The sequence below is a fragment of the Myotis nattereri genome, assembly GCF_964212035.1.
Source record: "Myotis nattereri genome assembly, chromosome: 18".
Taxonomy (NCBI): domain Eukaryota; kingdom Metazoa; phylum Chordata; class Mammalia; order Chiroptera; family Vespertilionidae; genus Myotis; species Myotis nattereri.
The window spans coordinates 16,073,128-16,175,805 of record NC_138093.1 but is presented as its reverse complement, the minus strand read 5'-3'; the positions used below and the strand labels follow the sequence as shown (position 1 = coordinate 16,175,805).

Here is a 102,678-nt window from a genome sequence, read left to right as displayed (position 1 = left end):
CCCCAGGCCATTAGAATACCTGTATATGGAGTGCCTGTGACCAGGAAAGTGACTTGGAGAATGGGCACATGGGAGTGATGGAGCAAGAGAGGAAGGGTGCTTGGTGCTGCCAGCCTGGTTGCTCCTGCTAGCTCTTCCTTGGTGGTTGCACACCCTCATTTTGGGAATGTGAGTCACAGGTCGAACCTTGTGTCTGGGATCACTGTCTTGAGGAAATGCAGACTCCATATATACAACAGGACTTGTGCCCTCCTGAGTGGCTGGTTTGGCTCCACGGGCCAGAGTCATGGTCATGGCTGCTTGTAGCAAGGAATTTTCTGCGGCTGCACCAGACTCAACATGGTCTTGTCACGCCCTGTGCTGCAGGATCTGCTTGCACAGGCAGCTGTTGAGTTCTGAGCAAGTTGGTTCCTGCTGAGCCCAACGTGAAATGTCCATGACACCTTCTAAAGAGGTGCCAGTGTCCTATACACTAGGAGAGCCACACCCCACACTGGGTATACACATCAAAGCACATTACATTGTGCTTACATATACATTATATTGTGATCAGTAAACTAGAAAATTCTCGTTTGAGTTCAGTTTTTAGAGTACCTGTTGGCTGAAACAAACCTGGCTTTGTGTGTTTCTTGGTAAAGAAGCAACTGGCTTTCATGCTTCATCCCCTCACCCCCATGTTCTGAAGGGTCCCTGGTCCCAGTCTAACATTGGAAAGAACTCAGTCTTACTTTGCTTGCCAGGAAGAACCTGAGGGACTAAAGAACCTTGTAACCATTTCCTCGCTTTTCTCTCACTTTCTGGTCAGAGCCCAGCTTCCCCTGCAGAGTGCCCGGGGATGTCCTGTCGTCCAGTCCTTCCTTCTCCACCCCTCTGTCCCCAGGATCCCGGGCATCCACTGATAATAGGAGAGCCCCATTGCAGATTGCTGCCTGAATCTCTCTCAACAAGTCCTGTTTGGCAGAGTGGACCACATGTATGATAAAACACAAGCTCTTCCGATATTCTCTTCATGGCATAATGATGTTTCTAATGCTAAGCGGTCCCCTACTGCAGGTGAGCCTGGGAAAGGGCAAAGATTGAGAACTGTGTATGCCGAACATAAACTTAATAGTCTAAAACTCCACGTAACCAGTGGTTCTCCAAAGAGGAAGGGGGCCTGGCCGAGTAGCTCAGTGAGAGCACTGTCCTGATACACCAAGGTTGCAGGTTCCGGGTTAGGGCAGAAACAGGAACCAACCAATGAACGCATGGGTAGGGGGAATGGCAGGTCAAAGTTTCTCCCTCTCTCTAAAATCAATTTTTTGAAAAAATTTCAGATGATAGCACTGTCCCTTTCTCCACTTTAAAGAACCAGGGATCTAGTGAAGGCTCCAAGGAGGATTCATTTAATTCCTAGTTTAACAGATGATTACAGCCGACAATAGGAAAGATCAACAGTACTGTAATTATGAACTTGCCCCAAGGCATGCTAGCCCAAGTCCAAGTTTAGAGATGAATATCCATGTTTGCAATATGCTAGGCACATCTATGAATACCCTATATCTACAGTCTGTGTCTTATTCACAAAGCACTTTCACTTACCTGTACTGTAGAGTAAGTTCACCAAACAGCTGTGTCTTCATAAAAAACGTACAAACCTGTAGAGGTATGAGTTATTTGAGCCAAATGGACGACAAATTCCAGGAAGCAAAATCTCAATAAATTGAGAAAATGCTCCTAAGAATGGCAGTTTTACAGCTTATTTTTTTTAATATATTTTATTGATTTTTTTACAGAGAGGAAGGGAGAGAGAGAGTTAGAAACATCGATGAGAGAGAAACATCGATCAGCTGCCTCCTGCACATCTCCTACTGGGGATGTGCCCGCAACCCAGGTACATGCCCTTGACCGGAATCGAACCTGGGACCTTTCAGTCCGCAGGCCGACGCTCTATCCACTGAGCCAAACCGGTTTCGGCAATATAGCTTATTTTATACATTAGAATCAAAGGAGGAGACATAAGGGGGGCGGGGCGGGTACATGAAATTGATTGGTAGATTAGGGAGACAGGAGAAAGCAAAGGGGAGGGGATCTCTGAGATTGTATAAAAAGTAAAACGGACTTTTACATTGGTGGATATAAGATAGTTGACATTTACAGCACATGGAGATGGTATGCAGGGGAACAAGATAACAATGAGGGGCCAAGACCGGTTTGGCTCAGTGGATAGAGCGTCGGTCTGTGGACTGAAGGGTCCCAGGTTCGGTTCTGGTCAAGGGCATGTGCCTGGGTTGCGGGCACATCCCCAGTGGGAGATATGCGGGGGGCAGCTGATCGATGTTTCTCTCTCATCGATGTTTCTAACTCTCTGTCTCCCTTCCTCTCTGTAAAAAATCAATAAAATATATTTTTTTAAAAAAAGAGAACAATGAGGGATTCTGTGGGATGCTCTGGTGAGGTAGGTATCCCTGAGATCTGGAAAAGGGGATTGACATTCCAAGGATATGTTATCTTAGATGCAAAAAGACAACAGACAGGCTCATTTAAAACTGACCTTGTTGCCTTGGCTGGTGTGGCTCGGTTGGTTGGATGTTTGCCCATGCACCATAGTTCAATTCCAGGTCAGGGCACATGTCAAGCTTTTGCTGGCTCCATCCCCAGTCAAAGGCATGCAAGAGGCAGCCAATTGATATTTCACTCTCACATTGATGTTTCTCTCAATCTCTCTCTAGAAATTTTAAAAAATAATAAAAAGAATGACCTTTGTCAAGGAAGCTATAGTCCTAGGATGTGGCTACTGCCATGACTAGTTTTCAGTTAGGAATTTTTATGTTCAGACTATCCCGAGTGGTTACTTTTGGTCTCTATAAGGCCCACCTTGCAGGCCTCCCCTGAGCTTGTCAGGTTTAGTATATGGCCCCTTTTTCATCCACAGCTGTATAGAGTAACAGCAAGTTACCTTGTTTGACATTGGGTTTTAAGTTTGATTTTACCCCTTGCTAAATTTGTGACATTGTCACTTTGCTTCTTGGAGCCTAATGATTATAGCTTTAAAATCCTGGAGAATATATATATATGTGTGTGTATATATATATATATATATATATATATATATATATATATATTGATTTCAGAGAGGAAGGGAAGAGGAGAGGGAGAGAGAAACATCAATGATGAGAGAGAATCATTGATCGTCTGCCTCCTGCATGCCCCCCACTGAGGATCGAGCCAGCAACCCTGGCATGTGCCCTTGACTGGAATCGAACCCAGGACCCTTCAGTCCACAGGCTGATGCTCTATCCACTGAGCCAAACCAGCTAGGGCCTGGATTTTTTTCTAACCCTTTTTGTTTAACTGATGATTGGCAACTCTTTATTTTTTTAAAATATATTTTATTGATTTTTTACAAAGAGGAAGGGAGAGGGATAGAGAGTTAGAAACATCGATGAGAGAGAAACATCGACCAGCCGCCTCCTGCACACCTCCTACTGGGGATGTGCCCGCAACCAAGGTACATGCCCCTGACCGGAATCGAACCTGGGACCCCTCAGTCTGCAGGCTGACGCTCTATCCACTGAGCCAAACCGGTCTAGCGGCAACTCTATTGAGTGCTTCTCTGTGCCAGGCACAGTGCTAACCCCTTCAGGTTCATTTTCCCATTCTCTGTAAGGGAGGGGGTGGTATTCTAATTTAACAGCTGAGTAAACCAAGGATGACAAAAGGGAAGAAATCTTCCCCAGGCCAAATAGCTGAAGGTTGGTGATGCTGGCACTCAGACCTGTCAGGTTTGCCAGTCTGAAGCCTCTGCTATTAACCGCGCCCTACTCTGCTATTAACACATCCAGGTGGCATCTGGTGAGACTTGGAATCCTTCCACTCAAATTTTTATGAAGCAAAATGCTATGTGCCAGGCATTTTGCTAGGCATTAAGGGAAGTAGCCTTGTCTTTGCCCCCAAGTTGGGTACAGCAACATGAGGAGAAACCAGTGTACTAATTCCAGTGCACAGTGGCAGGTCCCGTCCACATTCACAGAGATTTGAAGCAGGGGAGTGATATGATCAAATTTGAGTATTAGGAAGATGATGCTGGCAGCAGCCAAGTGGAAACTGGATTGAAGAAGGGCCAGGAGATGAGTCCTTGTTTGAGTAATTTGGATGAGCAGTGACAGAAGCCTGAATCAATGAAGTGGGAAGATGCATATGAGCATCACTGAGGAGGTGGAATCAACAGGACTCAGACAGAGATCAGGGCAAGAGGACTAAAGGTAGACTTGATATTTCTGAATTACAGTGAACAAACAAGCATGGTGCCATTGACCACAATAGAGAACATGGCAGGCAGAAGAGCAGGTTTTTGAAGATGAATTGGGTATTGATTGGGTTGACTTTAAGCTACCTAAAGATAGCCAAAGGGAGATATCAGCCAGCAGCTGATACCAGACTGGAACTCAGCAGAGGTAGTAAGTGGCCTAATTGGGGGCAGATTAGCTTTACACATGCAGATGACCTTGGATGTGGTTGATCCTGAGCAGATGTTTAAATCTGAGTCGATATCTTTGGTCTTTCAACTCCCAACCAAGGTCCTGTACACACTGGCTTCGCAAAGAATGCTCAGGGAGTGCATGTGTGCCTCTCAAGTGGGGACCCACATGTGCTTGGGGGTGGAGATATGCTGGGTTGCATGATCTTTAGTTATCAAGGCAGTAACTGAATAGATAAGTGACATGTAGTGGCACTGCAGAGGGGAGGGGTCCTGGTAAGCCAGGTCTCACTCCCCAGCCCTCTGTGCACCAGTCCCTGGCCTTTGTGAATTCCTACATAGACCTTTGTTCTGGCGTCTTCTCTGCCCTCCCATCACTTAACTGTGCTGACTGACTTGTCTTGTTTCTTTAATATGTACGGCTTCTGGCCTTATTTAGGGACACCATCAACTATGCTTTCTTTGAAAGAATATATACAACACATAGGATATTGAGAGGCAGGGTGGGGGGAGAGAGAAGGTGTTTTTAAGAATTTGGCATGGAAAAGCAAGCATACCTTAATTCTCTGCCAGGCTCAACCAGATTCCTTCTGAAATGTTTAGGAGCAAAGCTTTAGAATCAGGCAGATTCTAAGGAAACACAAGGAAAGCTCTCGCACAGCGTGGGCTCAGCCACGCCTCTCCTCTCCCAGGCCTGGGGACGGAGGGCTGGGCCCTGCGCCTGTGACCTGACCCCTCAGTCTCTGCACAGCAGCGCCAGGAACCCAACTTGCCTGGCATCCCTCAGCCAGAGGCAGCTTCCCCAAAGGCCAGGCCCTTCGTTTCCTACCGCCCCCTGGAATCCTGTTTGGTGGCCTCTTTGGAAAGATTCCATGAGAGGGATCCAAACCATAACCCAAGGAGGAAGAAGGAGATGCCCTTGTTCTGGGAGCTGGGGCCCACACCCAGGACCCACAGGGAGGCAGAGGCAGATAATCCAGCCTGGCCGCTTGAGACCTGAGGCTGTGCTGACAGAGTGGTGAGATCTGGGAAGGTTTCCTGAAGGAGAGGAGGTGGAGCTGGGGTAGGAGCAAAGGGGCCCGGGCTGGGGAAAGGGTAGAGTATTCTGGAGGCTTCCTCAGAGGCTAGGGCAGGGGTGGGCAAACTTTTTGACTCGAGGGCCACAATGGGTTCTTAAACTGGACCGGAGGGCCGGAACAAAAGCATGGATGGAGTGTTTGTGTGAACTCATATAAATTCAAAGTAAACATCATTACATAAAAGGGTACGGTCTTTTTTTTTTTTTTTAGTTTTATTCATTTCAAATGGGCCGGAGGGCCGTAGTTTGCCCACGGCTGGGCTAGAGCCACGCCCCCACACACAACCCACCTCTGCCCACTCTCCACTCCAAGGCAGGGACTGACTCCTCCCAGCTTTGGAATCAACTCCCTGAGCCTCCTGGAAGCTGGCACCAAGGGGTCAGGGAGCATATCGGAGGGGATTGGCCCACAGAGACCATATGCCCACAGTCAGTGAGAAGGGCCCATCCCGGAGAGGATGATGCCCTCTCTCGGTTGTGAGCTCAGTGGGAAGACTGACTAACCAAAAACCCAGATCATCTGGAAACCTGTGGCTGACAGTCCCAGAGCTTTGGGACTTAGGAGGTGTGAAACCGTGGCCAGGAGGTTGGCAACTGTGAAATCCAGGAGCTGCTCTCTCCTTTGATCCCCAGGGACATGTCCCTACGGATTCCCAAGTGCCAAAGCTCCCACTTGGATGTGTTCCCCAGGTTGGTAGAGGAGACAGGCCGGGGAGGCTGGGAGCTTCTCAGGGCAGTGTGCCTGCTCAGCCTGGCTAACTGATGTTCACAGCTGCTAGCCCAGTGCCCTTGGGAATCCAGGCCGGCTGAGAGGCCCTGGTGGCTGGGATGGGGTAGGGGGTACTGGGCAGTGGGAGGCGGAGACTGTTCAGTCTCTCTTTGACAGCTAACATTTTCCAGAGCTGGCGCCCGCAGGGGAAAGGAAATCGGAGCTTCCCACCTCACACATCTTTTTCCCATTTTGTTCAGGCTGCCCAGGGAAAGCCATTAGGGCTAGGTCAGGCTGGGGCCTCCCGGCCACCCATCTCTGCAGTCTGTTATAAGGAGGGGCTGGGGGGTGGGGAGGGTCACTGGAAGGACAAGCCCTAGCCTGCCTAAGGGGCCAGACTCTGAACTCATGCCCCTTCTTAATTCCCTGCCCGCCAGTGATGGAAGGGTGGGGGCAGGGACCGGGAAACTGGGCTCCTGGCACCTCCCTTGCGCTTCTTAAATCCCCCTGCACCTCTGATTCTGTCTCTAAGGAGTCTGGCCCTCTGGCCCCAAGGGCCAGGGCCTGGTCAGCAATAAGAAGGGCCCTGGGGTTGGGGAAGCTGGTCCTTATTCACTCCTAGGGCTCCCGCCACCTCCTGGAGCTGCTAGCACAGCTGGTTTCCATAGGCCCCTAGGAGCCAGGCTGGGGAGCAACTATTGTGTCTGGAAACAATAGCTGCATTTGGGGGCTGGAGAGAAGAGGAAAATAAAAGCACTCAAGTGCCTTGCAGAGGAGTTCTCCCCCAGCTGCCTGACCTTCCTAAGGCTGACCTGACCTCTCAGCCCCTCTTACCTGGAACCCTCCCCGCACCAACAGTGAGACAGTCCATTGCCCTCTTTTTATCCCTATCCAGCACCTCCAAGCCCAGACCTGGGACCCCCTCAGTGTCTTCTCTGGGACCTTGCCTTTCCCCCTTCCCTCCTGCCTCTTTCCTCTTCAATCCTGGAGTCTGGTTATCTGGCCCGGTGCCCACCTTCTGCAGTTCAGGCTAGAGGCGGCACATAGCGCACACCCAGTCTGCAGCCCTGCTGATTCATCGAGAAACTCCATCCAGTTCATCTCAGTGAGGAGAGGGGTTCCTGGACCCCTGCTCTTCTTCCATTCCCCGATCTCAGAAAGTGGGAAAGGTGGCACTGGGCGAAGGCTTGGGCTCCCTAGGCCCAGCCCCTTGGGCAACAGTGGCAGGCTTCGAGGCTAGACCGCAGGTGTCCAGCCTGCCAAACTTGTCACAGCTACAGCCTTCTCCCTGGTGCCCTGGACTGCCAGGGGTGAAAGGGCCAGTGCAGGGCAGGAGGTGGGATCAGCAGAGGAGTCTGGCCCAGTCACTGGATGACAAAAGACAAGAGGAGTTTAACTGCAGGCCATGTTGCTGATTGACTTCTCCATCCAGCAGTGCTGCCCTCGAGGGGAGAAGGAGCCACAGCTGGCCAGGGTCAGGCCCAGGTCTGATCCGCTCTAGATGTGGACGGCCCCCAGCAGTCCCAGCCACACTAGATCCCCATCTCTCCCTGGAGGTTCTCTGAGAAGCAGGAGGCCAGGAGAAAGGGGGGGTCAAACTGGTGCCTTTCACTGTAGTAGGAAAGGAAACAGCAGGGGCCTGAGTGGGGAAAAAGATGACCTGCCCCCCCCCCCGCCCCCCGCCATGCCTGACTGGCAAGAAGCATCAATGTGGGCAGAGGAAAAGAGAAGCAAAGACCCCAGGGTCAGAGAATAAGGTCAGTGTGGCAGCTGCCAGCACCTGTTCGGGGTCTCCAGGATCTTCAATGACTACCTGTGTACTTGCCCCCCCCCCCCGCCCTCCCAAGAGACCTCTTTCAACGGACAGAGATTCAGTCCAGACACCTCCTCAGTCAGTTCATCCCCTCCTCCTTTTGTCTCCCTTGCTCTTCCATTGGTTCAGCCTGACCTGCTCAGCGTGCTGGCCCAGCCCTGAGGAGCGCATTGGCAGCTGGAGCTGGGAACCAGGTAGCAGAGCCAAAAACAACAGAGGAGCCGCCTGGCTGCCTCGCCTAGATGCTGCGCAGCCCATTCCTGGTCTAACTGTAACACCTTCTATTGCAGCTTCTTCCCCCCTGTGGTTCTGACCTACCGGGCCACACCTGCCTTCCTTTGCCAAGGCGTGGAGCTGGCCCTGGAGGTCAGCCAGGTGTTCTTTGAGTCCAGCTGCCCATACCTTCCCTAGTGCTCAGGGTCTCTCCCCAGCACCCAAAGGTTTCTGGGAAATGGGTCTCCTATTTTCTGGATCTCTGGCTCCATCTCCCAGCTTGCGCGTCAGCTTGCTGGAAGTTCTTTTTGGTCTCATCCATCCTGCTCAATGGCAATTTTATTTGAGAGAATCAGAGCCTTATCCGATTTGAAAAGGGCTGGGTCCCTGAATCCAGGGAGACAGGAATGGAACATTCGCATGGGTATGGAGGATCAGACCAGACCAGGAGGCAGGATGCTCAAGTCCACACTGTGCTAAGTGAAATGCTGAGGGTTAGGGAGACCAGGAGACACAACTGTTCTGGCCCAGCCATTCCCAACTGTTGGTCTGATTGAATAATGGAATCAACACCCCTCCCCTGGGAACTGACCTTTAGGCCACTTCACAATGGACATTCCCTTTCACTGAGACCACATTCCACTTGCTAAGACCACATTCCACTTGCTAAGACCATTATCCTTCCCCTCTGGACCTTCCTAGGATCCGGACAGCCCAGAGAATTCTCCGCCCAGAAAAAGCCCGCCTAGAGTCCTTTAAAACCTCTGACTCCCTGTCCCTGGGTGCTGGCGCCATTTTGGGGCTCAGCCCATCTGGTATCCAGATGACCTAATAAATTTCTAATCCCTTACCACTTTGGCTGCATGCGTTCTTCCTTCGGCAACCCTAACACCAACTCCTTTTTTCCACTCTCAGACCTTCCATCCTCTGTTCAAGTCCTGCCTTCTTTGCTGCCCCTACAAGGAGTCCCAGAGACTCAAGGCCCACCCCCACCTGGGTTTCATTTCTACATGACTCCCAGCCAACAAACTCTCTGACCCAACAGATGCAATAACACGGCTCAGGGTGAGGCCCTTCCACCAGTGCTGAATTTGGCCAGAGCTTCTCTTTGGCCCCAGTTGGGGGTGAGGGTGAAGGGTACATGACTCTCCAACTCTTCCCAATCCTCCCCCCACCCAGCCTCAAGGGAGTGATTGAGAGGAGTGGGGTGTCTCCTTTTCCCAAGGCCCAGACCCCTTAATCGAGCACACAATATAGCCACTCTCCCTCACACTTCTCCAGCCATGCAGATGCCTGCTCAGCTCCATTCCTTCTGTTGCAAAACCAGCCACTTTCCTCTTCGCCACACTGCAATGCAACAGTCCTAGAATGTTCCTTCCCTAATTCTCTCTCTAGCCTGTTTCCTCCTCACCCTGCCCCATCCTGCCTCTGTTCCCCCAGCTTTTCTCACCAACTTTGCACCCTCCCCAGCTTGAGTCTTCAAATTCCTGGGAGAGCCCCCAGAGGGGTATGGCCCAGGCTCCTAGAAAGGGGGAGCGGGTTGCCCCACCAGATCTGGTTGTAATTAAAAGACCAGCGACATTGAGAAATTCCTTATTGATCCTGGCAGGAAATTAGAGCCAGTTGTTTGGGACTGAGCGACTGATGCTGACTAAGATCCTCCCCATTGCTAGGTTCCCTGGCCCCTCTCTCCGAGGCTCCCCCACTCTCCCATTCTCCTTCCGTTAGCCCCCTTTCCCCTTACCACCCCATCCCAGCGGTCTCATCCCATTCCCTTTCCTTGACTCACTTCCCCAGCATCTTCCCTAAGCTCCGCACCCACCCACCTGCCCTCACCCCTGCACTTTACAACGGGTTAACGGGGCTGCTGGAGGCTGAGACCTCCAGCCTCGCTTGCTCAGCACCCTCCTCCAGACCCCCAGACCACCTCCCTCAGCCAAGGTTGGGGTGCAGGGGCTGGAGCTCAGGCCCAGAGCTGCCAAACCACAAACACATCTGGAAAAAATTCCCTTCCCAGCCTGACTTCCCTTTGTCTTCTGTCTTTTTGGAAATTCTGGCCGGCTAGTCAGTGGGGGGAATGAGGAAGTAAAGGGAGGGGAGTGGGCCCAGGCCTCCCTGCCCCCACCCCAGGGAGCTCCCATCCAGCCTCCCCAGTGTCCTCAGCCAGACCATGTCCCCCCTTCATGCTATTGTAGGTCTAGGCTCCCTCGTCCTGGGAATCATCTTCTGGGCGAGGTTTTAACATCCTCAGTCACCAGGCTAGTGGGGGCGTGGGCCCGCCGGGGCCCTTCTCTTTGCAGCAGGCTGGCTATGGAGCAGGGGACGGGACTGTTCTGGCTGGGGGCTCAAGAGGGCTGGAGAGGAGTGGAGATGGACACAGTGATTTGGGTGGAGGAGGTAGGGGGCAGTGAGGGGGAGGGGGGCGGTGGGAGTCTGGTTTCAGCCATGTTCCCTCCCTTTGGCTGGGAGCCCGATTTCACTGTCAGAACCTAATCCCTCTCCCTTTACCTACAGCACTGCTGGAGCCGCGGGTGGGGGAGGAGCACAGGCAGAGCCTACAACTCCGGGGGAACATCCCCCAGGGACACCCCTTCTTGTTACCACCTCTGCTTTTGTCTGTCCTTCCTCAGAGATCTCTACTTGCTGCCCTCTGCCTTCCAGAAGCCCAGCCCAGCCCCCCCCACCCCCAAGATAAGCTCCTCTGCATAAAACTGAGACCCCCCAACCAGACTGAACCTCCAGCTCCCTTCTTTAAATCTGACAAGTGTATTCGTGACCGCTGCGCGAGGCCCCATCCAAAAGTCCTTTCTACCGTCTACCCTCCAGCTCTCTTGCTGCAGAGTCAACCTAGATGCCCTGTCCCCGCACGTCCATTATTCAGAGTCCCCTCCTCAGGGCCCGGGGGCTCCACCGCAGTGCGTCCTCCAGTCCCGGGTAAATCCGCCAGCCCTTGTCCTTTGGCTCTAGGCCTCCGGACTCCCCCCAGCGCAGGCCCCCAACCCTCGAGACCGGTCCAGGGCTCGGAATCTCAGAGCCTGTCCTCTGCTCCACCCACGGCCACGCTGGCAGGGAGAGACCGGGGCCGCGACCAGATGTGGGGTTTCTCGTCCCGCCTCGGAAGGAGCTGGGAGGCAGCCCAGGAAGGGTGGCGGGGGTGGGGACCGACGGGCCGCGGGGCCCCGTGCGCGGACTCGCCAAAGGCACCTGAGCTGCAGCGTCCCCCGCGCGGGACAGACGCCGCCCGCCCCGCTCCGTCCCTCGGCCTGGGCAGTCCCGGGTCTCCAGCCAGTCCCCGAGGCTCCCCGCCTGGCCCCCATCTGCTCCCCGGGCCCCCGGCCCTCTCCGTCGGGGTCTCTGCGGGAAGCCCTGCCCTGCCCCCTCCTTTGATCTCACACTTCAAAGCCTCTCCCTAGGAGCGGCCGCTCCTTCCGCCCGGTTTACGGCTGAGAATGGTGACACCTGAGACCCTGCTCCGCCTCCTCCCGGGGGCACCCAGCCTCCTTCCAACCTCGGGGCTCCGCGTCGGTCCCGCCTCTCCCCGCGCCCGCCGCGATCCCCTCGGGGGTCTGCCGAGCCGAGCGGCGGGGAAAGCGCCTCCATAAAGAGATCGTGTCGAGTGATTGGCTGTGACCTCTGCCCTCCCCAGCCTCGCGCGGGGGGCCCTGCTTAACCCTTTGGTGCACGCCCTGCGCTTGGAGAGGGACCAGTCTCCCTGCGCCAACTTCCAACGTCCCCAGGCGGCACCGGGGCCCGCAACCCGGCGGGGAGTCGGAGGGGGTGCTGCCCCCTTCCCGCCCCTTCGAATCGTCCCAGCAGGGGGCGTCGTTGCCTCACTTAAGAGCTTGCCCAGAACCCCCGGGGCCCCTAGCGGGTCTCCGAGTTCGGAGTGGTCCGGGGGGTCCAATTCAGGCTTCCCCGGAGCCGAGCTAGGGCGCGCCCTCCCTCCTCCGGCTCCCGCTCGCGAGCAGGGCTGGCCCGCGGTGACGGCCCCAGGTCCCGACACCAAGGCGTTGGGGAGACGTGGGGAATCCGCACGACATGACCCTGGCGTTCGGACGGCAAGACCTGAGCCCTGAGCATCTGCGCCCGGCGCCCCACGCCCCTCTGGGCTGAGGGGCCAATCCCAGCCCTCGCTCTCCGTTCGCCTCCCGGTCCCACCGCGGGCGCGGGGCGCGCGCTCTCGGTCCCCAGCAAACCCTGGTCCCGCCCACGGGGCTCGATCGGGAGGCAGGGGGCTTGGGAGTGGGGGCTGTGCGGCGGGCCGGGGCTCAGGGCCCCCCAGGTGGGGTGGGAGGCGGGGCGGGAGGAGGGGCCACCCCGTTTTTTTGGGCAGGGGCGGGCCCGCACCGGGTATAAAAACTGCCCGCGCGGGAGCCCCGGCCAGCTTTGGGGTTGTCCTGGGACGTGTCCTGCTTCCCGAGTCTCACGCTCTGGCGAAGGCGGCGGCCACATATCGTTTGACTAAAGGACTCACCGTCCAGTGCTCCAGCCGAAGACCCTAAGGGCCCGCCTCCAGCGCCGCCACCATGCCCAACTTCTCTGGCAACTGGAAGATCGTCCGATCAGAAAACTTCGAGGATTTGCTCAAAGTGCTGGGTAAGGAGATTTGCAAGGGCCCCGGAGAGGGAGTATTCGGAGGTGGGTAAGAGTAAGAAAGGAAGGGGGGTAGAATCAGGGCTTAGGGGTCCCAGGGTGCTGGGCCGGGCCACCTAAATCCTGCTTTCTCTGGCGGGGCGCCCACCGATGCCAGCTCCTGCAGTGACTCAGCCTGTGAATCAAGTAGAAACCAGAAGCACGAGGTCCGTATCCCTTTGGGTGGGGAAGAGGGGCTCTCTTCAGTTCTGGAGCTGCAAACTCTGCATCCAGGCAGGGAGCCTGGGCCCCCACCCCACCCCCGAGACCTTTCGGCCTCCTTCCCTTGTCCCCGCTGGTAACCCAGCCCAGGCAAGTTCCTTCCCCATGTGCCGCTCTCCACCCGCCAGGTGAGGGCCACCCCAGCCCCCCTTGGCCCCCCTTCCTTCCCCCTTCAGCACTTCCCACTCTGCTCCCTCTTCACCCCCATCTGTGAGACAAGTATTTTCCTACAGCGAGTTCCAGAAACCTAAAATTGCTCTAGATAATTATCACTTTCTTCGATTTCAAGAAATGGCTTTGTGTGGAACTCCCCCCTCACCCCCTTTCTCCAATAGGAGTTCTCTTTTCCCTTCTCCCTGGATACCCACTCCAGCCCAGCTGGGTGTGCTGGTTAAAGGCAGGGAAAACTGTACCCACCCAGATGGTCCTTCCCAACTCTTGTGTGCCCTCTGCCTGGGGAAGGGGTGAAAGCTAGGAAATGGCTGGAGGGGGTGGGGGGCTCTGGGAAGAGATGGAGATTGGTTAAGCAACTGGGGAGCCACCTGGGAGCCCCAGAGCCATCCGTTTCAGGACTGAACAGAGAGAACCCAGTTGGGCTGGGTGGGGAGGGGCACCTTGTGTGGGGCCAGGGCCTGTAGGGGTGAATCTGAACCTAGGAAGGGTCTGGAATGCTATCCGAAAAGCAGGGACTTCCAGCATTCCTTGCTGCTGGTTCTCCTTGCAGTCTAACCACAGCACTTGTGTTGCCCTCGCTGAAATGAAAGACCAAAAGGATAGGAAATTTCCCTTCAGAAGGCCTCGGTGTCACCCCCTCCCCCAGCTCCGGATTTGGCTCCTCTCCCCAGTGGGTGAGGCACCCCCAGGACCCAGCTGGAGAATAAGACCCAAAGCCCAGCCCTGTTGTCTGTCTATCTTCGTCTGTTTGTCCTCCCTGCAGGGTCTCTCAGAGCCACGTGCCCTCCTCAGGCCCTGCTGGGAGACAGATTGCAAACAGACCCATTAACACAGCCCTGAGTCAGCCGAGGTTGGCCGAGGCTGGACCCGCTCCACAGGCAGCAGAGGCGGGCTGGAGGGGCGTCTCCTCGGAACCCAGCAGCCTTGCCTCCTCCGGAACCTCAGTCACTTCTCACGCTCCTTGGCCCTAGTCCAGGGTCCCCCTCCTGTGAGGGATGCTCAGGTGTTTGGAGGACAGCTGTCCCGTGCAGTGTGATGGCCATGGATGGAGGAGGCTCTGCTCCTGTAACAGGGAAGATGGATGTTAGAGAGCAGATGGACTTCCCAGGCAGCAAAAGGGTGAAGTAGTCTCAGTGCAAGAACATGGAGTGGGACGTGCCTTCTCTGCCCAGTCAGCTGGACCTGGAACCTCGGTCATTTCTCCTGGGCCTGAGATCAGCAGTCAGGAACGGGGCTCCTGGGCTCCTGAGGGCCAGGGCTCTCTCCCTCCCACTCCCTCTTTCTGGCTCAGAGTGTGTGCTGTGGTGCCAGGGGGAAAGAGATTTGTTTCTCTCGAAACCCAGGTCTAGAGGAGGGACAGGGAGTTTGGGCCGGGTCAGGGGTAGGGGAATCCCGCTCACCTGGCCCAGCCCAGCTTGGCCCCCTCATCCCCACCAATTGCTTCTCTGGGGGGGTTCTGCTCCGGTCAGGGCAGGAGGCCTGGCCGGGCAGTTTAGACCCGGGCCCTGGCCAGAGGCACCTGCCTGCCTGCTTGTCTTCTGTCAGAGGGGTGCTCTCTCCTGGCACCCCCACCCCTCTTAATAACTGGGGAGCAGAGAGCAGCGGTCCAATCTGGGGGAGGATATGCGGACAGGCGCGGGGACTCTGAATGAGAAGCACTTACCAGGGTAAGTTGGGGACACATCAGGGGCGGGGAGGGCAGTACCCCCTCTGTCACACGAAGGGAGAAGGGCAGGTGAGCAGGAGTCTGATGCAGAGAATGTCTGAGCCCCAGCTCTGGCTTTTTCTTTGCCTTCCTTCTATCAGTAAACGTGCCTGCTACCGGAAGACTAACTACTATTTCTTAAAAACTCAAAGGTGTGCCTGGCACTGAGTACTAGGCCCTAAACACACCTACCTCATCCCATTTGCTAGGCTTTGGGAGAAACTATTGTCTCCATTTTACAGTTGAGCAATCTAAGGCTCAGATAAGTTAAGCCATTTGCCTAGGCCCTAGGGCAGTGATGGCGAACCTTTTGAGCTCTTGAGCTCAGCATGTCAGCATTTTGAAAAACCCTAACTTAACTCTGGTGCCGTGTCACATATAGAAATTTTTTGATATTTGCAACCATAGTATAAAAAAGATTTATATTTTTGATATTTGTTTTATATATCTAAATGCCATTTAACGAAGAAAAATCAACCAAAAAAAATGAGTTCGCGTGTCACTTCTGACACGTGTGTCATAGGTTTGCCATCACTGCCCTAGGGTCACCCAGCCTACAAGCACGGCTGAACCAGGTGGAAATCGAGGAAATGGATCTTACTCCAGAACCTTTGGCTTCCCCAGTGGCTGGCCACCTCTTCCCTGGCTGAGAATCCCTGTCCCTTCTCATTTTGGGGAGGGACAGAGATTGGGCAAATGAAGGCCCAGCTGGCACCAGACAGGGGAGGTGGGTAGCACAGGGAGGGAAGTGGTCCCTACCTCCAGGACAAAGTGGTGAGGCCTGGCCTGGGAGGGTCTGTCCTGCACATGGGCAGAGGTGAGGGCACAGTGGCTCTAATGAGCCCACCCAGCAGAGGGTCTCAAGTAGGGTAGACAAAGGGCCCAAAGTGAGGTGGACAGAGCCAGTGAGCCCATAGCAGGATGTCTGCTGGGTGAGGGGAATGGGAAAAAGTGCCCCTGAGCTGGGAAGGGGGGGCGGGGTGGCTAATCTAGGACTGCTGACTCAGCCAGGTGGGGTGGCTGCTAGGAGCAGGATCCTTTAAGGGCAGGCACTGCCTCTCTGCCCTCCTCCCTAAACCCCACCATTCATTAGGGCTGCACCACCTGCCCTGTCCTTCATGAACTTTCTCGGAAACTAGCCAGACTGCTCCAGCTGTCTCTTGGGGAAGGTGTAACACAGGTGCCTGGAGCACCCCAAAAGGTGAGCCTCTCTCTTCTCTGCAGGGGTGAACGTGATGCTGAGGAAGATCGCTGTGGCTGCCGCCTCCAAGCCGGCAGTGGAGATCAAACAGGAGGGAGACACTTTCTACATCAAAACCTCTACCACCGTGCGCACCACGGAGATTAACTTCAAGATTGGAGAAGAGTTCGAGGAGCAGACTGTGGATGGGAGGCCCTGTAAGGTGAGTGCCAGGAAGGAGTCCCTCAGGATCCTTGCTTCTACTGCCCTGCCTCTCAGCATGCCATTTTCTAGTCTTTTCCTGGGTCCCTTTCTCTTTTTCTAATGGAGGAAGTCCCTCGGTCGTGGTGGTGGGTAGAAAGGGGGTACAGCCCCTGTCTCTCTTGCTACATTGTCCCTGATGGGGGCGCAGCTCACTTGGCCACCTCTCCCTTGCAGAGCCTGGTGAAATGGGAAAGTGAGAACAAAATGGTCTGCGAGCAGAGGCTTCTGAAGGGAGAGGGTCCCAAGACCTCCTGGACCAGAGAACTGACCAATGATGAGGAGCTGATCCTGGTGAGTCCTGCCTCCTCCCAGCTAAGCGCAAGCCCACCGCTACCTCGGGGGATGTCCTGGGGTGCTCCAGGGTGCAGAGGGTTCGAGGACAGTCATGGTTGGTTTCCCACGTCCTGCTAGGGTGTGAGTAAGCTGTCCCTGTCCACACAGTGCCCTCACGCAAATGAGAAATGGCGCCCCCTCGGAGGGGAACAGAGGATATTCACTGAGAGGTCCCAGCAGTTCTCCAGGGGACCTCCCCCGCTTAGGGATGAGGATATAGGGTAGACCCCTGGGGCTCTGGTGCCATCTTCCCTCCCATGATGCCCAGGCCTTTGGGGACCAGCTTCTGACTGTTGGCCCTGAACCAAGAAGCAGGTTTGAGCCTAGAGACAGAGCGGAGTTCCTTTGTTCAACCCTCGTCCCCTTCCCAAGCCACAGGGCCGGGGCCTCCCGGGCTAACAGTGACTTCTGTCCTCCTTCCAGACCATGACGGCGGATGACGTTGTGTGCACCAGGGTCTACGTCCGCGAGTGAGTGGCTGTGGGTCTGACAGAGGCCCAAGCCCATCCCCAGCCCACGCTCCTGCTTCTCTGCCCTGTGGGCCGTCCCTCCCCCCTGCCTTCTAGGCTAGCTCTCCCCCTCACCCATGTCACTTCCCCAGGTGCTGGGATGCCTCCTGCAGGGGCTCTGCGTTTTTTGCCCCTCCTCCGCTCCCCTGTTCCAACAAAGAGGGATGGGTTGCAGGAGCCCAGATCACCCATTTTGGAATCACTCCCCTCACCCCCCAAATAGCCAGTCCCAGCCCCAAACCAGCCCAGAACCGTCTCTTTCTGTGAGGGGACCTGAGGGCCTGAGAGGGAAAGACAACCCTCAGGCTTCTACTTTGTCCCTGTAGCCTATACAGTATAGAATATTTATTGGTTAATTTTATTAAAATGTTTTAAAAAAAATATAAGCTGTCTCTGGCTCATTGGAAAGGAGATGTGTGGGAGCTGAGGTTTCAGTAGCAGGCATATGAGTTAGGATCCTTCCCTTCATTGTTCTCACCACCACCTCTTCATCTGCTGCTGAATCTGTGAGCATCACCCCCACTTCCTCTCCTCCAACCTCCTTGGTCCCCCCCTCTGACTTCCAAGGTCACCAGGGCCTCATTCCCCTGACCCCTTGGAGGGGCGCTTGACTTGAGGAGCTGGTTCCTATCTCCTCCCACCTTCTCCACAAAGGTGACACAGCTTCCTCCTCCTCCTCCAATTGTTCCTTCTCTCTCCTCCAACCTCAGTCTGTGGGCACCCCAGGCCTGGCCTTGGCCTCCCACACATTCCAGGTGAGCTCATCGATGCCCCAGGCTGGCCTTGCACCTGCCCAGGTCTCCGTGTCTGAGACAAGCAGGTCTCTGCCTTGAGACCTCTCACATACCCCTTCTGCCCTGGCTCCTACATCTCCCAGGCCCCTTGGACCCTTCTCCCTGAACCTCCACACTCAAGTCTATACTGCATCTTCCCAGATTCCATCCTGATCTCAAATGCTTGCCCTCCTTCCCTGGGCCACTGCCCTAGGTCAGACCTTGTCATCACCCACCAGGTTCCATACAGCAGTAGCTTCTAACTGGCTTTCCTGGCATGATAAAGGGAAATGAGCACAATGTTGGAATAAGGGAGTTTTGAGTCCTGGTTCTCCTGCTTGCTGTTTGTGTGACCTCAGACAGGTGGGTTTCCCTGAGCCCGAGCTCTTCGCACAGCCTGAAGTGGCCTCTCCCTGCATCTGTGCTCTCGCCAGTGGGCACGCTTCACAGCCTGTGTCAGCAGTGCGCTCCCTCTCCCTGTGTCAGCAGTGTCAGGGCCTAAGGCTTCTGCCCCCTGAGAGGCCACATACACAGCTGAGGGCAGAAGGTCAGGGCCAGGGAGTTGGGGAAACAGAGTCTCCTCAGAATGTGGGGTGGGGGAGGTGAGGGGTCCGTTCATGTATTCAACCAACTATCATTTCCTGAGTGCCTCCTAGGAGCTAGTACCCTGCTAGGTGCTGGAAACACAGATAAGAGAAAAATGGACAAGATCTCTGCCCTCATGCAGCCTGTAAGAGGGAAACGGACCTTTAATGGGGAAAGATAGACAATTGAAAAATAAATGCACCAATAAATAATTGTATATCGTGCAGGTTCTATGAAGGAGAAAGGGGGAGAGCATGATAGACTGGGATGGGCGCAGATGGAGGAGGGCAGGTATTTTGGAGGACAAAGCATGGCGGGGGGGGGGGGCGGTCCTGAAGCACCTAGTGGGATGGAGCAGAGGAAAAGGTGCTCTAGGCACAGGGCTCAGCAGGGTAAGGGCCCTGCGGACAGGTTGGGGCTGTCCAGGTCCTGCGAGGAGTACAGGGGGAGTACAGGGCGGCTGGGGTTGTCAGGGGCTGGATTGGCCTGAGGGACACAGTATTTCTTATTTTATTCTAAATGCAATGAAACCACTGAAAGGCTTTTAAAAGGGGGAGGCGGGTGGCATCCCATTTGTGGGTTTTTTGTTTGTTTGTTTGTTTGTTTTAGTTTTGCCTTCCCAAGCAAGGCCTCCAAAAATTAGATTGTCTCCCCCGCCCCCCCAAAAAATGGGTGAGAGAGAGTATACATTTGTGTTTGTAAGAGGTCCCTCTGGCTGCCAGTGGAGTCGGAGAAAAGGAGGAGTGAAGGGAAAGCCAGCAGGAGGCTAGTGAGGTGCTCAGTGGGGGAGGGGAGGGGGGAATGGGGGCGCAGAGGTGGAGGATGCAGCCTCAGTGATACATTAGACGGGAGGGGAGGGGCGGGGAGGGAGAGAGAGGGAGATGTCACGGTGCCCTGGGCTTCTGGCTTGGGCCACTAGGGGAGTGGTAGTGTTTTCAGAAATGGAAAACATAAGTCAGGCTTTCTGGATGCCAGTTTCTGTTTGTTGTAATCCCGAAGAGCCCTAACTCCGGGCCTGAGCCCCTGCTTGTCTCTCTGCGGCATCACCTCCCCTCTTCTCACCCATCCTGGACTCCAGTTCTGTCTGACCTTCATCCAGGCTGCTGGCTCCCAGCCTATCCTTCCCACCTGAGCTCGACCCCCTCCCCATCCTGGAGAGACCCTCTGGCCCCTTCCCAGATCCTGGCTGGGACTGTCTCCTGTTTGCTCATTTCTCTGCCTAGTTTGTCTCTTTCTGGAACAAAGATGTTGAGAAAGGCAGAGAGAAGAGGCCAATTTCTCTTTCTCAGGAGATCCCAGAGGGCAGAGGCTGGGTCTCCCCCATCAGACTGGGGGCTCCCTGAAGGCAGTGGCTCCCTGGTGGCAGGGCCTTTCCCCTTGGCTCTGCTTCTCCTGTACTTCCTTGCCCAGCAGCCTGAGATGACAAGGAAATCACTGTCCTGAACCTACAGATTGGATCAGGGAGGGGCGCCTCACCCATCTGATCCAGCCTGGCCCAACCCTTGAAAAAGTCCCTCCAGCCCCGGCCCAGGTGGCTCAGTTGATTTGAATGTCATCCCGTACAACAAAAGGGTTAAGGGTTCGATCCCAAGTCAGGGCCCATATGGGGAGATAACTGATTGATGTTTCTCACATGATGTTTCTCTCCCTTCCTCTCTCTCTAAAATAATAATAATAATAACAATAATAATAATATCCTCAGGTGAGGATTCAAAAGAGAAAGAAAGAAAAAGTCCCTCCAGCTTCCCTTCCCACCCCCAAGTCCCCCTTGAGCTCCTCTGCTACCCAGGTCTTCATTACTCAGCAGCACGTTTGGAATAAAATGCACGGGAAGCCCCACCCCCTGCCTACATCCTGTGCGAGTCCCATGGACAACCTACTCTAAGTCCAAGCTTCTCAGAACCCAGCCACTGGAGGGTGAAAGGGCTCAGGCAGCAGAGATGCCCCGGCCACCGAGGCCCAAGACAGGAAGGCAAAGACAAGGGAGGGGCCCTGTGTGATTCTGCCCTGGGGTTGGGGCTGACAAACATGGCAGGGGCACCAGCAGGCACTGGGAGAGTCTGCACCAAAATCTTAGGGAAACAGGTGCCACCGAAGCACACACACCCTGGACGCAGGAGCATGGAGCTCAGGCAGAGAAAGGCCTGGTAATAGCAAAACCAAGAGGCCAGGTGATCACTCGCAAGAAGTTATGCGAGGACGAAGGAGGGGCCACGTGAAGATCGAAGGGATGTGGCCAGGAGCTTCCAGAAGCTGAAGAGGCAAGAAGGACCCTTCCCTGGAGTCCTTCCAGGGAGCACAGCCCCAGACACCCTGATTTCAGATTCTGGCACCCAGATGGGGAGAGCGCATGTTCCTGCTTTAAGCCAGTCTTGTAGTCATCTGAGCAGCAGCCTCAGGAAATAGGCTCCTCCTTGCCCCTTCTTTTGGGGCTTTGACCGGGTTCTGGAAACAGCTGAGCCCTGTGCCCTGGCAGGGTAGAGCCCCTAGACCGCTCACTGCAGGGCTCAGAGGGAGATCCATCCCTGTGTCTGTGCCTCAGCCCTGTCTCCTGCTCCCCCGGGCTCCTGGGCAGCGACAGTGCAGTGGGCACACCAGGCAGGCTGCTTGGTGGGAAGCACAGGCTGCTTGGCTCAGGGACTTCTCTCCTCCTGAGTCCCCAGCTGCAGGATGATGCAGGGCACTCCCCAGCCCCGCCCTTACCTCCCAGGCCTTCCCCCTAAGGAGTCCAGCCTGGGCCTGGGCTTCCTGGAGCACCTGGGTTGACAGGAGCCCACAGCTGGGTTGCCGTGCCCATATTCTAGATGTCAAGACTGAGGCTCAGAGAGGGGGAGCAGAGGTCCCTACCCCCAGCCCACCTCCCCCTCAACTCAGCCCAACTCACAGGTGGCTTCCCCAGCTGCCTCCGGGTTGCCATGGTGTCAGAGGAGGGGGAGGGGGAGGAGGATGAAGAAGAGATGGAGGGGCAGGTTTCTGAAAAGCAATCCCCGAACACACACCAGCTGGCCCCTCCTTGCTCACTCCCTCTCTCCAATGTCAAAGCATCCATTCGTGCAGCTGGGCCCGGGCCTCTTCCAAGCCGGGAGCAAAGGAGGTCAAGAAGGCAGAGGGCCCAGGGAGTGGGTTCTGGGACCCCAACCTCACCCAGCAGATTTCCTGGACCCGACTCCATCGCCCTCCCACAGTTCCCAGACCAGGCGGGCTCCTTCCTGCCTCCCTGCCTCCCCCATGCAGTTCCCTCCACCTGGAATGCCCTTCCTCAGCCTTCAGGTCCCAGCGGCTTTAACTCCACTGGAGACCCTCCCCTGAGTCCCCAGGGCCCCCCCTGCATCCTGCACCCACCGCGGTCACAGCCCTTTTCTTGATGATGCTCTCACGGGCAGTGAGGTCGTGGGGATGCTAGCTTTGCCTTTGTAGCCCAGCGCCTGGCACAGACAGGTGCTCAGTAAAGTGAGAAGGAAGGAGGGAAGGAGGGAAGGGAGCAAAAAGGCACCTCTCGTAGGATAGGAGAGGATCTGGACTGTGAGCACCGGGCACAGGGCTGGGCACGGAGCAAAGCCCACCCCCTTCCTGCCGCCTCCACTTGAGCCTGGGCTCCAGCACCTTCTGCCTCACCCCATTTGGAGCCGGCTCAGGGGTCCTCTCTACACCCACAGGCCTGTGTCTGTTGTCCCTTTGGAGGCAAGGTGATCACACCAGGATGCAGGCGTGCACTTGACTCGATAAGGAGCTCCGTGTGTTGGGGAGAATTGGGAGAAAGGCCTCCATTCTCCGAAATCCAGGGCCAGGCAAGCTTGCAAGGGCCTGAGGGCTGACCTTGAGCAGGGGATTTCAAAGGGTTTTCACACTGAGTACTTTCTGCAAACAATGCCTTACCTGATGCCCGTGACATAAAACAGATGGAAACTAAGCTGCTTGGGGTAGAAGTTGTGGGTGTTGAAGGCACTGGGAGATGGGGGTTGGGGTTGGTCCTGGTGGTGGGATGGGGCAGCCAGGAGAGAGAGAGAGGGGGGGGGGGGGAGGAGAGAGAGAGAGAGGGAGAGAGGGCCCTGGGTTGAGTCCAGTGTCTGACATTTACTAACTGGTACAGAAGGGCTTCAATATTTTCAGAACTGTGTGTTCATGCCAGTGTGGCTGAGCCAACAAACTCATCTTTCACAGCAAGAAGTCAGCCTATACAAACAAAAATGAAAATATGTCCTTGGAAAAAATCATGACTTCAATCTTTAATGTTCTCAGTTTCTTTCCTTTTTTTTCTTTTTTTAATCTTGAATGGATACTTTAGGGGAAGTATCTCTTGTCCAGAGGAAATATTGATATGAATTCAGCAACTCCATCAACTTCTCTTTCCTTTTCTTTTGTGAAATTCAAGTAAAATTAAATTTAAAATTGTATCCGGAAAAAAACAAAACAAAAACAAAGCCCAAGGAACTCAGGGCATCGCTGAGACCTGAGAAGAGAAAGCCTGGGGGCAGCCCAGGGCCCAGAGTGGCTTTGAAGCTCCCAGAACCCAAGGGCAATTCCATGCTTCTTTCTATGTGGCAGGAAGAGCCAAGTTACAGGGACCCACATGGGAGGAACTGGCAGAAATCTGGCCAGAGACAGGAAGAGGGAGAGATGCTGAGGGAGAGACTGGGGGGAAGGAGACGCGGGGAGAAAGTTAGTGGGAGGGAGGGGGAGATACCCAGACCAGAGAGGAGTGGAGGAGGGGGAAAGAAAGGGCCCCAGGGGTGCGGGGTCAGAGGAGTGGGGGTCTGATGGTCAGCCCTCTGACCCCAGGTCCCTACAAAAGGCTGCCTCAGGACCGCCACAGGCACAAGATGGATGGGACTGCCAGGCCCTTTGTGGTGGGAGGAGGAGGGAGTGTAGGAGGTGAAAGGGAGCAGACCCTGAGACAGTCCTCCAGGGTCCCCCACCTCTTGTTAGCTCCCTTTTCCCTCCCCACAGTGACCTCCGGAGCCTCCCAGAGTTAGTGGGGGATGGGGGAGAGGCTCAGGGGGGAATGGGGAGGAGGGGAGGAGGGGAGGAGGGGAGGAGGGGAGGAGGGGAGGAGGGGAGGAGGGGAGGCGCTGAGTCCAACCAGGTATTTCTCCTGGCTGGGCCAGCCATACCTGAGGAAGATGGGGACAGAGTAGAAGGACAGGAGGGACCTGGTGGTGGTGGTGGTGGGGGGGGGGGTCACTTAGTCTATATAGAAAGTGAATCAGAGCGTCCTTCCAATGCGCCAAAGTTGCGGGTTTGGTCCCCAGTCAGGGCACATATAAGAACCAACCAATGAATGAATGAATGCATAAATGAATGGGACAACAAACCAATCTCTCTCTCTCTCTCTCTCTCTCTCTCTCATCCTCTCTCTAAAATCAATAAATAAGGAAAGTGAATCAGTCGTGTGCAGATAAGACACGAACACAGTGCCTGCAGTGGCCCCAGCAGCGGCGGTTGAGACTCTTGCCCGAGTGCTGGTCAGGGTCCCCTGTCAGGTCCTCGCACCTCTCCTTCAGGCCTGCCACTGCCCTCCTGACCTCTGGCTTCCTCCTGCCCCGGCCCCTTGGCACTGCCAGCTGCCAGTCGAGAAACCAGTTCTGTTTCTGCCCTGGATAAGGATCGCTGGGCTGGGCTCTTCCCAGGCAGCGGCAGAAACCTGGCAGGCCCACACCACCCCGCCCCTACCCAGGGCTGCCAGGATTCCCACTCGAGGCCCACCGAGGCCTTGCTCCTCCCTCACGTCTCTCCCCTGTCCAGCACCACCTTCCTCTGCGCCCTGGCACACCCCTTGCTGTTGACCCTTGGTCTCCCTCCCCTGCCTCCGGGAGGGCTTTGTATCTTACAGAGGGACCCTGAGGAGCCCCAGCCCCCAGGAAGTCTCCATGCCCCTTCCTCCCTTCCAGTGACACTTGGACCCTCCAGAGTCCCTTGCCCAGCCCATTCCCACCGGAGGATCAGTTCTCAGAGGCGCGTCTGTCCCTTGGCTTTCCCCTGGGTGTCCATTCCCACCTCCATTTGTTTCCCATTGGTCTGCATGGCCTGTACCCCCTCGGCCCCTCCCAGCCTACCCCCCCCCCAGCAGTGGCTCCCACAGCAGGGTCAGCCCCCTGCACAGTCACTGGCACTGAAGGGGGAGGGGGAGACAGGGTTGACCCCACTTAACCCCAGTCTATAGGCCCCTCTGGAACCATCATTCATTTCCCAGGACATTCTGGTCCCTTTCTCATCCCCTGGAGCTGCAGCCACCGACCCCTCCAACTAGAAGGGACTTTAAAGGGCCAGCTCCTCCATTCTTCTGCCTCCTCATGGCTGCCTGACCTCTGCCTCGGCCCAGTGCCCCAGAAACCTCAGACTGCCCCTTCTTCCTGTCCCAGCCTGCCATAGGGTTGGCCAGGCTCTCCCAGCCACTTGCAGGGCTGGCCAGGGCTCCAGCCACTTGCAGGGCTGGCCAGGGCTCCAGCCACTTGCAGGGAGCAGCGTAGGTTCAAAAGCAGAAAGGGGGGCAACGCTGGCAGCCACCGGGGGAGATCTGGGGGTGCCCAGAGGAGATTGGACTCAGGCCTCAGCTCCTACCTCCAGCCCTTGGAGTGAGCAGGTGTGACCAGCCAGGCTGGGGTTCAAGCAGGTGAGTGAAGCTGGAGCAGCTGATACTTCACAGTCCTCAGCAACCAGCCTCCCTTCCGGCCATCCCAGGTGGGATCTTAGAAGCTGCGAATCCTGGGACCAGAGAACAGAGTCCCCAAAGACAGGGCCTTCAGGGATCACCCCTCTCCTTCCGTCCAGACGAAAGTGAGGCGTAGAAAAGGGTGTGGCTTGCCTGGGGGTGGGGGGGCACTGAGGAGGCAGGGACAGAGAACTCACGGATAACATGAAGGGGGGCTGCTTGAGGTCACCACACACTGGCAGGTCACATGGCTGTCGGCTGGACCCCTCCAGCCCCCGGTCTCTCTAGCGAGGGGAGCAGGTGTTAGCGTGGAGAGAAATGTTAGTTCTCCCACGGTCTAGCTTCCATCTCTCAGCCTGGAGTGGGCCCAGCCTGGGCCCCTCTGGCCCTCTCTCTTTATGAGGCCAGAACAGGTGCGGGCCCTTCAGGTTCAGGTGGGGATGAGGGGCTAAGGTTTCAGCAGGGGCCTGAGGGCCTGGGATCCCGCACCCAGCCGGGGAGGAGCACTGAGGGAGATTCTTTGCTGGGGGGTGGGGAACCTTATGTCTGCCAGGGGCCATTTGGATATTTATAACATCGTTCTTCTGCTCTACAAAATTATCCACTTAAAAATTAGCCTGCTATATTTGGTCAAACATTTAATTAACTCACCCCTCATGCCTTGGCAGGGCCAGACCGAATGATTTCGCAAACCTTATATGGGGACCTGCGGGCCAGACGTTCCCCACCCCTGCTGGAGCCTTAACCTAGCCCCTAACCCACTTCAGCCTACACAGGTATGAGCCCGAGTATAAGGAGAACCAGGGCCAGGTCATTGCCTTCTTGGCCACACTGGGCACAGGTGCCATCACTGCTTTCGGGGGTGCCTATAAAGGCAGGACCCGGCCCTGGGCCCGGCCCTGGGCAGAGGGGCAGCTTTTATACCCTTGACTAACATTGACTGAGCATCGATTACGTGCCAAACACTGTGGTGACGGGGCCAGTGCAGTCCCCGACACAAGAGCTCCCGTCTGTTCTTCCATCCAATGAGGAAATAGTCACAGAGCTCCTGTTATGTGCCAGGCATGGCGCCCCACGCCTCTCCTCCGTTCCAGAGCCAGGGCAGGACCTGCACAGCAAGCTCTGTGGGACAAGGTGTCCACGAGGGCCCTCTCCTACCATCCCCAGCGTCTGCCATCAGGCTGCCCAGCCTCAGCTCCAGCCCCTTTCCTCATAGCTGTGTACAGAGGCTAAATCTTTCAGCGAAACTTTCCTGTAATTGTCCTGTCATCGAAGCTGGACCCAGAAGCCAGCCAAGGGACCGCAGAAACACAGAGACAGGGGCGTGAGGTCATCCCGTCTGGCAGCCTGTCTCAGGGCAAGAACATGTGCTACAGCCCAGCCGAGTGCCAGGACTCACCAGAGCAGGAGGGAACCCACCCTCCCACGACCTTCCCATGGTCCCCGCTCCTCCAGGGAAGTCCTTGCTGAGGGCTCCCTTCGTTGCCTCCTGCTGCAGCTTTAGCTCCGCGGGAGGACTGACCCCAGAAGAAAGGCTCCTTTCCTCCAGTGGCTTCAGGGACCAGGAAGGGGAGGAGGGAGTCACACCAGGTGGGGCGCTTTCTCCGGCTCTGTCACCTTTCTTTTCTTTTCCTTTTCTCCGCCCCTCATTCTCTCCCTTCCCTCCTCTCTCCTCAGTCGCCTGGCTGGAAGCCAGCATTGTTCCTGCCCGGCTCCCGCTCACTCCTCCTTCCCTCCTTGTCCCCTCTCCCCAGCCAGCCCACCAGCAGGCCCAGGCCCTGGTGCACTAGCCCCAGGCAGGAGGGGGGGAGTGTGTGTATGTGGGGGGACCACTGGAGTCCCACCCTCCGCTTCCGCATCACTCTGCTCTTCTAGTCCCCGCTGATGGCCTCCACCCCAACATAGAAAGCTGGGAGCTTGGGTTACTCAGAGCCTCCGGTTATTTTTAATGCCACCAGCTCAGAAGATAAATTTACCTCCCCTTCCCCCCAGCTGTCCTGGGTACCCCGGCTCCCCTTCCCCCTCTCCCCCACACAGACTCCCTTCTTCCCATCTCCTCAGACTTTCCTTGTCTCTAATCCTCCTCACATTCCCTCCTAGTGGGTCCCCCTGGACACTGGACTCCCAGCAGGAAAACAGCTTGACCCCCAAATCCCATAGATGAGGCGGAAGTGTCCTGGTGTCCTGGCTCCACCTAGTGCCTTCTTGAGACATCACATCCAACAAGGGGCTCCGGCGGGCGCTTCCCCTTTCGATGGCCCAGGCTGGGGCAGACTGGTCTGCTTGCTTGGCCCCAGCCTGGGGCCTGGATCCCACTGTTACTTGGGCGGGGAGGGGCTGGTGGTAGAGAGCACACCACCTCTTCCTCTCCCTTATCCCACTCCACTTCTCTTTGATCCCACAACCCAAGCGAGTTCTTTCTGGAATTCATTCCCAGGCCTCTTGCTTTGGCCCAAAGAACCCTCTGGCAATAATTCAGGGCAGGAACTGCAGCTCTCCAGGGAGGACAGAAGAGGGACAGACCCTGGGGTCAAGATGTGTTGTTCATTCCTAAATTGTTGGGGTCCCCAGGATTGAAGAAGCCACCAAGGTCCACTAGGACAGCTCCAAAAATGAATCAGCCTGGAGCGGGCAGCCGGCCTGGGCTCCAGTAACAGAGCCTTCCCTCCATCTGGTGGCAACCTGCTCAGGACAGAGACAAGCCTTGCAACCGTCTCCTTTGGCTGGCATCTGGGTCCTGTCCTTTCCACCTACCACCCTGGTTCCGGTTCCTGGATCCACATAAGAAAAGTCTGGGTCCTTTTACCCTAGAACTCTTCAGACACTTAAGATGCCCAACCCTATGTATTTATTTTCTAATACTTCACGCCCTTTATCAATAAAGAATGATATTACACCCAGTGGTGTGCCACTCCATCCCCCTTGCACGCCCCCCCTCCTCCCCAGACAGAATCACTGTGCTCTCTTTGATTTTTATCATTCTTTTTCCTTTCAGCAACATGTTTACTACATATGCAAGTGTCTCCAAAAAACACGTTGTTTTGCAGGGTTTTGAATGTTTGAGAAACGCATCTGCCATGCATACTTCCTGCAGCTGCTTTCCTTCTCAACACTATGGCCTCGAGCCTCCTCTGATGTGCTTCCAGTTATGCGGAATGAACACACTGAGGATTGTGAAAAGTCTAAAAACCGGCTAGTTCTTGGTCAGGGCACATGCCCGGGTTGCAGGCTCAGTCCCCAGGAGGGGCCGTGCAGGAGGCAGCTGATCAATGATTCTCTCTCATCACTGATGTTTCTATCTCTCTCCCCATCCCTTCCCCTCTGAAATCAATAAAAATATATTTCAAAAATTTTAAAAAAGAAAATCTGCTTACACACACACACACACACACACACACACCCCAAACAAACATTATAACAGTCAGGACTGAGGGCAGAACCCAGCGAGACAGCCCAGAGCCCTCCTCGGCTTGCTCACGGATATCTCTGGGGACAACTACTGAACTCTGTATCCACCCCTGTAGCGTCACATGGCCCATGTGTCCTGGGCCCAGAGACACAGGAAGTGCAGCCAAAGGCCTCACAAAAACCCCGTAATCCAGTGCAAGCCCCGGGGGAGGAGAGGAGGACACTGGCCTGGGAGTGCCTGGGGAGTGCCTGCTGGCCCCCATGAGGGGCCCCATTTTTCTGTTTTCCGCTTCAGATACCGGTGATCTGCTTAGAACCCGCTGAGCACTGATGAAGCTCTGTCAGGCTGTGTTTGCTAGAACCCACCTTCTCCTGCCTTAGGAAAAGCAACACCAGACTCTTCTCCAGCATTCTAGATCAGCTCTGCTTCCCATGAGCCCCAAAACTCACCCAGAGCAGTTCATGGGAGGGCAGTTTGCTCCAGCTAAATGGCTTGGTAGAAAGACGTCCCCACACCTGGTCTTGTTTGATACTCAGGTAAAACTTATGGGGATGGGTGTTAACCCCCTTTACCAACAGGTAAACTGAGGATCACCTACAGAAGTTATGTGACTTTCCCCAGGTCAGTGGTCAGCAAACTCATTAGCCAACAGAGCCAAATATCAACAGTACGACGGCTGAAATTTCTTTTGAGGGCCAAATTTTTTAAACTTAAACTATATAGGTAGGTACATTGTTATTAACTTAATTAGGGTACTCCTAAGGCTTAGGAAGAGCCACACTCAAGGGGCCGACCACGGTCCTAGGTCATTCAACTAGAAAGTTCAAAGGTCAGACCCAATGCTCTCTGTGTGAGACACAGTGCCAAATGTCTCCCCTCCGCATCAGAGGGAGTGGCCAGGAGAGACATTCACCTCCTTATGCCCCCCCACCTCTCCAGGGGACCTCCCTAAGGACTCCAGGGACCCCAAGTATTCTGCATCTCTCTCCCCATAGGGAGGAAGTGAAAGAAGAGGGGGAGACCCCAGTCAGCTCTCCTGGACACTATTTTTGGGGAGCCCCCAGCCCAAACCAAACGGCAGGATTTGTGAGGTAACGTGAGGAAGGAGAAGCCTCAGCCTCCCGTCTACACCAGCCCTCAGTCGCTCCCCGCACTCCACACCCATGGGCCCTCCCAGTCCCTATGCCACATATTGGTAGTGAATTCCAAATCCCAGCCTGCCTGGGGCTGGGAGGGAACGGGCAGGAATGGCCTCCAGGTTTCTGGTTTGCTGTAACTTAGGAGGCCCTCTTCATTGTCTGTGCTCCCTCGACTCTACAGACACCTTGGGAGCTAAGAGAGGCAATAACCTTACGTCCACGTCCATCACCAGACTATGAGCACCCATCACTGGTTGTTGTTGTTTTTAATATGTTTTTATTGATTTCAGAGAGGAAGGGAGATGGAGAGAGAGAAACATCAGTGATGAGAGAGAATCATTGATCAACTGCCTCCTGCACGCCCCACATGGGGATTAAGCCCGCAACCCGGGCATGTGCCCTGACCAAGAATTGAACTATGACCCTCTGGTTCATAGGTCAACGCTCAACCATTGAGCCAAGCCGGCCGGGCTTAATATACTTTCTTTGTTATTGATAGTATTACAGATGAGCACCCATCACTGTTGCTCTCACATCACCCAGCTCCTCCAGGGCTGCGAATGAATGCTGACACAGAGTAGGTGCTGATTAACACGTGTAGACCTAAGTTGGATTTACGTGAGCAGAAATTCCTTCCCTAAGATCCCCCGGTTTCATTATCCCTGACTCTCCTCCTTGGCCCTGCTGCTCCTTTACTCTGCATATCCCAAGTCCTACAGTCTCCCCTACCCAGGAGGAGGACCCCTCCTCCTCAGAGGGCCTTCCCAACTACTCCCACCCTCGGTGAGCTCTCTGCTTCCTGAAGTGCAGAACCATCAGAGGGATGTTTGAAGGACTGAATCAGACAATGTAAGTAAAGTTGTCAGAGCAAGCTTTGGCACATCACAAAGGCTCAATAAATCTGGGCTGGTTGCGATCAAGGGAAGAGCCGCTGCTTCTTTCTGCTTCCTCTTCTCGGCCAGGCCTGTAGGCCACCAGGGGGCGTCCTCTGCCCAAAAGTCCCTGACACTTAGGCCAGGACGTGGCGCCCTTCCCCGAGACTGGGGGGGAGGCCTCGGACTAAGCGGGGTGGGTACGTGAACCTCGGGTCTTGTGAAAGAGCAGGAGGAAGCATGGAGGTGAGTAATGGGGAAAGTACCCTTGCATCTGACCTTTCCATTCTCGGATGGACACAGAGGCGATCGGGTGTGTGTCCATTTCACTCTCCCAATACAACGCATCCGTTCTTTTCCCCAGGCAGTGCCTCTCTTACCTCTCTTTGCAATTCTGCCTTCTTCTAGTATTTTGGGGTGGGGTGGGGTGTGGCATTTGCAATTACCAAAAAAAAAAAAAGTAAAAAAGCAAAAAAACAACCATGGGCTTTCCATCATTGCTCCCATTTTATGGACGAAGAAACGGAGTCTTAGAGGAGCTCAGGAAGTGACACCTTTCTCGGGTGTGCTGAGTAACTGAGGCTGGAATCCTCTTGGGCCCCGAATGCCCTGGCACCCCCTGGACGGCTAGTTCTGTGCATAATCGACTTTCATCAGGGTTATGACCCTTCCCCTCTGCCTCCTCCCTCAGAAAGCCACACCCTGGGATCAGATTCTCCAGGCATGGCTTTTCCTTAAAAAAAAAAGTTCCACTTTGCATCTGGCACACCAGGCCGCAGGGACAGACAGGGGATGCCGCGGCTCCTCCCAGCTGAAGGGGTTAAGGCCCAGGCCCCGCCCCGCCCCCGCCCCGGCCGGACCGGCGGGAGTATGAATAGCCTCGCTCCCACTCCCGACTCCCCGTCGCTCCAGCCGCTCCTCGCCCCGTCCTGTCATTGTCCCCGTCGGCCTCCTTTTCCCTTTCATCCTAAAAGCTGTGCGAGCCGCTGGCTTCTCCCGGTGCCCAGCGCCTCTCCCTCTTTGGCGGGTCAGACGTGCAGGATGGAGGGCTGCCTGGGGGTGGAATCTTTTCAGATGTGGGAGCTCAACCGTCGCCTGGAGGCCTACCTGGCCCGGGTCAAGGCGCTGGAGGAACAGTATGAGCTGCTGAGCGCGGAGCTCGTCGGTCTCCGGGCACAGTCCGGGGACGCTTCCTGGCGGGCCCGCGCCGCCGACGAGCTGGCCGCCCTGCGGGCCCTCGTGGACCAGCGCTGGCGGGAGAAGCACGCGGCCGAGGTGGCGCGCGACAGCCTGGAGGAGGAGGCGGGGAGCGTGGCGGGCCGGTGCCGGCAGCAGCGGCTGGCCCGCGAGCGCGCGGCGGAGGAGGTGGCCCGCAGCCGGCGCGCGGTGGAGGCGGAGAAGTGCGCCCAGGCCTGGCTGAGCCGCCGGGCGGCCGAGCTGGAGCGCGAGCTGGAGGCCCTGCGCGCGGCGCACGAGGAGGAGCGCGCGGGCCTGACGGCGCCGGCCGCTGGGCCCCCGTGCCGCCCCGGTCCCCCCCGCGCGCCCCCGGCGCCCGGCCCCGAAGTGGAGGAGCTCGCGCGCCTGCTGGGCGAGGCGTGGCGCGGGGCCGTGCGCGGCTACCAGGAGCGCGTGGAGCGCATGGAGACGGCGCTGGGCGAGGCCCGCCAGAGGCTGGGTCATGCGGTGCAGGGCGCCCGCCAGGGGCACCTGGAGCTGCAGCAGCTGCAGGCCGAGCGCGGCGGCCTCCAAGAGCGCAGGGCAGCCCTGGAGCAGAGGTTGGAGGGCCGCTGGCAGGAGCAGCTGAGGGCCACGGAGAAGTTCCAGGTGAGGAGGTGGGGGACCTGGGGCGAAACAAGGCTCCGAAAAGTCCCTACGGGGCTCCGAGACCTTCTGGGGAAGGGAGTGGGAAGTGGGGGTGGGAGGGGGGTGGCTGCCCGTTCAGGGACCACTTCTTAGAAAACTCATAGCTGGTGCCAGAGGCCCTAGACGTTCACAGCTCCCTCTAGAATAGGCTGGAAATGGTTGGGGTCGGAGCCTCTCAAATCAGACCGCCTGGAAGGGCAGACAGGCCCAAGACGGGTGTAAGCACCTTCCCACTCAGATGGCCTCTGGGCCCCTCCCTAGACTCCGCTGTCACTGGCAAGATGCCCAGGACTTTCCTTCTCAGTGCTGCCGAACCTCATGGTCCTGCTACTCAGAATCTTCAAAGTTCCTAACCACCCTCGTCCCCCTGACAGGTGGGGGTGAGGGGCCCTGCATGAGGGACCAACTGCCCTTGTCCCACGTCATGGCTTCTTAACTCCCTCAGCACATTCCAGAAGCCTGGGACAGCTGCTCCCCCTCACACCGCACAGATGTGACCAGCAACTGAGAAAACAGCTCCCTTCCTGGGCCGACAGAGGTCTCACCATGGCCACCTCCCCAACCCTCCTCTCAGAGGAGACAGATTCCAAACATGTGGGAAGTGGAGGGGGTGGGTGTGAGGAGCAAAAGACAGTGATTGGGACTAAGGCAGTTTTGGCTTCCAGTGCTGCGGGCTCCAGGCTTCTTGATTAATCGTTTTTCCTTCTGCTGCTTCTACTCCCCCTGCCCTCTCCTCTGCTCTGTAACCATCTCCTCCCCTCCCTCATGTCCCCCTTCCTGTGGCAGTTGAATTCTGAGCAGCATGTGCAATCATTTAGTCAGCATCCTCAGAGAAGGAGCCCCATGGGAGGAGAGAGAGAGAGAGAGAGAGAGAGAGAGAGAGAGAGAGAGAGAGAGAGAACACGCCCGAGAGGGGCCCTTGTGCTCCTCTTGGGGTCTCCAGAGGGGTTCTCTGGGCAGGGAGTGGGGTAGGGAGGCAGGAATCTGCTCAACAGAGAAGTCAGGAGCAGAAGGTGCTGTTGCAGCAGCCAGGGGGATGCAGGTTCATCAGCAGGCAGGACCCCACCCTTTACTGACTGCCTCTGGCTTGCTCTGCAGCTGGCCATGGAGGCCCTGGAGCAGGAGAAAAAGGACCTACAGAGTCAGATTGCCCAGGTCCTGGAAGGTCGGCAGCAGCTGGCACGCCTCAAGATGTCCCTCAGCCTGGAGGTTGCCACATACAGGTACAGGTTGACCCCGACCCACCCAGATGAGGCAGAAGGGCCTCAGCTGAAGGGGTCCAGAGCCACCAGGTTCTGTGACTCTAGGCCAGGGATGGCGAACCTGTGCCATGCGTGTCAGAGGTGACATGAGAACTCATTTTTTTGGTTGATTTTTCTTTGTTAAGTGGCATGTAAATATATAAAATAAATATAAAAAATATAAGCCTTTGTTTTACTATGGTTGCAAATATCAAAAAATTTCTATATGTGACACGGCACCAGAGTTAAGTTAGGGTTTTTCAAAATGCTGACACGCCGAGCTCAAAAGGTTCGCCATCACTGGTCTAGGCTGATCCCTTTCACACCAGTATATTTCCCACCTGAGCCCACTTAATCCCCGATGGGTTCAGGACCAGAGAAGTATCCTGTGCCCAAGAAATCCCCCAAGGAGAGGTGATATTGCTGAATAGGAGAGAGGGCTGGCCACCTGTGGGGCATCTGCATCCGGACTCTTACCCCAGGGGGCTGAAAAGCCCTGTCTGAGTGTGTATTCTCACACAAGGAGGTAAGTTCCTTGGGCAACCTCAGAAAGGAGGAACTGCAGGTGTGGGTAGGTGGCACTGGTTTGCACTGGCGAGTCTCCTTGTCTGGGAGATGGAAGATGGGCTGGGTGACCTCCAAGACCCCTTCCATCCTGAATGTCATGGGCCTGACTACTCTCAAATCCTAGTCCCTTGGTCCTACCCAGCCCTTCTGCTAGCCACATTTCCTGGCCCAGGAAAGGCTGAGACTGAGGAGGTGCTGCTGCTCTGGCTGCGTGGCCTTGGGTAAACTCACAGCCTCTTCCGGGAAACTGACCTGGTTGGCTGAGGGTTCAGTGACAGAGCCTGAGGAAGGGGCTTTGCTACCATGAAGGGCTTCGTATACCAAGCCCACTGTGAGGGCTGGGGTTAGACAAGCTATGAAGACAGTGCCCCCAGAGTCCACAGACAAACAAAGGCAGGGGTTCTAGGACAGGCTCTGGAGGGGAGGGGAAGCAGGGCCCAGAAAGGAAGCAGGGCTCAGTGAGGAGCCAGGGATGAGGAAGGGAGCCGTGGAGTGAGCTCAGAGGGCAGGATGCTGCCTGGGGAAGGATGGAGGTGAGACTGCAGACAATACTAACCAGCCTCAGAGATCATGAGGAAGAGCTGAGAGTTGATGTTCAGCATAACCTGTTGAATTGATTGTTTCCCCCTCCCCCTATGGGTCTCTCCTCCCCAGTCCCCATGGGGTATTGAGGCAAACGCATGAACACAAAGACCTCCGTTGCCCTAAAAGGCTTGGGACCCAGAGCACTTAGAGATCCCAAGATGAGGGCCTTAACCCCAATCAAATCACTGAGGGAAAGGGTCTGGGGAAGGCTTAACCTCTGGGTTTTTGAGACCTGAAAAGGATTTAGATGAATTCTTTTATTTCTTTCTGTGACTAGCTCCTGGGGCCCTGGGGGAGGAGGAGGGAGCCTATCCCATGGGAACAGCCTGAGAATTCCCACTTCCCCTGGGAAGCCCCTCCTTAGACCCTCCAGATGGTGGTGTGGACAATGGCATCAATTAGCATGAGAATGGGCACCACACACAGAGGATGAGGTCATTAGCCTGGGGTGGGGAGGGGGAGCCTAGTCTAAGCTATATGTGGGAGTGTGTACATTGTGTCTGCTGTGTGGGAATCTGCTTGTGTGTCTGTGAGCTCATCTGTGTGTCCCAAATATGTGTGTGATGCTCTGTGAACAAGTGGGTGATATCTGGATATGTGATTTCATGTACACAGCCAAGTATATCCCCACCTGTGGCTTTCCTGTGATAGTGGTAAAAATGAAAAGGAAGCCTGCAGTATTAGGGTTTTGGTTTTTATTTTCATGTTTTTTTCTGGCTGGTGTGCCTACGGGCCTGTGGACAGAGGGATGACCCAGTTTTCCCTCCCTCATTCCCCAGGACCCTCCTAGAAGCTGAGAACTCCCGACTGCAGATACCTGGCGGTGTGTCCAAGGCTTCCTTCAGCTTCCAGGGTAAGAGTTGGGGCCAAGTTCCCCCTCCTCAAAACTCTGCCCTTTTTTGCTTTTCATATCCCAGAGCAATTCCTTTCTTGAGAGGCACCAATCTAAGTCTTGACTCCTTGGCTCCCAACAACCCATACAGTAGGAGGCAAGGAGAGGGCCCATGGGCACTCTTGCCAGAAATGGTAACTGCTCTGTGGCCCCATCCCCCTGCCAGTACATACTGACACCGTTTCTTTTCCTCCATCTTTCCAGACCCCAAGCTGGAACTTCATTTTCCTGGTACTCCAGAGGGCCAGCGTCTGGGACCTTTGCTCTCTGTCCTCAGCCCTACTCCCCTCTCCTTGCCCTTACCTGATACTCTTCAGACACCTGTTCCAGCCTTTCTGAAGAGCCAGGAATCCCTCCAGGCTCGTACCCCCACCTTGGCCAGCACCCCTATCCCACCCACAGCTCAGGCTCCCTGCCCTGCTACAGATGGAGAGATCAGAGCCCAGGATGCCCCTCTCTCTGTGCTCCAGCCAGAGGTTGGGCAGCAACAGTTTCCACAGGCCATGGGGGCTGAAGCCAATGTAGCCATCCCTGCCAGCATCCTGCCAGGACCAGAGGAGCCTGGGGGCAAGCAGCTAAAGGCCAGTCCAGGCCAGTCCCCTGAGGATCATGCCTCCTTGGCCCCACCCCTCAGCCCTGACCACCCCAGTTTAGAGGCCAAAGATGGAGAACCCAGTGAGACTAGAGTGTCCAGCAGGTTTCAGAAGGATGGTGAAGGGGAACTGTGGGAACTGGCAGAGAAGGAAATAGCCATAGGGGTCAAAGTGGTAAGCAGCCTGCAGCAGCAAACACAGCAAGAAGAGGGGGATCTGGACAGGAAGGAAATCCAGGACTCCCAGGGTCCTTTGGAAAAGGAAACTCTGAAGTCTCTGGAAGAGGAGGGTCAAGAGCCACTGATGTTTCTGGAAAAACAGAGTCCAGAGACACTGAGACCTCTAGGGAAGGAGAATCAAGAGCTGTTGAAGTCTTTAGAGGAAAAGGACATGGAGGTAGCGAGGACTCCAGAAAAAGAGACGCTAGAACTACTTAAGCCTATAGAAAAAGAGGACCCGCAGACATTGCAATCTCTAGAAAAAGGGAACCAAGAACTAATGAGATCTCTTGAAGATGATCTAGAGACATTTTTATATCCAGGGAAGGAAAATCAAGAATTAGTGAAGTCTCTAGAAGGGGAGAACTTTGAGTCCTTGAGAGCTCTAGAAAAACAGAATCAAGAACCACCAAGGTCTGCAGAAGAAGAGGACCAGAAAACACTGAGAACTCTAGACAAAGAAAATCCGGAGTCTCTGAGTTTTCTAGAAGAAAATCAAGAGCCCTTGAGATCTCTAGAAAAAGAGAACCAGGAACCACCGAGGTCTCTAGAAGAAGAGGACCAAGAGACAACGAGACCTCTAGGAAAAGAGACTCAACAGCCACTGGAGTCTCTAGGAGAAGAAGACCAAATGACATTGAGGCCTCTGGAAAAGGTGAAACCAGAGCCACTGAAATCTCTTGGAAAAGACCAGGGGATATTTAGACCTTTTGAAGAAGAGAATCAAGAGTTATTAAGGTCCCTAAAAGAAGAGAGTATAGAGGCAGTAAGATGTTCAGAAACAGAGACTCTAAAACCGCTAAAGTCTGCAGGAGAAGATCTGGAAATATTAAAGTCTACAGAAATTCAAGGGCCATTGTGGTCTCTGGAAGAAATGAATCAGGAGACAATGAAACCTCTAGAAAAGGAAATTCAAGAATCGCTAGGGTCTGTGGAAGAGAACCAAGCGTCATTGAAGTCCCTAGAAAAGGAGAATCAAGAATCATTGAGCTCTCTGGAAGAATGGAACCTAGAAAATTTGAGATCCCTGGAAGAGGTAGACAAGGAAAGTCAAGAGTATCTGGAAGAGGAAGAGAACTTGGAGAAGGGAGAGAATCCAGCGTCACTGAGGTCTCTGGAAGAGGAGGGGCAGGAGCTGCTGCTGTCTGCAAATCAGCAGAGGTGGGGAGATGTGGTGGGGGGGGGCCAGGAACTGGACCAGGAAACGCCCTCTGGGAGGGCTGGCGTGGACGATGAGGATGAGGCAGAGCTGGACCCGAGGGAATGTGATGGCTTCTCTGGGAAGGAGGGATCTGCAGAGGAGGGAGAAGTGCAGTTGACTGCCATAGGAGGAGCCTGGAGCACAGGTGAGGGGCACCCAGGGAGCCCTGAGCCCAAAGAGCAGAGGGCTCCCGCTGAGGGTGCCAGTGGGGAGGGAGTTGCTGAGGGCCTTCAGAAACCTGAAGAGCCAGAGAACGTGGAAGCCCGAAGCCTCCATGCTCCCTGGGGAATGTCAGAGGTGATAGAGCCAGTGTTGGAAAATGAGGATAAGGCCCCAGGGGGTGGCCGAGCTTCCCCAGAGGTCACCTTGGGGTTGGAGGCAGCCGTGGGTGAGTCTGCTGCAGGAGCTGAGCAGGGACTGGAGCAGAAGATGGTAGGGTTGGAGGACCCAGGCCACCTGGCCAGAGAGGAGGTGATAGAGCCGCTCCTGGGGGAAGAAAGTTTGGAGGCAAAGAGTGTGCAGGACTTGGAAGGGCCTGAAAAGGACCTAGAGGAGGCAGCTGCTCTGGAGCCAGAGCTTTCCATACTGCCCAGGAAGAGCAGAGACACTCTGGAGTCTCCTGGGGCTGGGGAGGAGTTGGAGCCTGAGGTCCCCTCGGGAGAAGACGAGGTGCTCCCTGCTGAGACCTTGTGCCATGATGCAAGTGATACCCCTCAACCCAGGCTCCTGGGGTCAGAGGAAGCTGAGGAGGATGCAGAACCAGGGCTAGGGTCCTCCAGCCCCAGGCATACTGAGCCCTTGTCGCTCAACCCAATCCCTGAAGCTGCCCCTGGGCCCCAGCCCCTAGCAGAGGGGAACCAGGAGGCTAGCTGGGGGCTGGAGGGCAGGGCTGAGGCCCTGGAAAAGGTGGAGGGTGAGAAGGAGGAGTTGGGTCCTGGGGGACTCCCCGAGGGCCTCCAAGATGAGGAGGAAGAGAGCAGAGATGAGAGCGAGGCTGATGAGCTGGGGGAGACCCTTCCTGACTCCACGCCCCTGGCCCTGTATCTCGGCTCCCCTGCCTCTTCTGAGTGGGACGTAGCTGCAGAGAAGAGGCCCTCCCCTCAAGGGGAGGCCAGAAAGGAGGGATGTGATTTTGCTGTCCTGACCCCTGAGGGCCATGGGGCCCACCAGGAGGAGGAGGAGGAGGAGGAGGAGGAGGAGGAGGAGGAGGAGGAGGAGGAAGGGGAGGAAGAGGAGAAGGAGGAAGGGGGAGAGGAGAGGGAGGAGGGAGGGGGAGATGAGGAATGTGGCCAGGACTCTGACCTGTCAGAGGAATTTGAGGACAATGTGGGAACTGAGGCTTCTGTCCTTCATGGGGACCCCAGGGAGTTGATGGAGCCTCTGGGCCAGGTGTCCCAGGTGCTACTGGAGCCTGCAACCTGGGGTCAGGATGGGGAGTCTGATGGGTTCGCAGATGAGGAAGAGAGTGGGGAGGAGGGAGAGGAGGAGGAAGAAGAGGAGCGGAAGGAGCCAGGGGGTGGGCAGTGGGGGCCGGGGCCCTCTGTTGACAGCCTTCTTCCTGCCATGAGCGGCCCTCAGAGGGGGAACCTCTTAGGGTCTGAGACTGTGGATGTCAGCATCCCCTGGGATGATGGCTTGAGGGGTGCAGCCGCTGATCCGCCTATGACTGCCCAGGAGACCGAGTCCCAAGACAGCACGGAGCCCTCTGGCTCAGAGGATGAGTCTGACGATGCCCCCTTGGAGAGGGAGGACCACGTTCCAGGCCCTCTGGGCACCCTCGGGACAGAGGATGCCCCTGGTGTCAATGGCCAGGGCCCCAGCTTGAAGGATGAGTTGGAGCATGTGAATGGGGGGTTGGTGAATGGGGTACAGCAGTCTGAAGGAACAGGGCAGGGAAAACTGGGGGCCCTTGAGGGGGACCAAGGGAACCCTTTGGAGGAGGAGGAGGGGAGTGCCCTGAAGACCCCTTGGGCAGGGGCTTCCCTTCATCTGGACCCAGGCCAGTTCCTAACGTTCACTCAGAGGGAAGGAGATGGGGACTCATTGTCTCCTGATGACTCGGGGGAGGATTAGAGACAGTGCTGTTCCTGTGCTGAGGACCTGAGTGTGGACAAGTCCCCAAGCCCCTCCCTGCTCAGGGCCAGCGCCTTAACTTACGATCTCCCGACCTGTGGTTTCTGCCCAAGAGGCCTGGCTGGCCAAGGTGAAATGGGGTGTGGGAAGGGCACCTACCTGTCCCGAAAATGGAGGCTCCAGGAATAAAAACCAGCCCCTCAGACCCTGCAGAGTGGGCATCATGCCTGCACTGTCCCAGGAGGTTTAAGCCAACTGAATCCCTGTAGGACTAGGCCCTTTTCCTTGCACCCCCTTTCCTTCCCATCCTTTTGGCTGGAAAAGGCCTGGGGCCTGGTGGCTCTGCCAAGAAGAGGTGGCTGTGGTGATCTTTGTGTGTGTGGCGGGGGGGTTCACCAGCCCTGTCCCTCCTCACTGTACCCTCATGGGATGTCCGGTCAGTAAGGGGGTGCTCCTATGTCTTGACCCCCCATATTCCTGCCCTGTGTGACCCTCTCTCGCTCCTCCCTGCTTGAATAAAGTAATGCTTCCACCTACCAAGCCTGGACTCTTTCTTCCCCAATTCAGGGAGTCAGGGCCAGCGCAGGAGCTGGGGAGACCAGGATGCATCGAGAGATGCTGGTGTTGGGGTGGGGTTCTTCCTGGGGGCCTCATGGAGCAGCAGTGCAGACAGACAAAGGCTGCAGGCAGCAGTGCTAGGGCCTTGGGGAGGGCTGGGGGTCCCAATCCAGGTGACCTCAGTGCCTGAGCATGCAGGCTGTCATCATCCTGCCACGGGGCTGATTACAGGGAATAGGACTTGTGCCACCCCCGCTCTTGCCTGTCCTCCCCCTCTGGCCCCTCAGTGCCGCCAGCATAATAAGCCCCTTTGCCCCCAAATCCAAACAGCTGTCTGGCCTGTGATGTCTGCATGGACTGGCTGGGTCAGAGAGGGGTGAGGGACGGGGAGGCCTGTTCGGCTTTAGTTGGGCTTTATTGTCTGAATCTCAGACTGAGCCACACAAGAGGGGCGTTGGGCTGGGTGACTTGGGGGGACCTCCCAGTACAGGAAAAGCAGGAGAAAGGCTAGGGGAAGCCGGAGGGATGCAGCTTTGACCTTTAGTAGTTCTTTTCTCACATGCTGAAGCAGGAAACAGGCAAGCCCGAAGTGTGGAAGTGAGGAGGGGGAGATACTGAAGTGGCAGGGCTGACACAGAGCTAGGGGCTGTGTTGATGACTGGGGTAGACGAAGGGTGAGGGGCACAGCCATAGCTTCTCTCCACCCCACCCCTTTCCAGGGTCCTTGTGCAGGGCAGGGAGGGACCAGAGGTTCCTGGATGAGGTGGGGCCTGAGGCCTTGAAATCAGGATATGCAAATAGAAGCCCTCCCCAGCCCAGCTCAGTGGGGAAGGAAGATCTGGCGACACCTCTAAATAAATGCACTTGGTGGGGGTGGGATAGGGGCTGCCAAACAAATGCTCCATATTTGGAGACAATCTCAAGTCTGGGAACAGGCCGAGGGCCTGGGAAAGATGACAGGATGAAGGTTCAGCCGATCTGGCCCCCACGCATGTCCTCTGGCCAAGGAGGGGTGGGCAGGAGGCCCCCTGACAGAATCCCACTGTCTGTCTCTCTGCCCATGTTTTCTCCTTCTCCATCTGGGAGTCTCTGTCTTGGGCACTGACGCCCCCATTTCACTGTCCACCCTGCCCTTGGGGTCCAAGAGTCTGTCTCCCCTTCTGGCAGCCCAAGCCTACACTCCCCTTCCTGTACTCACCACTAACAAGGCTTGTGTGACCCTGCCAGGCGGCCAGGCCGGAGGTCAGCACATGGGCATCCAGGCGAGTAAGACCCACTCCCTGACCCTCTGATGTGACACAGGAGCCCTGTTCGTGGTCTCCCCGGGCCCTGGGGCACCCCCGCCTGGGCAAGGGACCAAGGACAGAGGCCAAGCCAAGAGCAGTCCTTCCCTGTGCCTGGGTGAACATCCTGTCCCACACACCAGGGTCCCTGGTCCCCCACAGAGTTACCCAAACCGGCTGATTCTTCTTTTGTTTTGTTTTTTAATGTATTTTATTGATTTTTTACAGAGAGGAAGGGAGAGGGATAGAGAGTTAGAAACATCAATGAGAGAGAAACATCGATCAGCTGCCTCCTGCACACCCCCTATTGGGGATCGAGCCCGCAACCAAGGTACATGCCCTTGACCAGAATCGAACCTGGGACCCTTCAGTCCGCAGGCCGATGCTCTATCCACTGAGCCAAACCGGTTAGGGCTTTTTTTTTTTTTTTTTTAAATATATTTTTATTGATTTCAGAGAGGAAGGGAGAGGGAGAGAGAGAAAGAACATAGACGTGAAAGTGAAACATTGATCCCCCTACCGGGGATCGAGCCCGCAACCTGGGCATGTGCAACTGGACGATGCCCAACTAATTGAACCACACTGGCCAGAGCCAGGTTTGCATTTTAAATAAGACCTTCTGACGACTGTGAGCATGGCCTGGAATGGGCAGGCGTGCTTCGGGGAGGCTCCTGCAATAGTCCGGGAAGGGGAGATGGTGGCAGGGGGATGGAAAGGAGGCACAGAAGGGCAGCAGTTTCTGGACTTGTGACCCGCTGTGGGAGGTATGGGGACATGGCAGTGGAGGCTCCCAGGGTGTTAGCCTGGGCGGCTGGGAGACAGTGGTCCCATCTCTGAGCTGAAGAACCCAGCAGGAAATTGTGAGCGCCAAGAGAGGCTGCTCTGGGGGAGGGTGGCATGTGAGGCTCAGGAGAGAGGACCCAGCTGGAGACAAGCATGGGAGGGTTGTTGGCTTCAGATCATCCAGACAGAGCCCCCAGGGAACTCCCGGCTGTCTGAGAGGAGACCCTTGGGCAGGGGCAGGAGGAGAGACCAGAGAATAGGAGGACCAGGGGACTATGGCACCTGGGGAGACCCTGTCTTTGTAGAAAGCGAGGCCTTTGTCCAGCCCAGTGCCTGGGGGCCCGGGGGTGCTCAGTGACTTTGGGTTGCATAAATGAACTGATGAAAGAATGAGTGGCTGATGAACTCTGACAACAGGAAGCCCGTTGGAGGGTGGGGTCCCCTCCAAGGAGGGAATGAAGAGGCTGCACCCTCCGGCCACCAGCAGGACAAGTGGGAGGTTATTCTGGGCCTCCTCTGGGTAAACATAGCCTCTGAGTGGGGTGGGGGCGGGGTGGGGGCAGGGTGGGCCCCCCCCCCAGGTGGCTTCCTCATTTGTTTGGGGCACTTCCTTATAAGGCTGTGCAGGCTGAGGGCCATGGAGGGTGAGGTCAGGGCTGAGCTCTCCATTCAGCCCAGCCCGATGCTGTCCCTGTTGTCCCTGTGGCTGCCAGAGTCTCAGAGGAAATCAAAGGCTGAGACTTTGGGCTCCAGCCAAGGAGCTCAGAGTGGGGCCTCTTAAAGGGCCCCTGAGCCTTCATGTCTGCTGTGGGAGCCCAGTTCAGGGCTGGGGAGAGGGTGTCCTTCCAGGGTCCTCTGGGAAGGTAGTGCTGGGGACCCTGGTTTTCCCATCTGTATGATGGGCTCACCCTCTGAAGCTCCGGGCAGCTCTGACACCCTGTGGTCCCACCTTTGTCCCTTCTGCTGCAGGGTCTGCCCCTCTTGCTCTGATCTCCTGAGAGCGGACTCATTCATTGCTTCCAACAGCCCTGGTTCCTCCGCTCCCCTCCGCTCCCCCTTCCCAGCCCCTCTCTGGGGAACCAGCTGCTGCCACTTGACCCTGTGGTGTCACAGCTGCTGCCAGCAATGCCATCCTTGCTAGGCAGGGAAGGAGGAATGTGATTTAATTTCAGCTGGAATGTGCCCTCTGAGGCTGCCCAGAGAGAGGGGAGGGGGTGTAGACCAAGCCACCCACGCCCAGGAAACCCACGAGGGCTCTGGGTTGGGGACAGGCTCCTGTGCCCTGTGCCATGGGAGGGGCCCTGCAGCAGGATGGGTCTTGACAGCAGTGGGAAAAGAAAAGGCTTCTGGTGACTGTCCCTGAGTCTGCAGGCCCCTCAGAAAGGCAGGGGGAGAGTCTCCTCACCCCATGGGGAAGGGACGACTGGCTCGGGGCAAAAGAGAGACAGAAGGCCTCCGGTGAGGGCCCACAGGCTGCAGTGGAGAGCAGAGGAGCATTCTGAGATCCCACATGATTTCGTTCAGCCTGGGGGCCCCATTCCCTCTCCCCTCTTTCTTTCTTTTTTTAAAATATTTTTTTATTGATTTCAGAGAGGAAGGGAGAGGGAGAGAGAAACATCAATGATGAGAGAGAATCACTGATTGGCTGCACACCCCACACTGGGGATCAAGCCCGCAACCCGGGCATGTGCCCTGACGGGGAATCGAACTGTGACCTCCTGGTTCATAGGTCGACCCTCAACCACTGAGCCACGCACACTGGCCCCTCTCTCCTCTTTCTAACCCAGCACCCCAACACCAGGTCGAGCTTGCCTCTTTGCCAACATTTCAGGAGCAGTGGACTCTGCCTCCTGCTCCCCACTTCCTCCCCAAGCCCATTATTCCAGGCTCTCCAATGTGGGTGTCTCTCCTATCACCTCACACCTGTTCTGGGTGCTATAGCACCAATCCCTCTTGCCCCAAAAGGGGTGGACCTCAGGCCCCAGAGTCCCAGTCCCAGAGCCCTCTTCCCCTAAGTCTCCTCTCCCAGCTTCAAAGTCCCCTCCCTGCAGCCCCATTCACCCTCCCCACCCCCATGACTCAGCTGTGCCTCCAGAAATAAACGGAGGCAGGAGCCAGGGGGCCACTGTCGAGGAACCACCACGTCCCAGCAGCTGTGGGCTCAGCTGCTGCTAAGCCGGAGCCACAGGGTCCCGGAAGGGTGGCTGGGAGACTTCAGCGGTCGGGCGATGCCCAGCTGGCTTGGCCCTCTCCTGGGACCCCATCCTCCCTGCTAAGGAGAACGCTCCTCCCTGGAAGCCTCACTCTCCTTCCCCATCCCCTCGCCTCTGTCGTCCACCGACTTTCCTCCCTCCTCTCTGGTCTCTCCCAACTCCTGAAGCACTTGGTGTCTCCTGGATCTCTTCCTTCTCTGCTCATCTCATTTGTCAGGAAGTTGTATGTCAGAGCTTCAACACACCTTGATGGGGAAACTGAGGCACCAAGAGACATCCCTTGTCAGTGTTCCTAAGAGTCCCTAGATGCCAGTTGGAGTCCACAGAACATGGGCCAAGTGGCTGTGGGTCGCTGCCCTTAGGTGGTCCGGTCCAAAGTGGTCAGTAGCCTTCCCTCGTTAACGAGCTGCCTAGAGACTAAGGAAGGACCCCCAGGAAGTAAACTCAGGGCCACCGAGCCACCCACCGGCGACGAAGCAGAGTCGAGTCTCTCACAGGGGATTTTCTCAAACCCTCTTCCTTCTCCCCCTTTTTTCCTCTGCTCCTTCCCAAGCCCTTCCTCTTGCTCTGCCCTGAATCTTCTAGTTCTTCCTTCCCAGGAGGGAGGAGGTTGCTGGAGCAGGCAAGGAGGGAGGACCCTTAGATCTCAGGGAGGACCTCCAGTCGGGGGAATAGGAGGGGGATCTGCTGCAGCCCCCATGGAAAACCCTCCCCCTCAGGGGTCTGACGGGGCGAGCATTCTTTGAAGTCTTTGGGAGCTGCTGTGTCACAGCAGGCAGGCAGGACAATGGGGCCCTTTTCCTCCCTGCACAGGGGCAGGCCCACCAACGGCCTCAGGGCTGGGACAAAGGCCCCAGTGAGGTCAGGGCAGTGTGTGGGGTGGGGAGGTGGGAAGGAATAAGGTGAGGGGGTGGGTCAGAGCAGCCTGGGGGGAAGCTGGGGACCTGGCGGTTGAGGACCTTGGCAGGCCCATGTCACCGGGCTCTCGGGCTCCTCTGAAAGGCCCAAGCCCTGACTTCCACCCAGGCTGGACCTGCCCCTCCATTTATTCCAAAACAACCTCTGACCCCGCTCTTGTCCTTCATCCCCAGGGGGCCCTGGGGGGGACCTCACTTTAGACATGTATGAAAGGCTGAGGGGTGAACTGCATATCCAGGGGCTTGCAGGTCTGTGCTGTGTCCTGGAGGCAGAGGCTCCCAAATAGAGGCTGACACTCCATGAGGGGCCAGTTCCTTCTGTCCAGCCCAACAGAGGCCCCTGTCTCATTTTCCCTCCCTGGGCCAGGGCTGGATTCTGTGCAGGGTGTTGAGTCACCCCTAGTCCAGCGCTCCCTTCCCCAGGAAGCCCAACAAAGCCAGAAGGCTTCCGTTTTAGGCAGTCATGCCCAAGCAGCCAGCAAGTGTCCGGAGGGGAGGAGGGTTCTAGTTCCAGCCCCGTGTCAACCCCTGGACCACCCCTCCTCCACAGTGAGAGAAGATGGGGGACCCCTGCCGACCGCGAGTGGGGAGATTCAGTGACTAAGGGGCTGGGACACCAAAGCCCCTTCCAGCTCACCACTAGGGTCTCTCTGGGAAATACCACCTGCTTTCTAAACCCCATCTCTGAGAGGTCACAGTTCTCAGAGAACCCCCCTGAAGGACCCCAGGACAGACACTGTCCCCTCTTCGGCCTTCTCTTCTTGAGGTGCTATGTTCAAAGGCCCACTCTGGTCTCGATCCACTCATGATTCCAGCTAAATTCCATGACATGCCTAAACTGCCCTTGAAGGGTAGTACAGGATAAGGGGGAGGGGCTCCCTACTCTGGTCCCCAAATCATCCTCTTCCCTGTAACTCCTTAAGAAACAGCCTTAGTCCCTAGCTGTGCTTGGCTGGGTTGTGGGGGGGGGGGGGGGGGAAGGGGGGAGGAGGAGGCGGGGGGGGGGGCAGGTGAGCCCTGGGTGAGGAGAGGACTGTGGTATCTCAGAGACCAGCGGGTTTGGGGTTTGTATCCCGGGTGGAGAAGGTCCAGGAGCTGGGCAGGGATGGCCTGGGAGAGCCCGTTTCCCGGTCTTGCCTCGCTGTCTCTGGGCCTTTCCCCATCACTCTCAGCCTCTGTTCCTCTGATTCTGTCTCTGTGTCTTACAGGCTTTAGTAACTTGCACATGTGTGGTTAAATGTGAGGATCTGCAGCAAGAAGATTCACCCCCACCATGGAAACAGATGGCATCCCGACACACACTCTACCATAAGGTACAATTGTGTGTGACACACACACACACACACACACACACACACACACACACACACACAGAGCTGGTCATTCTCTCTCCAGTTCCCAGAGTGACCTCACTATCTCAACCTCCGCTGACTCACAGCCCCCAGGCCAGCTCAGGCTGGCGGAAGTCTTACCCCTCTTCCTCCCCCCTACCCCTCACTCCAGCCAGCTGCCAGACTTCCTCACCCTGGACAACTGGGGGGTGGGGGTGGGGGGCTGTGACACCGCAGCGCCCTCTGGCGGTGTCCTAAGGCTCCTCCCGCCTGGCTCCACTCACGCACGTGCACACAGCGCCCTCTGCTGGCTACAGCCTATGAGGCCTGCAGGTCATTCCTCAGAGCCCAGCCCACAGCAGGGCTGGGGATCCCTCCTCCGCCCTGATCACGTGCCCCTATTCCTGCATCTCGGCCTGTTCTGCTGGAAGGACGCCATCCTGCGACCTAAACCCCAGACCTGCATTCCCTTCACCCTCATCCCCCCTGCCCAGTGAACCCCCTCAGGAACCTCAGATCTGGGGCACCTCCCTGCTCTCCTCTCTGGGCCCTCAGCTCCCGCCCAGACTGAACTCATCTAGGTCTGTTTGGGCACTCCAGCTCCTTTCTTTTTTCTTTTCATTGATTTCAGAGAGGATGGAGAGGGAGAGAGATAGAAACACCAGTGATGAGAGAGAATCATTGATCGGCTGCCTCCTGCACACCCCCTACTGGGGATGGAGCCTGCAACCCAGGCATGTGCCCTGGTGATGGGGAATCCAGTGTCACCTCCTGGTTCATAGGTCGATGCTTAACCACTGAGCCACACTTGCCTGGCTCCAGCTCCTTTCAAACACCCTTATGCTGTCCCCCCGACCCCCACCCCTGTGGGCTCCTTCATTCCATAAGTACTTACTGGGCAGCTCTTCTGTGCTAGTCACTATTCTATCCCCTGACTTCTCTGACCTTCAGAAACCAATAAACCCAGAAGGCATATTTATCCTGTAAGGCTCAACCCAACCCAACCCCATCTCTCTCTCTCTCTCTCTCTCTCTCTCTCTCCCTCTCTCTCTCTCAGAAGCATCAAACTTGCTTGGACTCAAATGCAGCTTTATTTCCTGCTGGTTTTACAGGTATGCCATCCTGAAAACTCATTCCCTTAGAGAATGAGTGGACCCAGAGCCCCCCAGGGGAATGGAGGGGACAGGACGGCTGGCGAGGAGGGGGCAGTTGAGGCACTTAGGGACAACTCAAGGCCCTGAGGGAAAACCTGATGCTCAGTGTGGGGGTGAAAGGGCCTAGGCTGGTCTGCAGCTGCCCAGGTATTTCCCAGAAGCCCCTTCAGGCACTGTCACCTGGACTCCAGCTCTACCCCTCTCATGTTGTCACTTCCCATGGTGGGGCATGAGGGCAGTGCTGGGGGCAGCAGTATCCAAGGCCTTGCTTCTTAGGGAGCTGGAACAGGACTGGAAGGAGGGGCCCAGCGCCCCAGTAGCCTCTGCGGACGTCCTTCTAGGGCCTTCCTGGGGTGCAGAGCTCGAGACTGGGGAAGACACACACACATGCACCCTCACCCTGGGCTCTTCCCCCTTCTCTTCTCAGAGCCCCCTCTGGTGTTCTTGCTCCTTGACGCCTGATCTCATCAAACACTTGCCCTGGCTCAGCCCTTAAGGCAGGGGTCCTCAAACTACGGCCCGCGGGCCACATGCAAATACAAATATTGTATTTGTTCCCATTTTGTTTTTATACTTCAAAATAAGATATGTGCAGTGTGCATAGGAATTTGTTCATAGTTTTTTTTTTTAAAACTGTAGTCCGGCCCTCCAACGGTCTGAGGGACAGTGAACTGGCCCCCTGTTTAAAAAGTTTGAGGACCCCTGCCTTAAGGGCCCAGAGCTTGGCCAAATGTTCTGATGTCAGCACTGAAGAGAACCCAGGGCATCCAGCCCTCCTTCCCTTGGTCCAGAGAGGGGCAGTGATTACTTCAAGGTCACACAGCGGTGACTGGCAGGACTAGGATTGGAGCCCAGTGCTACTGTTAGTTAATGCCCCCCACCTGCCTCCTCCTGGCACTCACCGGCCTGCGGGGCACACAGGAGATCTGTGGGGCCTCCCAGCGACCATTCTCCTGGCAGCGAATCAGTGGCTGGTTGCGCTGGGCCAGCCCCTCCAGGCACCGGTAACGAAGCACCGTGTCCACCTCATAGCGCAGCCTCGGGCGGCCAAACAGTTGAGCCAGGGGCAGCTCTGGTGGGGACCCACAGGACACTGTAGGGCAGACACAGTCAGAAACTGAGAGCCTGGCTCTAGGAGTGACAGTTCCCAGAATCGGGATGAGGAGGAGAGGAGTGGGCCACAGTTGGATACAAAAAAGAGCAGGGGTTCTGAGTGGACCCATCGGATTTGTTATCCCTCCCGTGCTCATGGCCTGGGACCCATTTCTGATAGAGCAATTTTGCACCTCCTTCTGTTTACACATCCGTCCCAGCACCCTGAGCCCCCGCCCCTCCTCTCCCTTGTCCGCCCTCACCCAGCCCCATCTTGCAGGTGTAGGACAGGTGGTAGTTGCAAGGCACGTCGCTCCATTGTCCCTGATCGTGCCACACCATGACGACGCAGTTCTCTCCGGACAGGAAGTAGCTGTCGGGCTGCCCGGGGTTCCAGTTCTCATAGAGCTAGGGGGTGGGGGTGGGGGTGGAGGAGGTGGTGAGGAGCTCCAGCACTGGAGGCTGAGAGGAATGGTCTGGAGGGCCTGGGAGGAAGGGTGGGAGGGGCACGGGAAAGTGGCCAGTAGGAGTCGCCACAGGGCAGGTTAGTGGGATGGGGAGGGGACCCCAGGGGAAAGGAGAGGTCAGGGGCTTTGGGAGGAAGGATAATGGCAACCAGAAGAGAAGTCAGAGAGGCACAAAGATGGGAAGAGGACCCAGGGAGAGAGTGGGCATGGGGAAGGGAAGGAGCCAGAGAAAGGAAAGGGAGGGTTGGGGTCACTGGGGGGTGGGGGGTGGGGGGAATGCTTCGAAGAAGCAACCAAGTTAGCTTGAGAGGCAGCGGGAGCCTCTCACCAGGGGGACGCCATCTGACCACAGGAAATCGCCTTCGATCGTTCTGTCATTGAGCCCAATCCACTGGTACTCCCGGTATCGATCTGGGAAAGAACCGCAGGGGAGATGGTTGCAGTGAGCTCCGCCGCCAGCAGAGGGCGACCACTCCCCAGGATCGCGCGGTCGCTGGGTGGCCGCGGAGAAGTCCTTCCCGCCTCCCCAGCCCCGCGTTTCCCTCACTCCAACCTCGGTGCGTGGGCCTGGGCTAGAAAAGGGAAACGCTAGACACAGAGTAAACATGTTCCATGAGGTCAGAGTCGGGGAGAGCAGGTGGAGGCAGGAGAGCAGGGAGCTGGGAGCTCTGAAGGGGGCGCCAGGCTGACGCAGGTGTAGTCCCTGCTCTAACCGCAGCGCCCCGGTCTGAAGCCCCACCTCCCACGTGTGGAGTGGGAAGGAGGCAGAGAAAGGAACGGTGAACTAGTAGAACGAGGTAGGCCAAGCAGTAAGTATCCGAATTAATGAGTGAGGGGGTAATTCATGAACACACTCATTAATGAGTTGATTGACGAGTGAGTGTGAGTGACAGCAGGTGGCAGGGCCCCCAGCCCACCGTTGATGAAGCGCTGCTCCTCGGGGGTGCTGATGCTGGCCAGGTGCGCGCCGTACATCCGACAGTGCGTCTCCGCCTCCTCCCAGCTCCTCCGTGTAGAAAAGTGCTTGTAGCAGGCGCCCTGGAAGGCGTCCCAGCCCGGGCTGCAGAAACGGAGGCCTGGGCGCAGAAGGGCGGGCTACTTAGGCGGGAGGACCCGGGAACTCCAAGGGGCCTGGTCACCTGGAAGGGGTCCCACCACCGCAGCCTGAGAGGGCGGGGCTAGGGGCAGGAGGGCGGGGCCAAAGAGCTGGGAGGGAAGGAGGGGAGGAGGAGCCCGGAGGAGCCCTAGTGCTGGGGACCTTGATGCCTCCCTCCCTTCGCTGGGGACTAGGGTGAGGGCTGGGAGTCCCGGCCTGGGTCTCTGCCATCCTCCATCCTAAAGGAGAGCTGTACGCTCGCCGCTTGCCAGGAGAATGGAAACTGGCATGTATGGACTCCAAATGCCAGGAGTCTGCTAAGCAGTCTTCTCACACGTAAGCCCTGAGAGAGGCATTTTTGATTCCACTTAACAGATGAAATTGAGGGTAGGGCTCAGACAGGTTATGTGATTTGCCTAAAATGGGATTCATCAACGACAAAGCCAAAACCAGTGCCCTCCCCTCCTTCCTCTGGAACCAGCAGGGTCCAGGCTTCAGATCTACCCCCACCCCACACCAGTCCCTCCAACACACTCACCAACGTCGCACAGGTCCCCCCCATAGCCAGGCAAACATAGGCATCGGACCCCCTCCTCCTCCTCCAAGCATGTCCCACCATTGTGGCAAGGGCTGGGGACACAGTTACCTGAGAGGGGGAGAGAAGTGAGGTGGGGGGGCGGGGAGTAGGGAAGCACAGCTCTGCTGCCTGAGTCCGTCTGGAGAGGGTTCAGAGGGTCCCCACCCCCAACCCCCTTGTCCTGGGAGCTAAACAGCTCTCTCAAAGTAGTTCCCCCTGGAACCTGCCTCTGGTTAGAGCCCAGCCTGAATTCTGGATTTTTCTCATCTCTGGGTCCCCTCGAGGTCCCCCACTTCAGCATTGGTTCTGCTCTGTGCTGGCCATTGTCATGCCCGCCGGTGTGAGCCCAATCTAACAGGGGCTGGGAGAAAGTGGCCGCGAAGGCCCTTGGGGCCCAGCCCCGCAAAGGGAAAGATGGTCATGAGGCTTGGACTCTTGTCTGGCTCCCAGCTCTGCCGGGTGACATTGGGCAGGTCATTTACCCCTTTGGGAGCTTAGTCCCCCACCCCCTGGTCTGTGTCAGGTCCAGAACAGCTCTGTACAGTGGAGGTGGGCGACTTGAAAGTGGAGGAGAGTCCCCACAGCTACTGGGACCTGATATGGGGGGGGGAGGGTTCAGATGGGAGGTAACCATTCCTCCCCTGTCCACTGGCGCAGTGAGTGAAGATCCAGTACACTCCCCTCACTTTAAGCCCTACCCCCCGTCTCCTTCCTCCTTACCAGGCTTCCCTTTCACCCTCTAGTTCAGGCTTCCTGCAGATTCCTTCACCTAGAAACCCTTTGGCTACATCTTGCACCCTTCCTTTTGGCTCTCTCTTCTCCAGGTAGCCAGTCTTAGACTAACACACTTCCCTGAAAGCATGCAATCTGCTGTCTGGATCCAGCGCCACCCGGCGAGGCCAGCTGCCTCCTCCTCTGTACTCTGGATGCTGGGGTAGGGGGTGACGGCTGAGGTAGGGGGTAACTTGGGCTGAGCCTGGGTGCTGGAGGGGCTGTCAGATTCTACTCTTTCTGGTCCTGATGACCCAAGGGAAGACAACCCCACCGACTGACAGCACAGGTCAGGGCTCTCAGGCCTGGGCAGTAAAACCACCCTCCAGGCCAGCGGTCGCTAACTGGTGGTCCTCGGACCACTGGTGGTCCATGAGGTCCGAGGTCCGAAAGGTTGGCGACCGCTGCAGCCGCGGCATCACCCCTAGCAGCCAAGGCCAAGGCTCACATGCTTTACTCTGGCCCAAGATCCTGGCCCAAGATGCCTGGTAAGGATCAGAGCAGAGGTGGGGGGGAGGAGAAGCTGGAGTTGACTCAAAAATTTTTGCTGTGGTGATCTAGCTGTTTGGCGTAAAATGAATCAGCTGTTCCAGCACCATTCTCCCTGTCATCTCCCCTCTTGCCAATAGTTTTACCTACCCGCCAGGGTGAAGGGGGAAGGGAAGGTGTTTTATTTAACCCTTTAAGCACCAGGGCCCACAGAGGGTAGGAGTCCGAACTGCTCCCCATTCCTCACATTTTCCTGCTCTTCCTGTTGTCTTCTCTCCAACCCTCCAACTCTGGGAGATAGAAACTCTCAAACTTGGTCCCTGATGCTCCACCCAGACCACAGGTTCCCCCCCCGCCCCCCAGGTCCCCAGCCCTACTCCCACCCCACCCCCACCTCCAGCTAAACCTGAGCCAGGACAGGCACATTGGGGTGAAAAAACTCCTCTTGAGACTTTCTGGTCTTCCTTCCTCCACCTCTTTGGGCCCAACTACTATAAGGACCCGAACATTGTTCCTTCCATTCTGCTGCAATGGCCAGGAGGCTTTCCTCACCCTCCACGTGGGCAACCAACACACTGCAGATGGTGCGCCTCTTCCCACCAATCCCCTCCCCACCCACCAGCGCTGAACGCCAAGGTCAGCTGGGAGGGAGCCAACAGTTGAAATGTGTGAGCCTGGATGTGATGCAGGGACCCCTAGACCACCCTGGGCCATCTAGGAGAGGGGGTCCTGAGGGCATCCAGCTTTCTGTAGGAGTCGCCACTGGGAAGCTCAACCTTCCCTGAGCAGGTAGGGCCCCATTCCCCCGCCCTCTACATTCCCTCCCTCCCCTTGTCTCCTGATCTGTGTCTTCTCCAGCATTTGGGACTTTGACATCCTTTGGGTGTAGGGAGAGTGAAACCATTCTCCCCAAGGGGTGGAGGAAGTCATTAGTGTAGGGGTTAGTGGAGGACAGGAAGGCTGTGGGAATAGGATGAAAGTCAGACACCATCCCCCTGCTGAGATGCCAGGGGCGGGGCATGGGCTGTGGGTCACCTGGATGCCAGGGAACCGCATCTAGGCTAAGAGGGACTTTTTCGTCACTACTCTGTATGTGTGCCTCTATATGGGAGCCATTGAGAGGGACCAGAAATGAATACAAAAGCGCACACACACACACACACACACTCCAGGCTGTGGAGGTTCTCGCCCCAAGAGTGAGGGAGAAACCTCCCAACACGCGCACAGACGGATGGACAAGGGCTTTTCTGGGGAATGTGCAGTCAGATTTGGGATCTCAGCCGTCAGAAAGGAAAGTGGAGACAGGGCTGAGAAGGACAGGATGAGAGAACAGCAAAGGGCTGTTAGATGGCTAGGACTGGATGGGTTTAGGCTGAAGATGAAAACGAATGCAAGGCAAAGAGACAGAGGGGGTAAGGGAGGGGGATGAAAGGTGAGAGAGAGATAGAAAGCATCAAAGACCTACCCATGACATGGACCTATAGAATGCAAAGGGCAGACAGCTGGGGGTGGAGACAGAGGGTGCCAGAGTTTGGGTTATAAAGCAGTTTAATAGAGATTTATTTCCAAGGCTTGTTTTCCATGAAACAAATGAAAAAATACTTCACAGAAGTAGTCGCTTAAGGCTCTGTGGGATTCAGGGTCTCCTGGACCCCAGAGGGTGAGAGGTGGGGGTGGGGTCCCAGGCTTCCCTGATATCAGTGGGAGGTGGCTGAAGGGGATGGCACACAGGAAGGGGGAAGGGAGCAGTGGAAGACCAGCCTGGGCCTTGAGGAGGGCAACAGGTGCTGAGGGCATCCTAGTGCGTGAGGCATGAGGGTGCTCTGCGGGGTTGGTGAGATGTGAGTCACAGGTAGAGAGCCCAAGACTAGGAGAGAGTCAGAGGCAGTCAGTGGAGGGGCTGGGGTGATAGAGTGAGCAGGGAGAGGGTCTTAGGGTGGGGGTCAGGGTGTCGGGGGGCCACAGGGTGAGGAATCAGAGCTGGGATGGAAGTCACATGATGGGGTATCCAAAATAGGAAGCCCACAGGTTGAGGTGGGTAGGAGAATAAAAGCACAGGACAGGAGATCTGGGGCAATGGTGGGTTAAAGGACTACAGGTGAGGTGACTCAGAGTTGCAGGGGAAGAAAAAGGAGGAGGAGAAACAGGGAAGCTGAGCCTTGGGCAAAGTTACCTGCTGAGGGGGCCACGGCCACTCCACCATGGCTGGTGCTGTCAGTGGGCAGAACTGGCTGGGCCTGCACTGAGGTCCCTGCTGGGACAATTCTTCCAGAATTCTCTTTGGCGGGGGCCTCCAGCTCCCTGGTACCCCCAGGGGCCTGTGTGGCTGGAAGCAGAGCAGGGGCATCCTCGGAGCTCCCTGTCTCCTCGCTCTCTCCTCGAGGGACCCCCGACAGCTCAGGACGCCCAGTCTCTTCCCCCACCTCTCTTGCCCCAATGGGAGTGAAAGGTGAAGCCAGGCTCCCCTCCCTGGGAGTGGGCAGGGTCTCAGTGGGTGGTCCTAGGACCCTCGGCGGCCTCGGAGCCTCTGGCTCTCCACTGGGAGGTGGTGATGCACCCGGGTGTAGGACGGCCGGTGACTGGGAGGCCTGGGAGAGTGAGTCCTCCAGGTCCAGCTCACTGGGGAGAGGGACTTCTGGGTCCGGGCTGCTGAGCTCGCTGGGCCAGGCCCACAGGTCCTCATCCTCCACATCCTCCTCTTCTTCCTCCTCCTCTTTTTCTTTTTCATCCTTGTATTTCTCTTCGTCCTCCATTGCCTTGCCTTCCTCTTCTGATGACCCCATGGGAGGTACAATGGATTGGGGTTCGAATTCTAGGCAAAGCACAGATGATTCAGCACCAGGGACAGCGCCCGTCAGAAGATAGAAAAGGGGAGGAAGGGGTTGGGGGAGGACTGGAGAGAGGAAAGAGCCTGCCCTGGGGAGAAGCTTCTTTGCTCCACACCAGAAGAACTGCAACAGGAGCTGCAATGTTGAAGGCTCTGTGAGCTGTCATTATCCCAGGAAAACATGGTCCTTGCATCTCCCTCTCCTAGTCTGTTAAAATGCTCTAGTCTACTTTGGCTAGGTGAGGGAGAGGAGAGACCAAACAAAGGAGGATCAGCTCCTTAATCCAAACAGCTCTAGACTCAGAGAGTTGGGGGTGGGATTTTCTGGAAAGGCAAAGATTGGAAGAGGAACAGGTGAGGTGCCTTGCACTGTTGAGCTGCTGAGAAAGGACAGGACAGAGTCCTGCCGTCATAACCCCAGCATCAAGCTGGGCTTACGCCCCCAGTATCTCATGTGCAGGCCTCTCCAGTGTAAGCGATTTGCATTACCTTGAAGGGTTTTAGGGGCCTCTGCTGGGTCTTCTGGAGTGGAGCTTGCACCTCCTCCATCCTCTATGATGGGGATGGAGTAGATGGCTCCTCGTGACTCACTCTCCACAGCTTCCTGAGGCAGCTGCAGTTCCTCCAGGGTCTCTGTCACTGTTACAATGGCCTCCAGTCCATCAGAAGCTGGGTCAGAGGATGGGTTGGAGTCCTCAGGGATGGTAGAGGGCTGGGCAGAGTCTGTTGTGGGAGTTAAGTGCCATTGGGGGTATTAAATAGGTGGCTCTGTCCTCCCAGGTCACAGCCTACATGTGAGGGTTTTGGGTTAGACTCAGAGGCCATGGAATTCTCTCAGTTCTCTCTCATTTCCCTGCGGAGCACCCATGGGGCCACAGAAGCACCCTAGGACTTCATCACTTGTTCCTCAAGCATTAACCAAGTGCCCAATGTGTGTCATGCCAAGCAATCTCCAGGGCATTGAGAATACAGTGAAGAGCAAAATAGCAAGCTTCCTGCCCACAAGGGGATTTATATTTCAGATACAGATAATAAACAAATACACATGTATTATAATGTTAACATATAAAGGGATAGGATGGGAAGTACTACTGTATATGGAATGGTAAAGAAAGGCTCAGGGGAGAGATCTTCCCTTGAGTAAAGGATGGAGGTAGGATGGACAGAATGGCCTCCGCACCTTGGGTTTGGGGCAAGGTGTGAGGGAGCTCAGTCATCCCAAGGCTTTTGAAATGGAAGGGGACAGGCTGCCATCACTGCAGGAGAGCTGAAGGGCATAGGACAGGAGAACATTCAACAGTCACCACCTGAGGATCTCAGTACGGGGACAAGGGCACAAAGGCAGCAGTCACTCTGTCCTTCGGGTCTACTCCCTTCAAATGACAGTTTTAGAACAGATTACCTTGTCTCTAGGGAAGTAAACCAAGAGAAGAAAACCAATGCAGTGACGGTGGAATTGGGCTAAGAAAAGCCCTGAGGGCCGTCTGTGCTCAGCCAGATGAAACAGGACAGCATGTCCTGCCCTCGTCACCTGCTCCAGTGAGCCTTGCTAATACGAGACCAGCAAACCCGTGCCCTGCGTGCCTGTCCTCCACCTGCTCACAACCATAGTCATCTTCTCTTCTCCCCCCCTCCTGATTCAGTTCCTCTCTCCATTTCCCCCCACATAATCATAATCAGTGCATAGAAGTGCTAGCTATCATCATCATCACTACCACCACCACCACCATCATCATCATCACCACCCCTGTTCCAGGAAATCTTTTCAGATGGACCTGCCTTCCTATGGGCTTCACTTCCCTATCCATCCCCACATCCGTCCCAGGTCAAACATGTCTGGGGATCGGTCTCAGTGAAAGTAATCCTTGTCTCTCAGTCTCCATCTTGTTGAGAGCAAGCTGTCTTGTCTTCTCTCAGACTGGGGGCTTCCATGGCAAGAGCTGTGCCTTCTTCTCACATTTCTGCTTCTAGCCTGTGTACCAGTACCACAGGCTCACAATTGGAGCAAGGACTCAGACACCTAACTGCAATTCCTCCCAGATTTGTAGTCACCCTTAGCCTAGGCCCTGTGCCTCTGGGGGTCCCAGGCAGTGCTCCCCCATCTCCCAATATACAATGTGGGCAGGAAGCCATCTCTATATCCAACTCTCCTTAAAGGACCTGCTCTCTGTGGGTGAACCTGTGTCTGTCCATCAATATTTGGTGGTTAAAGATATGACACCTTCAAGCTGAAGGTTCTGGAAACCCCTTTGATGGCTCGTAAGGGCATTTAGTTAACTAGAGCGAATCATTCGTTGGATTCAGAGATTGTCGGTCATCTCTGCTCTGCTAATGAGCGGACCAGAAATGGAAACATACTTGGTAGCCCAATATGGGAGGTGAGAAGATACAGAGAAGTGAGCACTCCTTGAGGCCACATAGCCGAGCCAGAGGATGTGAACAGAATTAGAACCCTAGTGACAAGCTGAGCATCACCTAAGCCTCCTTCAGGCAGATGGCAAAGACTGAGAGGAAATGATCAGAGCGGGGGTAGGACTTCAGGGCTGATCTGTCCCTGTGAGGTTGGTCCCAGTCCCTGCAGGAAGGTGGGCTCACCTCTGAAGCAATAGACGTTGAAGCGGCTGTGCTTGTTAGGGAAGCCGGTCTGGTTGGGGAAGAGGAAGAGAGTCTTGACCCCGGGCAGACCCCCACCACAGCGCTGGCTGGGTGTGATGATGGGGTAGCGCACGCTGCCATCAGCCAGCCAGCCTGGGCTGCAGCGGTCCAAGCCACCATCCCAGGCTGCATATAGCTGGCCCGTGGTGGCGATCTCTGCTCCTCGCTCCTGGCAGTATGCCCGTGCCTCCTCCAATGTCAGCTTGTCTGGGGGGGCACCCAGGAACAGCTCTCCTGGTAGGGCAGAGGAGGCTGGGTTACCAGGAAGTTAGTAGTCCCTTCTACCCTGGATTCCAACAGGGACCCAGGGCAAGCTTCTCTAGGCCTCCGTCTCCTTATCTGTGACATGGAGTCAATTATCCTGCTTCGTAGGATCAAAGTCTGGGTAGAAGCTCAGGATGGATATTATTGCTCAAAGGGACCTAGCCCAACTTCCTCATGCTGCAAAGACGGAAACAAGGCCTAGAGACGCTAAGAGGTAGAGAGATGCACAGCAGAGTCAAAGCACAAATGCAGTCTCCTACCACGTGCCTTAGGCTTTGACCATGAACTTGCCTCTATGACAGTATTTGGAGGGAGGGACATCGATTGTTTCCTTCCCCCTGGCTTCCCCCTTGAACACGTGAAGGGCAGTAAGGTCCAGCAGAGGCCCCAGGAGGACCCACGGGCAACACTAGAGAAGGGGCTTGTCCCTTGGGAGCCCCTCACCCCCAATCACCATTTAGGTCTTCAGCGTAGCAGTAGACATCATAGAGGTCACTCGGGTCCACCACGCCATAGTTTCGGACACCAGGGAAGCCATCCATGTCTCCGTAACAGGCCTCTCGCGGAGTCTGGATGGGATACCTGGGGGTGGAGGACAGACGCCTTCACGAGGGAGCCATCCCACGGTGAACTTCCCAAATCACATTGCCTTCCACGCAGCCAGTTGGCCTCCCAGCCCTGGGGGACAAACACCCCCAGGGCAGATCCTCACCCATTCTCCGAAGACCAACTTCATTCCCAGGAGGCAGGGTGCCCCTGTGGCCAACTTGAGGCAGCAGGCAGCCCCTGGCAGAACCGCAGACACCATAGAAGCCCCTGGTCCACAGCCCCCGCGTACCTCACAGTCTGGTCGGACAGCCAGCCAGCATCACACTGCTCGTAGCCCCCAAGATAGGCCGCATAGAGCTGCTCCGGGGTGGCGATGCGGGCGCCGATGCGCGCACAGGCCTCCTGGGCCCCAGCAAAGGAGAAGGCGTAGCGGGCAGAGCCCTCCCGGTAGAGAAAGACGACCCCTGCGGGGCAGAGAGTACTCGTGGAGGCAGGACCACCCTGCACACTGACCTCCCGCCCCCTCCTTGTCACTCATCTGTCCGCACGGGGTAAATTACTCGCCCTGCGGAAGGAGGGGCTCAAGTGAGGCTACAGGTGGCATTTCCTCCACTTGACGGAAAGGCCGTGACCAAAGCCTGTATCTGGTCAGTCCTTTCCCAACTCAGTCTGTCCTCCAGGGGCGTTTGCGCCCTCAGACTGTGGGCTCCCCGAGGCCTGGAGTCCTTCCCTCTCCGGGGGCGCGGGGTGGGGGGGACTTCTCTCCGCCCCTGTGCTCTCACCTTTGACCTTGACCTCCACAGCATCGCTGCTGTCGTCGATGCCGTGCTGGACCTCGCAGCGGTAGATGCCCGAGTCGTTGGGCCTCAGCTCCCCCAGCGCCAGGGAGACGTCGGTGAGGGACGCCGGGTAGGCGGGCAGCGCCACGCGGAACCGGTAGGCCTCGCTCACCTTGACCCGCAGCCCCCGCGCCACCAGCACCTCGGCCTCCCGGCCCCCGGACAGGAAGGTCCACTTGACCCGCGGGGAGCCCAGCACCGCCCGGCGGCCGGACGGCGGCCGCGAGTAGTGGACGTGGCAGGGGATGGTGAGGGTACCGCCCAGCACGCCCTGCAGCGGCGGGGCGCCGGCGATGCGCACGCTGAAGGCCCGGTCCTCTGTGGGGGGACCCGCAGGAGCTTCACCCTGGTTTCCCAGCCCCGCCCCAGGGTCCTTCCCGCCCCGCCCCGCCCCGCCCCAGGACTCCCCGGCCTCGCCTGTGGGTTTTCCTAAACCGTCCCCAGCAACCTGGGCCCCCGTCCCCAGGGTCCTGCAAACCCACTTCTTGATCTCCAGACCGGTCCCCAAAGTCTCCGAGTCAATCCCGCCCCCAGAGTACCGCCCCAGGATTTGTGGGCCCCACCCTCAGTCTTCTAGCCCCGCCCCCTGGGTCCTACAGACCAGGGCTCAAAACTTCTGTCTGTCCAGAATCTCTCCCAGCTCCACCTCTGTTCTGCCTCCCAGCCCCCCACCTGGTCCCAAAGGTCCCCCCCTCCATCCTAGAGGCTGGCAACTTTGGACCTGGTGCCCTTCCCCAGCCCTACCTCAAGTTTCCACACCCGACCAGGGACCCACACCTCATCTCTTTTTTCAAAGGGTCCAGCCCAGACCTTTCCCCACACTCCTCCAAATTCTATCTCCTCCTCCCTGAGTCCCCCAAGCTGGAAGAGGTTGGTTAGGGCCGAACCAGAGGTCATTCCCTGCCATAGGGAAGGTGCAGGAGACAGAGAAAGTGACCCCAAGCGGGTTGCTTACCTGAGCTGTCCCTTTCCAGAGCATCAGTGAAGGCCTCAGGGACCCCAGCCAGGGTCAGGGCTGCCAGCAGGGACAGGAGCCGTGGGGCCATGCTGCAGACTGACGGGGGGGACTTGAGGAAGAAAGACAGGGTTAGCCCTGGCTGGTTTGGCTCAGTGGATAGAGCGTGGGCCTGCAGACTGAGGGGCCCCGGGGTCATTCCTGGTCAAGGGCACATGCCTGGGTTTCGGACTCAGTCCCCAGTAGGGGGTGTGCAGGAGGCAGCCAAGCAATGATTCTCTCTCATCATTGATGTTTCTATCTCTCTCTCCCTTCTCCCTTCCTCTCTGAAATCAATAAAAAAATATTTTTAAAAAAGAAAGATAGGGTAGATCTCAGGATGGACTTACCACGGCTCCCTAACACATCCACATGGACTCACACCTGGCCCCAGACCCCACTGCCTCTGCCTCCCCGTTAACTCTGCTTCTGATCCCTGTCTTCCCATGAAGGTATTCTTCAGAGCCACCACCTTGGTGCTAGTGAACTCACTGTGTGACTTAAGGCAAGTTCCTTACCCTCTCTGGGCTTTTGTTTTCTTGTAAAAGAGCACCATTACTACCACCTCACAGTTTGTGATGAGGCTGTGTGCTTTGAGAATGCTTTATATTCTAAAAAAATCCTGTACAAATACCAGGAATCCAGCACACAGTAGGGGCTCAATAAGCGCGTATAGCATAGAGCATGAATGGTGGGTGCTATATGCCTGTGAGTGTTTATGCCTCTCCCAGTGCCAGACTATCTTCTTTGAACCCAGAGTCTTCTCCTCCCACTGTACCCCTCCAACCTCCCTCCTTGTCCCTTCCTCCCTGAGTACCATAGCCACCTGGCCTCCCCCAGGAGGGCCTCCTAGACTGAACCCAGGCAATGTACAACTTCTCCCCAGGGCAACCCCTCCTTGACCTCCCTCCACCCCACCATGAAGTAGAAGGAAACCCTTCTCTTTACTCCCCAGCATCTTCCGCCCCCCCTCCTTGGCTGCCTTCTCTTTTCTTCCTCCTAGTCTTTCCTTTCTGTCTGGCACAGGCTTTCCCACCGGATCTCCTGGCTCAGAAACCAGCTGGGACAAAGCCCCTGTCTCTGCCAGTCTGGCCTCCATCCAGCCTCTCCCTCCCCCACCCTAACCCTGGGCTGGGAGGTGGGCTAAGAGCGGGTGGGTGAGAGTAAATGAAAGGCTATCTCCCTCCTGCCCTTGGCTCTCAGAAGCTCTGTGAGAACCCAGGCTGTTCCTTTGAAGATCTCAAAGCACTTATACTCTCATAATGGAGAGATAGGGCTGTAGCATTGAGAAATGGGGCCCAGAGAGGGATAGGGCTGACCTGGAGTCCCCAGTGAAGCCCAGTCAGGCACCAGGCCAATGTGCCCCTAGGAGGGAAGGCTGCGGAGGAGCTAGTGTCAACGTCACCTTTGAGCCTCGGGCTTAGAAGACCATGAAGACCCAAGTCTGCCATGGAACAGACCAATGGTGCAGCAGGAGAGGTGAAGATTAGGCTGCAGGCAAGGCTTACAAGACCAGGCTTATTTCCCCCGGCTACTCATTCCCACTTCAGGCCCATTGTTCCACCTCCATCTTCCCCACCTTCATACTTGTGCCCCTTTCCTGAGCCTGAGCTGATGAGAAATCTCCAGAGTCTCCCGAGGATACCTCCTCACCATTGTGAACCTCTGCTTCCCCCCAACTGCCACGGCACCATTTCCTAGTGGTCAGAGCAGGGGGAGGAGTGGCAAGGGTCAGATGCCCAGGGCATCTCCCTGACCTTTGCTGCGGCCAGATCCGAGGTGCTGAGATTGGCTCTGGGCATGGGAGCCTCTTGGGAAGACTATTTTCTGGGGTTGGAGGGACCTTTTTGGATGCACAGCCAGTGCCTGCAGTGCTAGGGAGACTGTTGACTATGCATTTGAGCTGTGCCAGGTCCTAGGCCTGGCATTCCCTGGAGCCCTCCCTCCCCTCTCTCTGGGCTGGAGCTGCTCACAGACCTGGCTCCCGGCTCTCTGATGGGTGCCCCAGAAACCCATATAGTTGGAGCCATTCTGGGACCAATGCCCTGGGCCGCCGCCCCCCCCCCCTCGCCCCCCCCCCCCGCCCCCAGCTTTGCCTCTGTTTTGAAGGTGGGAGAATGAAGGGAGAATATCTGAGGCTGAGGATCTGGCTGGCCTGGAACATAGAAGGTTCCCCACCTCCACCTCTAGGAATGGGAATCACCCATCAGAGAGGGTGGCCCTGGTTGTGTGGTTCTCACAGTCAGAGAGCTCTGCCACCCCACCCCACCTGCCAATCACAGCAAACTTGGACCTTAGTCCCGCAGGAGTAAGGTATCTTACTTCTTGGTATCGCTAGGAGTCCTGAGAAAACTTAGGCATCCCTCATCAGGCACCAGACTCAGACCCAGGGATTCTCCATCCCACATCCTCACCCACCTCCACTCCATCTTCTCATCCTCCAGAGTAGGACACACCATTCCATCCCTAACCTCGAGAGCTCAGCAGTCTTCCTGTCCCTTCGCCTGATGCCACACCGTCCCTCACTCCAGCTCTCTCTCTCCGGCTCCAGCTTCGAGTTTCTCAAGCTGTTCAGGAAACTTTCCCCTTGTTACATTATCATTCCTCTCTGCCCGTGGTCCTCCATCTCCCACCAGGCTGTGTGTGTGTGTGTGTGAGTGTGTGCGCGCGCGCGCGCGCCATCTCCATGCTGAATTCCCACCAGCTGGCATCCAAGGTCTGCTCCATGGGAACCGAGCTCCAGTCTCAGCAGGATCAGCTGGGCTGCACAGGCCAGAGCTTGGGTCTCCACAGGAGGGAAGCTCTCAGCTACCCCCTTAGTGGCTGTGTGAGCACTAACAAGAACCTACACAATACAGCCAGGCCTTCAAAGGGCCTGCAGGAGTAATTGCAGTAATGGTATAAATAGGCCTATTTACTGGGAGCACAAGTAATAATACAAGTGAGCAACATTACCAGATGAGCTATTGTAGCTCCTCCTAATATAAAATCTGAAATATAGACGATGCTTTTATCAATGGCAAAGTTAGTCATAACAGCACAGGCCCTGGTAATACTGTGGGTGGGTCTAGGTTTAGGGTAATTATCCCTTGATTTTACTGGTATTATCTGGAATAGAAGTAATGGTTTGTTTTTTCTAATCTCACCCAAGGACCTGTTTCCATTGATTTTAGAGGGAGAGGAAGGGAGAGAGAAACATGGATTGGTTGCCTCCCAAACACCCCCACCGGGGAAAGAACCCACAACCTAGGTATGGTTTGTCCAACCGGCAACCTTTTGTTGCTTGGGATGATGCTTCGACCCAATGAGCCACCCAGCCAGGGCAAAGTGATGATGACAACAAAATTGATGGCAAAGCTCTTGGTCCTCTTAGAACCATGTGGGCAGCGCTATTCTGAACATACCTGTGGGGGGGGGGGGGAGAGAGAGTTCCAGCTCCTGGCCGTTCTAGGAAGGAAAGCAGGAGTGGTACCCACGCAGGGCCTCTTGGTAAACGCCTCCCAGGTATAACCTGAACTTGGAGAAAAACGCTGTTTACTAGATATTGCACTGATGAGGAACCCGATGTTCAGGGAGGTCAACTCACTTGACCAAGGTCACAACAAGTAAGGGCCAGGGTGGGATTCCAGCTCCAGCGGGCGCGGGGACCCCCGCTACAGCGGCTCCTATCGGCTGTCCTGCGGCTACGGGAGGTGGGACCTCAGGGCAAGGCAGCTGGGGGCTGATACCGTGACGAGGTCGGGGACAGCGCGCGCAGCAGGGCGGACGCGAGGACCTAGAGGGGCGTTCCGTTAGCCTGCGGACGCCGGGGGGCTGCGGGTCCTAAGCAAAGCGGTGGGGGTGCGGGCGGGGGTGCCGGCGCAGAGAACCAGAGGGTGGCAGGGGCTGCAGGCGCTACGAGCTGGCCGACCGCGGACCTCGCCAAAGCATCAGGAGTCGGCGAGTTGGAAGCGCTGGAACCTCAGAGGCCAGGGCTGCGGGGTAGGGTCGCGTCCTGCGAGGCCGGCGAGCGCTCCCTTCTCTCTCTCCCTCCCAGGTCCCGGCGGCCGGGCTGCGGTCGCGCTCACCTACTGGCGTGCGGCCGAGGGCTGGGGTTGGGGTTCGGCACCGCGAAGTTTGTCGCCTTCTCCGGGGGTCTCCGCCGGGTCCACGGCTCGGTCCTGCAGCTGCAGCGGAGACTGCGGCGGGGACTGCGCGGGCGCCAGCAGAGGCTGGCCCGCAGGATGCTCGGAAGAGGGCGCCGGCCCGGCGCCGCACAAAACCCCCTTTCTTCCCCCCCGTCCCGCCCTGCCCTTCCCCGGGGCTGCCCCCGCCCCCTGGCCCAGAACACGGGGGGCTCGGGAAAGTCACGGGACCCGTTGCCTTCTCGGCGTCGGTTCCGGGCGGCAATAGGGAGAGCAAGGACGAGTGAAGTAGGACATCCTTCAGGGGGTGGAAGCCGAGGGCTTGGAGTAGGGAGGGCGGGCAGGAGGGCGGGGAGGGCGCAGACGATGCTGCAGCTGGAGGGATGGCAGTTAGACAGCCGGAGGGACTGGTCAAAGGGACAGGAAGGGGACTCACACTTTGAGAGGAGGGAGAAGGAGGGTGAGAGAACGGGAGGTTTGGGGCACAGAGAAGAATGGGGGAGGGAAGCTGTGTTTGGAAGCCGGATGAGGTTGCAAAAGACCTTTGCCACCTCCCTGATGGGGCTCTGTCTCCTGTGGTGCTCGCACTCCCCTAGCCCGTAGGGGAGCTGATTTTGCAGCTGGGGGGGACAGGTTAGACAGCAGATTCATGGGTTAAGAAAAGCAAGTCAGAAACTCTCTAGACATGGGGGAGGGGTTGGGGGTAGGGAGGTGGCACTGTGAACCAACGTTACTGCTCATGCAAACCAATGTGCGAAATGCAGGGGTTGCTGGGAGCCCAGAGGGCCCCCTGGCCGGGGCTCTTGCAGATGAATGTGCAGCCTGGTGCCAGGAGGTGGGCCTTGATGGCTGCCCAGCCACTGGGGACTTCTCAGCGCCCAGAATACCAATGACAGCCTCCTCCCAGCTTCAGGGCCTCTGCTTCCCTCCTCTTTCCCAGGCTCTCTCCCCTCCCTCCTCTTTCTTCCCTCCTGGGACTCCAGGCAAAGCCCCTGGCACAGACAGTGGGCAGGACAGCCAGACGCCGGATGGATTCTCTCCCCTGTACACCAGCGGTAGCATCAAGGAGAGCTTGTCTGAGGCTGGATCCCCATAATCATCAGCAGCACCCCCCAAATATCCCAAAGAGAGTGAGGTGCGGTGCACGCAATGCAAAGGCAGCCTAAAAGCAAGTTCCTGTCCTCCCGTCTAGACTGCACCCAAGTCCCTCCTGCGTGGGAAATCGGGGCTGCCTTCCACTGGCCCCAATCCTTGAGGAATTCTGGCAACTTCCAGAGACACATCTCCTGTAGAGACAGGACAGGAAGACCTGGGATGGAGGGAGGTACCGTCCCTCAGTGAGAGAAATGTCCCAGGCAGGGAGGGGAGAATGAAGAGACAGAGCAATGTGCTTGGGATGGTTTACGGAGGAGGAAACCTCAGTTTATTGATTTTGTTAAGTAAATGTTAACTGAGTGTCCACTATGGACCAGGCACTATTTTAGGCCTGGGAGTGCTGTCCCAAGTCCTCTGGTGGAGAGAAGGGACAGACCCGCACCTGGTAGCCCAAGGACCTCCCTTGGCTCCACTCAGACCTTCTGTCCTGCAGGACAGTGTCAGCATGGGGTGTACATCCAGCCCGACCCCACACGGCTCTTCTCCACCAGGGGCTCCATGGGGCCAGGCACCCGAGTGGCTGGAATTCAGTCCCAGTGGTGACTCACAGGTAACCATAGATTTTTGCCTCCGGAAAACTTGTCTGTGACCCAGGAAGAGAGAGAAAGTGACCTTCCTCACTACCTCCCCTCATGTGCCCTAGAAGTGTGGGCACAGTTTGGTGCCCAGGGGGAGTCCAACCCTGACTGAGGCCAGCAGCACCTGGGTTGGGACAAGGGCTGGTACCAGACAGTCTGTTCCAAGAGGGAGACCCCTAGTGGGAAGCCAGACAGAGTGAGAGAACAGAGCAGCTGCCGCTGTAAAGGTCTTGATGAGAGCCAGCATTTGAGTCATGGCACTGTTTTGCCCTTTGCCGTGGCAAAACCTTGAAACGCTTCTGCAGAAGCATCTACTCTATTGGATGACATCTGCTCTGGGTGCCATCTACTGCGCTGGGTGCCATCTACTGTGCTGGGTGATGCCTACTGCACTGGCCTGGGTAAAGGAAGCCCCTGGCCCACACGTCAGCAAAACCTACTTCTTTCCCTCTACTTGTCACACACACACACACACACACACACACCCTAATCTCCACCAGATCTCCTGGCCAGGCAGTCAGTGGGCCACTCCTCTGTGAATGGGATGGGGGCGCAGTGTTTGAGAGAGAAACCTTTTCTTGGGGATTTCCTGGGGGAGGAATAAACACCTCCCCAAGCCTTTTCCAACACTGCCAGCTGTAACAGTTCACACTGAAGTCTAATCGCGCTTTGAACTGGCAGTTTCTGATCAGGGACCTTCTTCACTGTCTTTACTTACATCTTCACCCATCGCCATGTGACCACCCTCCCATTTCTACTCACTTGCTGAGCAAGATCTTCCCTTCTAGGTCTCAGAACAAAAACCCCAGGGACTGGCTGAAAGCAAACAGAACCAACGGAAGCAGGAAGAACTCGGGTCACAGTTCAAGCAGAACCACTGGCCCAGTAACAGGAGGAGAATGTCTCAGGTAACCGTGGGTATCTTCTGCGTAAAGAAACGGAGACCGAAGAGGTGAAGTGACTATCTAGGGCCACACAACAGGTAACTGACTGACCGTGACCAAAATGAAGTCTCCTGCCTCCCAGGTCAGGGTCTTGCCAGAACTTGGAGCGGTCTCTCTCCGGGGAGAGGAAGCCTGGGAGGTGGAGAGAAGTCAGAGAGGAGGGGGGGTGGGGGCGCCCTCCTCCCTCTTCCACGTGCGGCCCAGCTGGCTTGCCTCCCAGCCTCCTGAGCCCTGGGGAGTTTTCCAGTCTCTCCAGATGAAGACAATCCATCTCCTGCCTCTCCCCTTCAGCTGAGGTCACGACCCAAGTTGAGGAGACAGAATCTCCCCTCCAAGTCCAAGTTCTCCCATCCTAAGAGCATTCCATCTCCAGTGTTAGCCTTGGGCCTTTCTCACTGGATTCCCAACCACAAAGGCCACTGGAAGAGCCTGTCCTTCCCAGCCCCTTGAACACCTGCTTCCACTTTCCCAGGCTTGGAGGTAAGGGCCCAGGCAGCTTAGTTCCTCTCTGAGGCCCTGCATGTCACACAGGCACCTGGGAACATGCACGTGGGGCTGAAGGGGAGGATGGAGGCAGTGCTAAGCGCTGGCACAGCTGTGTTAGGAGAATGGGGGCTTTGATAGCTTCTGAAAGGGGCCAGGAAGCAGGGGTTGCTAGCCCAGGCGAGGGGGTGGCCAGGAATGGCTGGTTATAGCTCTAAGGGCTCCTGAAGCTGAAAGAGAATGGGGGTGGGAAGGGAAAAGGGGGGTGGGGAGTCAGTGGGGAGGCCTACAGACTGAACAACCCCTGCTGTATGAGCAGGAGCCACTGTCCCCTGAGCTTACAGACCCTCGCTTTGAAGGATGCAAACTCTTGTGTTTAGATGAGACCACCAGTCTGTTCCATAAGGAACAGCTGAAGGTACTGGAAGGCTCGACCCTGAGTACAACCAAATCTACTTATTGACAAAAAGCCCCTTCCCTCAGGCTCCCTGCAGTCCTGTCTCTGGCTCCTGATGGGGAAGACCATTCACTCCTCTATGATGCTGGGCCAGCTATTAACCTCTCTGAGACTCAGTCTCTTCACCTGTAAAATGGCACTAACATCTTGATTTATGGTTTTGATGTTGGAACCTTGTAAATGTTTTATAAAATTAAAACACAAAATTAAATAATTAAATTAATTTTAAATTAAATTTTAAAAGAATAAAAGTGCTTCAATCCCTTAAAATCTAAAACTTAAACAAATGCACCTAATTGTATATGAAGTTGGAGGCAAAGCCACCCAGAATTTTCTGATTATAAAACTCAGCATTTCTTTTTTTAAACTCAGCATTTTTACTATATATTTCTAAGAGCAAAAGAGCCATGGAGAAATCTTGATGTTGGCATTACTATTTTGAAAAGTTCTATTTATTATGATAAAGCAAATAATTATAGTGATAGTTTTAAGAACTAAGACTTGCAGTGTAAAAGAAAGTGAAAGTTAAGCAATAACTGCTAACCTTTCATCTGAATTAGACACAACAGCATGAGCTCATGATTTGTGTGTGTGTGTGTGTGTGTGTGTTCTGGAGAACAGTTATATATAACATTTATAAATATTATTTGTGCATACAGTTTATTTAGGAGCAGTAACAATCTGATAACAATGAATATGCCTTGTGCCCAGATTGTAGTCTTGAACTTTCCACTAAAAGGAACCAGGACTCTGGAGAAATTCCAGGCCTGCAGCAGGATAATTTTTCATACTTGAGAACTCAGGTCAAGTTCATGTCAAAAGGACCCAATAGCCAACTTGAGAATACTCCCACTGGCCAAAAAACTTCAGCATTAAGATGAATAATGACTGTAAGAGATGGAAACATATCCAATAATATAAAAAGCCAATAAATTCATATGCTACTAAAACATGAAATCACTGGTCACCTTTGGACAGTGATAGCACACTAACTCACGATTTTGGAAATCCGTAGGCACAGCAGATCCTGTTGATGCCCCTGCCCATATCCTCTTAGCAGTGACCTCAACAAGCCAAAGGCTGCTGACGGTGGAGGAATTTTTCCGACTGGGGCGGTATGCTTGGCCTAAGTGCATGGTGAGTCAGAAGTACCAGAGGATTAATGCCCCTAGAGACAGCCCTCAACCAGTGACAGAGGGTGAAACCCCAGCCCCCGCACCTCTCAGGCAGGAACTGTGAGGCAAGTCCTCCGGTCTCCAGCTGCCCATGGTCATGACCTGTTCAATTATTTGGATTACTTATTCAATTATGTATTAGATTCCTTCCCTTCCCTGTCTCACTTTCCAGGTTTATTAAGATCTGGGAACTTTCAGACCCACAAAGTCATGAGCACATGTGGGTGAGCACAGTATTCCACAATGGCACATTTGTGATTGGGAATGAGCACGCTCAGAGGGCACAAGTAAGCTGCGTGAGCAGGAAGCCCGGGCTCCCATATTGCTTGTCTCTACTGCACCCATGCCTCTCTCTCAGCTCACCCTCTAGTTTTATGGGATTTCTCCGTGGCCATACTCCAGAGGAGGAAAAGCCGAGGCCTGTTTCTTGGATGGGTCACTTTGATATTTTGATGTGAGCTAAACATGGACTGCTGCCACACAACAGACCCACTTAGGGGTGCCCTTGAAAGATAGTGGTGAGGGAGGATCCTCCTAGGAGGTTTCAGGCAATACACTGGCCACCTACTTTGCCGTGAGAGAGGGGACTTGAGTGAAGTATATACATGAACTCTTGAACAGTGGCAAATGGCTTTCTTGGTTGGCCAGGGGCCAGGAAAGGGTAAGGCTGGAAGAGTGGAGATAAGAAAGTCTGGGGAAGAGCTATATGGGTGGACTGACAGCAGTGGGCATTGTATCTTGTGGCAGTACCATTAAAGAACACTCACTGCAGAGGAGACACTGAATAGCCAAGGGAACAACATTCACTGCAGAGGAGACACTGAATAGCCAAGGGAACAGAAGGATTCCAGTGGGTGACAGCCAGCCTTTGTCCTCCTCTATGCCAGGGCTTGCACAATGGGCCCATGAATGGAGTAGCTGTGGCAGCAGACATGGAGGCTATGTGAGGGCCCACCAGCAAGGGCTCCCTCTCACCAAGGCTAATCCAGCTGCTGCTAATGCCTGTCAGCAGCAGAGACAGACACGGAACCTTCAACATGGTACCATCCCTTAAGGAGCCCAACCAGCCACTGGGCAGCATGTTGATTACAATGTACCTCATTCAACCTGGAGGAGAGAGCAATGTCTCCTTACTGGGATTCATATTCTGGATGTGGATTTGCCTTCCCTGCCCACACACCTTGGGCAGCACCATTATCGAAGGACATAAAGGAAGTGACTTAGCCTCATGAGATCCCATATAGTATCACCTCTAACGAAGGGGATCCACTTTACCAGTGAAGGGAATGTGACAGTGGGCATAGGACCATAGTCTCCATTGGCCCTATGATACACCACATCACCTTGAAGTTGTCAGCCTGATAGTGCGCTAGCATGGTCTCTTTACAACACATCTAAATACCAGCTTGGGACCAGCTGGTGTGGCTCAGTGGTTGAGCATCGACCTATGAACCAATGTGCCAGGGCACATACTCGGGTTGCAGGCTTGATCCCCAGTGGGGGGGGGGGGGGGGGAGATGTGCAGGAGGCAGCCAATCAATGATTCTCATCATTGATGTTTCTCTCTCCCTCTCCCTTCCTCTCTGAAATATACCAGCTTGGGGAAACATCATCTGGGATTGGGCTACTGGCCTTCGAAATACAGTATATATTTTGAACAAGTGGCCGTTGTATGGTGCTGCATCCCAGACAGCTAAAAATTATGGGTCAGGAACCAGGGTATGGAAGTAGAATACCCTTTCATAATCAGTCCCATGATCCACGTGGGGAATTTGTGCTTCCTGATCCTGTAAATTTAGGCTCTGCAGAATTAGAAGCCCTAGTTCCTAGGTTGGGAGATGTGTCTACGAGGAGTCACAGTAAGGGTACCACTAAACCTAAGGCAACAGCAGCCTCTGGGTCATTTTGGGTACCTCATGCTAATTGACCAGTAGACCAAAAAAATGTATACTGACAAAGACATATGATCTTGGTTATTCCATGTCCAATGGTAATCATAAACAGGCAATTGCAGCAATGTTGGTCTCTCAAGGGCATGGCAATGAAAGGCTGAGGCCTTCAAGGATGAAGGTCTGGGTTTTTCCATTGTGAAAACACCAGAGACCAACAGAATTAATTGTAGAGGAGGGAGATGTTGAATATTGATTACTCCTTGGAACCAACTGCAGCAATGGCTATTGTAGTTTGTCCCACGAGCCCTCCTGTTGCAAGACACTTTTTTTTTTAAGATTTAGAAATTGCAATCAGCCACCATGTTGAAGAATCAGTGACAGGACAAAGTGAATTTAACATGGGGCCACAAATGGATCTGAGCACTGCCAAGGGTGGACTGTAGATACGATTCATGTTCTTCAGCATCACCTCTACAGGAAGGCTCTTGGTGAACATCTGGGACTCTGCCTGAGGGCTTTTTTTTATGGCTGTGGGGACATGTTTGAGCACAGGGCTAGCCAGGAATACTAGAGGGTTAATGCTTCCAGAAGCAACCCTCAATCTTCCAACAGGAAGTTCACCAATAATACCCTATTTCCATTGCCCCTTGGGTAGGATTCTCTGAGACAGGTTCTACACTGTCTTCCAGAATTCCCCCAAAGGACTGAGCCTCAGTTGCTCCACCTGCTCTATTACACAGCTCTCAGTGGCTTCCTTCCCTTTCCTGTCTCAGTTCTCCACTCCTCTACCAGTGCGTCTTAGCATGACCTTGAACTCAAAGTTTTATACTCAAACTACTTGTACTCAAAGTCTTTTTAAAAAGTATACATTTTTATTGATTTCAGAGAGGGAGAGGGGGAAAGATAAAAACGTCAATGATGAGAGAGAATCATTGATTGGCTACCTCCTGCACACCCCACACTGGGGTCTGAGCCCACAACCCAGGCATGTGCCCTGACTGGGAATTGAGTCATGACCTTCTGGTTCATAGGTCAATGCTCAACCACTGAGCCACACTGGCTGGGTGTAAACATCTTAATTCAACATTTGCTTTTAGGAAACCCTTGTCTTAGTCAGTTTGTGCTGCTATAACAAATGACCATAGATGGGGTGCAACTAACATTTATTTCTCACAGTTCTGGAGTCCAGCAGATCTGGTGTGTGGTGAGGGCCCACTTCCTGGTTGACAGGCAGCAGCTTCTCATTGCATTCTCACCTTGTGGAGAGCAGAGCAAGTTCTCCTGATTCTCTTCTCATGAGGGATCCACCCTCAGGCTTAATTACCTCCCAAAAGCCCCATCTTCAAATACAGTGGCATTGGGGATTAAGGCTTTAACATATGAATTTTGGGGGGAAGGGAAGCACAAAATATAGTCCATAGCAGCCATCTAAAAAAAATGAAAGAGAATCAAGCATTAAGCTTACATTTATAGTTGATGAGGGAAATTTTCCTTTATAGTAGATGATTACAGAGTACAGCTAATAAGTGAAGGAGGGATGACAAAATTAGAACATCTCCATTTTGTACTAATGAAATAATGGCTCTAGAAAATGATCATCAGTAGGTATTACATAAAAAGTTAATGGATGAGTTGAATGGTGGCCACAAAAAGATATGTCCACGTCCAAATCCCTGACACTTGTAAATGTTAACTTATTTTTAAAAAGGGTCTTTGTGGTTGTAATTCATTACATGAATTCATTCCCTAAATGCAGTTAATGGTTTTGAGATAAGATGGGGGTATGGAGGAATACCAATGTGTCCCAGAATCTATACTGCCCTCCTTGGTGCTTGTGGTAGACTTGGGTACTGCTGCTGCTACCAAATACTATTTCCAATTTTGCTTCTAGGGCTAGGCCAAGGTGACTGTTCTTTCCCGCCCCCCTGTGGTTGAGTGGGGCCACGTAATCAGTTCTGGAAAACTGACTTGTGAACCGCAGGGACAGGTGTCCCTCTGGGCCATAGCTATTATTTTTTACTTCTGGCATAGTAACTTACAGCATTTGAGATGGTGACTACTCTATCAGCCTGGGTCCCTGAATAACTAAAATGAGAAGACCCACCCCCTTGTTGACCATAATGTACATGTAGCCTACCTAAGTGAGAAACTTTTATTTTAAGCCACTGAGATTTGGGGTTTGTTTGTCGTCACATCATAAGTTAGCTTGTTCTGACTAATACAATGCCATACAGCAACAAATCCTACAAGCTACCTGCTAAGAACCTGAATAATAATAGTTGTTCTATTGTTGCTATTATTGTTATAATCACAATCATTGATTATTATAGTTACCACTTACTGAGTGCCTCTTATGTGTAACAGGCATGTACTACCCAGTACAGGCATTGTCTCAATTCTGCTCACGGCAACCTTGGGAGGAAGGTATTATCCAATGACCAAGACAGGAAAATCAAAGCTTAGAACTAGCACAAATATTTCATTTGCTATCTGAGGGTTATTGAAAATGCTATTCTTTGATCACTCTCTGTCCCTTATACAAAGTCCTATGGGATGAATTATCTTTAACAATCATAGCAAGAACCGTCTTGGAATGCAAGTTTACATGTACGAAGTGCCATTAGAAAGTTCATGACCTTTGCTCCAGTCATTACTATTCTCTAGACCAGGCTTTTGTGGTGCAGATAGATTGCTTGAACAGTAAAAAATAAAAAATAATATATATGAAAAATGAATTAATGGCATTCGAGTTTGTACGTAGAGCTACTGGAATGCTTCCTTTAGCCAGATGTTAAGAGTGCTCCGGTCCCGTTGCCCCTTTTCCCTGGCGGCCATGGTGGTGGTGAGCGCTAAACCAAACGCACAGTCACCCCAAGTATCAACCCTGCGGGACGTGCTGGTGTGTTTCTCGCCTCCTCCTTCCACGGGGTTGATTTCCCGTTAGTTGTAACAACGGTATAATTTTCCCTTCTTTAATAGTAGTCCTGAAAAACCCTCCTGGGAGACTGGCAGGGCACAAACGCATTTAGAAATATTTTTAGGTCTTTTTATTTGTTCGGTGGTGGGGTGTAGGACTAGGGGTTGGAGCGCTTCCGGCGGATTGGAAGGAATCTTAGGTGAATTTGTGGCGCCCTCTGGTGGTGCTCGGCGAACACCCTGGTTTCTCCGCGTCTGTACCGGGCTCGGAGCCTGCGGCTCTCCCTCCTCGCCACCCTCCCGCAGGCTCACCCCGAAGCGGCAGCAGCCCTTCAAGAGCGCAGTCAGCACGCTTTATCGAGCTCATCCCCCTCACCCTCGATTCCTCGCTGCGCCTACGGCTTCGTCCAACACAAAAACTTCCCGTTATTTTACTGCCGTATACAGAGGTCAGTTCATGTCCCCTGGGCGCCCTCCCACCCCCTAGCAGTGGCTGAGTTGTGTGCTGGGGGCACGCGAACCGCCACGGGGCCTTGATCCGCAGGTCCGGGGTCGTAGCTACACCCCGTCACCGTCACCATCACCGGGGCGCCACCCCTCCCCTCCCGACACCCGACCCTCCCCGCCAGGAGGCCCGGGAGGCGGGTCGGGAGGGGCTGCTCTTCCTCTGGCGGGAGGAGAGGCTGGAGGGAAAGGGCAGCAAGAGACCCCGCCACGACTCCCAGGCGCTGTCCGCGTGCGGAAGGGGCGCGGTGGCCCTACTCGGAGTAGCAGTAGGTCCCGTAGCTGGCCCGCTGGGGCTGCGGGAAGCCGAAGCTGCGCACGCCGGGATCAGGGAGGCCCCCGCAGCGCGGCCGAGGCGTGGTGATGGGGAAGCGCACGCTGCCGTCCGCCAGCCACCCGCCGTCGCACTGGTCCAGCCCCGAGAACTTCCAGGCCGCGTACAGGTGCCCGACCTTCGCCACCACGGCCCCGCGCCGCCGGCACGCCGCCTGGGCTTCGGACAGGGTCAGCCGCCCGGGCACGAAGAACACGTGGCCTGGGGACGGAGCGGGTCACTGACTGGCCGAGAGCAGGACATGCGGGGTACAGCGGGGATTCAGCCTCCCGTCGAGGGCGAGGCTGCGGAGAGCGGGCCGGGCTGGGTGGGAGGAGCGGGCAGGGCTGCGGATGGGGTTGCGGGAGGCGGGCTGGAGCGAGGGGGTGGCGTGAGGCGGTGGCCAGCCTCGAAGAGACAACCAAGCCGGGCGGATCTCCAGCCTCAGGGCTTTCACTTTCCCCGCCCCCACCCGCCAGACCCCGCCCCACCGCCAGACCCCGCCCCCACCCGCCAGGCCCCGCCCTACCAGCTAGACCCCGCCCCATCCTCCAGGCCCCGCCCCACCCGCCAGGCCCCGCCCCTAGCGCCGTGCGCTCGCCCCGCCCGCCCCTCACCTGCCTGCGTGGAGGTGAAACAGAAGGCGTCGTAGCGGTCGCGCTTCCGGTCGCGGGGCCCGTAGCTGCGGATCCCCGGCCGACCGTGGCCGCCGCACGGAGCACGCGCGGTAAGCACAGGGTAGTGCACGGATCCCTCGAGCAGCCAGCCCGCGTTGCACCAGTCCAGCCCCTCGGTCCATGCTGGCGGCAGACGAGGGATTAGAGGCGTCACAGGCAGGAGCCAGACCCGGAGGTCGCCTCCGCTGGGGCCCCTGTAACAGCCCGGAGGGGACCTAGGCGGTGCCCGGGCCGCTCACCCTGGTACAGCTGCGCGTAGGTGGCCAGGCGTCCGCCCTGCTCCTCGCATGCCTGCTTCGCCTCGTAGTAATTGAACTGGTACCTGCCCCGGCTGGGCTGGTACGGAAACACCACACCTGTGGGGTGGCAGACAGCCTGGGGAGGGCCGGCAGACGAGGGAGGGGACGAACAGGCGGGGCCGCCGAGCCGAGAGGGCGGGGGAGATGCTGAGGGAGGAGCCCTGGGATACCCGGATCCGCCCCCGCGCGTCTCCCCCGCTGGCGAGGAGGGGGCTGGAACCGCCGGGCCTCACCCTCCAGGCGCAGGGTCAGCGCCACGCTCTCGTCCTCGATGCCGTTGATGAGCTCACAGCGGTACCGGCCCTCGTCCTCCAGGCGCACGCCCGCAATGACCAGAGAGGCGTCCAGCCGATGCCCCCTCCGCATCCTGGCTCGGCCCTCCAGAGCCCCGTAGCTCCGGGCATGCAGTCCGTTGGTGATGAGGATCGAGGTTTCCCGGAGCTCCCCTGGCTCCACTTTGCTCCAGCGCACCTTGTAGCTGGGAGGCAGGGTGCCCAGGATGCAGGGCAGCGTGGTCGTGGCGCCACGACGAGAGTGAATGACCTCGTGGATGGGGGGCAGGAGGTAGTGGGGGCCCCGGTAGGATGCTGAGCAGAGGGGGCCACAGTGGCAGGAACCCCCGGACCCCACTGTGCCAAGTGCCCATCCAGACCCTGTTCCCCAGGCGGCCCCATTCTCTCCTCCACTGCCCACTCAGCAATAACTCTCACTCCCTGGGTACCTCCAACAGCTGCCTTTCCCACTTTTCCCACACCTGGAGCTTCTCCCCCACAGATTCTGGGCAGGAACTGAGATCTTACCTGGGTCCCCGAGGGCTCTGTGGAAGGTGGTGAAGGCCCACAGGAGAAGGAAGTGACAGAGTGTGGGGAGATTGAGCCAACCTTGCATGATGGGGAGTCAGCCTAGCTGGGTCTACAAGGCACAAAAGGTGGGCCATTCTTCAGGACTAAGGGAATGGGGACAGGGTGGGGAAAGCAGGGTTGGAGATAAACTCCCAGCAGGGATTCCTCAGAGGGACTGTCCAGCTGGAAGCCATGGGGCAGTAATAAGGGGTTTATGTTCATGGCAAAAGGAAAGTGGGAGGGGGAGGGGGTCAATAGCAACCACACCCCCTCCTCTGCCCATCCTGCTTCCTCTCTCCCATCCCTTCAGTCAGCAGGTCCTCTACCTGTCCCCTTCTCATCACAAGTGCCACTTCCCAAGTCTTGCCATCTGGATTGTCAGCTCCAGTCTCTATCCTCTCCCACACTCATTGCCATCTGAAGCCAGAGTAAATGTGTCCTGCTTACCATCTCTCCCTGTTGCCCTGAGCATAAAGCCCAGTTGCTCTGTGATTCAGTCTCTCCCTGCACTTCGCCACCTGTGCCTTCGGCACTGCGCTCCACACATGTTGGACTTCTGGCTCCAGAACAGTCCAAGTTCACTCTCACCTCCTTTGGGAAGCCTTTTCTCTTCCCCCCAGTTCACCACACTGTGGTGCCCTGTGATCCACTTGTCTGGTTCCCCTACTGCACTGGATTGGGGATTTTCCCCCTTAGAAGTACTTTTATCAGCAGCTAAGTCAGCTGTGTGAATTTGAAAGTTATACATATGTATATGTAGTAAGGTTTCCAGTAATTATAAAGTATAAAGTTATAGTTATAAAAAAGATTTCAAACACTGTTGTCTATTTCAGTAGTTCTTTTTCTCCTTTATTGTATCTATTCTTCATCACCTTGATATTTATTTTTAAAGCAGAGGACCCCTTAACTTAGTTTTATTCATTTTAAAAATCTGATTCCTCCACTTCCTAACTGCATGACTTTGAACAAGTTACTTAACTTCTCTCTGACTCAATGTCCTCATTAGTAAAATATGGATAATAATGCGCACCTCCCTTACTGAGTAGTTGTGAGGATTTGATGAAAATAATATAGATAAACTGCTTAAAATAGTGCCTGCTTTGTAGTAGTGCTATGTATGTGTTTCTGGCATACAGTAGGTACTAAATTAATATTGTGTTGTGTGTTAATGAGTGCGCTCATATGCAGGACTTCTGGGAAGGAGAGCTGGGACATGGAGAGAGGGAGGAAACACTGAGGAGGAGTCAGAAGGCTTAGGACCTGAGCTCCATCTTTCTGTAAATGAAGGTCAAAGATGACCTTGCAGAAGGAGAAATGGGGGTTAGGCACAGAAAGGACTTCCCCGTGGCTAATAGGGAAAGTATCTGGGACAGGGACATGAGCAAGAGAACCAGTTCAGTACAGGAGAACCTGGTAAGCAGAGTGATAGTGGGGACGGACTCACTGAGGGACCAATAGTAATAGCTAGCATTAACGTGCCTGAGACTGCTCTACGCACTTTACATGTGTACTCTTATATTTACACCTATCAGCAATCCTACGAGGTAGGAACGATGATTGAACCCCATTTTATATACTCACACAAAGGTGCATACATTTTAGTAAAATTGAGTGAAGTCAAACAGCTTGTGAGAGGAGGGGTTCTCTGGGATTTGAATCAGGATCTGACTGACGCTTAATTTCTTAATGACTGATCTATATTTCTGTATTTTAGAGCAAGTGCACACACACCTTCATACTCCTGACAGAGAATGAGAGAGGGCAGCAACAGCTCCAGCACCTACCTGTTAAAAGCTGGTCTCTTCACAGCGATGGAGGGAGCAGTGACTGGCAGCTTTTTGTCCTGCTGGAGGAAGAGGTTCCAGGTGAAGGAGTTGCCACTGGGAGGTCCAAGCACCTCAGAGCCCGGGACTTAGGCATCTGGTCAGTGCAGTCGCACCTGTTGCACCTTTGAGGAAAGGCTCCTGCCCTGAGCTCACAGAAGAAGCCAAGGGTCCAAGAACTCCACGACCCATTATTCCACTGAGCCAGGGTAAGTGACCCATGTCCAGCCCTGTGACCAGGCACTATATCTGCCGTGCTCACTGCCCTGGGCCCAGGGGAAGATGCTGGGTGTGGGATATGGGGCAGGGACCCATGAAGGGATATGGAGAAAAGGAGGCAGCCAGAAATGACCACCTGGAAGAGTACAGAGAGTGAGGTGCCCTGGTTCATCTAGATGCTTTTGGACCAAAGAAGGGTATTGATTGGTGGGTATGAGGATGTTGGACCAATAGGCATAGAAATGAGGCTCAAAGATCCATAGCAGTCAAGCTCCCGATGCCTGCATTTTTCCATATGGGCCTCATCTGCAGGCTAAGCTGCTGGGCCAACAATCTTGGCTTTATGGGCACTAACTCCATGATAGGCCGGAACTTAGAAAAGCCAGAAGAGCAGTGGGGGAATGGAGCACCCCTCCCCTCCTCCTTTCCCAACGAAGTCCTCACCTCTGCCCTCCGGTGCCTGGGTGCGCATCGCCTATGGGAAGAGGCTCTCAAGGTGGGAACCAGCTGCTTCCAGAAACCTGACCCCTTCTGTCCAGCCCCCCATCTGTCTATCTGTCTGTCCTTTCCTCCTCTGTCCCCACCCCATCGGCAGCACAATTTCCCATTGTCCCCGTCTTTCCCCCATTGTTGAAACAACAGGGGCCCTTTCTTTATCCTTTGGGTAATGGCAATAAAATGTCATCAGCTGGGGATGTGGGACGCAGGACCGGCTGGCACACACCACCGGAAAAAGGGTCTGGGTGGGGGTGGGCTTAGAACAGGAACTAACATCCCCAAGGGGAACAGAATGAGATGAGGGGCAGAGAATGGTCAGTCAGAAGGTTGAAATGGGGTCTCCTTCAATGCTGTAAGCTTCAAGACTTTAAAGAGATCTTGTGTGAGGCTGGGCTCCATAGAGGGAAGAGTGTGTGGTTAGAATTGCAATAGGGGAGATGGAAATTAGACAGCCAGGAGGATTTTTCTGTCCCCAGGACGGGACATGGTATGGGAATGTCTGAGGCTGGAAGGATTTTGGGAAGCTCTCCAAAAGAGTGGTCATATTATTTTTTTCCCTACTTCCCTACCTCCTCTTTCAGCATAGGTACATGATCTTAAAGTTCTCAAGAGAACTTACTTGGGTAGAAATTGACTTCTCTCAAGTCTTCCTTGTTAGGAAGTTTTTTTCTGAAGCCTAAACTCCTATTGGAGTTCAAGCTCATTTTAAAAACCTTTCTAATGAGGTGTAATTTACAGGCAACAAAATGCACAGCTCAATACATTTTGACATGTGCACACGCCATGTAATTACCCCGCTCCCCCATCAAGACACAGAACCTTTCCAACACCCAGAATAAGCAAGCACATTTCCTTTTTGTTTGTTATCAATGCAGAGGGAGGACTCCCTCCAGTAACAGCCCTTTAGAAATGTTCTGAGCTTCAAATGGCCTCTTAGCCTTCTTTCATCTCTGCTGAGCAACCCCACACCAGGAGTTTTGTGTTTCAGAACTGGAGGGAACTTCAGGATGCTTAGCCTCCTCGGTTACCAGAGGCAGAGGAGATGGAGGGGAGAGGGACTTGCCCAAGACCATGCAGAAGGCAGCTGTTGGGTCAAACCTAGAACTTGCTGCTTTTTTCAATAATCCCTCCGTCCACTCCTCTGCTTGACCCTCCAAGTTGGAAGAGCGCCAGGGTTTTGACTATAGATTTAATAATAGGAGCTCGTCACATGGACTTGATTGACTGTCTTTTCCCTTCGGCTCCATCCCTGTTTCTAAGCCCTTCCCTCCTCGCAGAGAGGACAAACAAAGAAGACAAATAACCCCTGTCTCCTGGGCCAGGACACCCTGAGCCAGCGCATCTGATTGGCTTCCACCCAACTCAAACAAACAGCTTCCCACAGAGGGGGGCGGGTCTGCAGTGAAGGCTCCACAGCCCGTCACACCACCACTCCCAGGCTCATGCCTCCCCCACCGCTCCTTTCTCCCCAGATGACTTCCGAACTGTGGTTTAGAAGTCTCTGGTAGGTAAGTCCATAAAAGGCTGAGTTTGGCATGGAGGTAAACCTAGAACTGGTTGATAGATGCCAAAAGGACCGTTTCAGGGTAGGATGAGAAAGGAACAGACCAGGAGTGAACATAGTAAATAGTCAAGCTGAGTTTAGTGTGCTCAAGGTCACTTTCATTCTCAGTTTTCCCCAAGGCACTGCAAAATAGGAATCGAATCAGACTGCGCAGGCTTGAGCTGGCAACTTTTCACTGAACTAGCATCTTTTAAAGAGAGGATTTTGCCACTTCTGCTCCCTACTGACCAGAGGGAGGTGGAATCATCCAGAACACCCATGGAGTCCTGACACCTCTTCCCCTAACATCACAGGCTCAGCTTACCCCCTCCGGGCACGTTTGGCTAATTTTCTTCACCCCTGATGATGGCATGATCCCAGTTTATTACTGGGAATGTCACATGAAGGACTGGAAGAGTTGGCACTTTAGGGGAAAAGGCAGGGAGGGAAGACTGCCTGACTCATACAACATACTCAATACATTTTGGCCCTTATTATAGGGGGGAGGGAGAGAGAAATGCCACAGAGAATAGAATCAGTCAAAACAGACACTAACTGCTTGATTTTAAAGGATCACCTGATTTTTAAAAATACATAAAAAATCACACACACAAAAGTTAATGTCCCACTTATTTTTTTATGACAAAAGTAATACCTACACATAGTGAAAAAGAACTCAGCCACTACTACAGGGTAAAGTAAAAAGCCAAGTGCTTCTTTCCTTCCTTCCTTCTCGCTTCCCCTATAACAATTAAACCATTGTGAAACTTCTCAGTCTGTCAGTTTTTAAGACTCTATAAGCCCTGGATGGTTTGGCTCAGTGGATAGAGCATTGGCCTGCAAACCAAAGGGTCCCGGGTTCGATTCCGTTCAAGGGCACATGCCTGGGGTTGCAGGCTCGATCCCCAGTAAGGGGCAGGCAGAAGGCAGCCAATCAATGGTTCTCTCTCAGTGATGTTTCTATCTCTCCCTCTCCCTTCCTCTATGAAATCAATAAAAATATATTTTAAGCCGAAACTGGTTTGGCTCAGTGGATAGAGCGTTGGCCTGAAGACTGAAAGGTCCCAGATTTGATTCCGGTCAAGGGCATGTACCTGGGTTGCGGGCACATCCCCAGTAGGAGATGTGCAGGAGGCGGCTGATTGATGTTTCTCTCCCATCGATGTTTCTAACTCTCTATCTCTCTCCCTTCCTCTCTGTAAAAAAATCAATAAAATATATTTTTAAAAAATATATATATATATTTTAAAAAGACTACGAGAATGCAGATAAGTAGAAACATACATCATGCATTTATTCTTTTTAAATTTTATTTCAGAGAGAGGAAGCAGAGAGAGAAACATCGATTTATTGTTCCACTTATCTATGCATTTATTGATTGATTCTTGTATGCATGTTCCCTGACCAGGGATCAATCCTGCAACCAACCGAGTTACCTGCTCAGGGCCCATATATTCTTTTTTAATTGAATTGAAATCATATCATACAAACTGTTCCCTACCTTGCTTTTTTCACCTAATAATGTTTTGAGCATCTGTCCTATTAGCACATGACATAAAGCTTCCTCATTTTTTTTTTGTCTGCACGGTATTCCAGTGGGTGACTATAGCATAATTTATTTAATGAGATGCCTATTGATGAATATTTAGGATGCTAGAGGTTGGGACAATTAATCACCTGGGAAAAAATTGAGTCCATAACTCATTCCTTAACCAGGGGTATGGAATGTCATTTGGTCTGCCAAGCTTAGGGGTGAGTTAATGAGGTGTTTGACCAGGCTAATTTTTAAGTTGATAATTCTGTATGGCCCTCAAATGATGTTATATATATCCAGATGGCCCTTGGCAGAATAAAGGTTCCCCATCCCTGCCTTAACTAAATACATTTCAGGAAGCTCAAAGATTTAAACTTAAGAATAAGTTGCTCATTTTTCCTGGTCACTCCCATGCATACAAGAGGTATACATGCTGTTAAACTTCTGTGTGTTTTTTAAATGAAGCCAGAATGAATTATAGAATAATCTTTTTTAAAATATGTTTTTATTGATTTCAGAGAGGAAGGGTGAAGGAGCGAGAAACAGAAACATCAATGATGAGAGAGCATCGTCGATCGGCTGCCTTCTGCACACCCCCCATTGGGGATCAAACTCGCAATCCGGACATGTGCCCTGACTGGGAATCAAACCAGCAACCTCCTGGTTCATAGGTCAATGCCCAACCACTGAGCCATGCCAGCTGGGCTAGAATAATCATTTAAATTAGAAGGCAACTTTTATTGCTTTTTAAAGTGATTATACAATGATACATTTAATTGTAGACAATTTAACAAACAAAATCATTTTTAAAAATTATCTTTATTGTTGAAAATATTACAGATATTCCCTTTGTTTTCTTTCCCATTGACCCCCTCCACCCCGAACCCGCCCCTTCCAGGCCTTCCCCACACTATTTTCTGTGTTCATTGGTTATGCATATATGCATATAAATTCCCTGGTTCATCTCTCCACATAAAATCATTTTTAAAAATAAAAATTCCCTCCCTAGCTGGTTTGGCTCAGTGGATAGAGTGTCGATCTGTGGACCGAAAGGTCCCAGGTTTTATCTCAGTCCAGGGCACGTGCCTGGGTTGAGGGTTCGATCTCCAGTGTGCAGTGTGCAGGAGCAGCCGATCCATGGTTCTCTCTTATCATTGATGTTTCTATCTCTCCCTCTCGCTTCCTCTCGGAAATCAATAAAGATGTATTTTAAATAAATAAATAAATAGAATGCTATACCTGAGATCTACAGCAGGTGGCGTAAGAATACTGCGTTACCACTCAGACGCTCTAACCACTGGGCGACCGACCAGGGCACTATGTGGCATACTGTATTTTCAAACTAAAATTAATTCTATGGAAGATTTTTTATGGACATAAGGGAGTATGACACATTGAGCAATCATGACAAAGCTTTACTATGAAATGGCAGTTTTCCTTTTTGAAGTTCCTAGGAGGCGTTAATTTACCATAAATACTGATACAGGGAGGCAAATGACGGATACTTTTTTCAGGTTTTAGTCCTTGGGTGGCTCGGTGAAGGAACAGTTTGGGGGGTGGGAATGCTGACTTCTTTGCATTATCTTCTTTCCCTTGTCTGCTACAGCCAGTCCAAACCCCTCATCCTGGCTTGCATTCCGGATCCTACATCTCTCTCCATGCCCCACCCGCCTCCTCCAGTCCCACTCAGGATCCCAACTTCCCCTGAATAGGTACTAGTGAAGTCAGGGCTCGTGTCTTATGCACATTTTATCACCAGTACCGAAAGGACAGGTCCTGGCACACAGTTGTGGGTCAAAAATGTTTGATGGACCTGCTGAAACCTCTAATCTCTAGGCTTTTATTAATAACTGTGCCCGCAAAATTCACCCCAAAGGTGCTACCTCCTCGGCCTCCACCTATCTCTAGGGCACTCTCGATGCTTTCCCCTAGCGTTTCCTTCCTCTTATCTGTGCCCGGGGCTGGCTCAGCGTTGGACCCGAAGCTGTTTTCGGTATCTTAGCACGTAAGTGCCTTGGTCGCTGCAGGTGGGCAGTGAATGGAACCCGCCCCCGCCCCTCACCCCGCCCTCCGGAAATGGGCACGCTCAGGGGCCGAGTTTCTATAGCAACCATACCAGCAATGGGCCCACCCCCAGACTGTTTCTCCTGGGAGGACCGGGACAGTGGTTCCCGCTTTCGTCTCTATGGTTTCGACAGCCTAGAAGGACCAAAACGGTACTTCCGGGAAGGTGGCCGCTCACAAGTCAGATCTGCACATGTTTCCGCCGGGAGGACCCCGCAGTGACGGTAAGGGCTGCTGTCTCCTGAGGGGTGCCGCTTGGAGCCCGGGCTCAAGAGAGTAGTGTTACCACATGAAACTGCAGAGGGGGCTGGAATGTAGACCTCAAAGGAGGGAGGCCCAGGGGAAAGGTAGCCGGCTCTTCACCTCCGCTGTAAGAAGCGAGGCCCAGGAACCTTCCCCGGAAGACTCGGGTCGACCGGAGAGGAGACAGTTCCTGAGAGCGTGCTCGCAGCCTTCCCGGAGACCTGGCTGCTTTTGTCCACAGGGGTCCACTGTGAGTCCACAGCAGTCCCCCCTGTGCCATTCAGTTCAACGACTGACTGAACGCGTTCTCACTTCCCGGCGCTGCGCCAAGTGCACCGAGGTTGGGGAATAAAGCCCGTCCCTGGCCCCAGGGCGTATTGTTTCAGTGACCGCGACAAGGGGCAGGTGGGGGATACTGCAGAGAGCACAGAGCTGTAAGAGACAGGAGTGTGGCCATTAACGCCGGCTCTGGGATGCGTGGGATCCTGGACCCACTACATGCCAGTTGTTTGATTTGGGCAAGTAATTAAACTTCGCAGTGCTATTTCTTCGTTTGCAGATTACAGTAATACCATGTCCTAAAGCTGCCGTGGGCAAACTACAGCCCGCAGGCCGGATTCGGCCTGTTTGAAATGAATAAAACTAAAAAAAAAAAAGACCGTACCCTTTTATGTAATGATGTTTACTTTGAATTTATATTAGTTCACACAAACACTCCATCCATGCTTTATTCCGGCCCTCTGGTCCAGTTTAAGAACCCATTGTGGCCCTTGAGTCAAGAAGTTTGCCCACCCCTGTAGGGTTGTTGGATTAAATGAGATAATCTGTGTTAAGCAATTAGCAACAGGCTGTCATCGAGTAAATACATAAGTATTATTATTATATTATTACTGAAATTTGGGAGCTGATAGGTCATAGATAACTTCTGAGAAGAAGCAGAGTTTTGAGGTGGCCTTAAAGACTTCGGTGTTTGAATTTTACTTTAACAGTATCAAGAAGCATGATAGGGCCTTTCTTCACGCAATGCTTTTTTTAAAATACATTTTTATTGATTCCAGAGAGGGAGAGAATCATTGATTGGCTGCCTCCTGCAACCTACTGGGGATCGAACCTGCAACCCGGGCATATGTGAGGTGACTGGAATCGAACCTGAGACCCTTTAATCTGCAGGCCAACACTATTCACTGAGCCAAACTGGCTAGGGCTTCACACAATGCTTTTCTGTGGGGACTGTCAAGGTATCTGCTAGGTTTACAGGTAATCGTTCTTCACAGTAGAAATGTGAACAGAAATGTGAGTCATTCTGAATTTGCTATTCTTCAAACCTAACCAGACCGGTCATCATTCTGTTTTTGTTTGTTTTTTATGTTTTTATTGATTTTAGAGAAAGAAGGGAGAGGGGGGAGAGATAGAAACATCAATTGTTTGTGTCCTGCATGCTCTCTACTGGGGATTGAGCCCACAGCCCTGGGCATGTGCCCTGACCTGGAATTGAACCGGTGACTTCTTGTTTCATGGGATGACACTCAACCAGCTGAGCCACAGTGGCTGGGCTTGTCATCATTCTTAAGCCTAATATATAATGCTTAGGAGGAGTGGCTTAATGATGTCTCTCAGCCCGGCTGGTGTGGCTCAGTGGTTGAGCATCAACCTATGGACCAGGAGGTCACGGTTGGATTCCCAGTCAGGGTGCATGCCTGGGTTGCAGGCTCAATTCCCAGTTTGGGAGGGTGCCGAAGCAGCTAGTCAACGATTCTCATCATTGATGTTTCTCTCTCTCTCTCTCCCTCTCCCTTCCTCTATGAAATTAATAAAAAAAATACATATTTTTTAAAATGATGTATCTGATTTTTTTAAAGCATACTTACTAGACCTTCCTAAACTCACATGCAAGTTTTACCTTCAGAACTGTCACTTTGGGAGGCTGCAGGATTACCCCAGTAATGCCATTGATCAGCTTTAAAATTAGTCTGCAGTGCCTGTAATAAACGATCTGTATAAGTTAACGTTAGTGAATTGAGTCAGCAGTAGTAGTCTTGGTTTTGAATGCCTTTTGTAATAAGCCATCTTAACCACTCCAGAGGCAAATCTGGTATCTAAGTTCAATAAAGCCATTTTGGGGTCCAAAAAGAACGGTGGAATGACTATAAAAAATGCAATTAGGCCCTGGCTGGTGTGGCTTAGTTGGTTGAGCATCATCCAGTACACTGAAAAGTCGCTGGTTCAATTCCAGGTCAGAGCACATACCAGGTTGCGGGCTCAATCCCTGGTTGGGATGTGTGCAGGAGGTGGCCAATCAATGTTTCTCTCTCACATCAATGTTTTTCCCTCTCTCTCCCTCTCCCTTTCTCTAAAATCAATAAAAACATTTTATTAAGAATCTTTATTTTTGTTAAACCTCACCTGAGAATATTTTCTCATTGATTTTTAGAGAGAGTGGAAGGGAGGAGGAGACACAGAGAAAGAGAGAAACATCAATGTGAGAAAGACACATCAATTGGTTGCCTCCCACATGCACTCAATCAGGGCCAGGAATCAAGCCTTGACCAGAATAGAACCCAGGATCCTTCAGTCCACAGACAGATGCTCTATCCACTGAGCCAAACTAGCTAGGGCAATAACAACAATTTTTAAAAAAGAACATTATAATTAAAAAATGAAATTAGTTGGGGATGTGATAGAAAGAGGGCCACTTTAGAGTCGGCAACCTAGGCTCATATTCCAGCTCCATCTCTTACTAGCTGTGTAATCCCAGGCAAGAAACACAGGTTTTATTTCCCTCATTTGTCAAGTAATGATAATACCTAACAGGACTGTCAGGATTAAAGGAAACTAGAATATGGGTAATCCACCTGTTGTGCATTAAGTGCTCAGTAAGAGTGTCCTTCCTGAGCTGGACAATTTCAAGAGGGGTGCGTGAACAAGACGGAAAGACAGCGGCAGTGGGGAAGAGGTGTGTGGCACCCACCCTGAAAGGACAGTATAAATGCTAGGGCATAGGTGTAGGGTATGGGCTCTACTAAGTACTGTTATAACTCAGGTTAACAAGCATCTCATTGCTGTTTTTACATGGCAAAGAGTGGGGACTGCACACAAGCTGCCTGGTTTGAGTTCTACACACATTAGCTGCATGACCTTGAGCAAGTCGTCTAACCTCTTCAGACCTCCGTTTTCTCATTTTTAAAACAGGGATAGTCATACTTTCCTGGAGGTAAAGTTCAGAAAATCTTCCTGGGATGGGAAGATTAAGTGACATGATTCACGTAAGGCCTTAGCACAGCCTGGCATGCGGTGAGCTCTCTATCAGTTACTAACTTTTGACATGTTGGCATTGACCTCTCTGGTGAGACAGGGAGCTCCCCAAGGACCAGGGCTCCTTCCTCTGTCTCTGCCTCAGTTTCAGGAAAGAATTCTCGTGAGAGCAATCAGGATGGATTGGGTGTATGACGGCTCTCTCTCCTTTCCTTTAAAGGGATGATAAGTGACCTCTTCTTCTCTGGTGAGGACCTGAGGACAGTGACCCTTTTCTCAACATGAAGGTCACCCCGGAGGTTAGGAGTCATGGGATGAAGTTTGCTGAGGAGCAGCTGCTAAAGCACGGATGGACTCCAGGTGATCCCCATGGGTACCTTCCACATGACCCCAATTCCCTGCCTACCCTCTGCCCAAGGGAGAGGCATCATCCTGGAATATCCCTATGCAGTCCACTCAGTTGGAGGAGGGAAACTAGCTTAAAGGGAAATTTGCAGAAGAAAATTTCTGACTGTTCCAAAAAAGGGGAGAAGAGGAAGAAATTTGACAGTGGGTATTAAGAAATGGTTGGGAGGACAGGGGCAGAGGGGAAGAAACACAACATCTGTCCTGAAAGAATTATAAAGAAGAAGAGATAACGGCAGGGGGACTGCATGGAGAGGTGTCAGAAAGAATGGAACTCGGAGGGCTTCTGAGAGGGATAGAGCTTGCCCAGTGCTACCAGTGGCATGTGCTGGGGTGCCTGTGAGAGCTTGGGGCAGGCAGAATAAGCTAAGTCACTCACTGTCTTCTGCAGGCAAAGGCCTGGGCCGGAAGGAGAATGGCATTACCCAGGCCCTCAGGGTGACGCTAAAGCAGGACACTCATGGGGTAAGACTGGGCAGGCTGAGGGAGGTGTGGACGGGGGAGGGGGAGCCCTTGAGGACAGGGAGGCAGGTTCGGAGTTCATACTTCTTCCTCTGGCAGGTGGGACATGACCCTGCCAAGGAGTTCACAAACCACTGGTGGAATGAGCTCTTCAACAGAACGGCAGCCAGCTTGGTGGTGGACACTAAGCAGGTATGAGCTCTAATAGACGGGCATGTGAACCATGAGGCCTGGGACAGGTGGAGGTGAGGGAGCAAGGGACTGTCACCCACTCACTGAAACTTCCCCACAGGACGGAGTACAGATAAGGCGCCTTTCTAAGGAGACCACCCGTCATAACCATCCCAAGCCCAACATGCTGTATCAGAAGTTTGTGAAGGTATTAGAGGCTGGGGGTGAGAGGGTTCATCCTTTTTTTTTCCTTCCTTGGGGCCTTGTATGCCCTGCATATTCTCAGGTTTGTCCTAACAGTGGGATCCTGTTACCAACCCCTTGCTGTTGCTTAGACTGCTCAGACCCCAGGGAAGAATTGGGGGGGCGGGGGGCAGCAACAGAGTGGGTGGTAGGGCATAATCAGGAGCTGCCAGAGTGGGGCAGGGAGGGGATGTCCAATTTAAAGGACTTGGAAGTCAGAGACCTGAGAGATTATCTGGTCCATTCTTATTTTGCACATGTGGCCAACGGTGGGGCAAGAAGGGCTTGTTGAAGAGCCCACAGTTGGCTAGTAATGGCAGACAGGACTGGAACCCAGGTCTTCAGACTCCCACCTACTAAGCATATCAATAGAAGGGAGCTACAGTGGATAGAGCGTCGGCCTGCGGACTGAAAGGTCCCAGGTTCGATTCCGGTCAAGGGCATGTACCTGGGTTGCGGGCACATCCCCAGTAGGAGATGTGCAGGAGGCAGCTGATCGATGTTTCTCTCTCATCGATGTTTCCAGCTCTCTATCTCTCTCCCTTCCTCTCTGTGAAAAATCAATAAAATATATTTAAAAAAAAAATAGAAGGGAGCTAATATTTAATGGTCACCTCCTATGTGCCAAGGTATCTAGCAGATCTTTCCCATTTCTCTTCATCTCTGTGGCCATCTTCTATCCCAGACCATCATCTTCTACCTTTAACAACCTTATAAACCAGACTCATCACCTCTAATCTAACTCCCCACTCCAGTCAGTTCATCCTCCACACAGCATCCAGAGTGCTCTAAAACAAAAATTTCATTATTTCATCGACAACTCCTTGATTTACAATGACACAGATTCAGACTGGCTCATGTGGCCTTGTCCCTGCCACCTTCTCTAGCTCTGTCTCTTGCCACTTATCTCAGGATCTTCATACTTTAGCCAGATGGAGCCGTTATTTTTAAGTTTTTGCACATGCTATTCCCTCTGCCTGGATTTTTCTACTCCCTGTCCTCCTTTACCTGATTTTTTTTGTCTCCCAGAGCTCAGCCACTTCTAGAAACTGTTTCCTAAACCCTGAGATCTGAGTGGGTGCCCCTCCTGTAGCACGAACTCTCATCCTAATTGCTAATGTTCTGCCATATTCCCTTCCCCCCTCACCATGTAGATGCCATCTGGGCTGGACCATCTCATTCTTTTTCCACTCCGTATCCTCAACCCTTGGCCCATCGTAGGTTCTCAATCTGGTCAAATGAAGTACTGTGCGTAGGTGTTGGGGATGGGGGGGCGGGGGGGGGAGGTGTCATCTTTATTGTCAAGATACTTGAACTATGGGATGACCACCCGGGGACACTTGTCCCACTGTGAAGACCTGATGGCCCTTTCTCCCTTCTTGTTGTGCCCACTAGCCAGGAGGCCAGGGCTGCTCTCCCCCCCACCTCCCACAGCCCTTCTGCTCAAGCTCAAGTATGCAGTTTGGTGCAGCTCTCTGTGGTCTGCAGGAGTGATATTGGGGGCTGGCAAATTTGTGCCTCTGGGTATGACTTCCTGGGGAGGCTCCCAGGAGGGAAAAGGGATAGCAGTGGTGTGTTGAGTGGGCCTTGTCCACCTCATGATTCCTTCTTCTAGACTGCCACACTGACCTCAGATGGGGAGAAGCCAGACAAGGACTTGGAAAGCTGCAGTGATGATGACAACCAGGAGCCCCAGCCTTCAAAAATGTGAGACTTCATTTTAGCGCTGGGGGCAAGTGGGAGGAGATGCTGCAGATCTCAAGAGAAAGGACCAGGTCTAAAATAATGCTTGGCTGGGGCTTCTTCGGGGTGGAACTGTTCTGTACTAATCTTTGTATCTCGAAGGAATGTTTTAGAGGGGAGGAGAGATCAAGCTTTTCCACCAGATCTGTTTGTAATTTCTGATCTCCCCCACCCCAAACCTCCACCAGTCTGACTGATGAGATGCTGCTCCAAGCCTGTGAGGGTCGAACAGCACACAAGTAAGTAGTTACTTGTTAGCTCCTGAGTCTCCCTTCTCTCCCTGTCACAAGCCCACCCCTAAGGATGGCCTATATCACTTCTTGACTCTTTTTTATCCCAGGAATGTGATTCATACTACCTGCCCATATCTGAAGCTGCTTTTAAGATAGCTCCTCCCCTACCAACTTCCCCTACAGTCTCAAGAATTAGGCTTTTTCCTGATACCTACCCTCTGACTTTGGCCCTATTTCAGGGCTGCCCGTCATGGAATTACGATGAAGGCTAAGCTTGCTCGTTTGGAGGCCCAGGAGCAGGCCTTCCTGGCTCAGCTCAAAGGTCAGGACCCTGGGGTCTCTCAACTGCAGACTGAGAGCAAGCCCCTCAAAAAAAAGAAAAAGAAGCAGAAAGAGGAAGAGGCTACAGCAACTGAAAGGAATGCAGACAAGGAGTATCCCAAATGTACTGACCAGAGCATCAGGAAAAGCAAGAAAAGACAACTTCAAGATAGGAAAGAGGGGACAACTGTAGGGGATGAAGAAGAGGTCACAGAAACAGGAGGGTGTGGGGAACTACAGAGCAGAGAACAAACTGATTCATCCCACAGGAAAAGGAAGAAAAAGAAGAGGCAGCACCATGAAGAGGAGAAGCTGGGGGTCTCAGGTAGAGGAGGAGGTAAGGGGGGTGTAGGTGCTATCAGAACAGAGAAGGTAGAGAGCCAAGCACACACTGATTCACACAGCAGAAGCAAGAAGCAGCAGTGCGAGGAGGAGGAAGACTTGAATATGGAGGATAAAGAAGGTGAGGAAGCTGCTGTAGATGGTGGGACCAGGGAAGCAGAAAGCAGAGCATGCAGTGATAAGAAACGCAGAAGCAAGAAAAGACAGCGGCATCAGGAGGAGGGTGTCGTGGACATAAGCGATGGACATGAGGATGGCAGGATTAGGGAAGCAGAGAGCAGAGCACACCCTGGCTCAAGCAGCAGAGGTAAGAAGAGGAGGCAGCAGCAAGCAGAGGAGGAAAGAGCCGCAGTCAGCACTGACCAGAGAGCAAACAAGAAGAAACTGAAGAAGAGAGACTGAAGGTCGGGTGAGGGTGGTCCTCAATCAATTTCTTTTCAGGAGTTGTTGAAATCTCAGAGGCCTGAGTTGATGCAGGTCTCCTGCACCCCCCCAGTGAGGGGTCCTTCCCGAGGAGGAACCAGCTCTGGATACCAGCATGCTGAGAGGAGCGGTAGCACCTGCCTTATTGAGGGAATGGGCTTCTTCCCCTTTGCAGCTCTAACCCAGAGATCATGAACTCAGATGCCCATCGGAGCCAGGCAGCCAAGGGACAAGGAGTGCTTGGGGCTTTGGGAATAGGAATGCAGATACCCTTTGAAGGGGCATCCTTGCTAAAAGAAACTAAAAATGATTTATGTGATATGTCCTGATTCTTAAATATTGTGAAGCTAAGGAAAACATACAATTCTCATTCTGTGAGCTGGTTTCTAACACTATGCCAAATGAGTCAATAAATGTCAGCTTGGGCTCCTAGCCTATATATCAGTCCTGACTGGCACCTCCATTCCCAGCCTGGGAAGGTCCTAAATACAAATTAAGTTTCCTGGGCACCTTTGAAGAAATTCCTTCTGTTAACCGCCTGGGGTCTTGCCACATTGTTGAATGGAAGGGGAAGGCTTAGAGAACCTCACCCAGTGTCCTGTGTCCGTAATGGGTAAGAGTTGATGTGTATAAAGGACAAGCACCTCACTTGGGAGACTTTTTCAGCATCTGAAAGTCAGTATGTAGTGCCCCCAAATGCCACAGCAACTTCTCTTGCTTGTTCTTCCCCAAAGAGGACACCATATCTCCAGTGTTGCCGACCACCCATTAACCTTTATAGCCAGAAGAGCTTCCAGGTCTCCACCGATCTGGGGGAGAGAGAGGCACGAAGTCTTTATTGGGAAGAACAAACGTCTACCTTCCCTCACTGCAGACGGTATACACACTCCGTGTCAGGGTACAGTGGCAGATTCAGCTGGTACTTCTTTTCCAGAGCAGGTGGTACGAAACGACCCCCCAGGTAGTGGTAGCGACCAGTGAAGTGGGTGGCAGACTTTTTAGGTGCAGTCAGGGAGATGAGCAAGTCTGGCTGGATCCCTCCAGGGTTTCCCTTCTCCACATCCCATCCTGAAAAGAGGGTTGTATTCAGGAAGAGCAGAAGAGGCCACGTGTCTATCTAGTCCTCTTCTAAACCTTGCTCTACCCCAGACCTAAAGTAATAGGAGCCCCTTTAGGACTGCATCCTTGGAGCTCCCTGTGTCCCTAGGCTTAGGTCTCCTGGAGCCAACATGCAAAGGGTACTCCTGAACTCTGCTCCCAGCTGTGTTCTGCACCTCTAGACTCATTTTAGACTTGGTCTGAGCCTTGAGTCAAGGATCAGGATTCCTAGGTACCTACCTCAAAACAGGGCAGGGCCCCAATCCCAACCTCCTTGAACCCAGCACCTGAGGGAATGTCGATGCTGGCAATGGGCACGGTGAGTCCACTCAGGACGCTCAGGATGCTGCGGAATGGCTCCCGAACATCTCCCTTGAAGCTGAAGCCAAAGATGGCATCCACCACCAACTCATATAGCTCATCGATCAGCTGGGGCTGTGGGGGAACAGGAAAAGTCAAGGATGTCAGAGCCAGCAGCTGTACAAAGAGCTCTTAATAGGAGAGGCTGTCCCCTGTACCCACAGAGGCACAAATACAATTTTGTCTCATTCAGATGATATTCTGAGACAGAGTTCAGTGCAAGTGGGTCCCTGATTCAGGTCAAGCTGAGTCCAGACATCAAGTTCTGCCTGCCTGCCATTGGGGCGTCTACAGTATCGGAGAGCCTGAAACTGGGAGTCAGAAGGGCCAGGTTCTGGTCTCGGCTTTGCCATGGTCTGGTCTGTTACTTTGGACAAACCACTTATATCTATAAAATGTGTTAAATTTTTTAAAAGCCCATCAAGTTGCCCTAACTGGTTTGGCTCAGTGGATAGAGCATCGGCCTGCGGACTCCTAGGTTTGATTCCGGTCAAGGGTATGTACCTTGGTTGCGGGCACATCCCCAGTGGGGGGTGTGCAGGAGGCAGCTGGTCGATGTTTCTCTCTCATTGATGTTTCTCTTTCCCTCTCCCTTCCTTTCTGTAAAAAAAATCAATAAAATATATATATAAAAAAATAAAAGCCCATCAAGCTCTCAAGTTTCCCACCCCCTAAATCCATGCATCTGCAGAAAGGGTTTAGGCACCGACTTCGGCTCCTAGGATAATGTGTTCACTGCATCCTAGGGGAAGAGGAATGACTACAGAGTGAAAGGAGTGACCAGGGGAGGTGCCAGGCACTGTTCCTACCCTTCAAGAGTTTAACATCTAGAGCAGCGGTTCTCAACCTGTGGGTCGAACGACCCTATCACAGGGGTGGCCTAAGACCATCAGAAAACATATAATTACATATTGTTTTTGTGATTAATTACTATGCTTTAATTATAGTGATAATTTAATGTAAATATCAGATATTTACATTACAATTCATAACAGTAGCAACGAAAATAATTTTATGGTTGGGGGTCACCACAACATGAGGAACTGTATTAAAGGGGCGCGGCGTTAGGAAGGTTGAGAACCACCGCTCTAGAGGAAGATAAGCATATGAGCTCAGTCCAGAAACCGGAGGGAAGAGCAGAACACAATGGTTACTACGGAGGAGAGCAGTGAACGGGAGCCGCCTACCTCTGGGGGCATTTCACCGAGGAAAGGGATGTCCATTTTCTCACACTGGGTCACCAGGGCAGTGAAGAGTGGCTTGTTCGGCCTTTTGGGGTAATAGATGGTTGGCTGGTAGCCCTGCGAGGAAAGGAAAGGGGTAATTCACGTTCAGATCCTAGCGACCGTACAGCCGCCCGCAGCCCTCCACATACTCACGAAGAGTTTGAGGTGCCGAGCGCAGACCAGGCCGTCGCCTCCGTTGTTCCCAGGGCCACAGACGACCAGGACAGTGGGGGGGCTCCTGGACAGGGACGTGGGGGGGTATGCCTGAAGGCAGAACCAGCGGGGATTCCGAGTGGCTTGGGGCCCAACAGCCCAAGCTTGCCCCACTGTCCCGCCCCCTCCACCAGGTCCCGGGCCGCGGCCGGGTGAAGCGTGGCACCGCTGACCTTGGCAATGGCTGTCGCACAGCTCAGCCCCGCCAGCTCCATGAGTTGGTCCACGCTGAACTGGTACTCCTTGAACAGCTCCTCGTCCACGGCCTGCGCCTCCTCCTGGCTGAGCAAACCCTCTGCTCAGGGGCTCGGCCCCGCGGGCGGCACAGCGCCCTCCGCCCGCGCGCCCGGCCGGAGCCCCGCCTACCTCAAGAGCTTCACCTGCGCGCTCGCCATGACCTCCGGGTCCCCGCGGCCGCCCGAGCTCAGCCGCTGCGGCCCCCACCAGGTGGGGCTCGCTCGACAGGCGCTGGCCTGGGACCGGACGCGCGGCAGGCGCGATCCCGCCACCAGCAGCCCAAACCCGAACAGCGACCACAGCCGGGACATGCGGCTCGCGGGGCGCGCCCTCGGCCCTGCCCGCCGCCCTGGCGCATGCGCAGCGCTATGCCCCGCCCCCGAGAGGCCGGGGCGGGACCAGGCGCCGGAAGCGCCCTCAGGCTCCCGCTCGCTCAGCCGCGCGCCCAGTTCTTCAAGTTGAGCGGAGCTGTGAGCCCGGGTTCCTGCCCTGCTGCTAACTAACTGGGGGATGTGGATGCTCCAAGTTTCCGTGTCCTGGCTATAAAATGGAGGAAGGTACATGCATCTCATAGGGTAAATGCATGCAGAGCGTCGGCAGGAGCGGGTACTCAGGACTCAGTAAATTAAGCTAGTGTTCTTTTTTTTTTAAATATATATTTTATTGATTTTTTACAGAGAGGAAGGGAGAGGGATAGAGAGCCAGAAACATAAATGAGAGAGAAGCATCAATCAGCTGCCTCCCACACCCTCCCACCCCTCCACTCCCATACTCCCCAACTCCCCACTCCGTCACTGGGGACGTGCCCGTAACCAAGGTACATGCCCCCAACCAAGGTACATGCCCCCAACCAAGGTACATGCCCCCAACCAAGGTACATGCCCTTGACGGGAATCGAACCTGGGACCCTTCAGTCCCCAGGCCGGCGCTCTATCCACTGAGCCAAACCCGCTAGGGCTAAGCTAGTGTTCTTACATGCGTGCGCTGCTGCTGATCGTTTTATATAACGTAGGGCCCTCTCCTCACCACATTAGCTCCCCTAACTCTGTTCACCAGGATAGCACAATGTATTTCCTAATCACACAGAATCCTTACCTCTTTACCAAAATAATAGTAATAGGAAGTAGGTTGAGTATGCCATGGTCAAAAATGCTGAAACCATGGACTCCAGGTCACGATACTATTTCAAGAAAAACCTGGAGAGGAAAACTAAATCTCTTACCCAAGAACTTTTAAAAATGTAAACACACCCTTGCATGGTTAAGGGAGAAGTTTGTGGAATAACAAGTCACCATTAAGGCACTAAGATGATTACTCAGGTGGAATGAAGATCATTTTTAAGCTAGATTTATTCTTTTCTGTATCATGAAATGCCTCCTGACTAGTTCATTGTGAGTAGCAAGAACCCCTCCACCTTTTAACTTCTCTTCTGATAATCTCATTTTTACTTATGAGGTTTATCATCTCATTTATCATAGCTTGGTCTCCAGCTATGCTTGTTTTTACAAGTTTGTGGTGGGAAATTGAATTTACTAGACTGTGATTGTGGTTGGAAACTTTTTGTTAAGCTGTGTTTATGGTTGGAAACTGGGTTTACAGTGTACATTACAATTGGATAATCTTGCCCAAGGCCTCATTAACTTTGTTACTTTACCAGCATATAAATAGCTTTACTTTTATGCCTGTTTGAGAAATTAATTTGGTGATTCCGAAAATTCATTTCTAAAACATGATGTGAAGCATTTTTCTTTGACATAGCTAACATTTTGAATACTTATATGTGCCAAGTGATAACATGAATCATCTTCACAACAACCCTGTTATTATTCCCATTTTACAGAAGGGAAAACTGAGACTCCAAGATGTTGAATGACATGCCCAATAATACAGTGATAGCTGTCGGTGGAACTAGGATTCAAGCAGCTTGACCTAGAGTCTGCAGTATTAAGCATCATTCTATACTGAACTGACTTCCAAATGCATATGAATGTAATTAAAGGCTTGTCACTGCTGATTTCATTTTCATGAGATGTAACTATAAAATAATGACACAAAGCATCTCATCCCACCACACACACACACACACACACACACACACACACACACAGAATTTACCAAACAACCAAATGACAGCTGTTCCCAGGAAGGCAGTGCCCGAGACCTAGTCCACTTTGTTGCTATTTCTCAATTTTGGAGTTTTCTTTGGGAAATACCTTCAAGGTCAATTTAGAAAGGGCACATGGATTGACCACCTACTGAGTGCCAGATGCTTTACATAGATTATCTAATTTAATCCTGTCAATCCTATGATATATTTTTATCCTCATGTTATAGATAAAGAAATTGAATGGCAGAGAGAAATCAAGTAATTTTTCTAAGATAATACAGCTATTAAATGGTAGAGCCAGTAATACTGAATTGGCAATACTCCTGGGTGGCAGACACTGCTACTTATCCCTCAAAATCTGTTCTTTTTTCCTTTGATAACAGAATCCCTGAAATCTATCTGGCCACATGGATGCCCATCTAACACTGCATTTTCCAGTCTTCCTTGCAGCAGCTAACCATACACATGTGACTAAACTCTGACCAATGAGATTTGAGCAGAAATGATATATGTAACTGATAGGTCATAACCTTAAAAAAGTTGTTTTCTTCCACTTCCTCTTCTTACTGGCTAGAAGGAAGGTATTATACTGGAGCGGGAGCAATCATTTAGACCATGAGATGTAAGTCCCAGGTTGAGGATGGCAGAGTATCCTGCCTACCTCCCCAAGCTCCACAGAGCACTATATTAGCCCTGGGCTATTTATATGAGACAGGAATAGAGTTCTCTCTGGATAAAGGCACTGTTACGTTGGCTTTTGTTATATAATTGGTAAAACTGCATCCTAATCAAGACAAAATAATATACTCCATTTACATAAGGAAGATTAACAGATGTGTCCCCAGCACCTACTTCTGTGCCTAGCACATAGTAGGTCCTCTACAAATATGTTTTTTTTAAAATATGTTTTTATTGATTTAGAGAGAGAGAGGAAGGGAGAGGGATAGTGAAACATCTATAAGAAACATCATTAGCTGTCTCCTGCATGTCCCCTACTGGGCATCTAACCCCATCGTCCCTGCACTGAGAGGATGCAGATTCGATTCCTAATCATACTCTTGGCTCAGCAATTTATATAATATTTAATTAAATTACAATAACACATACAACCAGCATAAATACATTTGTGTCAAGTAAACAATGGCTTGACCGGGTGTGGAACTGCCCAGCATTACAGAAGGGACTCACTACCTAGGTTAGAATCACGGCTTCTCTGCTTACTAGCGTGACCTGGGAAGACAAACACCTTAGATTGTTTTGCTCTCTATTCCTCACTGTGAAAGGGGATTCGCCTGCTGTGATTAAAGGAGAAAATACTCGTGAAGCACTTAGAACAATGGGTGGCATGTGCTAAGTGATTAAAACCCATGTTGAATATCATTGTTGTGGCTACTGGCAGCAGTTGTGCCACAGGCTGCCGGCCTCAGGGGCCTGCATCCAGCCCTTGCCATGTTTCATGGAGGAAGTGGAGTGCATGGTTGGTTCAGCTGTACCTTCTCTAGTACTATAACCCCATTTCCCATATGAGAAAATGGAGGTCTGGAGAGTCATTGACTTCAAAGCCTCTTGGTCAAGAAGTTATAGTTTGTAGAACTGGAAAGGGCCTAAGTCAGCGGTTCTCAATCTGTGGGTCGTGACCCCTTTGGGGGTCGAAAGACCCTTTCACAGGGGTCGCCATATCAGATATTTACATGACGATTCATAACAGCAGCAAAATTACAGTGATCAAGTAGCATCGAAAATAATTTTATGGTTGGGGGTCACCACAACATGAGGAAGGTTGAGAGCCACTGGCCTGTGATCATGAGGTTTGGATCCAGAAGGAACAGGGGGAGATTCACCATCCATTTCCCTTTTCGCTTTTGCCTGTTGAGTCCAAACCTCCCAGCAAGGAGCGCTGGCAGCCTCAGTGCTGAGATTGCAAAGCCCTTGTGCAGCCTGCTCGGGAGCCCACTTGCTGCCTGTGTTGTAATCCGTGTCTGTACAGCACTGAACAACTGGGAAGGGTCTTGGTCCCAGAAACCCTCAAGTGTGTATGTTGGGGAGGTACCGCTGAGGCCAGTAGGGTGGGGTCACGTGATCATGCAGAAGCCAGATGTGGTGGGTCTCCTTGGTGCGTCCCTGCTGGAGGTCTCCCTGGGCTGTTTGAATGACCTGAAGGAGGCAGGGCAGAGCTTGCCAGTGGGAGTGGCTATGGAAGAGCAGAGGCAGCCTGCTCTGACTCCAGCTTCTGCTGCCCTCTCTAGCCCTTACCTCTGCCGGTGGGCTGCAGAGCAGTAGGGAGGAGATGTAAGCTGCATATCCCCACGTTCAGCGGCGCTCTTCCTTTCTCTGAGGTCTACAGTCAGGCCGTGCAGGAGGCAGGGGACCGGCCAGGCCTCCTGAGCTGGGTAAAAGTCGTTCAGATTACTAAGAAGCAAAGACAAAGAGGCTCAGAGCACTATATATTCCCAAGCACCAGTCCATACCTTCCCCCAACTTTAACAGCAATAATGTCCCATTAAAATGGTCCAAAGTCACATCCTCTCCTACTCCCTTTATCCATTCTCCAGGTCTCCTTCCCTCCCTCAGGGACCCACTCATTGGCTTGGGGGCCACTGGGTACCAGGATGCCAGAGCACTCCATTCCTGGGGGGGGCGGGGGCGGGGGGGCGGGGAATGGTCTCCAAATGAGAGATGGGCCCTAGGTCCAGAACCATCCTGGTGGAAGAGAGACTTTGGGAGAACAAGAAGGGAGGTGTGAGGGAATGTGTTGGTCACTGTAGGTACGTACACCAAGGACTATGGTTTGGGGCTGGTAAGATTGACGAGCCTGGGCTGTCTAGGGGCTAGGCATGGGGGTGACTTGCAGTGCCTGGAAGGAAACACACTGAAAAGATGTCAGTGAATTCAAGTCAGCAAATATCAAGGAACTCTGCTGCTGGACTTGGACGCCTTTGAGGGAAGAGCCTAGTAAGCAGCAAGGTAGGGTAAGAAAAGCACCAGTTGCCCTAGCCGGTTTGGCTCACTGGATAGAGCGTCGGCCTGGGGACTGAAGGGTCCCAGGTTCGATTCCGGACAGGGGCATGTACCTTGGTTGCAGGCACATCCCCAGTGGGAGATGTGCAGGAGGCAGCTGATCGATGCTTCTTTCTCACCGATGTTTCTGACTCTCTATCCCTCTCCCTTCCTCTCTGTAAAAAATCAATAAAAATATATTTTTTAAAAAAAGAAAAGAAAAGCACCAGTTACGTGTCACCTAGTAGGCTTCCAACAAACCCTGGTGCTCTGAGATGCAGACCTAGAAGTTAGGAAGGCTGTGGAAGCAAGCAGGAAGAGGTGATCCAGAAAGAGTCGGGAAAATGGGCCAGGGTCTTGAGAGAGGAGCAAACATGGGGGTAGGGCTGGTTCTGGGTGTTAGGCCTGGGGTGGGAGGAAAGAAGGGAGTGGGCAGAGTGCTCCCCTCAGCCGGGACAGCCTACACCTACTCCCACTCCAGTCCCTGCCCAAGCCAACCCAGTCGCAGGGAACTTTCATGAAGCCTTCTTCCTCTTTCTCCTCGTGGCCCTCCTCCAACTCTTCACCCACCCAAAGGTCTATACTAGTCCGAGTTCTGGTCAAGGGCATGTGCCTGGGCTGCAGATTCAATCTCCGCCTAGTCAGTCGGGGTGTGGTGGGAGGCAACCAATTAATGTGTCTCTCTCATATTGATCTTTCTCTTTCTCTCCCCCCCTCCCTCTCTCCTGCTCTCTAAAAATCAATGGGAAAACTATCCTTGGATGAGGATTAACAAAAGAAAAAAGAAAAAGAGAGAGAAGACATAAAACCTTACGTGGAGCACTGCCCCTATACTATTCTATACACTATAGCAGCGGTTCTCAACCTGTGGGTCGCGACCCCTTTGGCGGTCGAACGACCCTTTCGCAGGGGTCGCCTAAGACCATCCTGCATATCAGATATTGACATGACGATTCATCACAGTAGCAACATGACAGTTATGAAGTAGCCACGAAAATAATGTTATGGTTGGGTCACAACCTGAGGAACTGTATTTAAAGGGCCAGAAGGTTGAGAACCGCTGCTGTATAGGGTCAGGTAACAAGGGGCCAAGGGGCACCCAATCAGGTGCCCTCCTTCCTGGGGTACCTATGCGGCCCCCAACCCCCACAGCACTGCTGCAACACCTCCCAACACCCTCCAGAAGCCACATCCACCCCAGAAGCTCCGCCCCACCCCGCTCACCTGTGCTTTGCTTCTGCGGGGCTTCTTCCCAGTCTGGCGGGAGTCCCTGCGGGGCCGACCCCACCTGGAGGCCGAGGCTTCCCTGGAGCTGAGCTCTGGGAACGAAGGGGAGTAAAGGGAATCGGTTTCAGAAAAATGGCTGTGGATGTGCACATGAGCGCAGGCTCCCTCCGGAGACCTGGCCCCGGAGACAGAGAAGTGCCAGAGCAAACGGGGCCACGCCACACGCCTGAGAATACAGTTCCGGGTGAGGCCTTCTCTTCGGTCAAGGTCCCCACTAGGCACTGTCATGTTAGAGCTCGGGCTCATGGACTGTCAGATGTGGCCAGGGCCTGGCCACCACCCCGTCCTGCTTGAGGCCTCCAAAAGCGAAGTCACAGAAAGCTGGTGGCCCGTTTTGGGTGGAACCCCAGGTCCTTTGACTCCCAATTCAGTCCTCTTTCTGTACCAGGCTGATTTAATTCGTTTTATTCCTCACCTGAGGACATGCTTAGAGAGAGGAAGGGAGAAAGAGAGAGAAACATCAGT

General features: G+C 54.0%; 6 protein-coding genes across 16 annotated transcripts; 3 read left to right on the top strand and 3 right to left on the bottom strand.

Annotated features, from left to right (window-relative positions):
- Positions 1 to 12,611: 12,611 nt before the first annotated feature.
- Positions 12,612 to 17,666, top strand: CRABP2 (cellular retinoic acid binding protein 2). The gene is made up of 4 exons (XM_081111893.1): positions 12,612 to 12,868; positions 16,230 to 16,408; positions 16,624 to 16,740; positions 17,206 to 17,666. Exons 1-4 carry the CDS (start codon positions 12,799 to 12,801, stop codon positions 17,254 to 17,256), a joined length of 417 nt encoding a protein of 138 aa, XP_080968019.1. The 5' UTR covers positions 12,612 to 12,798; the 3' UTR covers positions 17,257 to 17,666.
- Positions 17,667 to 31,586: 13,920 nt separating this feature from the next.
- On the top strand, positions 31,587 to 40,483 carry NES (nestin). The gene is made up of 4 exons (XM_081113125.1): positions 31,587 to 32,542; positions 33,680 to 33,804; positions 35,754 to 35,827; positions 36,071 to 40,483. Exons 1-4 carry the CDS (start codon positions 31,589 to 31,591, stop codon positions 39,949 to 39,951), a joined length of 5,034 nt encoding a protein of 1,677 aa, XP_080969251.1. The 5' UTR covers positions 31,587 to 31,588; the 3' UTR covers positions 39,952 to 40,483.
- A 7,625-nt stretch (positions 40,484 to 48,108) lies between these two features.
- On the bottom strand, positions 48,109 to 65,078 carry BCAN (brevican). 2 transcript variants are annotated; one of them, XM_081112061.1, is made up of 15 exons: positions 64,878 to 65,078; positions 64,215 to 64,321; positions 60,772 to 60,883; positions 59,760 to 60,134; positions 59,267 to 59,441; positions 58,883 to 59,010; positions 58,105 to 58,398; positions 55,999 to 56,232; positions 54,856 to 55,494; positions 51,384 to 51,491; positions 50,667 to 50,825; positions 50,078 to 50,160; positions 49,546 to 49,690; positions 49,093 to 49,283; positions 48,109 to 48,558 (listed from the first exon to the last, which is right to left on the bottom strand). In XM_081112061.1, the coding sequence occupies exons 3-15, from the start codon at positions 60,860 to 60,862 to the stop codon at positions 48,463 to 48,465; spliced, it is 2,718 nt and encodes a 905-aa protein (XP_080968187.1). In that variant the 5' UTR covers positions 60,863 to 60,883; positions 64,215 to 64,321; positions 64,878 to 65,078; the 3' UTR covers positions 48,109 to 48,462. The 2 variants fall into 2 exon arrangements, with proteins under 2 accessions (XP_080968187.1, XP_080968188.1); XM_081112062.1 differs by lacking the exon at positions 51,384 to 51,491.
- Positions 65,079 to 67,455: 2,377 nt separating this feature from the next.
- GPATCH4 (G-patch domain containing 4) lies at positions 67,456 to 93,114 on the top strand. 6 transcript variants are annotated; one of them, XM_081112064.1, is made up of 10 exons: positions 67,456 to 67,575; positions 69,567 to 69,688; positions 78,884 to 79,201; positions 88,566 to 88,705; positions 89,142 to 89,215; positions 89,312 to 89,404; positions 89,505 to 89,591; positions 91,242 to 91,333; positions 91,558 to 91,608; positions 91,842 to 93,114. In XM_081112064.1, the coding sequence occupies exons 4-10, from the start codon at positions 88,627 to 88,629 to the stop codon at positions 92,665 to 92,667; spliced, it is 1,302 nt and encodes a 433-aa protein (XP_080968190.1). In that variant the 5' UTR covers positions 67,456 to 67,575; positions 69,567 to 69,688; positions 78,884 to 79,201; positions 88,566 to 88,626; the 3' UTR covers positions 92,668 to 93,114. The 6 variants fall into 6 exon arrangements, with proteins under 6 accessions (XP_080968190.1, XP_080968192.1, XP_080968193.1 ...); XM_081112066.1 differs by lacking the exon at positions 67,456 to 67,575 and having other exon boundaries at positions 69,419 to 69,688; XM_081112065.1 differs by lacking the exons at positions 67,456 to 67,575; positions 69,567 to 69,688 and adding an exon at positions 75,971 to 76,078.
- On the bottom strand, positions 72,478 to 79,804 carry HAPLN2 (hyaluronan and proteoglycan link protein 2). Of its 4 annotated transcripts, XM_081112071.1 has the most exons (8): positions 79,656 to 79,767; positions 78,954 to 79,015; positions 77,128 to 77,239; positions 76,561 to 76,914; positions 76,268 to 76,384; positions 75,969 to 76,151; positions 75,491 to 75,573; positions 72,766 to 73,046 (listed from the first exon to the last, which is right to left on the bottom strand). In XM_081112071.1, exons 3-8 carry the CDS (start codon positions 77,213 to 77,215, stop codon positions 72,939 to 72,941), a joined length of 933 nt encoding a protein of 310 aa, XP_080968197.1. In that variant the 5' UTR covers positions 77,216 to 77,239; positions 78,954 to 79,015; positions 79,656 to 79,767; the 3' UTR covers positions 72,766 to 72,938. The 4 variants fall into 4 exon arrangements, with proteins under 4 accessions (XP_080968198.1, XP_080968197.1, XP_080968196.1 ...); XM_081112072.1 differs by lacking the exon at positions 75,491 to 75,573 and having other exon boundaries at positions 72,478 to 73,046; positions 75,973 to 76,151; positions 78,954 to 79,012; positions 79,656 to 79,793; XM_081112070.1 differs by lacking the exon at positions 72,766 to 73,046 and having other exon boundaries at positions 73,628 to 75,573; positions 79,656 to 79,804.
- A 365-nt stretch (positions 93,115 to 93,479) lies between the features above and the next one.
- Positions 93,480 to 96,202, bottom strand: NAXE (NAD(P)HX epimerase). 2 transcript variants are annotated; one of them, XM_081112075.1, is made up of 6 exons: positions 95,952 to 96,202; positions 95,759 to 95,867; positions 95,526 to 95,636; positions 95,334 to 95,447; positions 94,074 to 94,221; positions 93,480 to 93,756 (listed from the first exon to the last, which is right to left on the bottom strand). In XM_081112075.1, the coding sequence occupies exons 1-6, from the start codon at positions 96,131 to 96,133 to the stop codon at positions 93,554 to 93,556; spliced, it is 867 nt and encodes a 288-aa protein (XP_080968201.1). In that variant the 5' UTR covers positions 96,134 to 96,202; the 3' UTR covers positions 93,480 to 93,553. The 2 variants fall into 2 exon arrangements, with proteins under 2 accessions (XP_080968201.1, XP_080968202.1); XM_081112076.1 differs by having other exon boundaries at positions 95,759 to 95,863; positions 95,952 to 96,195.
- Positions 96,203 to 102,678: the final 6,476 nt, after the last annotated feature.

Coding starts and splice junctions, on each gene's coding strand:
- CRABP2 (XM_081111893.1), top strand. CDS start 12,799: ATGCCCAACTTCTCTGGCAACTGGAAGATCGTCCGATCAGAAAACTTC. Junction 16,409..16,623: donor TGGATGGGAGGCCCTGTAAG/GTGAGTGCCAGG, acceptor TCTCCCTTGCAG/AGCCTGGTGAAATGGGAAAG. Junction 16,741..17,205: donor ATGATGAGGAGCTGATCCTG/GTGAGTCCTGCC, acceptor TCCTCCTTCCAG/ACCATGACGGCGGATGACGT.
- NES (XM_081113125.1), top strand. CDS start 31,589: ATGAATAGCCTCGCTCCCACTCCCGACTCCCCGTCGCTCCAGCCGCTC. Junction 32,543..33,679: donor GGGCCACGGAGAAGTTCCAG/GTGAGGAGGTGG, acceptor CTTGCTCTGCAG/CTGGCCATGGAGGCCCTGGA. Junction 35,828..36,070: donor GGCTTCCTTCAGCTTCCAGG/GTAAGAGTTGGG, acceptor CCATCTTTCCAG/ACCCCAAGCTGGAACTTCAT.
- BCAN (XM_081112061.1), bottom strand. CDS start 60,862: ATGGCCCCACGGCTCCTGTCCCTGCTGGCAGCCCTGACCCTGGCTGGG. Junction 58,399..58,882: donor CTACGCTGAAGACCTAAATG/GTGATTGGGGGT, acceptor CTGCCCTACCAG/GAGAGCTGTTCCTGGGTGCC. Junction 56,233..58,104: donor CAACGTCTATTGCTTCAGAG/GTGAGCCCACCT, acceptor CTCCCACAACAG/ACTCTGCCCAGCCCTCTACC.
- HAPLN2 (XM_081112070.1), bottom strand. CDS start 77,215: ATGCAAGGTTGGCTCAATCTCCCCACACTCTGTCACTTCCTTCTCCTG. Junction 76,385..76,560: donor GCTGACCCTGCGCCTGGAGG/GTGAGGCCCGGC, acceptor GCCACCCCACAG/GTGTGGTGTTTCCGTACCAG. Junction 76,152..76,267: donor CTACGCGCAGCTGTACCAGG/GTGAGCGGCCCG, acceptor GTCTGCCGCCAG/CATGGACCGAGGGGCTGGAC.
- GPATCH4 (XM_081112064.1), top strand. CDS start 88,627: ATGAAGGTCACCCCGGAGGTTAGGAGTCATGGGATGAAGTTTGCTGAG. Junction 88,706..89,141: donor AAAGCACGGATGGACTCCAG/GTGATCCCCATG, acceptor TGTCTTCTGCAG/GCAAAGGCCTGGGCCGGAAG. Junction 91,334..91,557: donor GAGCCCCAGCCTTCAAAAAT/GTGAGACTTCAT, acceptor AACCTCCACCAG/TCTGACTGATGAGATGCTGC.
- NAXE (XM_081112075.1), bottom strand. CDS start 96,133: ATGTCCCGGCTGTGGTCGCTGTTCGGGTTTGGGCTGCTGGTGGCGGGA. Junction 95,448..95,525: donor CTCGGCACCTCAAACTCTTC/GTGAGTATGTGG, acceptor CTTTCCTCGCAG/GGCTACCAGCCAACCATCTA. Junction 94,222..95,333: donor TCGGTGAAATGCCCCCAGAG/GTAGGCGGCTCC, acceptor GTTCCCCCACAG/CCCCAGCTGATCGATGAGCT.